Source organism: Zingiber officinale, chromosome 8A, assembly GCF_018446385.1.
Source record: "Zingiber officinale cultivar Zhangliang chromosome 8A, Zo_v1.1, whole genome shotgun sequence".
Taxonomy (NCBI): domain Eukaryota; kingdom Viridiplantae; phylum Streptophyta; class Magnoliopsida; order Zingiberales; family Zingiberaceae; genus Zingiber; species Zingiber officinale.
In genome coordinates, this window is record NC_056000.1 from 110,863,653 (window position 1) to 110,981,827 (window position 118,175).

A 118,175-nucleotide genomic window follows, 5' to 3' on the forward strand; every position below is an offset into this window, starting at 1 on the left:
TAAAAAATTAATTTCAAATTTTTAATTTTAACTTAAAAATTAATTTCAAATTTTTAATTTTAACTTAAAAATTAATTTAAAATTTTTAATTTTAAACTTAAGAATTAATTTCAAAATTTTTAATTTTAACTTAAAAATTAATTTCAAAATTTTTAATTTTAACTTAAAAAATTAATTTCAAATTTTTAATTTTAACTTAAAAATTAATTTCAAATTTTTAATTTTAACTTAAAAATTAATTTCAAAATTTTAATTTTAAACTTAAAAATTAATTTCAAAATTTTTAATTTTAAACTTAAAAATTAATTTCAAAATTTTTAATTTTAACTTAAAAAATTAATTTCAAATTTTAAATTTTAACTTAAAAATTAATTTCAAAATTGTTAATTATAACTTAAAAATTAATTTCAAAATTTTAATTTTAAACTTAAAAATTAATTTCAAAATTAAAATTTTAAACTTAAAAATTTAATCTCAAAAATTTTATTTTATTTTTAAACTTAGTTTCAACCTTTAAACTTAACTTCAAACCTAATTTCCAAAAAAAAAAAAAAAGGTCAAAAACCAGGGGCGGGCGCCCCTGGTATTCCCCTCCGGGGCGCCCGGAAAGCAGGCGCCCCCAACCTTTGCCCCACCAATTCTCACTTTTGCCAAGGTTCACTTTGAACTTCAGTGCGAAAGTACTCTAAATCAAAATTTTCTTGCGGTGAAGACGCTGTTGCGATTCAACCAAGGTCGTCAAATCTATATTTTTCGATGGCTCCTCGGTAAATAAAATACTTCCCCTCTCTAAAATCTTATTAGAATTTGTCTTCTCAATTTTTTTTTAGAATATTCTTTTATTTATATACAGTAGGAAACGAACAAATACTGGTGCTGGACCCTCCAATGCTAGTACAGACCCTAGGTTTCCCACAGACGAGCTTAGGATTAAGTTTGAGTCCACCATTTATAAGACCATTAGGACTACCTGCATAGATAGATCGTTCTTTCTAAGGTCATGTCCCTCTGCTTTAGAGGTTATAGGCCACTATAACTTAAGGAACCTTGTCGAATGTACCAGTCCAATAAACATAAGTCTGTGTGCCGAATTTTGCAATAACCTAGTAAAAATAGACGATCTCACCTATACCACTAGGGCAGCAGGCACTGATATCGTATTTTCCCCTACGACTATCCGAGAGTTTTTAGAGTTGCGTCCATCTACTTGCTCCTTTTTGTGCTATCCTCCGAGGGATCTACCGTTCGAAGATCCCTACTCACATATTACTCTCGATACGATTTATTCGTATTTTTTCGGGGGAGAGAGAGATCCCACGGTGACACAGTTTAGGTCAGTAGAACTTCGAGTCCAGGACTACGCTCTTTATAGGGTTGTAGTCCTTTGCCTTTTACCACTGACTACTCGGGACATCGCTGTGATGCGCCCATTCCATTCGTTCTTACTTTATGCCCTGATTCATAGGTTAGACATTGACATCAGCCTACATATCTTCTCCACCATCATCTATTCAGCTGGATTTGTGACTGACAGACGAGTCCATATACCATTTGGTCAAATTCTGACAGCCTATATGTCCTCGTTGCACATTGATGTCACTAGGGGAGGCGTTGCCCATATGACCGAGTTCGATGTTATAGCCGCTCGAAACTTTTCCCTAGCCGGCATCCATATAGATAGAGATGACGGGACTATGTCTTGGCGGAGGGGGGCACAGCACCAGCCCGATCCAGACGCACAGGTGGACGAGTTCATGCTCGCACTATTTCCAGAGGAAGCCGCACCGGCTCCACCACCACCCCCAGCTCGAGCACCACGACATGCTCCCCGCACTCTAGCCGACCGTATGACCGGACTAGAGAGAGCTATGGCGAGTCTCCAGCAGGAGAACTCTGATTTTCATCGGGACATACGGCGAGAGGTTGCCGAGTTACGAGCTGCCGGAGACACCTGGGCACTTCTTGATCCTTGGGATCTGGACCACCCCTTCATCATCTCAGTAGCCTTAGTGATGACCTACTTCTGTAGCTACACTACTTGTAAAATATTTTGGATTTATCTAGTGGCATTTCAAACTTACATTGAATATGTTCTATCTTAATAGGCTAGGATCTTTCAAAAATACTTTCAAAAATGATTTTACCAACTTATAGGCTAAACTTGTTTGTTTTCAAACTTTTCATTTTTAGACTTTCAAAAACAGTTTTGGCCTTAGACTAGTTTTGAATCCTTAGAAAGCATGTACCCATAGGTCTAGTTCTTGAGCATCTCACCAACACCTTAGGTTTACCTTGCTTGTGTTTGATAAACATAGAAAGGGGTGAGATGCATAGGCCAACTGTCTAGACTTAAGATGCTTATTCCAGTGCATCAGCATAAGTCTGGACGTTAAATACAATTCAGATATTAATCAGATTAAAGTTCATCAGTCAAGTCAAACACTGACTGGTTGTAATTAACTTAATCTGACTAACCAAGTGAAAGCTACTATCTTCTGATAGTTAGTTAGTACCTAATTGGTTAGACAGCTGGTTAGAGTTAAATATCAAGTTCAGGGGGAGAATTAACTCAAATTTTGTGTGTTTGAAAAATGCTTTTTAAAATCTAACATATGTTTGAACATTGATTTACAAAAAGTTAAATTTAACTAAAAATTTGAAAAATGTGAAAGTTTAATCCCACCTGATTTTCAAACCTGATTTGAAAAGTTAACTATTTCAAAATTTAGCTCTTATCAAATTAGCCTTAAAAATTAATTTTTGACAAATTTTTTCTTGAAAAATTACTTAATTTTTTTTGGTTTGAAAAATCAAAGTTGAAAAACTTACCTTTTTGAAAAGTAGATAAAAATTTGAAAAACCTATTTTGAAAATTTCCACACGCTTGAGAGTTAAACTTGATTAACTTTAAATTTATACTTTTCAAAACTACTTGTCTCCCCCAAGTCAACTTGACTATTTTTTTAGCTTGGTGTCAAAAATTACACTTTTTCAAATTTTGAAAGATATCTATGATTAACTTGACTATTTTTTTAACTTGGTGTCAAAAATTGCACTTTTTCAAATTTTGAAAGATATCTATGATTAACTTGACTATTTTAACTTGGTGTCATTACCTGTTACAGTAACTCTTCACTATGATTGTTTACCTTTGTTCATTTTTTTGATGAATGCCAAAGGGGGAGGAGGGTTAGGTGGTTAAGTTAGCTAAACCAATTTGAAAATACAAACTAACAAACTTTAAAACCACATAAATGCATGTTGTTTCTTGCATATGTTTTCACTAACTTAACCAGGTTGTCATTCCATCAAAAAGGGGGAGATTGTTGGTGCGGGTAGCACTAACGGTCTAACCCAGGTTTTGATGAATGACAAATAGGTTAAGTTAGTTGTGTTGTTGTCTGACACTTTGATCAAGTGTGCAGGAAAAGTCCAGACAGGTCGACGGGCTGACCGGATAGCTGGCGAGAAGTCCAAGCGGGTCGACGGGCTGACCGGACGCTTGGCGAGAAGTCCAGACGGGTCGACGGGCTGACCGGACGTCTGACAGGTAAGCAAGGTAAGTCACTGGAAGGGAGTGACTGTGAGGACGCGTTCCCGGGAAGGGAACATTAGGCGTCGATCCGGCTTAGATCCATTTCGGATATCTAAGTCGAGATCGTGACTAGATTCCGGTCTCGGAAAGACGGAATCTAAGTCATACTCTTTTTTATTATCTGTTGAACCTTAACTGTGCTGACAATCTGTTTTACAGGATATACATTTGCCTCGGACTAACTTTGTTTTGCAGGAAAAGGGAGTTTTCTGAAACAAGGTGGTCCGGGCACCCGGAGGGGATCCGGGCGCCCGGAAGGGATCCGGGCGCCCGGAAGGCGAATTCTATCCAGCCGAGTTGTCGCCACGTGCAGCATCATGGTTTGTGCAGCTACGTCACATTCCAGGCGCCCGAAAGGGATCCAGGCGCCTGGAACAGCATATAAAAGAAGCCCCAGACAGGTTCTGAGTGAAACCTGTTGGTTAATCCTAGGAACACGTACCGTCTCCACTGTACAAAAATTTTTTGTACAAGTGTCGAACCTTTCCTTAAATAACCTATTGTGTTCTTTAGAAGTTAAATTAAGAATTGCAGACGGAACTTAACATCATTGATTCCAAATTTAACTTATCTGTTCTTAATGGTTTAGATTTGAATCGCAAGTGGAACTTAACACTATTGATTCAAATCCACCTATGTTATTATTTCCATTAAATATTAATTTCCAAAATTGGCTTCCAGGACTACATGGCGAGGCACACGACCTTCTTGGATATGAGAGCAACCACCACCGTCTAGTCAAAGCCTTTTAAGGAAAGCTAATATTTAATTTCCTTAAATAACTCTAGGTTAACCAAAAAGAACAATCGAATCACAAATTCGAAAAAAAAGAAAACACGAACTCAAAAAAATTATTCAAAAAACTAGATCTAATTACCTCTTGTATTTAAAATTCATACAAAGAAAAATAACTAGTATGATGCGGAAGAAAACTACTAGTTATACATTCTCTTTGTAAGCTAATGACCTCAAGATCTTCTACCGTATTCCTCGCCTCGCCTTGGACGTCGTGTGGATGACGATCCTCCAAGATGAACACCACCCAAAAGCTTCCTCCACTTCTTCTAAAATCCGGCCACCACCACCACCAAGGAGAAGAGAGCAAAAGGGAAAAGAGAAGGGAGAGAGGGGCCGACCACTTGAGATCTCTAAGCAAAAGAATAAGAGTTGTGTCTCATGAAGCCCCCTCACCCCTTCCTTTATATTACTTGCCTAAGGCAAATAAGGAAAAACTTTTCACAAAAAATAAAATCATCCAAGAGTTTTTCCTTTTCCCTTTTTATTTTTCCTTTTCTTTCCTCTTGATTGAATCAATCACCAATTTTGATTTTGTGATGATTTTTTTTTTTTATTTTATGGCCGGCCCCTTGTTGGGCACCAAGCAAGGTGGTCGGCCACCTCATCAAGAGAAAAGGAAATATATTTTTTTTTTAAATTTACAATAAGAAATCTTCTTATAAAATTTACAAGCTCTCTTTCCTAAAGTAGGAGTTAAAAAAGGAAAGTTCTAAAAATTAAAACTATGCTTTAAAATTTAAAACTTCTCTTATAAAATTTCCTTTTTCAACATGATGGTAGAAAATTTTAATTTTAAAACTTATCTTCCTTTTTTTCTTAAACCATGAGGATGGTTAAAAAAGGAAAGTTTTAAAACTTTTAAAACTCTCTATTAAAACATGTGGTCTAATTCAAATAAGGAGAGTTTTTTAAAAATTAAAATCTCTCTTTTAAAACTTATAGTTTTCTACAAAGAGAAGATTTTAAAAATTCAAAACAACCCTCCCCTTTTGAATTATTGTGGCCAGCCCCTTCATGCTTGGTCACCAAGCAAAGGGCCAACCCCTATAGAAGAGGATATGGTCGGCCCTTGCTTGGTCATCAAGCATTGGACCGACCCACTTCTTGGACACCAAGAAGAGCCTTATATTTGGATGGACTTGAGGCTATAATGAGGCTACGACAGGGACCTAGAGGAGAAATTGGTTTTGGCCTTCCGATGAGCTTGAGTATCCCGTGTTCGCCCCGAACACACAACTCAAGTTCATCGATAATAACTCATTCCACTAGAGAGTTATTATCGCACTACCGCACCAATCCCAAATTACATTATGAGCTCCTTCTTATTATGAGTGTGTTAGTATCCCTGTGTTTAAGATTACAAATGTCCACTAATTAAGTAAGTTACTGACAACTCACTTAATTAATATCTAGCTCAAAGAGTAGTACCACTCAACTTCATTGTCATGTCGGACTAAGTCCACCTGCAGGGTTTAACATAACAATCCTTACGAGCTCCTCTTGGGGACATTCTCAACCTAGATAACTAGGACACAGATTCCTTCTATAATCAATAATACATACTATAAGTAATATCATTTCCCAACTTATCGAGCATATTGATTTATCGAGCTAAACCTCACCCTTTGATAAGTCAAAGAAATAAACATTAAATATATGTGCTTGCTATTATATTAGGATTAAGAGCACATACTTTCATAATAACTAAGGTCTAGTTCTTTTACTAGGTCAGTACAAAAAGAACTTACCTAAATGGTCCTACTCAATACACTTAATGTGTATCAGTGTAATTTATTAATCAAGATAAACTAATACTTAATTACACTATGACTATTCTGATGGTTTGTTCCTTTCCATCTTAGTCGCGAGCAACTATTTGTAATTTATAAAAAACTGATAACATGATCTTCTGAGTGTGACACTACACTCTATGTTATCTACTATATAAATTAATTGAACAATTACATTGCACATATTGACCAATGTGATTCTTTTATTTTAAAAATAAATATTTACAAAAGCTAGGCTTTTAGTATACACTCCAACAAAACCTTCCAGGTGGCTGCTATCATTGAGAAGTTGCCTCCCGGCTGGAAGGACTTCAAGAACTACCTAAAGCACAAGCGGAAGGAGATGAATGTGGAGGAACTCATTGTTCGACTTCGCATCGAAGAAGACAACAAGAGTTCAGAGAGGAAATTGTTCTCTCAGGCTATTGTGAAAGCCAACGTGGTCGAGCACGGTCAAAGCTCGAAACGGAAGAACCCCAAGTCTTCCAAGATGGGACACAGAGGAGGCATCAGCAAGAAGAAGTTCTCTGGGAAGTGCTTCAACTATGACAAAGTGGGTCACAGATCTTCGGAGTACAGAAAGCCGAAGAAGAAGCAAGAGGCCAACCTGAACGAGGGACCAGAAATGGATGACCTCTGCGCTGTGGTCTCTGAGTTGAACTTGATCGGTTCAAACCCGCGACAATCGTGGATCGATACTAGAGCCACCAGACATGTGTGCTGCAACAAGGAGCAGCTCCACAACTTCGAGGAAGTCATTGAAGATAAATTGTTCATGGGGAACGCATCAACCTCGAGCATCATGGTCTAAGGAAAAGTGGTGCTGAAGATGACCTCAGGCAAGGGTCTCACTCTGAAAAATGTGTTGTATGTTCCGGAGATTCAAAAGAATCTAGTGTCCGGATCACTGTTAAGCAAGCATGACTTTCGCATTGTCTTTGAGTCGGATAGACTTGTATTGTCCAAGAATGGAGTATTTATAGGAAGGGGCTATGTATCTGATGGGCTGTTTAAACTCAATGTAATGGCGATTAGGCCTAAGATAAATAAAACTGAAAGCTCTTCCACTTATATGCTTGAGTCTTCATGTTTGTGGCATGGTAGACTAGGATATGTTAACTACGATATATTGCGTAGATTAATTAATATGCAAAGCATACCTGCATTCCACCTTGACCCAAAACACAAGTGTGAGATTTGTGTTGAAGTGAAAATGACAAGGTCATCTTTTCAACATATTGAAAGAAGTAATGAACCACTTAACTTAATCCACACTGATGTGTGCGACCTAAAAGGTACACCAACATGTGGTTGTAATAAATACTTCATCACTTTTGTAGATGATAACAAAAAATATTGTTATGTGTATCTTCTCAAAAGTAAGGATGAAGCTATAGAGAAATTTGCTCTCTATAAGAATAAGGTTGAAAACCAAATTAATAGGAAAATTAAGGTGGTTCGAAGTGATCGAAGCGGTGAATATGTGTCACCGTTCGCTGAGTTGTGTGCTGAACATGGGATTAGACACGAAACAACAACTCCTTATACTCCTCAGCAAAACAGAGTTGTTGAGAAAAAGAATCGAACTCTAAAGGAGATGATGAATGCTCTTCTATTGAGCTCTGGATTACCAGAGTCCATGTAGGGGGAAGTTGTGTTAACAGCTAATTACCTTTTAAATAAGGTGCCCCGGAAGAAAATAGATAAGAGCCCTTATGAGTTGTGGAATGGAAGACAATCGTCCTACAAATATTTACTAATGTGGGGGTGTCTTGTCAAAGTGTTGGTGCCTGATCCAAAAAGGATTAAGATAGGACAAAAGACTGATGATTGCATATTTATTGGATATGCACAAAACAACACTGTGTATAGATTTTGTGTGTATGAGTCACACATACAGGAGATACACAAGAACTCAATAATCGAATCGAGAAATGCCTCATTCTTCGAGCATGTGTTTCCGTATAAGACCCGAGAGGATGCTAGCTCTTCAAAACGGGCAAACGAAATATAAGGCGAAGAAGAAGATGATGATGACAAGGAACCCGTGGAGGTTGAGCCTAGACGGAGCAAAAGAGCTCGGGTAGAAAAATCCTATGGATCAGTTTTTATCACTTTCATGTTGGAGAGTGAGCCCCGAAGTTACTCAGAGGTTGTAGGCTCTTCTGATGGACCTCATTGGAAAGAGGCAATTGCATCTGAGATAGAATCCATCTTACAAAATCTCACTTGGGAACTTGTGGATCTTCCTCCGGGAAGTAAATCACTAGGTTGTAAGTGGATATTTAAGAAGAAAATGAAATCAGATGGCACAATCGATAAATACAAGGCCAGATTGGTAATCAAAGGATATCGACAACGAGAAGACCTTGATTACTTCGATACATACTCTCCGGTGTCGAGAATAACTTCCATTAGAGTATTGTTGGCTATTGCCGCTCTATGGAATCTCGAAATACATCAAATGGATGTAAAAACAAACTTTCTAAACGGGGATTTAAAATAGGAAATCTACATGGACCAACCTGAGGGGTTTTCTATGTCAGGACAGAAAAACAAGGTCTGTAGATTGGTGAAGTCATTATATGGCTTGAAACAAGTACCAAAGCAATGACATGAGAAATTTGATAATTCCATGAAGGAATGTGGATTCAAGATCAATGAATGTGATAAATGTGTCTACATGAAAGCCACAGAAAGTAACTATGTCATCTTGTGCCTCTATGTAGATGACATACTTATCATTGGGAGTAATGATAAGATAATCAAATCTACTAAAGATATGTTGAACTCAAGATTTGACATGAAATACATGGGCCTAGCTGATGTGATTCTAGGAATCAAAATCCTTAGAACGACAGAAGGACTTGTTCTTAGTCAGTCCTATTACATGGACAAGATTCTTGAGAAATTCACCAAGGGTGATACTGCGTTAGCACGAACGCCGATAGATACGAGTCAACATCTATAAAAAAATCGAGGTGAAACTATCTCTCAGATAGAGTACTCTCGAATAATTGGTAATCTGATGTACTTGATGAGTTGTACACGACTAGGCCTACGCAGTAAGCAAACTGAGTAGATACACGAGTAATCCCGGTGTTGAGCACTGGAAAGGGATAACAAGAGTACTGAGGTATTTGAGGTATACTCGTGAATATGGACTACACTATACAAGATATCCTGCTGTGATTGAAGGATACAACGATGCGAGTTGAATATCTGATATAAAAAGACTCTAAGTCTACGAGTGGATATGTCTTCACTCTAGCAGGTGTAGCTATTTCCTGGAAATCTTCTAAGCAAACCGTAATAACTAGATCCACGATGGAATATGAGTTTGTAGCTCTTGACAAATGTGGTGAAGAGGTTGAATGACTACGTTAATTCTTAGAAGATATTCCACGATGGTCGAAACTAGTGCCGGCGATTTGCATACATTGCGATAGTCAATCTGCAATCGATCGGATACAAAGCCATCGTATAATGGTAAGTCTAGACATATACGTCGCAGACATAATACCATTAGACAACTACTTTCAACGGGAGTTATCAATGTTGACTGTGTGAAGTCAAAAGATAACCTAACGGTCCGCTAATCAAGGGGTTAAATCAAGAGTTAGTTGCAAGCTCATCAAGAGGAATGGACTTGATGTCGTTATCAACGATTAGTACAGAGGATACCCAATCTATGTTGACTGGAGATCCCAAGAACTAGGTTCAAAGGGACAACTAATCTGTACTGACTAGACACACTGTAGGGGGATATCCCAATGAAATAGTAACTAGACCAGGGTAAGCCGATGGACTTTTAATGATCAAGAAGAGTAGATGACAACTCTGGAGGGATCACCTATGTGAGAAAGAAGTGGGGCCGCTTCGAAGAGAATTGGAGGCATAATTCTTAGAGCTTCTCACAGAACCAGGCGTGTTCATGGCCAAGAACGAACACACTCATGAGAACTGAGTTGTATTAGGGAGAGTCTTGGGTGAGATTTGTCATTGCTTACATAGACGACAATATAGTTCAAGGACATCGTGTCTATTATCAGCCAGTAAGCAACCAAATCTTCACAAGGGAAGGTTCAAAGGGTAAAACCTACCAATCCTATACTTGACTCAACTGCTAAATGCTATCACTTACCCTATCGCCATTCATGTGGGGGATTGTTGAATAAGTGAATGGAGAAGAAATGGAATAGGAAAGAGGCTCCATTATGTATGGGACTTTAGTCCCACATTAGGAGTTTCTTGGTATCTTTGTTGGTTTATATTGATTCACATACATTGAGGATGCGAACAAATGTATTGGGAGAGACTCTCTCTCACGCGTAGGTGCACAAGGGGGGGGGAGTGCAAATCCAGGGTCCAGATTGCACTGAACCAAGTTGACTCGTATGCGAGCGCGACCTGCGCACACAAATGCCGGACCGGTCGGGGCAAAGATTTACCCAAGTGGAGCAACCAACATTTTGCCACGTTGATCTTTTTGCTGCTGTGAAACGGATGCATTAAATTCGAGATTAATGCAGAAGCAAAACGAACGAGGAATAATGAGTGAAACGGTGGATGTTTCACTGCTCGGCGAGTAATGGTCATTAATCGACCATTAACGCTGCCATTGATCTGAGCTCCTATATAAGGAGGCTCCGATCATGGGCAGAGAGACACAACAAAGAAAGCAGAAGCTCTCCTTCTCATTCCCCTCCTCTGTCGTGTAACTCCTGCTCGATAGAGTGCCCACGATAACATTCGGGTACCATTTAGCTCGCCGTGACCACTAGTGCTTGGTCGGATTCACGGTTGGTCGTTGTATCTTGGAAAACAGACGTCCCTTATAACCCTCGAAGCACAACTAGAGGTGAGCGAATCTGTTTCAAGGAAACTGCGACTCGCAGGCCTCGGTCCCTCAACATTTTGCCACGTTGATCTTTTTGCTGCTATGAAACGGATGCATTAAATTCGAGATTAATGCAGAAGCAAAACGACCGAGGAATAATGAGTGAAACGGTGGATGTTTCACTGCTCGCTCTCCTCTCTGCCGTCCCATCTGCACAGTCGATCTGCCCGTCAGCTCGGCCTGTCAGCTCAGCCTGTTTGCTCTGCCGATCCGCCATCAGCTCGGCCAGTCAGATCGGCCGTCAGCTCGGCCTATCAGCTCGGTCCGTCAGCTCGGCCTGTTAGCTCAGCCTGTCTGCTCAGCCGATCCACCGTCAGCTCGGCAGTCAGCTCGACCGTTAGCTCGGCCTGTCAGCTCAGCCTGTTAGCTCGGCTTGTTAGCTCAGCCTGTTAGCTCAACCGATCCGCTCTCCTCTCTGCCGACCCATGTGTTCAGCCTATCCGCTGTCAGCTCGGCCAGTTAGCTCGGCCTGTCAGCTCGGCCTGTTAGCTCGACCTGTTAGCTCGGCCTTCAGCTCGACCTGTCAGCTCAGCCTGTCAGCTCGCCTGATCCTCTCTCCTCTCTGTCGACCCATCTGCTCGGCCGATCCGTCCGTCAGCTCGGCCTGTCAGCTCAGTCGATCTTTTTACTCGACAATTCTTCGGCTCATAGCAGAAATCAGTCCCTGCTGGTAACCTGAGATTATCCGCTCAGGATATCTCTACTGTAAGTTAAATTTAATTCAGAACAGTTTAAATTTAGTTAATACCCTATATATCTCCGATAATATATTGTTTGTAATCCAACATAAAATTAATTGTGTTTTGATTCTCTTGATTCTCCCGTTACATACTAAATTTAAAATCGAAAAAGGATTTTTTTTAAAATATCATTCACCCTTTTATTACGTTTTATACTATTCTATATGATAATTAAGGTTTTTTTTTTTTGGTTTAATTTGATTCGATTTAAATAAAGAAATTAATTTTTTAAGGATTGACCGACAGGTGGGGTATAATCGGAGATAAATGAGTCCTTTGGACAATATGAAATTTAAATCTGTCTTTTGTGAATTCTATAAACTGAAGGACGCCCTTCGGGGGAAATTACCGTTTTTTCAAAGAATTAAAGACTGAATGAGTATAATCAGAAATTTCGCCCTCTGGACAATATGAAATGTAGGTGCGTTTTTTTTTTTTTTTTTTTGGGAAATCAGCAACTTTAAAGGCGTCCATAGTGAAATTGCCGACAAAACTACGAGGTCGATATATTTTTCAGATGAAGTTAAGAATATAAAAAAATGGAGAAGCAAATTATAATTACGTGTCAACGAGGTAAACGATGAAATAATTTAAGTGCCCAACTAGAAAAAGTCAGGTCACACATTGCGACCTGCCCGATTCCTAGTCACTTCTTGTGCGTAGGACCCTCCCTTTTCTTCACAGTGGTAAACATTTGGGGCGGCGTTAAGCAGGTGCGAAGTATCCGAACGCGACTAATTATGACCCGGTTTGCAAGTGCGGCGACGTCACGCGCTTAATCAGACGGATGGAGGCTTCATAAATCCTGATCCGACGGCGAGGATGCTTCGACGCGCTTTCTTTCCCCGATTACAAAAATGGCGTCGTCTTTTCCGCCTCGGCTTGTCGTCCTAGCCGTGCTCAAAGCTCTGAATTTTCCGACGCTTCCCCCCACGATCGCAAGATCCAGAGAGGGCGAAGCCTCGGGTCGGAGGAGGAGTCTCCTAACGCCGTCTTGGAGTTGAGATACTCGGAAGGAGGGCGGCGGAACGAAGATGATGATGACGAGGACCTCGATTGGGGCCATGGATGGCCCTGTGCTGGACGACGTCATCAGGCGGCTGCTCACCGGAGGAGGGCGGCAGGTGCAGCTCTTTGAGGCGGAGATCCGGCAGCTCTGCGTCGAGGCCAAGAAAGTGTTTCTGTCGCAGGCGAATCTCCTCGAGCTCCGCGCTCCCATCAAGATCTGCGGTCAATTCCCATTATCCACTTCTTCTATCTATGTGCAATCGGATGTTGAAAATTTTCTTCTCCTTAATGGCAATTGCTCAAAAACGGAAAGAGCGTGACTAGAATTCTGGTATTTAATTGGTCAAAGGGGAGTTGATACTAGAAAACCATATAGAGAATTGTGAAGATGACTGATTTGCATTAATTTCGTCTTTGAAGATTTGTTCTGCTAATTTCTTTGCGGAGGCATATCTTCTAGCTTATATTATATCAACTCAGCTATGCCCGCCCATGGAGGCGAGATTCTATGCAAACTAGATTGGGTGACAGGAGAGTTTAGGGTTGACTGCTTGTATTAAGAACACGAGAGAAAAGGACTGGCTAGTATGGGGGAGCTCTGCTGTCTATTGATTATATTTGAAGAGTCGGCATTCTAACCATGTTCCTCAATCAAGTTATGCATTTTTCTGTATAATGATAAATGCACTTTATAGATTTCAGTTGGTGCAGTGATGCCGATTATTCCATTATCCCCTTTATTTGTCATTATTTCACATATTCTAGCTTCTCATTTTCTTCCTGCAGCTTTCAATTTTTGCAAAATTGAGTTCCTTGCTAGGAGCTCTCTTTTGATTGTTCTTGTTCTACAATTGACACATGATAGGAACTTTTGGTCTTTTGTTATATTACTGGTTTCTTTATGGTGGCAATTTTGGGATAACTACTCACCATTATCATACCCCGAGATTTCTTATTAACGAACTCAAATAAGTGAATGTGAAATATGGCATATCTGCAGGGATTTCCGTATAATCTCTTTTGTGCCTTCTGTTTGACAAACCAATTTTTCCTCACGGTGCACAAAAAATGAATTCTATTCTAAATAATCATTCAAACTTCTCCAATTTTATCTTTGAGTTCGCTTTTGTTATAGGAAAGATCTTTCCCACCAAGGTTGTGTTTCCAATTTGTTATATGGTGATGCTGTCTTGGAATCTATGCTAATTTAGCCATCTTATATTTTATCCTGATTACTTTGTTTGAGAAGCTGCAGAAGAGCTAATCTTTGAAGTGTTTCTTTTATTGCAGGTGATATACATGGGCAATATATTGACTTGTTGAAGATGTTCGAAATTGGTGGCTTCCCGCCTCATTCATCTTATTTGTTTCTTGGGGATTATGTAGATAGGGGCAAATATTGCTTGGAAACTATATGCTTGCTTCTAGCTTATAAAGTGAAGTATCCTGACAAAGTGTTCCTTCTAAGAGGAAATCATGAAGATGCTAAAATCAATAGAGTATATGGCTTTTATGATGAGTGCAAAAGAAGATTCAATGTTCGGCTATGGAAAACATTTTGTGATTGCTTCAACTGCTTGCCATTTGCGGCCCTGATAGATGAAAAAATATTGTGCATGCATGGCGGTCTTTCACCCGAGTTGCAAAACATGTATGATATCCGGAATATCCCAAGGCCGACTGAGATTCCAGACTATGGGATTCTATGTGACCTGCTTTGGTCTGATCCTGATCCTACAGTACAAGGGTGGGGTGAGAGTGACCGAGGAGTTTCAGTTACTTTTGGTGCTGATAAGCTGGTTGAGTTTTTGGAGAAAAATGATCTTGATCTTATTTGTCGAGCTCATCAAGTGAGTGTTTTTTCCCCCTCCCTCCTTGCTTAAGTTTCCGCTTCTATACACTTGGTGATGGTGGTTAAGTTGTTGATTTTTACAGGTAGTGGAGGACGGATATGAGTTTTTTGCTCACAGAAGATTAGTCACTATTTTTTCAGCTCCAAACTATTGTGGGGAATTTGATAATGTAGGTGCTCTATTGACCATAAATGAAAACCTGTTATGTTCGTTTCAGATTTTGAAAGCATCAACACCAGTAAACCCCGACACAATCAATAAGAAGCCTAAGAAGGTGACATTTTAAACTCCAACTTCTTGTTCTCCCTAAATGTTTTGCAGTTTGTTAATGATTTATAGGGAAGTAACGGCAACCTTCTCATACCTCTAAGCCAGTTTTTGATGGGTTTTTCCCTTCGAAAAGATAAATGGTTTTTAAAAGTCTAAGCTTTGTTGAACTTGAAAAACAACTTATTCTCATTAACTGAAGAAATCTATTTTCTTTGTTAATTGAACAGCCATCAAAAGGAGGAAAATCTTGATAACTCTAGTCAGTCATCTGAGGATGATAGAGTTTGGAGAGCTGGATCTTTTGTGTGTGGATCGATTAAACTTGTCGCTATTTTCTATGGGTAGATAAGGTTATCTTAGGCAATGAACAAATGTAAGGCAATGTTGAATCATTAGGATGGTGAAGTTTGTCTGATGCTTTTTTGTTGTACAGCAATTTAATACAAAGTTTCTTATCCCCCTCTAGTGGCTGATGGGATTCTTATCTGAATTATGACAAACTTCTTCGAGGGTTTCATGCTTCCTTAAAATGACCTCATTGTACATATGCTTATGTACAGTAGCTGACGGGATTGATTCAGACTGTTTGTTATCTATGAACTTGTGGATCTATCCAACCTCGACTGTGTGGCAAAGGTCTAGGGCACATCGAGGGCAACACGTGTGATCGGTTCATCAGTCTGGTTATTAAGGATGCACATGAAGCATTCAATTCTCGGTATCTATCATATGACTGCTAACTTTATTAGCATCTGATCGGCTCAATCATTATTCGCCTTAGTATCTCGGTCAATTTGTCTCAAGATCAATACGGAGGAGGTAAATCACGGATGATTATTAACCTTTAGAATAGTGACTAGCACATAAGGGAGATATTTATCTCGATTTTATCGAGATTTGAATCCTAGACCTCATTATGACAACACCTTATGTGCTAGCCACCAAATCCATCCGAGAGGATCTGATCGGCTCAATCATATTTTACTAGTAGATGCTCTTATCATATTTATATCGGCAATTTACTAACTAAAAGACTACTTAAAATTTTTAAATACTTTAGACACACCTAACTTTTTTTCTCTCTCCAAAGGACGCACTTGATTCTCATTATACTCCATTCCGTGCCTAAATTATATATATATATATATATATAATTCCGAGGCATGTAAATGTCTCTCCTCTCTTCTCTGTTATCTCTCAGCTCCCATATTATGCCTATTCTTCTTACTTGAATTGAACCTATCAAGATTAAAAATATAATTATATTATCAATGAGTTTCATATAAAAGATATCTCAATTTTTTTAAAAAAAATTAAATCATTAAACTCAAGATAATCCTCTAAATTTATCCATTTTTAATTTTAAAATGTTAATAAAAAATTTTAAAAATAGGTTAATAAAAATTAAAATTTCCCTTCTATTTTTAATATCTAATTATAAAATAAAAAAATAAAATAAAATTTTAAGTATTTTATTAAAGATTTTCAAATATAAAATTTATATTAAATTCATATAATTCATTCTAATCAGGCAAAAGTTCGATTAAATTGAATGAACCGATCGAATTTATAAATTTGATACGGTTATTTTAGAATTCAATTTTTTTTTATATATAAAATGTTGATGATTTTGGATAATTCTCAGTTTCAATTTTAAAGTTTCTAATTCAAATAAATCAATATTATTAATCGAATCAAACGGAACTAGAGTTGCACCACTATAATTAGAATTGGAGTTGAAATAATTTTCAAAAAAAATATATTTAAGATTATTTGTGTTTATAATAAATTTTAAATTTTAGTTATATGATTTGATAATTTAGAATCAATTAAAACTTTTAATTTGATAGAAAAATAATTATAACTTCATGTCTATTATATTTTTTTATTTAAATTATTTATTTTTATATTTTTCTTAAACCAAATCTATAAAAGAATTTACCATATTTATCATCACTATATAATAGTTTTTCATCAAAGTGATGAGGTAATATTTTTTTCAATTAATTAATTTTATTCCAAGTTTATGTAAGATCTTGAGGATGATTAGGGAGGTGTGAATATTGATCATTGCTTTTTCATCTTTTTCATCCTTCGTTCTTTCTTTCATATTAGTAGAAGCAAAAATATAAAGAACAAAAATAAGAGTGCATACCAGATTTACTTGGTTCTTAACCCCTCAAGATTCATACTCCAATGCATATGCACATGAGGCATATGCCCACTAGTGTTCTTTCCAGATATCTTTCATAGGCGGAATTAATCAAGCACAAAGTATATTAAATAAAGCAAGGCTTGTAAATTTAAATACAAACAAACTCAAGTGTCGTCGAACTAGAAGCCCTGAGCATCTCGCACTCCTGGTGCTTCCTAGGTCGTTCAAGTGGCATGTTGGTTTCTTTTCCTTGAGTACAAAGTAGATGAGTAGTATTGAGTTGATGTTCTGAGATTTGATCTTGAGGTTTTTTTGTAAGCCTGGATCAGTAGACCTATAAACCTCGGTTGGTTGATCGAACCGTACCTAGTCAAACCTGATCTCTACGACCGAATTCATCATGATCTAGACTGAGTCGTACGATCTCATCGTTATTAGGTTTTTGATTGAATGAAAACTTTTTGGTTGACTGAACCAAACCATGTCACCGAATGAAGCCCAAACCTAAACCTAGTCAACTAACCCCAACTGGTCGGTCGAACCGATTTTTCAATCTACTGAATCAGTTTGGGTCTGATTCGACCTGGGGCAAGTCCGGTTCACCCCAGGCTTGATTCGACTGCATTCGGTTGCCTTCATCTGCTTCTGTCTTGCTTCCAGCTCTAAATTCCTGTAAGACAAGCATACAACAATGAAAACAAATAAGCCTAATTTGTAGTCTATCTGACTTATTAGACTTACCTAAGCCTTATCTTGTAAGTCTATCTGACCTACTAGGTTTATCTTTGGCTTGGAATTTACTTCTTCAAGACTTTTCATCACCTAAAGTTCACTCCTTAAGGGGTTTTCCGTTGTCAAGCATTCGATCACCGTGGTTTGCTTGGACTTGCCACTTACCAAAAATCCAGTCATCCTGGATATGCTTAGACTTTCCACTTGCTAATCATCCGGTCACCTTGACTTACTTAGACTTGACACTTTCTAGACATCTAGTCATCTTGTGCTCATCGTTTGACTTTACAATTAAAATCTTACTTGGTTTGATCTGTTAGTGCTTGGAAATGCCTCTTGTTGGTCTAGAAATACAGCAACACTTTACTCCAAGACTTACAGGAACTGACTATTTTTTATGTTACCAATTGATTGGTGAAATGATTGGCTCCTTTTTCCTGCCTGATGTCACTTTGCATATTTACCATTGATGTTATCTGTCTCGAAAAGGGCATGTTAGATGCCATAAATGCACGAAAATGTGTTTCGATATGCGTGATGGTGTATCATAGTAATGATTCACTTGTCACATCCATCATAAATGCCTTTTCTATGGTGCTGTCATGTGGTCCATCCATGCTTAGTTATTTAACCCCTGAAGAGACGTATGCCAGTTAGGCTTCTGGCGGTTCTGACTCTTTAATCGGACGGCTGCAGTAATTAGCCCACCTTTTTGTTCTTGAGATCGAATGGTTGTGTCTCAACCCTCAAGACTTATAAGCTCTGCTGGCCTAGGGTTTTGCCCACATGTTCTTCTTCCTTTCTAATGCTAGCCGCTCATAGTTTTCAGCGATTCTCCTCTTTGCTTTCGACTCTCTCCATTGTCTATAAGTTTCTCCCTAACTCTTCATAGCTTTTTTTTTTCGAACCATGGCCCTTAACACCCCGCTGCACATTGCCACCTTGTGGTACACTTCCACCCTCTTTGATTTTAACTACGAGGAGGTAGACCAGATTAGACTCACCTTCAAGCTCCCCCAAGATTATCACATCATCATCCTCAACACTCTTGATCGCCCCTATCTTCCTCCCCTGGTTTTATCACCTTTTTCAAGGATAAGTTCCTGGGAGGCCTTCGCTTTCCCATTCCCAGTTTCTTTTCAAAAATATCCTAATATTTTTGCATTCCTCTTTAACTATTAGCCCCAAAATCCATTCGACTACTGTGTGGGGCTACCATCCTTTTTCGATTATACCGCATCCCCCTGACCCCCTGTGTCTTTCATTATTTTTAATATCCTAAAAAATTAGAGACGAGGGTTTTCATTTTTCAAGCTTGATTGAAGGTTGTCTCTTTTGCCAAGATGCCTTCTTCTTTTAAGGGATGAAAATCTTGTTATTTTTGAACTGACAGGACTAGCCAAGATACTGCTTGTATCTTGGCTGACCGATTGGGATCTACCCCCCATGCCAGAGTTGGGCGACTACCATTGGTAGCCTACTTTCATCTTAGTGTTAGAAACACTAGCTAGCCTAAAGTTTAACATCCACAAACTACTCCAAGAGAGCATTCTCTACATTTTTGGGCTAAGTCCAATCAAGGCCGGACTGCCCTTCAGCTTTGGTAAAGAACACAACCCTAATCTTATATTATAGCTAACTGAGGTCTCTTCTCCTTTTTGCAACTAGAACCATGTGATAAGCTTCCGTGGCTGAGACCTTAAAGCTAGGTGAGGATGAGCTAAACTGGCGCAAAGAAGGTAACCTTAAAGATTGCATCGTTACAACTTGGTATCAAATATTCTTTCGAATCTACCCTTATCTAGTATAGTGAGAAGGTAACCTAGGGTCATTGTACAAGGACCTCAAGAAGATGTTACAACCCTTAAACAGAATTTCCAGTGTGAGTTTTTGCAGAACTTCGTTCAGATCAAAAGCTCAAATCAAACACCAACACAGAATAACTAACAAACATTGAATGAGAAATCTAACAACCTTTATGAAATAACTACATCTCCTAGATCATGCTGGATTAATGTATCAGAAACATAACAAGGGAAAGGCAGGAGCAAATTTAATTAACTACACTGAATGCTAAAACGAAGATTAAATCCAATCAAACAGTGAATTGGATTACTCATTAGAACTGAACATGGTGCTAGATTCAGGTCTTCACTCCGTGGATCAGAAAACTGTTCAGAGGAACTCACAGAAACAAATCAGGATCATAACTAACTCAACTAATTCAGACCTATAGAACTGAACAACATAAACAATTGAACTCAACTGGGAATTGCAAAGAACAGAATGCAGAAATCAAAATCTGAGGAAGAAAATGTGTTGGCGCAGGTAGGCTGGTAAGAGGAGGGAATTGTCCTGAAAAATAAAATTAAATCTTTTCTGATCGTTCAACTCAGATAAGCATCACAATTATAATAAGTTAAATGAACAACAAATAAAATAACAAAAAGAGATAAAAGAATTACTTAGTTACAATATAGATGGTTGTTAATCCAAGACAAATGAAAGTTTTATAAAGTCTCCTTCGTTGAAGGTGGAGAAGTCTTTTACACTCGTTGAACGCTTGGAAATATGCTAGAAAATGGAATACAAGAGTTGTCGAATATTTCCTAACTTCAGGGGTCTTTTTATACCCCTTAGAAAATGTTATCCGCAGCTTGAAGGCACCTTTAAAGTGGTCTAAGGCGCCTTCCATCTGATAGATTTTATCTATTGAGGATAAAACTTTATCTTTGGGTAACGACTAGTGAAAACGCCTTTCATAGGCTAGAAGACACCTTCCATGAAGCATTGAAGGCGTCTTCCAACCCATGGAAGGCGCCTTCCACAAGGCAGATCAGGCTGGTCTTCTTCACGTGAGCGATGCTCCGGTTATCCGGAGTTGAGCTCACCCGAACCGAACTTTGACTTTATGCTCAAGCAGGTTTCCTCCCCAGCTTCTTGTCTTTTGAACGTTATGCATATTCTTTTCGTCCATTGGTGTACTCTTTCACAACACCTCCTCCCTCGGATGCACTTAGCCAGTCAACTCCTTTTCTGTGCTATCCTTCTTGCTAGCTACGTCTTCTGCTTGACTTCTTATGTTTCTAAGCTCCTGTACACTTAGACATAAGGATTAAATACATATGACCTAACTTAACTTGGATGACCACATCAAAATTATCACGGGATACTTACAATTTTCTCCTTTTTGATGTGCATCAACCCAAGTTAAAGTTAGGGTTAAACAAAATATAATACCATGATAATTTAAAGTAAAGTGTAATTATAACAAAAGGTCGCAATACAATGAAGTTAAGTACAAGGATAAAAATTCTAAAATTTCAAAATATTCCCTAACTCCCCCTTAACTTGTACATATTTTTCCCTCTTTGATCACACTAAAAAAATTAGAAAAAGTAAAACAAACAGTTAAAAAATTTTACAATAATTTTCCAGGGTACATTATAAGAATTACTAGTCGGTTAATATTTTTCAAAAGTAATTGTCAAAAATATTCTATTTTTACTAAATGGTCTTTTGTTTTGATAAAAATAATTTAAAAATTACTTTCTGAAAAATCTTGTAACCTTTTGTCAAACATAAATAGAATAATTTATATTAGTAGAAAAATTTTCACATTAAAAATTAATATTTTTGAATAGAATGAAGTTAAGTACAAGGATAAAAAATTTTAAAATTTCAAAATATTCCCTAACTCCCCCTTAACTTGTACATATTTCTCCCTCTTTGATCACACTAAAAAAAATAGGAAAAGTAAAACAAATAGTTAAAAAATTTTACAATAATTTTCCAGAGGTACATTATAAAAATTACTAGTCGGTTAATATTTTTCAAAAGTAATTGTCAAAAATATTCTATTTTTACTAAATAATCTTTTGTTTTGATAAAAATAATTTAAAAATTACTTTCTAGTTCCGAAAAATCCTGTAACTTTTTGTAAACATAAATAGAATAATTTATATTAGTAGAAATTTTTCACATTAAAAATTATTTTTTTTTGAATAGAATTGATTTATTTTATCAGTACAATCAAATTTTTAAAGACAAATCTTAAGAAAATATTTTTCAACTCCAAAAATTCTACTAGTTTTCCTTGATATGGAAAACAAAGTTTCTAATACTAGAAAAATCAAAGTTCTCGAATTTCTATTTTTATAAATTTTTAATATTAAAATTTAACTTTTGAAAAATAATTTATAATAATAATTCAGATAATATTTAAAAATTTCAAAAATTTTAATTTTGATAGAAAATATCACATTTTATTAAATAAAAATAAAATATTTCAAAAATAAGCCTATAAAATATCTTTAATTTTTAAAATACCATTTTCGCTAATTAATTCATAGAAAATAATTTAACGGTAAAAAAAATTTCAAATTTTTTTTTCTAGATCAAATCATCATACAACATAGTAAAAATTTCTAATTTGAAATAAGAACAGTAGATATTTAAATAATTTGTTTAAAAATTATGGAAGATAGAATACATTAAAATTTAAAACATGTATAAGATTAATTAAAATTATACTAAGCATGAATTGAAGATCCAATATAAATTATTTCCTACTAGATTAATTAGGAATTTTTCTAATTTGACCAAAAGGTCACAGGTTCGAATCCTGGAAACAACGTCTTGCAAAAAGCAGGGTAAGACAACGTATAATGAATTCTCCCGCCATGCAGGACCCTGTATGGCAGGAGATTCGTGCACCGGGCTGCCCTTTTGACTCTTATGGTTCATGATATACCAATTGAGTCATTTATAATGTCTAAAATTTAAATTTTGTAAATCTTTTGAAGTTGAACATGTATAGTCATTTTTTAAAAGTTTTATTTGTTATTTTAATTTATCATTTTCATGTTTGAGTTTATCAAACAATTCTAGTGAACATACATTAGCTAATTTTCTTTTCAAATCAACATTTTCCTTCTTTAAATTATTATTCTTAATTTTTTGTTTACATAAAGATTTTGTGATTAATGTTATTTCAGAATAAAGTTGATCAGGAGGTAGAAGACATACCTCACTTACCATATCATGTTTGAAGTTGAATGCTCCCCTTCGGTGCTGCTTTCCTCAGATGTAGCTTCTCCTTCATCGATACTCTCCTCTAGGTGACTCGCCATGAGTGCTAGTCTGATATACATCTCCAGTTTAGACTCCGATGATGACTCATCCTACGTTGCCTTCAGATTTTTGTGCTTTGGTTTGCTGGTCCTTTGTTTTTCTCCTTCTTTTTCAGTTTCGAGCAGTCATTCTTGATGCACCCTTCTTCTTGACAATTATAGCATCTTATTTTCTATTTTCCTAGAACAAACCTTTTGGCCTGCGACTTTTTAAATTTATTAGATTTAAAAAACTTAGAGAATTTTCTTACCATGAAGGCTACTTCGTCTTCGTCAATTGATGAGTTTGAATTTAGTCCACTCTTCTAGGCTTGCAGTGCTAGGTTATGATTTGGTCCCTTTCTTTGTCCTGCACACCGAGACTTGTGTAATTCAAAAGTAGAAAAAGATTTTTGAGTATACTTACCTCGAGGTCTTTGGAGATATAGTAGGAATCTACTATAGATGTCCATTTTGGTTTTCTCATGAATACATTTAAAGCATACATTTGTGCGTCCTGATTAGTTACCATTTCTCCAAGGTTCGTTAATCCGGTGATTAGCTCCATGATTCTTCCATATAGATGAGAAACCTATTCACCTTCTTCCATCTGGAGGTTGTTGATTTGGTTTCAGAACAGGTCTCATCTCGTGAGCTTTGCTTCGGACGTTTCTTCATGTAGCTCCAAGAACCTCTCCCAAAGATTTTTTACTGATTTGTAGGTTCTGATTTGAGTAACTTCTTGGGGTGGAAGTATACTCAACAGGTGGGACTCAACTTGTCCATTCGCTACAAAGTCGACTTGTTCTTTTTTGGTCCATTGGTAATCCTCCTTTTCAGCTCCTTATTGGTCTATGAGGGCTACAAAATCATATTTAATTATTAAAAGTAATTTAAAATCAGTTTTAAAAAAAATACCTCCATACGTTTCTTACATGTTGCGAACTACTCCTCGAACTTAGGCAGATAGATGTTGGGTCTGACCATCGTCTTTGTACTTCAGTCGGTAGTTAGTCCTTCTGAAGTGGTTGGACTCTGATATCACTGTTGGCGTAGGTAGGCTGGCAAGAGGGAGGGGGTGAATTGCCATGAAAATAAAATTATACCTTTTCTGATCTTTTAACTCAGATTAATAGCACAATTATAATAAGTTAAATGAACAACAAATAAAATAACGAAAAGAGGCAGAAGAATTACTTGGTTATAACCTATGTGACTGTTAATTCAAGGTAAATGAAAGTACTATAAAATCTCCTTCATTGAAGGTGAAGAAACCTCTTACACTCGTTGATGCTCAAAAATATGCTGGGAAATGAAATACAAGAGTTGTTGAATATTTCCTAACTCAGGGGTCTTTTTATAGCTCTTAGAAAATGTTATCCACAGCTTGAAAGTGCCTTTAAAGTGGTTCAAGGCGCCTTCCATTAGATAGATTTTATCCACTGACGATAAAACTTTACTCTCGGGTAACGGCTAGTGAAGGCGCCTTCCAACCCATGGAAGGTGCCTTCCCCAAGGCAGACCAGGCTAGTCTTCTTCATGTGGGTGATGCTCCGGTTATCCAGAGTTGAGTTCATCCGAACCCAATTCCGACATTCTCCTTGAGCAAGCTTCCTCCCCAGTTTCTCATCCCTCGAATGTTGTGCACGTCTTTCTCATCTACCAGTGTACTCTTCCGTAGCACCTCATCCCTCGGATGCAACAAGCCCGTCGGCTCCTTTTACGTGTCATCATTTTCGCTAGTTACGTCTTTTGCTCGACTTCTTGTGTTCCTAAGCTCCTACACACTTAGACACAAGGATCAAATATATATGACCTAATTTAACTTAGTTGACTACATCAAAACTACCATGAGATACTTATAAAATGAGCCCGAGTGACTTGATGAACCCTCAAGCACTCATTGATCCCGTGAAGATGCCTGAATCTCACCGATGATGAAGAACTAATTAGATGATAGTCCTTGATCCATCAACTCAATAAGATGATACAACAAATCAAATAACAGAAAGAAACACTTCTCTTCAATTAGAAGCAGTCGAAGTTATGAGGGAAAAAGATCGTTGGCTGGAAGGTGAAGGAATCAGCTCAAAACACCATATCACTACTCTTCTTCTTTCTCCCCCTGATTTCCACCCCTAGCATTATAGCTTCCCTCACCTTTTATCTTCTCATTCAGATCTGAGATGTAAAACTATATGGTCCAAATCTTTCATAATGCAAAACCAATGGTCTAGATTCTTTAAAACGTAGATTCGTACAACAACCTTCATCTGTGTCTAAATTAGATCTCTCCAAAACTAATGTAAGGCTCAGATTTCTCCTCCAATGCCTACAAAGATCAATCCATAACTTTTAATAAATAAGCCCACATTTTTAACATAATTCATCAAAACTTCAACTAACGATTCAACTCATTTTCCATGAAAAAGAATGCATTCAAGCTTAATGAGTGAGTAAAAATCCCAAAATAAAACCAAAATGTTAAGTCAAAATGGCAAACATCAATGAGCCCTTAGGATTCAATGCAAGAGACATAGATCGGCGACCCCTCTACCCAAGCTCCCTCACATGTCCCCTTAACGCGCCCACCATTCGTTCAAGGAGAAACCTCAACACCGAGTCTAGAAGAGCAATAGGTAGGCAACCAGGGTTTAACCCTAACCGATCCCTCTAGCAGATAGCTTCTAGTCGAGCCATCGTTACCCTCTTGACCCATTGATCCTATTGCCACCCACTTTTCGTCCTTCCACCTCCTCTATCGAGCACCATTCCATGGGTTTCTCCATCCAGACCCAGTTTATCCCATGGGTTTATTTCTGTTAAAATAAGTGCGACATTCGAGGCGCCTTCTCACAAGGGGTCAGACGTCTCCCCTTCAGATACATTGGTACCCCAACATCTTATAAGATTGAGAGGTAAACTTGCCAAGGCCTGGGGCAACACAACAACCAGTGGCCAAGTAATTTGGCGGACGGCTTCACTTAGGACATGACTAGGGTAAGTGCTTAATTTTAGTAGAACATTCTTACTTCTAGGATAACCTTAATATTTTATATTTTTGGAAGTTTTGAACCACGAGAATGACCCTCTATCACAAGTTAGTGGACCTAGATCGGGCAAACTAGGTACTAAAAAAATCAGTGGAGGAGTTAGAGTCTATCCGGGCTCCTCTTGATCAGGTTCTGGAGGAGTCAGCTAAGCAAAAGGAGAAGGTTGTGGCCCAGGCAAAGTTATTACTAAAAGCTGAGCAGGTCCTTCTTGAGAAGAAGGAGATGGCTTCCACTCAGTCGGTAACCATGGCAAGGGTTCAAGCTAATTTGCAGACCTGTGAATCTCAGCTCAATTCGGAGAGCACTAGGAAGGCGAGGGTCTTATCAGATTTGGACAAGAAAACTGTTGAGGCCAAGGTCCTCTCTCCCTCAAGCCGAAAGAGATTGATACTGTTCACGCGGCAGAGATGGCAAGGAAGGCAGCCGAGCTAGTGGCTAAGGAGGTGCTTGTCCAAGATCAGCAGAAAGCTTTGGAGGCTTATGGGGCTAGAGCCATCAATTTGGGTTGGGCCCGTCGGGTTGGTCCGCCCCACCAAACAATTTAAGCGGGTTGGGTTTGAATTTTATCAATCCAAGCCCTTCGTGGGCTGACCCACCTCGGCCTAGCACGGGTCGGTCCGTGACGGGCTTGGGTTGGCCCGGGGGTTGAGAAACACTTATAAGCTAAGTTTTATGTCAATTTATTATATTTCTTTGTTATAATTTTAAAATAAAAATAGTACTTTTCATCCAACATAAGTAATTATTTGTGTTCATTTATATTTAAAATACATGTTTATGGATACATTTAATTGATGAGACCTTCCAAAGTAAAACGTTAAAGATATGAAATAGTTTTTTATTTTTTTTAAAAAAAATTGATGGACTCGCGAGTTAACCCACTAAATTCACAACCCGCCTCGGATTGGGTTGAGTTGAAAATTTTCCAACCTGCCAAGTTGATGCGTCGGCCCACCCCCCCCCCAAATGGTTAGCCCACCACGATCCGACCTGCCCCATCATGAGTTGGCCCGTCTGACAGCTTTAAGGGGGCCAAGGTGTAGGTCTTGAAGGCTAAAATAGAGAACTACAAGCTATTTGAGGCAAAGAGAATAGAGTACCTCCGTTCCACAAAATTCAATGGGATCCTCAGTAGGAGGACAATAAAAATGTTCTCCTATGGTGCTGATGGAGCCATAAAGAAACTTCGTAAGGCCGGGTATCTGATGGAAGAGCTCCTTGCAAACTTTATTAGCTATCAAAAGATCTTTGATGACATCCCTGATAATGTTTTTCTCAATTTTTCTTAGCTTAATTTTCCATTAACTCCTGTAACCTTTGTACTTTTTAGCAATTCCTGTACCTAGGTGGTTTGCAATAGAACTCTTGTAGGACCTTGGCTCTTTACTTTTCTTCTATTAGAATGTTTTGAATGGTTTCCACTGGACGAGTGTTTCCTTTATGGTGCCGATCGAGTGGCGGAGTGAGTGCCGATCGAGTGGCGGAGTGTTGGGCACATGGGGACCATGCTTATAACTCGTTTGGAAGACGCAAGAGTTTAGAGATTTTGCCGATCGGAAGGTCATTGGATGCGTGGGGACGATGCTTATAAATGTTGGTGTTGTGTAGGCCGGCTAAGGGTGTTGGGATATGGCCGATACGGTGTGTGCTAAAATACATTTCGTAAATATACGCAGCGGAAAATAAAATAATAATAATTCCTAAATTATTTCATTACACGCACCATACGCATACAAGGATATAACATACCAAACATGATCGCATAATTAATTTTTTTTTACGAAAAATAAATTTACGCTAGGTGTACTATACAGATGACATGTAACGAGAAGGGCATCAACCATAGCGATGTTGTCAAACCTCATCTCTATTCATATCCACTCCGAGCTCCTCAAGACAACTCCTTGAGTACAAGTCTCTCCTTTGGATGTTACTAGCCACAAGCAAAGAAGAGGGACAAGAGGAAGAGGAAGAGAAGTACACAAGGAAGAGATTTCTTCCTTGTGGTGGTAACGACAACAAGGAGAAAACTTCTCCTTGTTGTTGTGTGGCCGATGACAAAGAGAGAGGGGAGAGGGAGAAGAGAAGAGAAATTGTGTTAAGGATTTTCAAAAACCTTACAAGCCAATTAATGATCTTATGTGTATAATTTTCTCTCAACCATATCAATATATAGCCCTCATTAATGAGTTTGATTAGAAAGCCCAAATCCAACCCATTATACCTTAACAAAAAATTAGCCCATTAACCTCTTGGTTTGGTTCACAACTAAACCAAGTTGCTTCATGACTAATTCATGATTAAACCAAATATGATCAAAATCTTCCATAAGAGATGTGGCCCATCCGCGCTTTCATTGCGACAAATATTTTCATATTTGTCTTATATATGGTCCAACCAAACATTTATCTCTTGATCTAAGAATTCTATTCTTTAACTTGTTTTACATCTTTTAGAGACTCGTTAGTGTGTGCGACCCAATAGGTTCCCAGTTTATCTTAGCTGTCCATAATTAACTACTTAATTATAGAACGATCATGAGTGACACCTACTAGTACATCATGCTCCCTAATTAATCGAAAAATCATAGTTGATCTTATAATTAATTCTAAACCCTTCAGCAGCTACAGTTAGTCGTGCCTCGTTCCTTCACTCATTTGATACCCACTTGGTTCAGGACATGGTCAATGTGTCTTGTCCCCACTAGGCTGACTACGTTACACCTAGCCCAAGTAATACTTCCTCATTATACAGATTCAAATTACTCATACATGTGTACAAGAGTCTCTCACTCTTAACATGTGATGCTTTAGCTAAAGACTTTGAGTAATAATCCTAATGAGTGACCATAGGGTATACGTCTCCTTGCAAGGAGTGGTGAATCCTCTGTGGGCTATCTAAGCACCTTCGAGCACTTTAAATTATATCCAATAATTCCGGATCCACACCTCAATGAGATGCTTGCTTAAGAGGTCAAAGTATAAGTCTCCATAACCAAGATGACTTGTATACCTCAAGTTGAAGGAAACTTACACTCGTTCTGCAGTAAGAACTTCATAGACATATCTATATATATGTAGAGAACCATATGAAGTCTTACAGCGAGTCACTCCAATGAACTAATTACCATAACCAGTATCCACGTTTAACTCTCGACATTCCAATATCTCCAGCCAGTGAGAAAACAGCTGCTTGGCTGAACTAAGGAGTATAACCCGTGCTAGTCTTACAGAATTGATGATGTCCGAATACATCAATTCAACGACTAGAGAAATTTCAATATATTCATAATTGCACATGTAGAGATAATCACTAGTTGCGATCCAATCACAAATTCTCTCATGCCATAAATTATATTACAAATATTTAGTAAATGAGTTTAAGACAATCAAACATATAATATGTACTCAAATAGTGAATCTATACTTATCAAATAAATAGAAAAAAATGTAAGACGATTTCTTTAAGACATCTCTCAAATTCTAACAGGGGGGTTGAATAGTCTTGCAATAGGAATAAGAACTTTCTCTTGTTTTCTGGACTTAGTAAGGACAAACACATGTTAGTTGAACAAAAATAAATGCATAAAAAATAAACAGAAGACTCTGAGTTTACTTGGTGTTGTATAATCTGCAAGTGCACGATTATCGTTAAGTAATAAAAATATCGATCTCACAAGAACTGTTGATTAAATACTAGTTAAATTCACACATGAATTGTCTATACAATCAAAGGTTAGTTGAGAGAAGGCAAGAGATTAAGAGAGAGAGTTAGGAGAGAGAGCGTGGGAAAAGAGAGCAAAGAGAGGGAAAGAGTGATTGAGGGAATGATTCTAGGAGTTCGGTTTCATTATGATGCTAATTAATATCCCAATACATTATTCATTTCCTTATCTCCATCCTTATGCACATGTAGCAAGTCTAACTAAATATCGACACTACTCCGCAACGGTCATGTTGGAGTGCTATCTCTATTGGTATCCGATGCCACTAAGTAGAAGAGGTAACCTAGTTAGTCTGGTTAAAGGGATACTCTTATTACTAAGGCCTCCTGGTCATACAATTGTTAGATTAAACATGCCACTTATTAACATAGGATTAGAGATAACCCATTAAGCCTAATTAGATACTTCATTGTGGAGAATTGTCCTCTCTTTTAAGGCGATACTCTAGATGTCCGATTAAAGGGATACCCTTATCATTAGGGCCCCCGGTCATACAATCTAGAGTATTCCCTCTACGTGGTGAATAATCAATACACATCTAAATGTTTACACCATTCACACATTTTATCAAACATATAGAAAATACAATACACATAGAACATGACATAAACACTTCATTGAACAAGGAAATGATATATACATAGTTCATAGTTCATACATCAACATTGTATCATAAATACTCCCTATATTCTAAGAATCATAAATCTACTTCATAGCAAAAAAGAAACAAACTATAGATATGATGAATAGCATTCTACTGTTGGTTAGTCCTAGGAAAACGTACCGGTTCCACTGTACAAAAATTTTTTGTACAAGTGTCGAACATTTCCTTAAATAACCTATTGTATTCTTTAGAAGTTAAATAAGGAATCACAGACGGAACTTAACATCATTGATTCCAAATTTAACTTATCTGTTCTTAATGGTTTAGATTTGAATCGCAAGCGGAACTTAACACTATTGATTCAAATCTACCTAAGTTTTTAATTCCATAAATATTAATTTTCAAAATTGGCTTCCAGGACTGCATGACGAGGCACATGACCTTCTTGGATATGAGAGCAACCACCACCACCTAGGCAAAGCCTTTTAAGGAAAGCTAATATTTATTTCCTTAAATAACTCTAGGTTAACTAAAAAGAACAATCGAATCACAAATTCGAAAAAGAAGAAAACACAAAATCAAAAAATAAATTCGATAAACTAGATCTAATTGCCTCTTGTATTTTAGAATTCTTACAAAGAAAAATAACTAGTATGATGCGGAAGAAAATTACTAGTTATACCTTCTCTTTGTAAGCTAATGACCTCGAGATCTTCTGCCGTATTCCTCACCTCGCCTTGGACATCGTGTGGGCGACGATCCTGCAAGATGAACATCACCCAAAAGAATCCTTCCTCTTCCTCTAAGATTCAGCCACCACCACCACCAAGGAGAAGAGAGCAAAGGGAAAAAGAGAAGGGAGAGGGCCGACCACCAAGAGGTCTCCAAGCAAGAGAATAAGAGTTGTGTCTCATGAAGCCCCCTCACCCCTTCTTTTATATTACTTGCCCAAGGCAAATAAGGAAAAACCTTTTACAAAAAATAAAATCATCCAAGAGTTTTTCCTTTTTCCTTTTTATTTTTCCTTTTCTTTCCTCTTGATTGAATCAATCACCAATCAATGGTTGTGATCAATCCTATATGGTTTAGGATTAAGTTTGGCCGGCCCCTTGCTTGGGCACCAAGCAAGGTGGCCGGCCACCATATTTAGGAAAGGAATAATAATTTTTTATAAAATTTTACAAGAGAAAAAACTCTTATAAAATTTTACAAGCTCTCTTTCATAAAGTAGGAGTTAAAAAAGGAAAGTTTCTAAAAATTAAAACCATGTTTTAAATTTAAAAACTCTCTTATAAAATTTCCTTTTTTAACATGATGATAGAAAATTTTAATTTTAAAACTTATCTCCCTTTTTTCTTAAACCATGAGGATGGTTAAAAAAGGAAAGTTTTAAAACTTTTAAAACTCTCTATTAAAACATGTGGCCTAATTCAAATAAGGAAAGTTTTTAAAAATTAAAATCTCTCTTTTAAAACTTATAGTTTTCTACAAAGAGAAGATTTTAAAAATTCAAAACACCCCTCCTATTTGAATTAATCTTGGCCGGCCCCTACAAGCTTGATCACCAAGCAATAGGGCCGGCCCCTATAAGAGGATGTGGCCGGCCATTGCTTGGTCACCAAGCAATGGTCCGACCCCCTTCTTGGACACCAAGAAGAGGCTTACATTTGGATGGACTTGAGGCTATAATGAGGCTACGACAAGGACCTAGAGGAGAAATTGGTTTTGGCCTTCCGATGAGCTTGAGTATCCCGTGCTCGCCCTAAACACACAACTCAAGTTCATCGATAATAACTCATTCCACTAAAGAGTTATTATCGCACTATCGCACCAATCCCAAATTACATTATGAGCTTCTTCTTATCATGAGTGTGTTAGTCTCCCTGTGTTTAAGATTACGAATGCCCACTAATTAAGTAAGTTACTGACAACTCACTTAATTAATATCTAGCTCTAAGAGTAGTACCACTCAACTTTATTCTCATGTCAGACTAGGTCCACCTGCAGGGTTTAACATGACAATCCTTATGAGCTCCTCTTGGGGACATTCTCAACCTAGATAATTAGGACACAGATTCCTTCTATAATCAACAACACACACTATAAGTAATATCATTTCCCAACTTATCGAACATATTGATTTATCGAGCTAAACCTCACCCTTTGATAAGTCAAAGAAATAAATATTAAATATATGTGCTTGTTATTATATTAGGATTAAGAGTACACACTTCCATAATAACTAAGGTTTAGTTCTTTTACTAAGTCAGTACAAAAAGAACTTACTTAAATGATCCTACTCAATACACTTAAAGTGTATCAGTGTAATTTATTAGTCAAGATAAACTAATACTTAATTACACTACGACTATTCTGATGATTTGTTCCTTTCCATCTTAGTCGCGAGCAACTGTTTATAATTTATAAAGATCCGACAACATGATCTTCTGAGTGTGACACCACACTCCATGTTATCTACTATATAAATTAATTGAACAATTACATTTAACAAATAAATGCAGATATTGACCAATGTGATTCTTTTATTTCAACAAATAAATGTTTACAAAAGCTAGGCTTTTAGTATACACTCTAATATCTACAACTCAAATCATAAAGACAGGAGAAGAGAAATGCTTAGCAATGCGTCCTCAGTCTTCTAGATTGGACTTCTTGCTCTGAAGGTGGATGGATCATGAGGATCGACAAAGATGGAAGCTCTAAGGTTTCCTCATAAGGGGAGAACCCTTACCTAAGGAGAGGGATGAAGTCCCAAACCCAAGATGAGTCAAAAAATAGGTTTCTTAACCCTTTTATATCTCCTCCAAACTGTCCAGATCTGCCAGATTTATAGGGCTCACCAAAATAGATTTTTCACCTCTTAAACCTAGTTTTCTCATGTTCTACTATGAACCAAAGTTGTATTTCTTGAAAATATCTATATTTTGATATAAATAACATCCCATAACTCTAATCGAGTCAAAAGTTATGGAGGTTCAAAGTTTAGTCTAAGTTTAGGTGGAGGGTGTGATGTGGTTGTGGCTGGGAGGCATGACTGTGCCTTTTAGCATAGCTAGACCTTGTTATTCTCTGTTCAACCCTAAAGTAAAGTTGTAGATCTTGAAGTTAGCTACATTTTGGCATAAATAAAAGCCTACAAATCCAACTAAACACAAAGTTATGGCTATTTCAAAATAAGTCTGTAGTCTGCCCAGATTCAACACAACCATGTTTTTGCGCGACACGACCCGATTCCACTCCACACAGCCTAGGGAGGCACAACCGTGGCAAAACTCACAACCCCTCTTTGATTAGGCTATGGAAATATGGCACGACTGTGCCAAATGACATGACCACACCTTGATTGGCCCTGGAACAAGCACACGACCGTGTAGTTTTACACGGCCTGGGCTTGATTGGCCTCTGGTGGGAGGTATGACCGTGTGAAACCACACGGCTAGGCCTTGACTGAGATTTGTTTAAGGGACAGGGTCATGTGAAACCATATGGCTTGGCCTGAGATAAACTCAGATGAAGGGGCACGCCCATGGCCTGCTTGCCCATGGGTGAAGAGACACGGCTATGCCAAAAGGCAAGCCAGACTCTGTCCTTATTTTAGTGTTTCTCCAAAGCGTGCGTTAACTATGTTTTCACTCCAATTTACGTCATGTCAATAAACATGTAAAGAGCATATCTCTGAACAAAATAGGATGAAAATATGGCATAATAATAAAATAGGGTGTAATAAATATAGATTATATTCATGAAATACAAGTAGATGTGTGTTAAAAAATTCCTAGAAACATATATAGCATACACATATCACTTAGTTTGCAGCTGGGGAAGTTGCTAATCCATAGCAGTGAAAGCTCTAATAGAAAGTCTCCTTTGTTGAAGGTGGAGAAGCTTCTTACACTAGTCAAGCGCAAACAAATGAAAACAGAAAACATGAAGTGAAATACAAGTGTGTTATACTAAACTTTGAGGACCAGAGCTCTATTTCTAGCCCACAAGTTGAGTGTAGCTGTTGGTTGATGTGGCAGCTCCCGGGCTCCTATATCTAGTTTGGGCGCCTCAACTTGGTTGCTTCAACTGCTTATCAATTCTGTAAGTACTCCAGGTTGGTTTTGATGTGGTCAACCAAGTTAAATTAGGTCATGTTGTATTTAATGTCTTGTGTCTAAGTGTGAAGGAGCTTAAGAACACAAGAAATTGAACGGAAGACGCAACTAGTGAGAAGGATGACACGGGAAGTGACTTAACATGCTCGGTGCATCCGAAGGATGAGGTGCTGCAAAAGAGTATACCAGTGGACGAGAAAGACGTACGCGACGTTCGAGGTAAGAAAAGATGGGGAGAAAGCCTACTTGAAGAAGGTCAGAGTTGAGTTCAGGTGAGTTAAATTCGGGACAACTAGTGGATCACCCAAGTGAGTGGGATCAAAGAAGATCAGCTTGGAGGTTCATCTTGAAGACTCGAGGTGTCTCCATTGTGATTGAAGGTACCTCGGGCACTGCTGTTGAAGCTACCCGACAAAGGCATGAAGGTGCCTCCATGGTGTTTGAGGCTCCTCGAATGAAAAGGCGCGAAGGCGCTCAAGCGAGATTGAAGGTGCCTCAAGCAGAGGCACCTTAAAATACATTGAAGGCGCCTCCATTCCTGTAGAGCAGTTGGTTAGCCATTGGCTAACCATTGAAGTGTGGATAATATTCTATCCACTTAGAGGCACCCTAGGCCTCTTTGGACGTACCTCCAAGTAACGAATACCAACGACTACTTCATCCCAACATGCTATAAAAAGCCCCTTGGTGCTAGGAATAAATCAACAATAACTGTATTCAATTACCTAGCTATTCCTATGCTTTTAAAGTATGTAAGAGGCTTCTTCTTCTTTAACGAAGGAGATATTTAAAGAGCTTTCAATCGTGTTGGATTAGCAACCTTTCCAGTTGCAAACTAAGTAAAATTTCTGAGTCTCTTTATACTATGTTGATTATTTTAATTGTTTAATTAATTTGATTATCTTTGTTAAACAAAAGCAAGAGATTTGACTAACTTATTTTTCAGGGCTATTTACCCCTCTCTAGCTGGCTTAACATGAACCTACAGGTTCCCAGGTGCCTGGACCTGGATCAGGACCTGGCGTCTTGCTGACGTGGACTCCAATTTGATCCTTGCTACAATGGTTCGTTGACCTAACCCATACTGCTCCAGCTGCCTAGATCTAGTCCAGGTGCTTGAGCTGGTCCAAGCGCTTGGAACTTGTCCAAGCATCTAGACACAGTCAACTCAACGTTTTCTTTTCTGGTCGCTTAGGTGGTCCTCCGATCATCCAAAGTTGAACTCACTTAAACCCAACTCTGGCCTTCTCCTCGAGAAGTCTTTCTTCCTGACTTCTCATCCCTCGAAAGGGCCGCACACATTCTTCTAGTCCGCCAGTGTACTCTTCCACAACACCTCATCCCTCGGATGCACCGAGATCGTTGACTCACTTTCTGTGCCATCCTTCTCGGTAGCTATGTCTTCCTCTTGACTTCTTGTATTCCTAAGTCTCTTGTACAATTAGACATAAGACATCAAAATCACAGAGCAGTTGATCATATCAAAATCAATCCGGGATACCTACAATAACTGGTCAAGAGAAGCGAGAGTCTAGAGATTTTACCAACTGAAAGGTCATTGGGTGTGTGGAGACATGTTTATAACTTGGTCAAGAGACTCGAGAGTCTAGAGATTTTGTTGACTGGAAGATCGTTGGATGCATGGGGACTACACTTATAACTCGATCAAGAAACTCGAGAGTCTAGAGATTTTGCCGACCAGATGATCGTTGGATGCATGAGGGCGATGCTTATAACTCGGTCAAGAGATGCGAGAGTGAAGAGATTTTGCCGATTAGAAGCTCATTGGGAACATGGGGACTATGCTTATAAATCGGTCTAGAGATGTGAAAGTCTAGAGATTTTACTGACTGGAAGGTCGTTGGGCACTTGGGGGACCACACTTAACAAGTCCCTGGTAATATCCAACTAATCTTAAAAAACTAAGAACTTCCTATACTGTCTTCACCCTTCGGCTACTCCCAGCTTGTAACCGCCTCTAGTTTATGTGGGTCCACTGATATACCTATACTAGAGATAATGTGTCCCAGAAATCTCACAGAAGATAGCTAAAAAGCGCATTTTCTCAACTTGACATAGAGATGTTCTCGTCGAAGCATCTCCAGAACTATACGACATGTTGTTCGTGATCCACCTCAGATTGAGAATATAACATAATATATTCAATGAAGAAAATGACAACTGATCCAAATACCCTAGGAATACTCGATTCATCGAATTTATGAAAACATCTGGGGCATTGATAAGTCTACCCTAGGAATATTTCCAAGGACTCATAATATCCGTACAATGGGCACACTCAGCCGTAAGATCACTAACAACGATTTATTATCTGATCACCAATTGCAAATCATCAAATATAAGAATATCACTCATGTGCCACTATCAACGATAAATACCTAATAATATACCATCAATTTAATATACACTAATATATCATTAGAAAATAACATATCACAAAAACCTAATTTCACCATATCCACCAATCTCAAACCATTTTCAACATCAATCAACCTTGATAGCTTCATGAACAATAATAGAATTAAAGGAAATCATCCATCCTTCTTTTGACAAGAAGTATCAGAGTTGTACCTGAAAATAACTCAATCATGAACTCCACTAGACTTTCAGGTGGAAAACTAAGAAGTTCATCTAGAAATATATCTAGGTATTCTTGAACTATACAAATATCCATGCAAAGTGATGTACTATCCTTGTCAAATCTTATTAATGATAATAAATATCTCCAGCATCAAGAGATAATAACTGCTTGGATTATATTACTGAAACATAATATTTCTTCATCATTAGTCTTGATGAATACCAGAGATGGTTGGTCCGAGGGTTGCATGGTTACCATCCTTACTCGACGGTTAGTATAACACAATAAATGACCAATAGTACATGTCAAGTAGTATATCAAATCTCATCATTTCAGGTGCTAAAATATTTACCATAGGGAATGACGGTCCAAAGTCCAAAGGGTCACTTAATCTCTTGACTGAGAGTCTACCCATTAAGAGGGTATCACTATAACTCTCTAAATCGTGCCTATAAATATCCTCTGACAAATGTCGACAAAAGGTCAAACACTTTGATTTGTATATATACTTCAAGACCTTAGTAAATGATCATGTGGTCAAGGTCTTGAGCTATTTAATGGAGACAATATTAGTTGAGTTGACTAACCATTGTCTTATGACCCATCACACTACAATTGCTCTACTTAAAGTTCAGGAGCCTCTAGCAATGAGTTATGAACACAACGGTAGAGGAGCACTATCACTAAATAGACATTTGAAATAACTGTCAATCAATGTTCTGCAGCTTCTCAAAAATCATCATATGATATTTCGACTCAGTAATAGTTGGACTTCATAGGTGTTAATTAACTAATACTACATTTTCTATATCATTGCGGGTCATATATCTCTTTGTACCATCGAGGATATTTAACCATATCTGATTGATCCATGAGTTAGGATCTCTCATGGAATAACGTTAGGTGAGTTGACTAACCATCACCCTGTGAACCATTATGCTTCTATACTTCCACCTAAGATTCAGGAACTCTTGACGCTAAGCTATACAAACAGGAGGTCGAGAAATACTATCTCTCTAGAATATCTCAAAATCATTAACAAGAGATGCTTTATTCTCCAAAAATCATCTGATGTATTTCCGCCAAGTAATGGTCTAATCCCATAGATGGTAAGTAGCTAAATCAGTCTTTCATATATCTGTATAAGCGTGTATTCAAATGTGTTTTCTAGGTTATCTAACCAGACACAAGGAATATAAGGATTGAAATCTCCATGAAATAGAGTAAGTTGGTCCTCTACTGACCAAACCAATAAGAGTAAATCGGTCCTCTACTAACTAAACTAAAAACGGTATATAGCTAATTCATTCCTTTCTACATTTGTACAAGTCATATACTCAAATGTGCCTTTTAGGTTGCTTAACTAAGTACAAGTAACCCAAGGGTTAGAAACTCTATGAGACAGAGTAAATCGATCCTCTACTGACCGAGCTAATAGTGGTATATGTGCTCTATCTCTCACCCAACTGGTAGTAATAGGAGCTAGTACTACTGGTGGTATGGTATGATCAATTCCTTGAGACTGTAATCTCTGATCTCTAGTAGGGGTTTGATGGACCTGAATAGTAGCTGACCCAACACATGTCATATATGCTTCAAACAACAGATAAATACCAACAAAAGTGTATGATAACAATTATACAAACTTACCTCCTATATCTTAGAGATGTCTTGTCATTGCCTAGTCCTAAAACTCAAAAAGTCACATCGAGAAAATAAATTATGAAATCTAAAACACGGGAAATAGGCCTCGTAAATTTGTGGCTTTGATACAATAAATTGTCACACCTTGGAGGAGTCTATACCCGACAAACAGACAATATCTCACCTTTTATGACAATATACAAAACCTGGATACATAGCCATATGGCTGAACAATAATAATGATCTTATCTTACACGACTGGAATTATACACAACCATGTAGTATGCATCCCACATGGCTAGAATTATACACAACCACATAGTATACAACCCACACGACTGAAAACAAATAAAATACAGTGGAAGACAAAAGGTAGGCCACCCAAACCAAAATGATAAATTACGTGTCGACATGGCTTAAACACGACAAGAAGCATAAAATAGTAAAGATAGCCATAAGGCTAAACATCAAGTCCAAGTCAAAATTATTACTGTTGGATCGAAAGCGCTAGAGGCGCGGGGGGGGGGGGGGATGAATAGCGCTCATGGCTATTTCGTTCGATTTAAAATAGAGTTGAAAATACGTAGCGGAATTAAGTAAAGAAAACAGAGCAACACACAAAGACACGAGGAGTTACTTGGTTCGGAGTCTGTGGCGACTCCTACTCCAAGACCCGTGATCGTTGATCGCTTCCGGTGGGCAATAACTATGAGCTCGAAACAATAGTACAGAATATGAGTTACAATGAGTGCAATAATGGAAATGATACCGAACGATAGAATCTAAAATAGAGGAGCTCCAGGTCGTCGGAAACTTGAAACAGCACTTCGAGATCGTCTCGTTAGCATCTTTTAACGTAAAGATTGCTCGGTAGTTGTTGTTTTGAGCTGCTGCCTCGACCCCCCTTTTATATTGTGCTGGAGGCGCCTCTAAGGCTGTCCGAGGTGCCTCTAGGCCGCCGAGTCGCACGCGTGGATCAACTTTGATCTGGTCGCGCCTTATCCCACTAAAGGCGCCTCAAGGCTGATCCAAGGTGCCTCCAACGCCTGGTCCAAGAAGTCTTCAGCCTGGTCCGAGGCGCCTAAGCTCTGCTGCGCTGGCTTTTTCTGGCTCGCACCCGAGGCGCCCCCAAGCCCCATGGAGGCGCCTCGGACATTGTTCATCCGAGGTCAACTGTGCTTCTTTGTTCCTGCAAAATGTGTTAGTCCCAAACACAAACCCTGTAAAACAAAGTTAGCACAGTAATATGATAAATGATATAATCGACAATCATCGGACTGTCCAGGTCTGACTTCGGATTTCCAACCGGAAACCCTAGGTCGACCCAACGCCTACTGTTCCCTCTACGGGGAATGCACCCTCACCTACTCCACTCAGGAGATTTACCTGTTGTCAGTGCGATCCTCTAGATCGACTGGACTTTTGCTCAGCGTTCGAAGCTTCCGGACTTTCTGCTGGACTTCCGCTTCCTGGCCCGTCCAGTCTTCCACCTGGTTCGCCACACCAGGACTTTTCACCTAGGGTTACCACCCCATAGGACTTTTGCCTGAAGCTCTCGACCCGCCAAGACTTTCCGCATAGGGTTACCACCCCCTATGACCTAGGGTTACTGCCCCTTAGGGGTTTCCACCTACCTAACCGTAGCTAGGACTTTTGCCTAAGTACCACTTAAGACTTTCCTGCAAGCTCCATGAACTTGTTAGATCACAAGACGACTTAAATTTGAACCCTTTGCCATTATCAAAACTTGGGTTCGATCGTGATCTGATGCTTCCCGCACCAACAATCTCCCCCTTTTTGATTATGGCAACTCAGATTCAAAGTTAAGTAAAACAAAATGCATAAATAAACATAAGCATGCTTTTAAATAAGAAGTTTAAGCACAAATGTAAGCATACTTAAGTGACAGGTTAAGTACCAGCTAAAAAGATTTTAAAATTTAAGTTAAACTTAAAATTTACAAAGTTAAGGCTCCCCCTTAATAAGAGAACTCTTATCCTTAATTTGAATTTTTGTCCTACTCTCCCCCTTTGCCATATATAAAAAATTTTGTAGGAAAAACTTAGAAAAAAATGTTGAAGCCCAAAAACGACATTTAAAACACCTGGCTTTTAAAACTTTGTAGGGAAAACTTTGTAGGAGAAAGACTTAGTAAAATTTTGCTAAGTAAAAGTAGTTTAAGTGTAAAATAACTTTGTTTAGCTAAAATTTTGAAAACTTAAGCTTTTAAAGACTTTCTTTAAACTTAAAAGTTTTTTAAGAGGGATTTTCTTAAGTAAAAATTGAATTAAGTTTGGAAAAACTTTTTAAATAAAACACTTGGCTTTAAGAAAGGGATTTTTGGCTAATTTAAAGAACTTTTCAAACACTTAGCTTTTTATAATTAATTTTCATTGTAAAATTCTTAGCTAAATGTCTAAAGAGATAATTTTCTTTCAACTAAGCTAGTAAAAAGTTTATTTTGAAAAACAACTTTAGCCAATTTTGAAACTTAGTTGAAATCTTTGGGGAAAAATTAAATTTTTCAAACTCTGTTAGATAGATTTTCAAAGCTTTATTGGTAAATATTTTTTTAATTTTGAACAAGCTTTTTGAATAATATCTTGAAAAGAACAAAACTTCACTAAATTTTCAAAAGATTTTGAAAAAAATATTAAGAAAGTCTAAGACTATTTTTTTTGAAGAATATTTAACTGAATAATGAATTCCAAAATACTGAACGGCCAAGGAGGAGCAATAAGGTTAAACCTTAATGTCCAAGCATGAGTTGAGTTAATTTGATTGCAAGTTAATTAGGTTCTTTTAGTAAGGTATCAGAGCCCTAATGTTCAAGTGAAGTAACCCTAGAAAAAATCAAATACTTAATTTCTTGGCCACATGTAACGCCCGAAAATTCTCAAAATAATTTTAGAAATATTCTAGGATTTTTTTTGGAATTTTAGAATATTTTTCTGGAATTTTTAGAATAGCTGAAGTAGCAAAAATAAATAAGAACGTAAAATAGCCTAAGCGGGAATTGAACCCGAGACCTATTAGACTGTACGCCTTATAGATGACTCTAGTAACCAGGAGGCCCCAGCAAGGGTGTGCTGAAAGAAGAGGAAAACAATTATATTTAAAGTTAGTCGGGGTGAATTAATCACTTAATATAAATAGGGAACTTAAGTGAGGATTGTTATTTTCTTGAACGACAATTCTTCTTTTCCCTCAACCTCACCCGCCGACCCCTTTCTCCTCCTCACCCTCTCAGCACCCAAGTTCAAGAAGACCTAGGGTTTCACCCTAGGGCCATAGGAGCACCTTCCGGTGATGATTCCGGCACGAGGATGCTCCTCTCCGTGAGAAGAAAGCATAGACGCAAGAAGGTCGTCGAGGAGATCTCTTCTTCAGAAAACCTAGCGAGTGGATTGTAAGGAAAATTAGCGTAGGAAGTGAGTAACCCCTCACCTGCAGTATAAGTAGTTATTTGTATGTTTCTATGCTTTAGTTTTGTCATGCAAATCTATCGGTACGTAGGGTGTGAATTAGTACACACCAAGTGCTCGATGAAATGGTTAGCACAGCTAAATGCCACCGTAGGCATTTTAATAGTTTAGTTAAATGTGGTAGATGCATTTAAACAGTATACTTAGCCTTGCTTCATCTTGTATGGGACTACGGTCCAATGGCTGGGCTCCCATAGTCGCCTCTAGGTTCAGATAACCTAGTAAAAAGCAAGATATGATAAATCAGTTATAAAATCAGTATTTTATTTTATCAATGGCAGTGTACAGGACTTCAGTTGTCCTTGGATTGGGCTCCCACAGTCGTCCCTAGGTTTAGATAACCTAGTAAACCCTACTAAATTCGGGTCTTGCAACCCCGGGCCTAGTTAGGGATGCGCGCATAGCAAGTACAGTTGTCGGGCCCATCAGCAGCATGATTAGTATTTTTATCTACGTATGAAAATAGTTTTCAAACTTCACAACTAGCTATGTGAATACAGCTTAGCTTCAGTTTAGTTTTCTCATTGGTATAACAATCAGCTTAGCTTATGTATCAATTTAGTTAGCTTGTCGATACCATGGATAGCTTTTCGTTCAGTATTTGTTAGCATGACTTACATATTCATATGCCATGTTTTAGTGTTTCAGCATGATTAATAGCATGTATTTCAAATAGCATCTCTTAAAAGAAAGCATGATTTTCTTCGAATGCATGTTTTTGTGAGGTAGATGGTTTCTTACTAAGCTTCCAAGCTTATAGTTGCATCTTTCCTTATACTGCAGACAAAAGGTAAAGGAAAGACGGATTAGCGGAGGCTGGAGGACAATGCTACCAGATGTGTGTGGAAGAGGAACTTGGAATAAAGATCTTTGGGAATTAGCAAAGTTAAACTTCAGTATTTTCTTTTGTTATTACCTTTCTGCACTTCTAGGATGATAAGTATCAGAAATGGTGAACTTAAGTATTATGCCATGCTTCGACTGTTGATTGTCTTACTAATAGATAGTAAATGTGAGTAATGATATGCCTAGTAGTGATATTATGCTCTTAGTTTATTTCTGAAAGTTCTTGTACAAGTCTGGGTGAAATTTCTGCAGAAATCAGAAACCGGCCCAATCGACCAGTTGATCGATCGAGCAGTCCTCAATCTATCAGCCGATCGATTGGGAGAAGTCCCTGCGTACAGAAGGCTAGTAAGTCGATTAGCTGATCGATTGGGGAGCCCCGATCGATCAGCCGATCGATCGAAGCGCGATCTGTCGCGTACAGAGAGCTGATGAGTCGATCAGCTGATCGATCGACCATGGATCGATCAGCCGATCGATCAGGAATTTAATCCCGCGAACAGAGAGCTTTTGAATCGATCTCTGGATCGATTGACTAGATTGGATCGATCATCTGATCGATCCAGTTTTGACCCCGTGCACAGTAGCGAGTTGAGTCGATCAGTGGATCGATCAGACAACTCCAATCGATCAGCCGATCGATTGAAATGCCTGATTTCAGCCAGAAGTGCCTAACTTCAGTTTTTTTAACCAAATAGAAAGTTAAGTTCCTTCCTTATCATATGTATAAACTCAGAAGTGTATCCCGAATATAAATTTCAGATTTCATTTTAATACAACAGAGAGTTTTAAATTAGTTCAACTCCTTTCCGCCTAAGAATAGTTAGCATAATGTAACCCCCGACCTCACAGTTTAGTCTGTAGGAGGTGGGGCGTTACACCACATGTCTAACCATCTAGCTACTAGCTGATTGTCTAGAGGACAACAACTTTCACTTGGTTAGTCAAGTTAAGTCAATAGATCCAGTTAGATTTGACTAGGGCTGGATGACTTGACTTGATTACTGTATATTGGGTATTTAACGCCCAGACTCATATTGATGCACAGATATAAGCATTCTTGAGTCCAGGTAGTACCCTATGCATCTCACACCATTCTATGTTTTTCAAGCACAATCAAGGTAAGCCTAGGTGTTTGTGAGATGCTATGGATGAATTCTAGGGGAACATGATATCTAAGGTAGAGCCTAGACTAAGTCCAAATTTGAAAATCTAGTAAAATTGGAATTTTGAAAACAAAAACAAAAAAAAAATTTCCTAGAATTTTTTAAAACACAAGATGATTTTGAAAACAAGTGAAATATTTAAGAATAAAGGTAGGAAACTGATTTGAAAATCAAAATCTACTCTACCTAACACATTCCTATTTACCTTCTAATTGCATTGAACTCAAGTTCAGGTAAGGGTTTTGTGAAAATGTCAGCTAGGTTTGATTTGGACTCAACATAGTTGAGTACAATTTCACCCTTGGCTACATGATCCCTTACAAAATGGTGTTTTACTTCTATGTGTTTAGTCCTTGAGTAGTGAATTAGATTTTTGGTTAGATTAATTGAACTTATATTGTCAATTGAGATTTTTGTATTTTTGTATTCGAGTTGATAGTCTTTTAGTGTATGCATCATCCACAAGAGTTGAGAGGCACACTCTCCTAGGGCTACGTATTCAGCTTCAGTGGTGGATAGAGTAACACAATGTTGCTTTCTGCTTGACCAACTTACTAGCCACTGACCTAGAATTTGGCAGCTACCACTTGTGCTTTTTCTGTCTAGTTTACACCCGACATAGTCTGAATCAGAATAGCCAAAAAGATCAAAGGTGCAAGTTCTAGGGTACCAAAATCCTACATTTATGTTACCTTTAATGTACCTAAGTATCTTTTAACATATGTTAGGTGCGACTCTTTTGCATAAGATTGGTATCTTGAGCACATACCTACTGCAAATAATATATCGGGTCGACTTGCAGTTAGGTAGAGTAAGCTACCTATTGCACTTCTATAGTACTTTGGGTCTACTGATTTTTCTTCTGGGTTAGAGTCAATGTTGATGTTGGTTGCCATTGGAGTATTTATAATTTTTGAATTTTTCATGCCAAATTTTTTAATTAATTCCTTAGCATATTTAGTTTGATAAATATAGATTCTATCTTTGGTTTGTCTGATTTGTAAGCCTAAGAAGAAGTTAAGTTCCCCAACCAAACTCATTTCAAATTCATTTTCCATTAGTTTAATAAATTCTTTTAAAAGTTTAGAGTTGGTTGAGCCAAAAATTATATCATCAATATAGATTTGGGATATGAAGATGTCTTTTTCTACGGTTTTTACAAACAGGGTTGGATCTATTTGACCTTGGTACTTGCTTTTGGATCAAGTGATTGGATAACCGTTCATACCATGCCCTAGGTGCTTGCTTTAATCCATATAATGCCTTTTTCAGTCTAAATACATGGTTTGGATTGTCTAAGTCCTCAAACCCTGGAGGTTGACTTACATATACTTCTTCCTTAATAAAGTCATTCAAAAAGGCCGACTTGACATCCATTTGATATAATCTAAATCCTTTATGCGCTGTATAAGCCAGTAGCATCCTAATGGATTCGAGTCTAGCTACTGGTGCATAGGTTTCGTCATAGTCCAAACCTTCAACCTGGCTGAACCCTTTGGCTACTAGTCTTGTCTTATTTCTCACTATATCACCCCTGATCATCTAATTTGTTCCTAAATACCCATTTGGTGTCAATTATGGACATATCTATGGGTTTAGGTACAAGTTCCTAGACTTGGTTTCTATCAAATTGGGCTAATTCTTCCTACATGGCAATGATCCAGTCTAGGTCAGGTAGGGCTTCTTCAATGGACTTAGGTTCAATCTTAGAAATAAGGGCAATCTGACTCTGGTTTCTATAGGAAGATCTAGTTCTGACTCTTAGGTTTGGATCACCCAAAATTTGGTCAGGTGGGTGAGAAGTGCTTACTCTTGTTGGTCTTATATTTGGGTCAGAGGTTTGTTCCTCTGGTTTATTAGAGTTAGATTGAATTTCATTATCTTCAATAATTCTTGGGTTAATATTTTCTGTATTATTTTCATTTGTTATTTTATTATCTTCATCAAATATTACATTTATTGTTTCTTCAATTTTTAGAGTATGTTTGTTATACACCCTATACGCCCTACTGGTTGTTGAATACCCTAAAAATATTCCTAGAGTTGTTTTTGATGAAAATTTCCCTAAGTAGTCTTTAGTGTTTAAAATGTGTATTTTACATCCAAAAACTTTTAAATAATTTAGATTAGGAATTTTATTATAATATATTTCATAGGGTGTTTTATTATGGGATTTGTTAATTAAGATTCTATTTTGGATATAACATGCTGTATTTATCGCTTTGGCCCAGAATTGGTTGCATAGTTTGTATTCATTTAACATAGTCCTAGCGGCTTCTTGTAGGGTTCGATTTTTACGTTCTACTAGGCCATTTTGTTGAGGGGTACTCGGGCAAGAGTATTCATGTTGATACCCATTAATTTCACAAAATTCAATAAAGTTGTGATTTTCAAATTCCCTCCCGTGGTCACTTCTAATTCTTTTTATTTGAGTGTCCTTTTCATTTTCTATTAGTTTACAGAAGATTTTAAATACTTCAAAGGTTTCACTTTTATTTTTCATAAATTTTACCCAAGTAAATCTTGAGTAATCGTCGATTATCACCAAGCAATATTGATTTTTACTTAGTGACTTGGCTCCATGTGAATCAAACAAGTCTAGGTGAAGGAGCTCAAGTATTGAGGTTGTTCTATTAAGGTTGGTTAATTTATGGTTTGCCTTAGTTTGTTTACCTTGTTGACAAGCATTACAGGTTGAGTTTTCAATAAATTTTAATTTGGGCAAATCTCTAACCAGATCATTTTGACTAATTTTTGCAATGAGTCTAGTGTGAGTGTGTCCCAGTCTTCTGTGCCACAACTTAGTTTCCTCTTGTTGTGTTAGAAAACACTTTATTAAGGATGTTGATAGGTTAATGGTGTAGACATTATCTCTCCTAGTGCCCTTAAGTATGATTTCAGGATTATCAATATTTTTAACTATACATTCATATTTTGTAAAGTGAACTGAATAACCATTATCACACAATTGACTTATACTGAGTAAATTAAAGTTAAAGTTTTCAACTAGCAACACTTTTTGAATAATGAAATCGGATTTGAGTTCGATGTTACCTCTTCCGATCACCTTAAGTTTGTCGTCATTGCCGAATGCAATAGACCCTAAATTCTTTAATTTGAGCTTTGTGAACTTTAATTTATCTCCAGTCATATGTCTGAAGTATCCACTATCCAACATCCACTGATCCAATTCTTTATGTTCTTACACATAAAGTGTTTAAATTGGACTCTATTTGATGAAAAGAAAGTGAAGTGATTCAATTTGAGTAAATATTAGGATTGAGGAAGATATTAAAGGTTAATTAAATTTTGAAAAAGTATTAATTAAATTTTTGATTTGAAGGATAATAATTTTGAAAATGTTTAAGTTAATTTAATTTGAAAGATGATTAAGTTTAGTAATTTTGAAAAATATTTAAGTTAATTAATTTTGAAAAATATTTAATTTGAAGAATAATTAAGTTAATTAATTTTGAAAAATATTTAAGTTAGTTAATTTTGAAAACTATTTAAGTTGATTAATTTTGAAAAGTATTTAAGTTAATTAATTTTGAAAAATAATTAAGTTAATTTTGAAAAATAATTAAGTTAATTAATTTTGAAAAATAATTAAGTTAATTAATTTTGAAAAATATTTAAGTTAATTAATTTTGGAAAATATTTAAGTTAATTTGAAAAATAATTGAGTTAATTTAATTTGAACAATTTAATTTTAATTACGAATTTTAATTTCAAATTTCAAATTTTAATTTAATTACGAATTTTAATTTCAAATTTTGAGTTTTAATTCAAATTTCAAATTTGAATTTGAATTTTAAATTTTGAATTTTGAATTTGAATTTGAATTAATTTAATTTTAATTACGAATTTTAAAATCGAATTTCGAATTTCGAATTTGAATTTGAATTTGAATTTGAATTTTGAATTTTAATTTGAATTAATTTAATTTTAATTACGAATTTTAATTTCGAATTTCGAATTTGAATTTCAAATTTCGAATTTCGAATTTTGAATTTTAATTTGAATTAATTTAATTTTAATTACAAATTTTAATTTCGAATTTCAAATTTTAATTCGAATTTCGAATTTGAATTTGAATTTCAAATTTGATTTTCTATTCCTTAGTCATCTCACAGGGAATCCTATAATTTTTGTGAGATGAATTTGGTTTAATTTTAGGGTTTGGTTTAACTTTGTGTTAGATTTAGGTTTAGCTTTGGGTTCAACAAATAGACATTCTTTAGATAAACTTCTGGGCTATGGTGAGTCACAAGGACATCATTAAAGTAACCATGCCTTCGAGGTTTTCCAAATAGTCCTACCCATTGAACTTAGTACAAAACCTTGGTCTAACTGGTTAAAATCCATAAAGGGTAGCTTCGGTCAGTTCCACTTAGCCAAATGCACCAGGTTGAAGCCATATCTTCCTAGACATGTGATGACTAAGCTTCCCCAACGTACTATCATCCAATACTTCACCAGTACCGTGAGTCAAGTTAAACCTAGCCCATTTTAATCTAACCTTAATTATCCTGCCGGGTAGTCTACTCTTGGTTACCCTTGTCGGGTAGATTAAGTTTGGAGGTGCCAGATATTCTGGAGCCTTCCCTTAGATTTTTAAGATTTTAATTTGAATTAATCTAAATTTTCAATTTGAATTTAATTGAATTTTAATTTTAATTTTAGATTTAATTTTAAATTTAATTTGATTTGAATTTGAATTTTAGATTTAATTTTAATTTTAATTTTTATTTAATTTTAATTTTGGATTCTCATTCAATTTTATTTTTATTAATTTTCTTCTAGCTCCCCTTTGATCATAGTCTCTATATGATTTATCGAGGTAATGTATTTGATCCTTTGGGACCCAATATTGACCAAGTCCAACTTGATTAACCAGGTTGGACTTGGGTACCCATGCTTGGACTGATTTTCTATTAGGCCTGTTTACTAAGGATAGATAAGATCTATATTTTCTTTTAGTTTTATAACCTAGCCCGGTTTTGTTGTAAACAACTCTCTGTGTCCCAAGAATTAGATCAAGTTTCTTGGAGCCCAAAGAGAACCGTTCTAATGTATTTTTCAAATCCTTGACCTGAGTTTTCAGACTGGAATATTCTTCCATAAGTTTTTGAACTTGAGTTGAATTTTCAGTCTCAACTGGGTCAGGCAAGGTTTTGGAGTTAGTCACTTCTTTAAGGACTGCTACTTCCTTTAGAAGTGACTTGACCTTAAGGTTTGATTTAGCTAATTTGCATAATAAGTAATTAACTAAATTGTTTAACCGAGGAATACTTACAGCGGTGTCAGGTCCTTTGGAAATGGATACGGATCCGTGGCTTCGCTCGGACTCGGCTTCCAACTCGATCTCGCTCTTAGACAAATTGATCTGGTCCTTAGCCATCAATGCAAGTAGACTCGTCTGTTCGAGTTCGCCGTCGGTATCTTCTTCTGAGGATTCGTCCCATGTCGCCTTCAGCACCTTCTTTTTCTTCTACTTCTTTGCTTCCTTCTGATTTGGTCAGTTGGCCTTGATGTGCCCTTTCTGGTTGTACCTGTAGCAAGTTACCTTGAACTTGACTTTTGAGCTTCGTTGACTCTCCTTGGATTGGACTGCTTTCTTTAGGTCCCTCTTGTTGAAACCCTTCTTCTTCTTGTAGAGATTCTTCACAAGATTCATGAGCTCGGAGGTCAATTCGTCGTCTTCATTGTCTGAGTCGGGTTCATCTTCCGACTCCGGTTCAGTTCTTCGCCGTGATCTTGGTTCGCGTGTTCGACTGGTATATGCAACCAAAGCAATACCCTTCTCGGTTGGCTGTGTATTAGTCTGTTCATGTAGTTTGAATTTCGAAAACAATTCATCTAATCTAATGGAAGATAAGTCCTTGGAGACTTTGTAGGCATCTACCATTGATGCCCACAATGAACTCCTTGGAAAAGCATTTAGAGCGTACCTTATAATATCCCGATTCTCGACTCTTTGCCCGATCGCATGGAGGGAGTTGAGAATGTCTTATATGCGTGCATGGAGTTGACTTGCCGTCTCTCCGTCCTGCATTTTCAGGTTATATAATTTATTAAACAAAAGGTCTCTTTTACTCACCTTGGTGTCGGAAGTGCCCTCGTGGAGTTCGATCAGCTTCTCCCATAGCTCTTTTATGCTGGAGAACGGTCCAACTCTGTTGAGCTCTTCCTTGGTCAGTCCGCACTGGAGGGTGTAGGTCGCTCTGGCATCGACTTCCACTTTCTTGATTAGGGTTGATTCCCATTTTTCGCAGGGTGTAGGCTTGCCATCTTCGTCGGTTGGAAGTTGCAGTCCAGTCTTGACGATCATCCATGTCTCGAACTGGATTTTGAGGAATGTTTCCATTCGTCCCTTCCAATACCCGAAGTCTTCTCTGGTGAAGAGCGGGGGACGAACGGTGCTGAATCCCTCTTGTTGGGCCATTAATAATATGCAAAAACAAAGACAAAATAGAAATGTCCCAAGACTAGGTCTTGGATTAGCAGTGCGGGAAATAAAATTAAGATTACGAGCTAGAGTGGTGTTGCACCAACTTCAAGCTAAAACCGATTCAGAAAAAAATAATTAGAAGGTAGCTATTAAGCTAGATTCTAATTGACTCCGTAAAATCAAAAACACCATGAAAAAGTTTGCGTGATTGGTGGTTGCACCATATCAACGCGACCTCGCTCTGATACCAATTGTTGGATCGAAAGCGCTAGAGGGGGGGGGGGGAGTGAATAGCGCTCGTGGCTATTTCGTTCGATTTAAAATAGAGTCGAAAATACGTAGCGGAATTAAAGAAAACATAGCAACACACAAAGACACGAGGAGTTACTTGGTTCGGAGCCTGTGGCGAGTCCTACTCCAAGGCCTGCGATCGTTGATCGCTTCTGGTGGGCAATAACTATGAGCTCAAAACAATAGTACAGAATATGAGTTACAATGAGTGCAATAATGAAAATGATACCGAACGACAGAATCTAAAATAGTGGAGCTCCGGGTCGTCGGAAACTTGAAACAGCACTTCGGGATCGTCTCGTTAGTAGCTTTTAGCGTAAGGATTGCTCGGTAGTTGTTGTTTTGAGCTGCTGCCTCAACCCCCCTTTTATACTGTGTTAGAGGCGCCTCCAAGGCTGTCCGAGGCGTCTCTAGGCCGCCAAGTCGCACGCGTGGATTAGCTCTGATCTGGTCGCACCTTATCCCACTGATGGCGCCTCAAGGCTGATCCAAGGCGCCTCCCACACCTGGTCCAAGGCGCCTTCAGCCTGGTCCGAGGCGCCTCAGCTCTGCTGCGCTGGCTTTTTCTGGCTCACACCCGAGGCACCTCCAAGTCCCATGGAGGCGCCTCGGACACTGTTCATCCGAGGTCAACTGTGCTTCTTTGTTCCTACAAAATGTGTTAGTCCCAAACACAAACCCTACAAGCACAGTAATATGATAAATGATATAATCGACAGTTATCGGACTGTCCGAGTCTAACTTCAGATTTTCAACCGGAAACCCTAGGTCGACCCGACACCTACTGTTTCCTCTACGGGGAACACGCCCTCACCTACTCCACTCAGGAGATTTACCTGTTGCCAGTGCGATCCTCCAGATTGACTGGACTTCCGCTTCCCAGCCCGTCCAGTCTTCCACCTGGTTTGTGACACCAGGACTTTTCACCTAGGGTTACCACCCTCTAGGACTTTTGCCTAAAGCTCTTGACCCGCTAAGACTTTCCGCATAGGGTTACCACCCCCTATGACCTAGGGTTACCACCCCTTAGGGTTTTCCACCTGCCTAATCGCAGCTAGGACTTTTGCTTAAGTACCACTTAGGACTTTCCTGCAAGCTCCATGAACTTGTTAGATCACAAGATGACTTAACTTTGAACCCTTTTCCATTATCAAAACTTGGGTTTGATCGTCTGATGCTTTCCGCACCAACAATTACAACACTGAATCCACTAAAAAAATCCAAAGAAATGCAAATAAAGCAAAAATGCATCATAAAAACTGTCCTCATATATGACATGAGACTAAAAGATAGGATACTCTAAGCAACTCCATAATCATATACCTGCTACTTGAGAAAAAAAAATACACAAATGAGGTGGTGAATCCGGGTGACTCAGCACGATTAAACATGATAGTACATGGTCAATATAAAATATGGAGATTAAAGCATAGAGTCTTAGTAGGGAAATAAGAACATGATTATATATGACATATTAAATATACATAACCATAACTGACATAATGAATGCACATACTTAATTTGGATCTAACACAAACTCGATATAGTGATCAATAAACTCACTAGGGATCAACAACAAATTTACTCGTAACACCTGAGCAATATAAATGACAACATATATATGTATGATAAATAAACATGTATGAAGCATGACAACCATATGCAATAATCATAACTTAAGCAAATGCAACAATCACAAGCAAATGAAGATATATCTCTAAAAGATGCACCACGCATCATATGCATATGTCAATGTATGCGTCACTCCTAGATTCCACACTACATCAATGTGATCGAGTGGGTCGGACTGTGACAACTGGTTGCGTCTCTAAGCTACCACTACATCAATGTGACTGAGATGAGCAGGATACAAAGTAGCTATTTAGCTACATAACAAGGAGAGTCACTATCTGCATGACTCTAGCTACCACTACACAGAGTGGTTGAGTGGGTATAATTAGAATAAGTTAAACCCAACTCCAAGCTACCACTCTCCTTGAGTGGCCGAATGAGCAGTAAAATGGTTGTCAGCATGCATATAGTCTATAGGTATGAATATAGTGGAATGATGAACCACAAGGGAACATGATGTAATGGTTGTTAGCATGTATATAGTGAAATGATGAATATGATGTAAATAATCATGATACCAATGTTAGTTAGAGCCCTAGAGCCAATCATATGATGATTGTTGTATGGGCTCGATATATCATATTCCTATATACTTATAAAGGCATTTCTTTATGGTTATTATACTTACTTGTATTGGTGCCAAATAACTAAGTATAATAGCACCCTTGAGTAGAAGGTTCTTATCTATATCAATCGATTGGTTGAATTGATAGTGGGATGATATAGAGAACACTACTTTTAATCATTCATAGTCAAGTATTAACATTCAGGGACAATGTTAATGCGATGAGACTAGCATGTAGGTCAACTCGATGACTTGATCTCACAAGTCATGGATATGAAGATATCAAGTTGACACATGGGTATGCATTGGAGAATGTATACTGAATGACCCGCCATGAGAAAGTATCATGGATCGTTATATGAGTGTCATATACTTTCTCATGTGACTATTAGTATGACTATCAGTCCTTGGACCTGAAGTCACCATGGTTCCCTACATAAGGAGTTACATACTTTGGCTTCGTCAAACGTCACCCGTAACTGGGTGAACTATAAAGGTGATTACTGGGTATGTAAAAAATTATGCGGAGGGATGTGAGTGATGTAGATGGGATCTATCCCTCCTATATGACAGGAGACATCATGATTCTTGATAGAGTGAGACCACTAAGTGCATGGCCATGCCCAAATGAATCAATATGAGATATTGAGCTCGTTTGTTTAGAGTGCGTCTACTTGGAGTTCAAGATATAGATTGATTAGAGGATGGCACGGTCTATGCCTCAATTGATCAATCTAGATGTCAAGGATAGAATGACATTGTTATATATTATGAGAGTCACAATTAGTAGTCACAAGGTGATGTTGGATCTCAACATTCTTATAACTTGGGTAGTAATGATGTGTTGCTAGATACCGCTCATTACTTATACTTCTAAATGGGTTTAGGAGCATTGCCAACGTTACAAGAACCTATATGGTCACACACAAAGGGCAATTAGATGGAGAATAGGTTCATATGATGAACCAAGAGGATTAGGTTCATATGATGAACCAAGAGAATTAGGTTCATATGATGAACCAAATTGGATTAAGAGTAATCCAAATTAGACTAATTGAGTTGGACTCAATTTGATTCATGTGTTGAATGAGTCTAATTTAGATTATGACTCATTGAATCAATTTAATTCAATGAATAGAGATTCATTAAATCAAATTGACTTGAATCGATGGTTAGATTTGATCAACCATGAGAGATAAATGTGTCAAGTTTGACTTGACTTGAGAGGGAAGATGAAGGGTCAAGTTTGACTTGACCAAATGTCACCTCATTTGTGACTTGTCATGGGTCGGCCAATGATGGTGTTCCACATCATCAAGGCCATATCTGTAACACCCACGAATTTCTTAAGCTATATACGTAAATGTTCTCTTGTAGAATAAAAAGGGAGATAAGAGAGAACCAAAAAGATATAAAAGAAAAGGAGTTGGTCAAGGATTGAACCTTGAACCTCTTTGAATCTAATAGTAAGCTTTAAGGATTAAGGAATGACCACTAGGCCATCATAAGTATTGTTGACTAGAGAATGGAAATTTGTAGATAAAGGTAAAAGTATGATTAAGAGAAGGAAGTAAGAAAACATCAAGTAGCTTTCTTCCTCCTTCTCTTGATTAAGAGAATAACAAGAAAAAGACAAATTGTCTTCTTCTCTTTTCTTCCTTCCATTTTCGTGGGAATAAAGAAGAAGAGGGATTGGGGTAGCTAAGGGGGATGAATGGAGATATTCTTCATTGAGAAAAAAAAAGAAATGAGTTAATAAGGAAGGGAAAGCAAAACTTATCTTTGCTTCTTCCTCCCACTTAGCATAAGAGAGAAAAAGGGAAAGGGATTTCATTTTTCCTTCTTCCTTTCCTCACCATTGCCGAACCTAAAGTCTCCCTCTCCCAAACTTCCGAAATCCAACTAAGTTTTCTTCCTAAGGAAAACTAAACCTCAAGAAGAAGTCCTTAAGATCTACTTCCTACAAGCAAGAGAAGCAAAGGAAAATACTAGAAGGAGGAGCTCTCTTCTTCTTCTTCACAAGGGTATCTTTATCTTAAGAAAAGACCAAGCAAGAGGAGGTAAGCATCCCCTCACCTGTGGTACAAGTGGTTATGTGATTTTCCTTTAAGTTTAGATGGCTTAAAAACCTAGGGTTTTCCCTTGAAACTTTCGGCCATGAAGAGTTACAAGGCCTAGGAAAGCTTGAACACAACCCTAACATGTTCATAATTTCCCTTATGATGTTTTTATGCTTGTATATTGTTTATAGCTTGATTTCATACTCTTGAAACTTTCGGCCATGACAAGTTTTAAGGCCTAGGGAAAGCTTAAATTCAAATCAACATGCTTATGATCTTTCTTAGGATGTAATATGAATATTCCTTGGTGTTTCCATGTTTGTATGTTGCTTGGAATTAGGTGAATCTTACCTTAGGGTTTCGGCCATGAAGAGATTTAAAACCCAAGGAAAGCTCAAACTCAAAACTAACATGCTTATGATCTTTTAGGAATATTTTCATGTTGTTACATGCTAAGTATGTTGCTTGGAATTAGGTGAACCTCACCTTAGTGTTTCGACTATGAGAAGATTGAAAAATCTATGGAAACTTAAACTCAAATCCAACTTGCTTAGGATCTTTCTTATGATATGATATGAAGATAACTTGAAGTACTTATGATTGCATGTTGTTTAAACCTAGGCTTTTATGTTTTGAACATTCGGCCAAGATAGGATTAGAGGCTTAGGCAAGCTTAAACTCAACCCTAACTTGCTAATGTTCTTCCCTATGATATGAGATGAAGTTACCATGATATTATTATGTGTTGTGTTTGGTTAGAGTTTAGTCCCACACTTCATGACTTTCGGCCACATCATGGGTTTTAGACCTAGGAAGCCTAGAACCTAAACTCTATATGCTCATGTTGTTCCTTATAATAGATGTTATGACAATTGTTGAGGGTTCACATGTTTATATGCTATTTAAACCTAGATCTAGAACTTGCATGTTTCGGCCACATCATGGATTTTAGGCCTAGGAAGCATAGAATCTAAACTCTATATGCTCATGTTGTTCCTTATAATAGATGTTATGACAATTGTTTAGGGTTCACATGTTTATATGCTATTTAAACCTAGATCTAGAACTTGCATGTTTCAGCCACATCATGAATTTTAGGCCTAGGAAGCTTAGAACCTAAATTAAACATGCTTATGAGGTTCCTTATGATAGTTGTTATGAAATGGATCTATGGTTCACATGTTTTATGATTGCTTGCAACCTAGGTGACCCCTTGCATGTTTCAGCCACCCATAGTAGTTGATGATTGAGACCCAATTACAACTCATTATGTGCTTCACTTTGTCATGATATGAATTAAGAGATGTTAACTTATATTCCATACATGATTATGTTTCCCATGATATGTTATATGCTCGTTTATGTATGCTTTATGAAAGGACAAGTAAAGGCCTAAGAGATGCTTCCCTATTGTGGGGACTAAGAGCACTCTTTATGGTATGCTAAGTGAAAGGCCTAAGAGTTGCTTCCCTATCAAGTGGGACCAAGAGCACTCTCCATGCTATGATAAGTTATGAATGACATGAACATGATATGCTATGAATGACATGAACATGATATGCTATGAATGATATGAACACGATATGCTATGATAAGTTATGTACATGACATGTATTTTACTTTGTATGGCTTGTACCAAAAGGGTGGGCTCCTTATGCGCCCCTAGGTCGATGGACTAAGAAACGGGCCTAGTAAAGGGTGGACTCCTTACGTGCCCCTAGGTCGAGCTACGGGCCTAGTTTCCTAGTAGGTTCAAGACTAGCTACCTTGGGTCTACTTAGGATGCGCGCATTTATGTATGTATGTGGTACTAAGCCGGGCCCCCTCATGTTGAGATTATTTTAAGTACTATATGATATTGTTTTCAAGACATTTAGCACATGATATGAAGCATGTTTTGAAAAGCATCTTGCACAGGACATTACACATGATTTTAAAGGACATCTTGCATATATGTTTATGATAGGGAATGACAGGAGATGATACTCACTCACATGTTATGATAGGACGTTCTTTATGTTGTAATATGATGTGTCATGATGCTTATATTCATGTTATGATAGATTATGATGTTTGCGTTACGTTATGATATGATTGTCATTTATGCCATGATAAGTTTATGCCATTATATGATGATTACTTCATGCTATGATATGATACATTTATGCCATGATATGATGCCATTTTATGCTATGATCTGATTGTCATGTATGCCATGATATGATGCTTATTTTATGCCATGATAAGATTTTCATTTATGCTATGATATGAGTTTCATTCATGCTATGATATGTAATGTGATTACTCTTATATAAGGTGTAAGGTTTTTGTGAGTAGGAAAGGATCTTACTGAGCCTTGTGTGCTCATAGCTTACTTTCCTTGTACCACAGATAAAGGAAAAGGATGGATAAACTAAAGTTGCAACAGGAGGGACAGTAGATGTGTGTGGTGGTGGTTTGGCAAGAAAGAAAGACCTGCTTATTTTATGTTGATGACTTGCATGATCACTTTTACTTACGCTTATGTTAGGAATGGATAATTATGACTCTTTAACTTTATAACTATGCTCAGCATATTGGTATGATTAGTTGTGATTTAAATGAACAATTACTTCCGCTGTTTTTAAAAATCATAAAAACTATTATGTACGTACGTTATGTACAATAGAAGGTAACCCCGCCTCCACTAAGCAGGAGGGGCGGGCGTTACAATATCATTGTGTGCCACCTCATGAGGAAGACCAAGAGCCATGACTCTTTGTATTACATGGAGGTTTAAAACCCCTCCATTAAGTGGCCGGCCACATTAGTGAGGTATTAAGCAATTTGTGTGCCAATTCAAGTCTTCTTCTTCCTCTCTACATTCTCTTCTCCCTCTCATCCTCCATTGCCGAGACCACCAAGAGTGCTAACACACTCTAAGTGATTTTTCTCCACCTTTTATTCGTGTGGATATTTGTAGAGGAGTGTTCACTTGACACTCTAAGAGATCCGACAACTTTTGGACAAGCGGGATAAGCGAAGGGCTTCGCAACAAAGTTATAATCTCTACCATGTAGATCTAGTGTGGATCTAGGAGAAAACTATGTATATGTAAATTTTTATCTTCGCATGGATCCGTGGCAAGAATTTCGGTGTTTCCGCAACGCAAAAAGTGATTTTTGCAGCTCGAAAGTTCCTATAATGGTATCAGAGCCACGTGCGAAGCATATAATAGTTTTATTTGCATTTTATTGAATATTTGCAGATCTATAAATTTCTGTAGATTTACTAAATTTTAACATTTTTATGAGTATTTTTCTCTTGGGGGGCAAAACAACAAGTGTATAGCACTACAAGAAAAACCCTCATAGACATCGGTGGAACAACAACGGTTTAAAGCAAAAACCGATGTCTTTGAGTATTTTACACCGGTTTTTCCAAAAATCAATGTCTATAAGCGTAGATTTTCGCTCATAGACATCGGTTTTTTAAGCCGATGTCTATGAGTGCCTTTTTTTCGTTAATAGACAACGATTTTAACAACGGTTTTTAAAACTCGGTGTCTATGATAAAATAAAATAATTTAATTTTCATACCAATACTTAGCCGAAACCCTTCTTCGCATTTCGAGAAAGGAGAGGTGACGAGTTTGTCTTGTTTTCTAGGGTTTTAGAGTAGTAGCGGCGGAGGGAGGCAAGATGAAGACGACTAGGGGGAACGGTGATACTAAGTTCCACCGATCCAATGAAGACGACTTTAAATAGTCATCAAAGAAAATGGAGAAGAACCTCGACTACAGCAGAGCTTCCCCATGGATGCATCGGCGTTCGCGCAGATCGACCCGCTCCACTGGATCCTTGACATGAACTCCCTCATCAGCGATGCCTACCGCGACGTTAGAAAACTCTATGTGTTTCTCCTCCCGGTTGCAGCTTCCTCCTTCCCACCCGGCAAGGCCCTCACCGTCTACTTCCAACCCCTTGGTCATCCCTTCCTCTTTTGCGGCGCTGTCCACCCTGCCCGCCCATCCGCTCTCCTCTCCCTCTCTTGGCCTGGCCCTTCCAAAGAACCCCCCATTCCTGACCCTAACCCTAATCCCCTCCAGCTCGCGCTCACCTCCGCCAAGATCGGCATCTCGGTCGAGGACCTCGCCTCCTTGCCACCTGTCGCTTACGCCGTTGCGGAGAAGAAGGCCGAGCGACTCGCTCTTAGGGTTGGTGAGAACCTCTTCAATTTCATGCAGTCCTTCTACGGGATTGACGGAAGCCGGCTCGTCGTGCCCATGGATATCCTTGACCGGTGGTTCAAGAAGTTCCAGGAGTGAGCCCGGAAGGATCCTAGTTACCTCAAAGATTTCGCCTTGTGACAGACAGGTGAATGCCCAATCCCAAAGGTGCTGCTTTTTGCAAGGATCTCTTTCCTTGATGGTATCACGTTTCATATTATATTTTGGTTGCATCTGATTTGCTTGAATTGTATGATACTTCTTCTTTTCATGCCTCTTCATTTTTATGTCTCTCTCAATTAATCCAGGCGGATGATCTTTGATGTCCACTTTAACCGCCCACAATGTGTTTGTTGATTGTCCCCAACCAACTATAAAGCGATTTTGACATTGTTTGAAGTGAAGTTCTCAAAAAGTGATAGGATCTCAAGATATTATATATGGAAGGAGAAATAAGCTAAATTTTTCAGTAATTATTCCATTTTGGATTTATTCATCTCATTGAAGTAGTCAACTAGAAAACGTCAACTAGAACATGCATCAAGAAACACTAAAAGATATCATAGCTTTGTTGAACTCCATTTTGCTTGATCATGCTTTAGTTATTCAGATGGTACAGCTAATTTACTCCTTCAGCACACATTTTTATGGAAGGTGGCTGGAAAACTAATCATGCCAAAACCAAAGGGCTCAACATCTGAGATTAAAAAAGCTTCGTCGTCTGGACTTAAGTGGTCCTTTTCTCCTAGGACTAACCTGCTATCAGGTGGTGCTGTAAAACTTGAAAAAGAGTTTAGGAAAAAACTAAATGAGTTTTCCAAGGAACTTAGAACATTCAGAAGTGTTGACTTGTCAGGTTAGCACACTGAACTTGTTAGAATGTATCTACAGCAAGTGATTACAGTTGTTGACTCTATAACTAATTTTTTCTAAATCTAATATCTGGTAATGAATATGCTGAGATAACTTTTCAGGGGATTAAACTTACATTTACTTTACCAAGGTAATGGAATACTTGTAGATATTTAACAAATTCATGATTCTGTTAGGTTGTAACTTTGGTGATGATGGTCTGTTTTTTCTTGCCGAAAGCCTTGGTTACAATCAGGTTAGTTCTTTTCCTTCCTTTTCCATAACCTTACTTTTTTTTCTTGTTCCTACTTGTAAACTATTGCTGAACCAGACTCTTAAAGGTATGACATTACTAAAGCAAGACATTTAAGCATAACTTTTTTTAGTGTCGTTTATCATCTCATTAGTTTTTTTCCAAGTCTCAGGCAGCAGAGGAAGTTGATTTTTCTGGCAATGGGATTACAGCAGTTGGCCTAAAGGCACTTGATGGTGTTCTTCAGACGAATACCATGCTTAAAACTCTGAACCTATCAGGAAATAATATTGGCGATGAAGGAGCTAAGGTAAGTCCATTTTGTATTTTTAATTTTACTAATTTTTATGTTTGCGCCTATTCATCCGGAAATAAGCAATTTGATTCTGCTGGAAGTACAATAGTGTATTGGAATACAAGAAAAATTAAAGTTCATTATCATCATTAATTGATAATTTGATATTAGATGATTTCTTTGACGGTAAATGATAAAAATCCTTTAATGGTATTAGATAAATTTACTGTGGTTGATATAGTAGGAATTCACACAAAGTAATTAGCATACTCCTAATTGTAGTTGCTAAATGCAAATACCCTACTATGTTTAGCTAGTTCATTTGACTGTATTTATCTTAGTTTGTTTAGGTCGGTTTTCCGCACTATGTTTAGCTAGTTCTTCTCTGCTTCCAAGAAAAGAGCAGAGAAGAAAGAACCAGTGGTTCCTCAGTGGATCAATTTAGTCCCATTAAGCTACGACACTTGTTAGATGTAAGTCAGGAACTTGTATGCCCATCTTTTAACTTCCTTTTACTAAACTAAATGCCCACATGAACAATCTTGAAACTTTTACAATGTCCTCAGATATACTCTTGTGGAGTGTTTGTTTCCATGGTAGGTTAAAATGTTGAACTTAAAATTTTCTACTTTATGATATGTTAGTTTTCCATTAGTAGTTCCGATTAGAGATGCAAATTGGGTAATGTCAAAGGGTTACGCCATACTAGCAGCTTGCAGGGCAAATCCAATTCTCGAGCCGTACTACAACCATGCCAAACTGAGCATAGTGCGGAAAGTGACTCGGATGGATCGCTATCATGCCTAACCCAGGCACATCCATTGATTCCTCTCTTCTGGTTTAGATAAAGATTGTTTGGAATTGTATGAGATTGTATTTACCTGTCTCTAGATGATCATAGTGTTCCTGCCAAGAACTCACACGCTGCTCCTTCCACTTCAATCATGCTTGCTCCTGAGGATTGTTTGATGTCCAAATCACACATCAGTTTCCTCACTTTCAATGCATCCTCTGTTCTACCAGTAATCGCATACAACTTTTGCAGAGCTACATATCCACTTTCCTCCGGTGGCTCAAGCTTAATGAGATGTCTCGCCACCACTACGCCCAACTCGTAATCACCATGAGCAAAGCATCCACCTAAAAGTGCATGCCAAGCAGAAGCATTTGTTTCGAAAAGCATGCTCTCAAGCACTGATCTCGCCTTATCGAGATACCCCCTACAAGAAAGAGCATCCACCAAGCATCCAACATGTTCTGCCTTTGGCTCAACTCTATAAACCGTCTTCATGCAATTGAAGCCGATGATAGCAGTGTCAATCATGCCTACATGGCTGCAAGCCATCAAAATTCCGATGAAGATAATCCTATCTGGTCGCAATCTGAACTTGATCATCCGCGCAAACAGGGAAAGAGTAGCCATTCCACATCCATTTACAGCCAATCCACACAGACTTAAGACTTACACACAATTGTATTATGTATGACCTATTCTTGGGCAATCTTTCATATTTTTTTATGAAATTCCTAGATCTTTTACGCTTTGTTTCTGGTGTCCTTACTCCTTACACCTTATTTCCATGTGAAATTTTATAGGGTTTTGCAATCTTGCTGGAGCACTAGTTGAGAATAAGGCAATTCGATCTATACATCTCAAGCTAATAAGACTTACACACACTTAGATTTTCTATCCATGCAGTTCTTTCTTGCAGATTTAATTTCTTCATCAGATCTGTTGACTTTCCAGTATTTATTGATTGTACTACTTCTCAGCAATTATGTAAAACTATATTTCTTCTTGTTTAGGAAAAATAACACTTCTAGATATTGGCAACAATGAGATTGGTCCCAAAGGCATCTTTAGCATCACTGAGTATGTTAAGAAAACTAAGTCCTTGCTATGGCTGAATCTTTACATGAATGACATTGGCGATGAGGTGTGGTTATTGACTATTGTTGCTTTATGCTCTGCTGCTTCACTTCTGAAACATAAATTATCATCTAAGGTGCGTATATATCTCATTGGAAATCATATAAATGAATTGATGTTACTTATCTTTATTGCTGCTGAGGAATTTATTTACTTTCCATGTACTCTTAGTGATAAAAAGTGAATTTATTATTTGCAAACTAAAAGTGAATTTATTTACTTTCCATGTCCTCTTAGTGGTAAACAGTTATGCCATTTGGGTCGACTACTAATGAATTAAATTTGAAAGATTAAATTGCTGTTTATGTAGTTAGATTAAAATTTTTAGTTTGGATTATATTAAGTTCCCAGGAATGATAGATCTATCACTATATGATGTGGTTGAGATAATTGATGAATGTTTTTCTTTTTAAGCATTCCAATTAGTCATCTTGTTACATGGTGCTCTTACTACTTTTTCAATTATGATTTTTGGTCTTGGTTTACTAATATATTATTTATGTATTTTTACAGTTTACAAATCTCAAGTACTCCAAAGTTGAAATTGATGAAGTGCGGTTCGAGTGGGCTGAATGCATGCTAGATTACTTTGAGTAGGGAATGTATTTGATTTTTGAAAACTTTGGATGATGCATGCATTTGCATGGAATGTAAATTGCGAATATTATCTTGATGTGTACAATATTTATTACCTTTTGATGTTGTGAAAAGAATTTGTGCATTTTATGGATACTGTTGTAAAAAGACTATTTATGTAATTTATGAATATTTGTGTATTTTATGGATACTGATGGAAGAAGAATATGTGTAATTTGTGAATATTTGTGTATTTTATGGATACTATTGTAAGAATAATATTGGTGCATTTTATCATTTTTTCACTGTTTCGGAAATTGAATTTATGCTGTTAAAAAATAATGAAATTACATCGGTTTTCCACCGCTGTAAAACCGGTGTTATTAACTAATATTACATTGGTTGTATATCACTGCCAAAACTAGTGTTATTAACATATAATATTACATCGGTTTTACACCGTTGATGAAACGGTGTCGTTAAGTGATACTACACCGGTTAATAACCGATTCGAACACCGGTGTCGTTAAGTGATACTACACCGGTTTTAACCCGATGTCTAAAATGGCAGACCTTTTACATCGACTTCATAGACATCGGTCGAAAATGTAATAGACACCGGTGGAAAACCGATGTCTATGAGGGTTTTTGTTGTAGTGTAGTCACTTGGAGGTTTCAACCACTAAGAGAAAATTTTCGCAAACGAGTTGGTCTCGGCCATATCGGTGATCTAAGTGATTTTAGGTGCTGTAAGGTCTATATAATACTCACAAAATTAATTTTTTGAGTAGGGGTGCTGCCCCTAACCCCGCAAGGGGAATTGTTACTTGACCTTGGCTGAAAAATCAACAAGCGAGATCGCTGCGAAGTTACGGCTCATAAAGGGTTGTTAGAATGGTAGTAAATTTATGAAAATTTATGAAAAATGCATAATTTGAATATGTGTGTGATGTGTTCATGGTTATGGCCCAAAAGACCCAATATGATTGGAAATTATGTGTTGTAATTCATAATACGGCATGCGAGCCGCCATTTGGTTGTGAATGTTGTGTTTTGTTACACGACCTGCGTGTCGTGCCCTCCTTATTTTAACATTTCTGTTGTAAAATAGTTTTAGACTCGAATGTAACTCGAGTTTCGCTTTTGTAATGTACAATTTGAAGATGGAGTTACAAGAAGGGAGCCGACAACACAAGGTGGTCAAATGAAGACCTTAGAGAAGGTGCTATCCCTAGGTTGACCATTCAATCTTCTCTTTCGCTAGAGAGGATCGTAGGATGGCCATAACCATGTCACATTAATTTTTAATATTGATATATTCTTTGTGTGTATGCGATGCATGCTTTTGTAGGGTAATTAGTGCCTTGATGCGTATATGATACACATTAACGATTATATTAGATCTTAATCAAGTCAACTCGAAATGCCTACCATGTTTTGATGCCCATCACTACCTCGATCATTTGTTGTTGTTGAATCTGCCAAAGCAGAGCAACACATATTATCTTGGTAGGGTGCAGAGGGACAATCTTGGTCCTGCCTATCAAAGCTTGGGTGAGTACAAACTTAATTAGATTGAGTATAACTAGTTAATTCTATTTGATCGGGTATAACTATAGGCATTTTCCAACGGTTGGAAGATAGGATACAAATCACATTTATACTAAATCTTGGGTGATTTAGCCAAAGCTAACTCAAGTTTTAGTATAAATGAGGATCTTGATCCTATAAACAAGAGTTGCATAGAGATGTAATTGATAATTCGTTATCTATCAATCATACTAAGTCTTGGGTGATTTAGCCAAAGCTAACTCAAGTCATAGTATGATGTGGATCTTGTCCCATTAGAATTATAGCTAATTGGTAAGAATCTAGTAGTGTGGTTTAACCACATCTATGACTTGATTCTACAAAAGCCCTATAATTCAGTGGGAGCATCATTTAGTTAAAGGCCTAATTAAATGATAAATGGAATATGATATTTACTTTCTACATTATTTCTGTTGTAGATTGCCATGTCGACAAACGCGAACACTTTCTCCCTGCGTTCTGTCCTTGACAAGGACAAGCTCAATGGAGCTAATTTCCTGAACTGGTACAGGAATCTGAGAATCGTTCTCACACAAGAAAGAAAACTGTACGTCCTAGAGCAGCCTATTCCCAAGGCACCTCCTGCCACTGCCACACGAGCTGACCGAGATGCTTATAAGAAGCATCAAGATGATGCATTAGATGTGTCATGCCTCATGTTCGTGACCATGAACTCTGAGCTTCAGAAGCAACACAAGTTGATGTCTGCTTATGATATGGTTGAACATCTTCGTCAACTATATCAAGGACAAGCGAGACACGAGAGATTTGAGATCTCCAAGGCACTGTTTCAGTCCAAGATGCAAGATGGGACTCCCGTAGGTCCATATGTGCTCAAGATCATTGGGTACATAGAAAACCTACAGAGGCTGGGATTCCCACTTGGCCAAGAACTGGCCACTAACTTGATCTTGCAATCCTTGCCAGAGAGCTACAGTCAATTTGTCATGAATTACAACATGAACAAAATTGACAAGCCACTGCCTGAGCTACTAAGTATGTTAAGAACTGCTAAGCTCAACCTTAAGAAGGTAAGCCCAACTCCATTTTGATAGTGCAAAAGCATAAAGGCAAGGGCAAGCCTAAAGGTAAGGGAAAGTTCCAAGCCAAGGGCAAAGGCAAGGTAATGAAACCTAAAGGAGGGGTTGCCAAGGATACTACTTGCTTCCACTGCGGTCAGACCGGGCACTGGAAGAGAAACTGCAAAGGATACCTGGAAGATCTTAAGAAGAAGAGGAGTGAGACTTCTACTTCAGGTATATATGTTATAGAAGTTAATCTATCTATTTCTACATCATGGGTATTGGATACCGGATGTGCTTCTCACATTTGTACTAATGTGCAGGCACTGAGAAATAGCAGGGCATTGACGAAGGGTGAGGTGGACCTACGAGTAGGCAATGGAGCACAGGTTGCTACTGTTGCTGTAGGAACTTACTATCTATCTCTGCCCTCTGGGCTTGTACTAGAATTAGATGAATGTTGTTATGTGCCTGCTCTTACAAAGAACATCATTTCAGTATCTTGTTTAGACAAGAAAGGCTTTTCGTTTATAATAAAGAACAAATGTTGTTCTGTTTATTTAAATGATATGTTCTATTGTAGTGCACATCTGATGAACGGACTCTACCTTCTAGACTTAGAGAACTCCATCTATAACATAAGTATCAAAAGGTTTAAGTCAAATGAAATGAATTGAAACTATCTCTGGCATTGTCGCTTAGGTCATATAAATGAGAATCGCTTATCCCAGCTCCATAAAGATAGTTTGCTGGACTCATTTGATTTTGAATCATATGAGACATGCGAGTCATGCCTACTGGGCAAGATGACCAAGGCTCCCTTTAGTGGACACAGTGAAAGAGCGACTGACTTGTTAGGACTTATACATAGTGATGTATGTAGCCCTTTCAATGTCGCTGCCAGAGGTGGTTATAGGTACTTCATTACATTTACTGATGATTTCGGTAGATATGGTTATGTGTATCTGATGACACATAAATCACAATCCTTTGAAAAGTTTAAAGAATTCAAGAATGAAGTACAAAACCAGCTAGGCAAGAGTATTAAGATACTTCGATCAGATCGAGGTGGAGAATATCTCAGCCATGAGTTTCGTGACTATCTAGCTGAGTGTGGGATTCTATCCCAACTCACTCCTCCTGGAACACCACAGTGGAATGGTGTATCCGAAAGGAGGAATCGTACCTTATGAGATATGGTACGATCTATGATGAGTCACACAGATCTTCCTATATCCTTTTGGGGATATGCTTTAGACGTAGTAGCCTTCACACTTAACCGTGTTCCATCCAAAGCTGTGATAAAGACACCATATAAGATATGGACTAGGAGAGATGTCCTGATATCTTTTATAAGGATTTGGGGTTGTGAGGCTTACGTTCGACGTCAAGTCTCGGAAAACTGGGACCCAAATCTGACAAGTGCTATTTTATTGGATATCCCAAGGAAATGAAGGGATGTTACTTCTACATTCCTAGTCAACACAAAGTGTTTGTGGCTAAGACTGGGGTATTTCTAGAAAGGGAATTTGTTTCTAGAAAAACTAGTGGGAGTACGTTCGATCTTGAAGAAGTTCAAGATATGGACCATAGCACTGAAGCCTTGATGGAAGTTGAACTGGAACCACAAAATGTTGTGGATGATGAGATTGTTCCACAAAGAGTTGAGGAACAACAACCAGTTCAAGTAGACCTACCTCTTCGCATGTCTGATAGGGTACGTCGTTAGCCTGAGAGATACTCATTTCTCTTGTCTAACCATGATGACATTATGCTCGTTGAGAATGAGCCTACCTCCTATCAAGAAGCTGTGATGAGACAAGATTCTGAGTCATGGCTAGAGGCCATGAAATCCGAGATGGAATCCATGTACACCAACCAAGTATGGACTTTGGTTGATCCACCTGAAGGCATCAAACCCATTGGGTGTAAGTGGGTCTTTAAGAGAAAGACTGACATAGATGGACTTATTACCTATAAGGGTCGTTTGGTAGCTAAAGGTTTCAAGCAAATTCATGGTATTGACTATGATAAAACCTTTTCTCCAGTAGCGATGTTTTAAGTCTATTCGGATCATGCTTGCTATTGCAGCATACCACGATTATGAGATCTGGCAGATGGATGTCAAAACTGCGTTTTTGAATGGAAACTTGCTCGAGAATGTGTACATGACACAACCTGAGGGTTTTGTAGATCCACTGCATACTGGCAGAGTATGCAAGCTGCATAAGTCCATTTATGGAATAAAGCAAGCTTCTTGGAGCTGGAATCTTCGATTCGATGATGCAATCAAATAGTTTGGTTTCATCAAGAATGAAGATGAACCATGTGTCTACAAGAAGGTTGTTGGGAACACAGTTGTCTTCCTTGTATTGTATGTGGATGACATACTACTCATTGTAAATGACATCCCTTTGCTGCAGTTTGTAAAGACTTGGCTGGGGAATTATTTCTCAATGAAGGACTTAGGTGAAGCAGCCTGTATTCTAGGAATAAAGATCTATAGAGATAGATCTAAGAGATTGCTTGGCCTAAGTCAGAGTACATATATTGACAAGGTATTACTACGGTTTGCCATGCAGAATTCCAAGAAAGGATTTCTGCCGATGTCACTTGGTGTGAGTTTTTCGAAGACTCAAAGTTCCTCTTCTAGAGAGGAGAGAGACCGCATGGATAAGATCCTTTATGCTTCAGCCATAGGATCTATCATGTACGCCATGCTATATACTCATCCTGATGTTTCGTATGCTTGAGCATGACGAGCAGATACCAGTCAGATCCAGGTGAGCGTCACTGGATAGCGGTCAAGAATATTCTTAAGTACCTGAGAATGACTAAAGACTATTTCTTGATATTTTGAGGCGATGACGAGCTAGCTGTAAAGGGTTATAGTGATGCCAGCTTCCAAACTGACCAGGATGATTATAGATCGCAGTCTGGGTTCGTGTTTTGCTTGAATGGTGGTGCTGTGAGCTGGAAGAGTTCGAAGCAGAATACAGTTGCTGATTCTACAATAGAGGCCAAGTATATTGCTGCATCAAAAGCAGCAAAGGAGGCAGTTTGGATCCGCAAGTTCATTATTGAGCTTGGGGTGGTTCCTAGCATAGCCGATCCTATAGAGCTCTATTGTGACAACAATGGAGAAATTGCTAGTGGGAGATTGTTAGTTAGAGCCCTAGAGCCAATCATATGATGATTGTTGTATGAGCTCGATGTATCATATTCCTTTATACTTATAAAGACATTTCTTTATGGTTATTATACTTGTATTGGTGTCAAATAACTAAGTATAATAGCGTCCTTGAGTAGAAGGTTCTTATCCATATCAATCGATTGGTTGAATTGATAGTGAGATGATATAGAGAACACTACTCTTAATCATTCCTAGTCAAGTATTAACATTCAGGGACAATATTAATACGATGAGACTAGCATGTAGGTCAACTCGATGACTTGATTTCACAAGTCATGGATATGGAGATATCAAGTTGACACATGGGTATGCATTGGAGAATGTATCCTGAATGACCCGCCATGAGAAAGTATCATGGATCGTTATATGAGTGTCATATACTTTCTCATGTGACTATTAGTATGACTATCAGTCCTTGGACCTGAAGTCACCATGGTTCCCTACATAAGGAGTTACATACTTTGGCTTCGTCAAACGTCACCCGTAACTGGGTGGACTATAAAGGCAATTACTGGGTATGTAACAAATTATGCGGAGGGATATGAGTGATGTAGATGAGATCTATCCCTCCTATATGACAGGAGTGACATCATGATTCTTGATAGAGTGAGACCACAAAGTGCATGGCCATGCCCAAATGAGTTAATATGAGATATTGAGCTCGTTTGTTTAGAGTGAGCGTACTTGGAGTTCAAGATATAGATTGATTAGAGGATGACACGGTCTATGCCTCAATTGATCAATCTAGATGTCAAGGATAGAAGGACATTATCATATATTGTGAGAGTCACAATTAGTAGTCACAAGGTGATGTTGGATCTCAACATTCTTGTAACTTGTGTAGTAATGATGTGTTGCTAGATATCGCTCATTACTTATGCTTCTAAATGGGTTTAGGAGCATTGCCAACGTTACAAGAAACTATAGGGTCACACACAAAGGGCAATTAAATGGAGAATAGGTTCATATGATGAACCAAGAGGATTAGGTTCATATGATAAACCAAATTGGATTAAGAGTAATCCAAAGTAGACTAATTGAGTTGGACTCAATTTGATTCATGTGTTGAATGAGTCTAATTTATATTATGACTCATTGAATCAATTTAATTCAATGAATAGAGATTCATTAAATCAAATTGACTTGAATCAATGGTTAGATTTGATCAACCATGGGAGATAAATGGGTCAAGTTTGACTTGACTTGAGAGGGAAGATGAATGGTCAAGTTTGACTTGACCAAATGCCACCTCATTTGTGACTTGGCATGGGTCGGCCAATGATGGTGATCCACATCATCAAGGTCACATCATTGTGTGCCACCTCATGAGGAAGATCAAGAGCCATGACTCTTGGTATTACATGGAGGTTTAAAACCCCTCCATTAAGTGGTCGACCACATTAGTGAGGCATTAAGCAATTTGTGTGCTAATTCAAGTCTTCTTCTTCCTCTCTACATTCTCTTCTCCCTCTCATCCTCCATTGCCGAGACCACCAAGAGTGCTAGCACACTCTAAGTGGTTTTTCTCCACCTTTTGTCCGTGTGGATACTTGTAGAGGAGTGTTCACTTGACACTCTACGAAATCCAACAACTTTTGGACGAGTGGGATAAGCGAAGGGCTTCGCAACAAAGGTATAATCTCTACCATGTAGATCTAGTGTAGATCTAGGAGAAAACTATGTATATGTAAATTTTTATCTTTGCACGAATCCGTGGCAAGAACTTCGAGGTTTCCGCAACGCAAAAAGCAGTTTTTGCGGCTCGAAAGTTCCTACAACCAATACAATCATCATCAATGTAACAACTCCATCATAATAAGAACATCCAGTATATGATCTATCTATCACCAAGTCTATAGGTATGAGTAAATCCAACAAGTATCTATGAAACAAAAAATACAGTAAGTAGCAACATCTATAGCACACACCAGTCTCGTATGCACACTACAATATAGGTATAATTTTTATGATACCTCCCATAGTCACACTAGACACGTTTGCTTACCCAACATAGGTATAATTGACATAATTCTTTCGCTAGTACACACCAGACATGTGTACACATACAACATAGGTATAATTAACATGTTTCCTCCAATAATATACACCAAACAGGTATGCACACAAAACATACAAATGGACAGTCAATATGATAATTCCTATATCACATACCAAATATGTGTTCACTCAACATTCATATATGCATAATTAGCATGTTAATTCAGTCAACAAGATATCTCCTACAATACATACTTTGCATGTGTTTACTCTATAGAGTATAGATATCTCCTACAATAACCATGCGCTAAGTTTAATGAACTATAGAGGTCAAGGAAGAAGTACCCTCCTTAGAAATATATCTTGTGCCAAATAACTCTCATGTCGAGATACTTGTCTCAATCAGAGTCCTACATTAAAATGTACAATTTAGTTAATCACGCATGCAACAACTAGCTAAACTAAATCCTAAACTAATTAGGAAAAATCCTAATTGAAATGATTAACTTTGATTCATCAAATTCATTCATTGAATTAGGTTTAATCCAATATCCTCAACTCCCTAATTGATCCATGTAAAATCAATTTACAAATTGATCCAACATACACATTAACATCATGATCAATTACTAACCCCCAAATATGATAATTAACCAAATTCATTAATCCAATTAGGTTTAACTCAATCTTTGAACCCTTAATTAAATCCATTCAATACTGCCAAACAAGGAACCACATGAATCCAATCCATCACCAATAATCACAATATCAATTAATGATTCTGATAACGATCATGAACTCATCTAAATCCGCTGGGGGTGAGCGTATTCGCTTTTGCCACAATGAACTCATCTAAATCAACTAATTAACCAAACCACAACAGGAAATGAAATCAAATCCCATCATGCATCAACTGATTAACAAATTCCAAATCTACCCAATATAGATTCATCAACTCATGAATCTATTCAAATTTAGTTTGTTACCCAAATTAGATTCATAGTTGCTTAGTGAAGAAACCAGATGTCATTGTAGGAAATAGATCTCCCCTTCCGATCCGAAGAGTCATCCTCCTCCCTAAATCTGGAGAGGGAATATAACCAAACTCGTGATGACGGTTCACAGCAACATCGGCGATTTGGATGTGACTATGGCTGATAGCATGGCCACAACTATAGCTAGTGGTGATGGTCGCGGAACAACAACAATAAAAGAGTGATGCTCAAGTACTGTGGTCGGCGATGGAGATTGGGAATAGGGTTTGGCATCAGCAAGGTCAGGATCAGAATGGAGGTGGTAACCTCCCTATGGCAGTAGCAGTAGTTGCTCACAGCCGCAAGTGTGGGGGAGAGTGGCAAAGAGCTAGATGACATGCACAAGGAGCATCAGCTTCGGTTGAGGCCTCCGTTAGCATAGGTGTTGCTGACCCTGCTAGAGTGCTCGTCGGAGAGATCCCAGCATTTTGCGTGGTGATAACAAATGGTGACGCCTGGTAGTGCAGGGTGCCAATAACGCGTGGTCAAGGTGGCATGGAGATTGGACGGGGATCGGGAGATGAAAGTCGGTGAGGTGAGATCGCAAGGGCGGGGGCGGTAGAGGGATCGGGGAAGAGGAAGAAGTTGGGACGAGAAATGGGGCTGCTTTTATATAGCTTAGTTAATGGAACTTAGGCTTAATCAATCAAACCTTAAGTTTATATTCTAATCAACTCCCAACTAAAATGGATATTCCAAATAAGATTTCCTTAAGCCTAATCGATTCATCCCCTTAAATGAGTCATACTGACCTGTTTAAATCTCAGAAAATTCTTAAAAATCTTTCAAAAATTCTATAAGGTTATTTTTCCAATAAAAATTATTATTTAATTACCATATCTTATACTAGTTTTTCAAGAACAATATACTGATACTCAGCACCCTTTAATAGATGATTCAAAAAATATATAGACTGCTATACATTGTTTTCTTGCTTAACTAGCAATAATTCAACAACTTCCTTTGTAGAGGACAAGAAAAGCCATAGTTGCTCTCCGATTATAGGCTTGGAAAGGGATGACAACATATGATATTCTTAGATTATATATACTTTTATTCATGCTTTGACATACATCTATTTATATTTCTTGAATAGAATCTATGTTTATTTTACCCTATTTCACTATTATATCATATTTCCATACTATTTATTTAGAGATCCACTCTTTGCTTGTTTTGATTAACAGGACATAATTTGCAGTGAAAATGAAGTGGAAAGACACATTGGAGCAACTCTGAAAGAAAACCAAAAACTTGGTTGTGTCCCCTAGCATGACCGTGTACCTTCACTCGTGCCACCCATGGGTAAGCCATGCTCCACAGGAACAGTAGTGCTCCATAGGCACGACTGTGCCCCATCACTAGTAGGCATCCAGGGAGTGGTAGTGTGAAATCACACGGCAGTGCCCCCCTCCAGAGCCAAGCCATGGTCCAACCATGCCAAATGACACGACCATGCCATATTTTCAGAGCCTAATCAGAGAGAGGTTGTGCCTCTCCATGCCGTGTGGCATGGAGTTAGGGCCATGTCATGTGAAAATAGGATTGTGTTGAATCTGGGCAGATTGCAGAGTAATTTTAAAATAACCATAACTTTGTGTTTGGTTGGAGTTATGAGTTATTCTAGATACCAAATTGTATCTAACTTCAAGATCTAAAACTTTTCTTCAAGTTCAACAGAGAGAAAATATAGTCTATCCATGCTAAAAAGCATGGTCGTGCCTCCCATCCATGACCACGTCATACCCTCCGCCCAGACTGCAGACCAAACTTTGAACTACTATAACTTTCAGCTTGATTGGAGTTACAACTCAATTTAAATATAAATGTAGATAATTTCAAGGGATACAACTTTGGTTCAGGTGAAATATGAGAAAACTAGATTTAAGGGGTGAAAAATCTATTTTGGCAGAGCCCTATAAATTTGGCAGATCTGGACAATTTGGAAGAGGTATAAAAGAGTCAAGATACTCATTCTTTCACTCATCTTTAGCTTGGGGATTCACCCATTTCCTTAGAGAAGGGTTCTCCCCCCTTAGAGGAACCCTAAAGCTTCCATCTCCACCGATCTGCATCATTCATCTACCTCCAGAGTAAGGGAACACCTCCAAAGACACTGGTTAAGCACTCTCTTCTCTCTATTTCTATATATTGAGTTATAGTTTTCTATTTTCATTATATTTTGATTGTATTATCTTGCAATGGAGTACATCCTCTGATTCTAAGGATGTAGGGAGTATTTGCGATGTAATATTGATGTATGAGCTATGTACTTGTTTGTTTTCTTATTTAATGAAGTGTTTATGACTTGTTCTTATGTCTTGTGCCTTGTACATGTTTGACATTATGTATGTATAGTATATGAATGTGGATTGTGGTGGATTTGTCATCTTATAGAGGAGAGGTACTAGATTGTATGATCATAGGACCTTGTGACAGGAGATAACCCTTTAAGCGGACTTTCTAGAATGATCCTCTTGTAAGGAGACCAATTCACTACAAAGGAGTATCTAATTACAGTTTAGAGGGTTTCTCTCAAATTAATGTTAAGAAATAATTTGTGTAATATAGAATTATATGACCGGGGGGCCTGTGACATAGGATTCCCCTTTAATCGAACTTTCTAGGTTACCTATTCTACTAAATTGCATTAATCTACCATTATGAAGTAATTTGGATAACTCTAGCCATTGTATGACCACGGCGAGGGGGGGGGGGGGCTTAAGGTAATCCTTTAACCAGACTTTCTAGAGTTATTTCTTTACTTAATGATGCTAAAACTTGAGTAAACTCTCTAGTGCAATCTTTGTAGCGCTGAACCAAACTTTAGTTAGAAATCCTACAAAGTGTAGGCATGGAGATAAGGAGATGAACAATGTATAGGGACATTAATTAGCATCATAATGAAATTGAACTCCTATAATCATTCCCTGAATCACTCACTCTCTCTTTCTCCCTCTCTTTCTCAACTTTAGGTCTCAACTTTCCAACCAATCTCTGATTGTTTAGGTAATTTATCATGTGAAATTGACTAGTTCTTAATCAATAATCCTTGTGGGATCAATATTTTTATTACTTAATGACAACCGTGCACTTGTGGTAACGTAACAAGTTTTTGACGTTGTTGCCGACACAAGGAAAACTATGCATTTAGTTGTGATGTCCGTAGGTTACATAAGTTTTTGATGTACATCTACTTATATTTTATGAGTATAATCTATGTTTATTGCACCCTATGTATAATTATATCATACTTCTATTCTATTTGTTTGGAGATATGTTATTTCCTTATTTTCATTGGCAGGATGTATTTTGGAGCAAAGATGGAGCATTAGAGCAAATTTGGAACATAATTCAACAAAGCATGGTCATATCTCTTCCCAAGGCCATGCTAGGGCTATGAGACAGGACCATGTCTCTTCTTAGGGTCATGATACATGACCATGTCTTTTACCAGGGCCATAAATAGGACCATGAGACATGGCTATGTCTTTTTCCAAGGGCAAGATACACAAGGACACACGACCATGCTTCCTTAATAGAGAAGAACCATGGGCAAACTGTGCCTCCCACTAGAAAGCATCCAGGGTATGACCATGTGAAACCACACAGTCATGCCCCTAGATTTCTAGAGAGGAACATGGCTTGGTTGTGCCATATGGCATGATTGTGCCTCTAATCCAGAACATATCCAGGGTTAGGTCATGCCAAAAGGCGCAGTCGTGCGCGTGGCCCCTCACCAGTGGCAATCTACTCCCCGGTCGTGCCTCCAAGCATGACCGTGTGGCGGAGACACTACAACAAAAACCCTCATAGACATCGGTTTTCCACCGGTGTCTATTACATTTTCGACCGATGTCTATAAAGCCGATGTAAAAGGTCTGCCATCTTAGACATCGGGTTAAAATCGGTGTAGTATCACTTAACGACACCGGTGTTCGAATCGGTTATTAACCGGTGTAGTATCACTTAACGACACCGTTTCATCAACGGTGTAAAACTGATGTAATATTATATGTTAATAACACAAGTTTTGACAATGGTATACGACCGATGTAATATTAGTTAATAACATCAGTTTTGCAGCGGTGGAAAACCGATGTAATATCGGTATTTTTCATAAATTTGATTTCCGAAACAATGAAAAACCGACAGTAAACAAAAAAAAATACACAAATATTCACAAATTACACAAATATTCTTCATTCAACAGTATCCATAAAATACACAAATATTCACAAATTACATAAATAATCTTCTTACAACAGTATCCATAAAATACACAAACATTCTTTTTACATCAAAAGCTTAATAGGAATCAAATCAAAGGTAGAACATATTCTTTAACAGGCATCTCACCTAAAATGTAAAAACACATAAACTTCACCAATTTCAACTCTAGAGTACTTGAGATTTGTAAACTGTAAAAACACATAAATAATATATTAGTAAACCAAGACCAAAAATCATCGTTGAAAAAGTAGTAAGAGCACCAGGTAATAAGATGACCAATTTGAATGCTTAAAAAGAGACACATTCATCATTTATCTCAACCACATCATATAGTGATAGATTTATCATTCCTGGGAACTTAATATATTCCAAACCAGAAATTATTGCAACAAAGTTTTCTCATAGTTGCAATTTAATTAATCAGTACTTGATGGAGCTTCAATCTTTTCATATTCAGAATATCATTCAAACATCCTGGTGTAGCAACAATGATATCAGCTCCACGATCCAACTCTCTTAACTGGGGTCCTTTTTAATTAATCAGTACTTGAGAAGTGCCAATGAACGTATTCTTGGTACTTCTTTTTGAAAATGGAAAAAAGAGATTTCCAACCTCTCATCAGAAAGTCCTGCCAACTATAATGATATGACTAAAGATTTTATGTTTTTGTGAAACATGAGTAAAAGAGGGTGGAATTGGAATAACACTTGTTTAATTATGCACAAACAGCTAAGAATTTTAAATTTAAGTAATAGCAATAAAGTTAAACTAGATAACTTGGACAACGTATGATTTGAACACATCAGAAACAATTCAAAGAAATGCCAATCAATCAAAAAAAATTAAACCAGTAAAATTCTAGCAAATATGTGCATAATTTTGAAACATAGATAATGAAAGACATTATAACTAGGGAGTCAAAGCTTATCAAAAATTACCATCATTCTTGTTGAGAATTAATGACAGACAACTCTTCTTCGTAATCCATTGCGTGTAATGAGCATTCCCTTTCAATTAATAAAAATTCCTGAAAAATATATGCCCAGTTAATTTCTTTTGTCGCATGTTTTGTTGGGGAGCTGGCAGTGATACTCAAGAACAGTTCAAATCAATTTTCACGGTGTAGAACTCAAACTATGATGATTTGTTCATTCACGTAGAATGCGGAGGGTAATACCTGTAACTGGTGATGACTAAACAAATGAAGGATTCCATATTCCGAAGAAGCAACTAATTCTACAAGTGCATCACAATGATCTTTTAAATTGCCCGTTTTAGCAAGAGAAACTGACACCTATTGGTGAACAAAAAAGGACCAATAAAGATTTGTAACACCATGGTGTATGTCAAGGAACACAGATAGCACAGAAATAAAAAAGTATCGAGGTTGAGATTCTTATTAACCTGCATATAACGAAGAATAATTTATAGTAGACAACACCTACGATTAAGCCCTTTCACTATGTAATTAGTAGGGTTTATCAATAGATCTTCCTTGAAATACCAAGCATCAAGCCGAAATATCTCCATTCTCACTCCAGGTTGAAACCGGTTAAGCTCACCTGATAGATAAATTATTGACCTTCTCACAAGAAAATAACAATAGTGCATATTTAGTGGATTATGATACCAATACCTTTGAAACCAGCAGCCATGATAGTGGCAAGAGATGAAAACACAAGGAGCTCAGAGATGTAAAACAACATAATAAAAAAGGGTGCTCTGAGATTTTGGAGAGATCATATCAAAGAGACAGGGAATTTGGAAGGGTGAAATGGCATGTATACCACACCTTTGTGACTTCAGCATACAAAGGGGCTCTTGTTCCAGTATTGTTATTATTTCAAGTTCTCTTTCAGGGTCTATAGATTGGTAGCAACTACTGGATTTCCTAGCAACTGAAAAGGAAGACCAAGTGAGCAAAGAAAAACTTATTGGAATTTTTGTTCTACTGTCAGCCAGCAGCTCAATGTTTATACTAGGAAGGGGAGTTTTGCTTGCAACTGTTGCCTTTGAAACAACACAGAAGCTATTTCTGGGAATGATAACAAGCATTTTTAGAGCACCAATGTCATTTTTTGACACAACGCCTTCTAGCCGAATACTTAATAGGGTTAGTTCTTTGATTTTCTCTCTTTCTTCTTTATTGTCAGGTCAAAAAGACATATCACTACTCTTTCCTTTAATTAGCAAAGTAACAATGTTAATATATGAAGCATTATCTAAAAGATTTAAAAATTTCAGTAGCTTGCTTAAATATCAAAGTATAAATTTAACAATTGTCACCTTTTCCAGTCTTCATCAGATCAGACAACCATTGACACTGATATCCCATACAGACTGGCAGGATCAGCTTTTGCACTTGTTCAACTTCTATGCATCATCATTCTCATGTCTCAAGTTGCATGGCCAGTGTTCATCCTCTTCATTCTCGTTATCACAATCTCCATTTGGTATCAGGTAAACCAACAACAAGCTTTTGTTGCATAATGTCGTTAGGAGTATTTGATTATACTGCATGGAAAATGAAAATAGCATTCTATTGTTACAAACTGGCAGGATTATGTTGTTTTACATCTCGATAGAAAGAGATGTCTAAAAATTTGTAGTATTGTAATATGACCAGAAATATGGTGCATAAATTTAAAACAGAGTTTTATGATCATCTTGCGAGTAACACAATTCTTGAAAGTGAAGATTAGTCGTTAATTAGCAGTTCTTGAGATCGTCTCACTTTGCGGCTCACCTTCTTGAACGAGTCCTTATTCTCTTTACATTTGCTCTGCAATGAGAAAGTCTACATTGACTTGGTTAGCACAAGAGTAAATTAAAATGTGACAAAGTCAGAACAAATAAATCAGAGGAGGATGGCTAAGTCAAAATAATATTAATATCATCCAACAAAGATAACAAAAAAAATTGTAAAACGATGATGTGCTAGAGAGATTTTGACGAGATCTGCAAAAGCATGAGTAATTGAAGTTTGCATAATAAAAATTACTAAGAAAAGCTCTAGCATTGCAATTCTAATCAAGCACAGAGTTTCTGATTCTTGACGAGAAAATTATGTTAAATGATCATACATTTTAAGTAGTTTTTTTAACAACTTTTTGCTAAAAATTAACTAAGGTGATAAGTGGCCTCTATCGTTCCTTAACCGGAGGTTAAAATTATAAATCTGCAACATGAATAGATTGGTTTATAATATTAAGTCAAAGGCTCAGACAATCACCATTAAAATAATATTACAATAGAGGAGAATATTAAATTAAGAATTACTAATATCACCTTTTAGAGCAATGTTGAAACACCATCTTCTTCAAAATGCTGCTAAATCTTGAATTGTGATTGAGCTTAAAGATTATTCTCATATTTCAAGTTGATACTACACCAAAGAAATAAGCAAAGAGTGATACAACATGCTAGTATGAAAAACAATCTAAAACATAGATTTAAATAGCTTAGATTTCATTGCCAACAGCTAGCCAGCACATCTGAGTGCAATGTGTTCACATACCTCCTTTATGGTCGCCTCAACCTTCTTATTGTGTTGCTGCTCTGATACTCCCCAAACAGCCTGGGGCAGCACTGTGGTATACATGAGTATACCAACAGGTTCCAGTGACCTGCTACATTTTATGATGAGACAAGCAAGCTACATAATAAACAGGAGAGAACTTGAAGACTCAACATAAAATTATAATATTCTCCAAGTAACCTTTACCACCGATTATTTAGCTTACGAGACGGTAAATTGTCCCAACAGTTATGTCAAGTTAGAAGACAATCCCAAGTATTGGAAGTTATCAGAACAAAAAAGCCGATAGTAAGGGATACATACCACTAGCACATGAAAAAGAATTTCCAAGTTACAAAAACTATAATCAATCTGCAACACATTAAACAAGAAACGAATCCCACCTTTCTATTTGCAATTGCTCCAAAAGTTAATTGTTTAGGCTCCCCACCAGACGGGTTTAAAACATGGAGTTCATCATTCCTGACATATGCAAGCATGCTTCCATCTAGTGACAGATGCGGATCAATAATTGGCGAGCTAGCACAACATGTAAGCTTGAGCTCTGGCTCTAAGCCTGATATTTCCTAGAAATATACCTGATGAAACAGATAGCGATCACTTAATATATCATAATCAAAGAAGAAAGTTTAAGATCAATAGGTAGAAAGGCACGCAGAATAGCTACTTGTGATGAAGCATTTTAATGTTCAAAACAGAAATTGCTTCAAATACAATTGACCTATTAGTTGAATGTCAACACTTGCTCGTTAAATCAAGAAATAGGGCAGAGCACAGACCCCATTTGGCAATGGCACCATGATAGTGGGCTTCCCTGGAGCGGAGCAAGAAGAGGACGTCGACCTCGATTTCCACTCGTACCTCGTGACTCCCAATCCCCTCTCCCTTGACCTCTCTCGCCTCAGCTTCTCTTCAGCCGAGAGATTACTCTCATCGAGGCCACCTCCATCAGGCGGGCAAATCACAAGCTCCTGCCGCTGTGAGGCAACTTCAAAGGCGAAGACTTTACGGTGGAGGGTACCATCGGGGCTGAAGAGATAGGAGATCAAGCGCCCATCGGGGCTGAAGCTGATGGAAGAGGGAGCGACGTATCCCGGAAGAGGGTACTGGACGATCTCCTTCACGGGAAAGAGGAAAGAGTCTTCCTCGGAATTAGTAAGGGACATCTCGGCTTTGCAGTGGCGCGGCTTCTTCGAAAAAGTATCCTTCTCGCCGTCCTCCACGACCGCCTTGTCCTGCATCAAGAATGGAAGATATGCAGGGGGAGAGGAAGGGCCGGAGAGGCCGCCGGAACAAGAAGGAGTCGTCGGGCGTCGAACCCTAGGAGTTCGGATGGCGATCAGATCGGGGAAATGAGGGGATCTAGCTATCACTTCACTAATATAGTAATGGTGCTAGGCCCTCCTTGGAGCGGAGAAAGAAGGACCAGTACTCCTGCACCTTATCCAGCATGATCGATCCCATCTTAAGGTTCACTGCCCGCTTGCCTTTCACTTCCGCCGAGCCCAACACCCACACAAACCAGTAGACCGTGACAACGCCGACGACCGCCGCAATCCACATCGTCGTCGAGAGATTCATTGCTCGTCTTTCAAATGGTAACTCCTAAAAGGAGGATGCAGAGGATTAGGGTTTCGATTTATGGAGAGAAGCCCAAAAGAAATCGCGCTAAGAAAGTCCGTCAGAATTTTGGTTCATAGACACCGGGTTTTAAAAACCACGGTTAAAATCGATGTCTATTAATGAAAAAAAGGTGCTCATAGACATCGGCTAAAAAAACCGATGTCTATGAGCGAAAATCTGCGCTCATAGACACCAATTTTTCCAAAAACCGGTGTAAAATATTCAAAGACATCGGTTTTTGCTTAAAACCGTTGTTGTTCCACCGATGTCTATGAGGGTTTTTCTTGTAGTGAGAACACGAGGGGGTCGTGCCCCCTTGCTATAAAAGGAAATTTTCTCCCTTTTTATTGCATCTTTGTCTTGGAGCTTCACCTCTTTCCTTGGAGAAGGGTTCTTTCCCCTTGAGGGAACCCTAGAACTTCCATCTTTGTCAATCTGCATCATCCATCCACCTCCGGAGCAAGGAAACACCTCCAAAGATGACAAACTTCAAGGATAAGTACTCTCTTCTCTCTATTTCCATATAATGAGATGCAATTTGCTATTTTCATTATCTTTTGGTTGTATTATCTTGAAATGGAGTAGATCCTCTGATTCTTAGGATGTAGGGAGTATTTATGATGTGATGTTGATGTATGAACTATGTACTTGCTTATTTTTTTATTCAATGAAGTGTTTATTACTTGTTCTTATATATTATGTCTTGTACATGTTTAACGTAATGTGTGTGTGGTATATGCACGTGGATTGTGGCGGATTTGCCATCTTGTAGAGGAGAGGTACTAGATTATATGATCGTGTGCCTCTGTGATAGGGGTAACCCTTTAAGCAGACTTTATAGGATGATCCTCTTACAAGGAGACTGATTCACTATAAAGGAGTATCTAATTAGAGTTTAGAGGGTTTCTTCCAAATTAATATTTAAAAGTGACTTGTGTAATCTAAACTGCATGACCGAGAGGCCCTGTGACAAAGGATAACCCTTTAACCAGACTTTTTAGGTTACCTCTTCCACTTAGTTGTATTAATCTACTGTTAGGAAGTAAATTGGATAACTGTAGGATTGTATGAGTGGGAGGCGTTAGGGTAACCCTTTAACAGACTTTCTAGAGTTTCTTCTTTACTTAATAACGTTAGAAATAGGGTAAACTCTCTAGTATGATCTTCACGAGGTTGAGCCAAACTTTAGTTAGAAATCCTACAAAGTGTAGGCATGGAAGTAAGGAGATGAATAATGCATAGGAACATTAACTAGGATCATTCTAGTTAATTATCACTATGATGCTAGTTAATACCCTAGAATCATTCTCCCAATCACTCTCTTTCTTTCTCCCTCTATTTCTCAGCTTTAGCTCTCAACTTTCCAACCAACCTTCGATTGTATAGATAATTCATGGTGAGAAATTAGCTAGTGCTTAATAAATAATCCTTGTGGGATTGATATTTTATTACTTGACAATAACCATGCACGTGCAGGTTGTACAATAAGTTGTTGGCACCATTGTTGAAGACTATTTTCGATTAACATTAGTTGATTATCATTTAAGTTACTCTACATATTTTTATTTTCCTTTCTTGTTTTTCATTATGCACTTTCCTTCTTGGTTTTAGATTCTGCATTTATTTCCATATATTGAGATGTAATTTTCTATTTTCATTATCTTTTGGTTGTATTATCTTGAAATGGAGTAGATCCTCTGATTCTTAGGATGTAGGGAGTATTTATGATGTGATGTTGATGTATGAACTATGTACTTGTTTATTTTTTTATTCAATGAAGTGTTTATTACTTGTTCTTATATATTATGTCTTGTACATGTTTGACGTAATGTGTGTGTGGTATATGCACGTGGATTGTGGCGGATTTGCCATCTTGTAGAGGAGAGGTACTAGATTATATGATCGTGTGCCTCTGTGATAGGGGTAACCCTTTAAGCAGACTTTATAGGACGATCCTCTTACAAGGAGACTGATTCACTATAAAGGAGTATCTAATTAGAGTTTAGAGGGTTTCTTTCAAATTAATATTTAAAAGTGACTTGTGTAATCTAAACTGCATGACCGAGAGGCCCTGTGACAGAGGATAACCCTTTAACTAGACTTTTTAGGTTACCTCTTCCACTTAGTTGTATTAATCTACTGTTAGGAAGTAAATTGGATAACTGTAGGATTGTATGAGTGGGAGGCGTTAGGGTGACCCTTTAACAGACTTTCTAGAGTTTCTTCTTTACTTAATAACGTTAGAAATAGGGTAAACTCTCTAGTATGATCTTCACGAGGTTGAGCCAAACTTTAGTTAGAAATCCTACAAAGTGTAGGCATGGAAGTAAGGAGATGAATAATGCATAGGAACATTAACTAGGATCATTCTAGTTAATTATCACTATGATGCTAGTTAATACCCTAGAATCATTCTCCCAATCACTCTCTTTCTTTCTCCCTCTATTTCTCAGCTTTAGCTCTCAACTTTCCAACCAACCTTCGATTGTATAGATAATTCATGGTGAGAAATTAGCTAGTGCTTAATAAATAATCCTTGTGGGATTGATATTTTATTACTTGACAATAACCATGCACGTGCAGGTTGTACAATAAGTTGTTGGCACCATTGTTGAAGACTATTTTCGATTAACATTAGTTGATTATCATTTAAGTTACTCTACATATTTTTATTTTCCTTTCTTGTTTTTCATTATGCACTTTCCTTCTTGGTTTTAGATTCTGCATTTATTTTTTAAAATCAATACAAAAAAAATTGGTTGAGTTCCTTGATTACTTTATATTTGTTATATCCATGTGTAATTTTATAACTACTCCCCACGTCTTGTGATTTTATTACTATTGTTTCAGGTGAGACTAGAAATTTTCTTAAGCTATAGATATATAATCTTGGGAACCTGGAGGGTTCAATGCAACATATAATTCAAATGACGAGTAAAATGAGAACATCTGTAGAGTTTGTGGTAGTACATCCCCTCTAGTTGCTATATGTCACTTCTTTTAAAAAACTACTAGCTCTTCCATAGAACTCCAGTACTTATTCCAACCTTAAAATCAAGACATATATGAGTTAGTTTCTTATACTTCTATCTATGATTGAGGAGATTATCAAACTTAGAACTTTCAATCCCAGCACACTTCTGAGGAGGATGAGCAATTACTACCACAACAGCATATCCCTGACTCAACTCAACAGTATAATTAATTATGGATAAATCATCAAAATTTTGAGTACAACAACATACAAAGTGATGAACATATTTCTTAAGTAAATCAGAGTCCGCCAGAATATCAAAATAATTCACTACCAGATGGAACACATCAATTTCAGCAAGGTGAGCCAATTGACTGGGAAGGACTCCAAGACTTAGAAACTTCAGTTCCTAGTCAATCAAAGACCACATGTCAAAAATTAGACTAGCTCTTGGTGCAACATGGGATCTTATTTATTCAATCCCTACAGCAAGCTGATGTGTCAAGTCCCTATTTGGAGATATAGTCAAATTATATTTTGGAGGGTATAGAGTGTAAAGATGATGTCAATTCTTCTTATAATTCTGCTACTCTACATGACTCCTCTACTATTTTACATGATGATAGTATATTTGACGATACTCTGGATATTGATAGGACTTTTGATGTTTGTTTAACTAACCTTGCTATTGTTCTTATTGCAACCCCTAACGGGTTGATTGATGATGGGATTATAGATGAGGTAGATGTTGATATTAGTGTGCAACTGTCCAAGTGGGAAGTGGTGAATAGCTGGAGACAACAAGACTGGATACTCCCACTTTTACCTATACCTCACTTTCACCAAAACAAGGTCTTAACATCAACTGTAATAACCGTGCTCTTGGCCTAGATACTTCAGTTGCACCTTCTCTGACATCCAAAGAGAATCTTCAAGGAGAAGAAGAAGGAGAGAGCAATTTCTCAAGATATATTTTCCATGATGAAAACTCCCTCGACATTTTGTGCCATTAGCTAGAAAGTCCGGAGGTATCTCACTCTGGCAAGATCACAATTTAAGTGAACCAAATAGGGGCTGAGCTAACGAAAAAAAATAAGCGCTTTTTGGGAGGAAATCCAAGTTCTTTCTTGTCTTCATTTATATTTTTAGTTCATTCTAGTTTCTTTTCTTTCTTCATAATAACCCTAATCCCTCTACTTAGTTTTCCTTGTCCATTTTATTTTTATAGGATTCAAAGTTGTGGAAGAGCGTAAATCACAGATTTCCAACTTATATAAGCACTAGTTGATTGCGTCGTATCAATCAAAGCAAGCAAAGGGTAGATATCCAAATAAATAGTATGGAAGTATGACATAATAATGAAATAGGGTGCAATAAACATAGATTATATTCAAGAAATACAAATAGATGCACATCAAATCATGAATAAATGTGTATATAATCTATGCACATCAGCATCCCCCAGTATTCCTTGAGCTCGACAAGGGTTTTTTCATAATCTTCATCCCATTAGAATTTTATAGCCCGACAAAGTCTTTGAAAAAGGGGAGAGTCTGATCGGCTGACCGGGAGATAAACCTAGAGAGTGTAATGATTCGACCCACTAGTCATTGGGCTTCTTTGATATTTTATGAAGCATTCATGTTTCTAAGTGCTTGGACTTTTTCTGGGTTGACCTTAATTCCTCTCTCAATGACAATATACCTGAGGAACCGACCTCCTCTTGCCCCAAATACGTACTTGTTTGGATTTAACTTAAGTCCATATTTTTGCAGAGTTCTACAAGTTTTTTCAATATCTAGAATTAAGTCCACTGCTTGGGTAGATTTGAAAAATATATTGTTCACATAGACTTAAATATTTCATTCGATCTATTGCCAAAAGATTTTATCCATGAGCCTTTAGTAGGTTTCTCCTATATTCTTTAGTCAGAAAGATATAACATTGTAGCAGAAGGTACCATCAGAGATAATGAAGCTAACCTTTTCTTGGTCTTCTTGGGCGAGGGGGTTTTGGTGGTATCCTTGGTAGGCGTCTGACATGCATATTAGCTCACTCCTGAAAGTAGAATCAACCATCTAGTCTATATGGGGAGAGGGTAATAGTCTTTGGGACTTGCCTCATTGAGATCCTTGAAGTCAATGCAGACTCATCATTTGTCATTAGGTTTGGCCACCAGCACTACGTTGGCGAGCTAAGTTGGAAATTAAACTTCGCTAATTGACCACATCCATCAGTTTGCTGACTTCTATTTAGATGATCTTATTCTGATCAACTCCAAAATCCCTCTTCTTCTGCTTGACCTACCGGGCATTTAGAGAGATGTGGAGTTTGTGCTCCATCACGGATGGAGTGATACTCATGATTTCCTGCAATGACCAAGCAAAAACATCCCTGTTATGGGATAATCATGCCACCAGACTCTTTTATTTCCAGAGGAAGATCGACTGCAATCCGCGTGTCCCCTTTTGGCTGATCGGGGTGGATTTGTACTTCCTCCCACTCCTTAATCTTCTGGGATATGGGCACTCTTGTATAGCATGCACTCCTACTACTTGAGGTTTTAAAGCTTTGTGTGCCTCCATCTTGACCCTATTCATGTAACATTTTCACGCCACTAGCTAATATCCTTTTACCTCACCCATTTGACTTTTTACAGAAAATTTTACCTTTTAGTAGAAAGTGGAGACTACTGCTTGGAATTCATGTAAGGAGAGTTTTTCCAGGATAACATTATAAATAGATGGGGCATCTACCATTATGAAAGTGATTCTATGAGTTCTCATCAAGGGCTCAACTCCTAAGGAGATGGTCATCCAGACTTGGCCGAGCAACTATACTTCATCTCCTGTAAATTCATATAGGGCAGTGGACATAAGCTAGAGCTCACTTTGGTCAATTTGAATCTTATCTAAGGATATCTTGAAAGGACATTAACAGAGCTTTCTGTATCCATGAAAACTCTGGCTACTTTAGAGTTGGCAATAATGACTTTGATGATCAAGACGTTATCATGGGGGAGCTCTATCCCCTTGAGGTCTTTGGGACCGAAATTAATTTGGGGTCCTCTTCTTACTCTTGGTTGGAGCTAATCGCATGGATCTCGAGTTGGCGACCGTCAATTTTTATGCTTGGTTGGAATCTCCATCGGTAGAGCATCCAGAAATCATGCCAACCCTTCTTATAACAGTATTGATTTGATTTTCTTCTTGCTTGGTCTGAGCGGGCTTCGTGCTCTTATTGGGGAGGCTTAGTTACCCTGTGGGTATCGTGTATTGGTTGGTTGACCAATTATATTGGGGCGTGGCATAGAAAATATAATCAACTATGGAGCGATTTGGGGAGGTGACCAACCTTGGACAGTCGCTCGGTGACTATCCCGGCTTGCTGATGACAGTCTAGAATATTGTGGGTTCTGGCCTTGTGGTAGGTACAGAATGTCAGTATCTAACAATGATGCTTGACAAAAGAGGTTCGTGCCACCTCCACATGTTGTACTACCCTCCCTTACCAAGCTGAGGGGAGAGGACTCGGTCGGTGCTCTTTGTGTCGTATGAGAGGTGGAGGGGTCTTGGCTCAACTTGGAAGGAGGGGGCTGAAGAAAGCACTTCTTTCTTCCAAGTGACTTGGCTTCTTTAACGTTGATATATTTGATCGTCCGCCCCAATAGACTGTCAAAGTCCTTCATGGGTTTTCTTACGAGGGAGTGGAAGAAGTTCCCATCAATGAGTCCTTATGAAAAGGCACTCACTAGTATTTCAGAAGTGACGGAAGGAATATCCATAGCTACCTGATTGAATCATCTTATGTAAGCCTTCAATAACTCCTTCGCTCCTTGCTTGAGGGTGAAGAGGCTCAAGTTGATCTTGTTGTACCTTCAGCTACTAGTGAAATGGTGTAGGAAATCCATTTTAAAATCCTTGAAGCATGTGATGAAACTAGCAGGGAGCTAGTCAAACCATCTCTATGTTGAACCAGACAGGGGTTGTTAAAAATGCTCGGCACTAGACACCAATGTACAGATGCAATAGAGTGGAATTTTTGAATCTGTGGAGATGGTCTTTGGGATCGATGGAGCCTCTATATTGTCCAATCGTCAAAGGTTTGAAGTTCTTGGGAAGATTATATTTGATGATCTCTTGGGAGAAGGGCACTCTCGACCATTCAAGTGAATCACTGGCGCCAGGGACCTTTCCCCGCTTAGGATCATGGGGAGGTGAATCTCCAATAGAGAATGCTTGGGACAACTCAACTTTAGTTGAATCTTCCACAAGCATTCAAAGTAAGGCATTGTGGAACTCAACCTACTACCTTAGCTTGTACCTCAAATCAGTGGCCTGTGGTCCATTAGATGATGCTATAGGTGCTTGGTTTTGAGAGAGGTGGCTCCATTGCTTGTCGCTTTTGTGTCAACTCTTGTGCTTTGGCCATTATCAGCAAGTTTAAGTGTTCTTGCAACAAGGTGATGGTTGTAAACTTTTTGGTGTCGTTCATCTTCATGTTCTCAATTAGGCTGAGAAGTTTCTCACAGACGATGCCAAATTTGATCTTGTTTGGAAGTAGTGAGCAGTGGACGACCGGTGAGTTGGCTTGGAAGTTGATAAGAAGAAGACTTCAAACTAGGAACGTCTGTGAGCAAGAGAAGAACAAGGAGAAAAATCGTCAGTAAGAAGGCTAGGGGGGTCCCTGGCACAACAACTCCCATTATCAAGTCAGAATCCTAGGAAGAAGAAGGATTTTGGAATAATCGAAGAGAAGTGGTAGACTCGCATACCTACACTAGTGGAGAGAAACTCCTTTTATCTGTGATCTTCGCATTTAATGAGACATCACATCACTGTTGGACAACCAGTTTAATCACAATGCTTCCACTATATCCAGCAATCCTATCATAGGCATGGGAAGAGTATTGTGTATCTGTGCAAAGATACACTCCTCTAATTCTTTAACAAACTCACATGTTGTATTAATGGTGAAATGGACTCATGAGTCGAAGGGCCTATTGGGTTCTAGTCAGAAGATGGGTGAACTAGGAATCCAATCTCTGCTCATGATGAGTGGTTGGGAAACGATAGCATCCAGTGGGGAGCTGGGCCTTTGAGAGTATGTCCGATCAGCTAATGTCGATCAGATTGTGATGGGGAGCAGAGCCCCATAAACATCTGGTTGAGTGGAGAGCTGAGCTCTTGAGAGTATATACGATTAACATTAGATAATATGTATGTGATATGGATCAGAGCCCCTTAAGCATCTGGCTGAATGGGGAGCTGGGCCCCTGAGGGTATGTTCGATCCCCCCTTGAAAATATGTCCTATCGGCATTAGTCGATCAAGATGTGATGGGGAGCAGGGCCCCGTAAGTATCTGGCTGAGTGGGGAGCTGAGCTCCTGAGAGTAAATCTAATAATCAATGGGGAGCAAAGTCTCGTGTGCATCTGGTTGAGTGGGGAGCTGAGCCCCTGAGAGTACGTCTAATCAGCATTAGCCGATCGTCATGTGCTGGAGGAGCAGAGCCCATATATGACTGAGTGGAGAGTTGTGCCCTTGAGAGTATGTCCGATTGGTATTAGCTTATCAGATTATGATGAAGAGAAGAGTCTCGTAGGGTGTTTGATCGACCTTGGCCGATCGACATGGGGAGATCTCATCGGGCATGTTACTCGAACTTTGACCTACTTTGGACTTGGACTGCCACTTCTTTCGATTCGTTGACCTTTAGACCCACCTAGGGCCCCTACTAATTTTCTATATCACAAGTAGTTAGACACATGATCAAATTTGTATAATTAAGTTCCTTCAAAATTGAAGAACTAAAAGCATGATTTAATATACCTCCCTACCATTACTTTTACATAAAGGCACATTACATTTCCAACATCTTACCAACCAAAAAAGCAATTTGCAAGGTTCCATTTTTTACAACATTTTATGTAAGCAAGTTTTAGTATTATCTATTTCACATATCTAATTTTTGTAATTGTAAAAACATAAAATATTTCTATTATAACCATCTTTTTTTAATGAAATAATCATATGGATTTGCATGTCTCTAAATTTTTGCAAAAGTCTTGTAAATTTTCATAAATTCACTGCTATTTTATGCATTCATGCCCTCGTACTTGAATTCGATTATATAAATTAACAAAGATGAATTTTTGAAAACTTGCAAAGGCTTGAAAACATTTATCACTAGCTAATTATAAGGCTTATAACGTCGGACAAAATAGCAATTATCCTGTGGGCTAACGAGAGGGGAGATTGGAGGAGAATTAGAAGAGAGAATGCCAAAAAATAAGGGAAACTCATCAGATTTACTAAAAAATAAAACTTTGATAATAAAAAAGGGATTAATTCTCATACAAGTATACATATAAAGACTTGAGATCTTATAACCAATAAAGTAAAGAAATCCTAATATATGGACTTCAATTCAAATCTGGTAGTAAAAGAAAAGAGATCTTTCCATAAACGAAAATCTTTTAGAAGAAATCAAAATTAATAGAATAGAATACTGATATAGACAAACTAGGCATCATAAATACCTAAAATACCAAAATTAACCTAAATACTATAAAAATAGAATTATTAAAAAATAGTAATAAAATCTACAAAGGCTTGGTTGAGGGCCTAAATAGTAGAATTTAGACCCAAAATTTGAAGGTTATGGGTTCCCCAATAACAAATGCAGATTTTGAAATTTTACACTCGTGGGCGCCGACAGAGTTTGATTCCGAGTCTTGAGTCAAAAGTTATGACCCTTTAAAGTTTGGGTTGATCCTGTATCAGCCTAGGACAATAATACTCGCTAACTAATATCACCAATGAATTCTTACGACTTCCTTGGTTTGAAAAATATTAAACTTTTGAATTTCCAAATATTATAGGTCCATTAGCTAGTTTCAGATGAAACTTGTAGATGGACTTAGAAAACTACGAATCACTTCAAATCAAAATCAATGAACTCCTGGAAACCCCTTAATATATTCATGCCCTAAAACGTGAATGTGATAGCATAAATTGAAAATAGTCAATTTTTAAACTTGCATGCAAATGTTTGATAAAATTTGGTACAAACATATTATATGGCCTAAGAAAATGATACTCATTAACTAACATTATCCATAAGTTCCTAGGACTCTCCTTGTATTAAAATATTAATATTTTAAATTTTTGAAAGGTGTAGTTTCGGCTCCTTGCCTTTAGAACTAAATTTGATAGCATAAATCTAGAGCAGTGAATTTTTAAAAATTTACAAGCTCATTATAAAGTTAGGACAATGATACTTAGTAATCAATACTATCAATGAATTCATAAGAATTTCTTGGTTCAGAGAATATCAATCTTTTAAATTTTCAAATGGTGTAGATCCATCATTCAGTTTTGTCCAAAACTGACTGATGGATCTAGTGAATTCCGAATCACTTCAAATTAAAATTAAGATACTTATGAAAGACTCTTTAATATATTCATGTCTTCATATCTAAATTCGATAGTACAAATTTAAAGCAATGAATTTTTAAAAATTTACAAAGATTTATATTGATATGGGCTATTACGAACAAACCCAATTATGATGTGGCAGTTAAAGTCAGGGTGACAGGGCAATCAAAATTAAGATGAGGTGGCAGTCCAAGTCAAGGGGAGGTGACAGTCAAAGGGTCACTCTCAACAGGGCCCGACTCCTCGCCAGCGCTAAGGGACCCAATATAAGGATGACCGGTCCTAGATCCGATCGAGCCTGAGGGACCTAGTGTGTCACTTTTATACTAGGATACTTAGCATATAACTAATTGTTCCTGTTGTTGGAGCAATCCCAATGATCCATGCAACCATGTGTTTTGATTTTTGAGAAAAGGATTTAAGTTAGGTTTACCCTTGTATTTGATATATGTATTTGAGTTATGCAGTTTTGCAGGATACACATATAACTCGGGTTGATGGCTTTGGGTCCGGTGAAGGATAAAGCATCCGAGGGACTGTTGACATTACAGTAAGGACAAGGGATGAGGGAAGAAACTTCGAGGCATACATGAAGGATGACATTGGGATAAGCCGTGGGCTTGGGTGCGAGGGACGAGAGCTAAAGGAAGTAGGCTTGAAGGCAAGAGGTCAAAGCTGTAATGAAGAGTCAAGTGAGTCGTAAGGGTGAGGGTCCGAGTGTTGAGAGACTGTACTCGAAGTACCAGTCGACTAATATAAATGACAGTCGATTGAGAGCGAGCAGAATGCTTCTATTCACTTTGCTAGTGTAGAGTAGTCAACTGGTACTTTCACCAGTTGACTGACATCGAGCCGTTGGGTTGTAACGGTCGAATCTCCACAGAGGGCAGTCGACTGGCACTTTCACCAGTCGACTGGTAGACAGGGTTTTCCAACCCGTGGCCTATATAACCAAGGCTTGGAAGCTTGGTTAATGTTGATGAAATTAGTGGTGGTTAACCCTAATTAGTAGTCAACTAGTGCCCTAGCAATCTGAGTGCTCTTGGTCGAGTTGTGGCGAGGTTTCTCCACCGACAAGGAGAATTATGCTAGCTAGAGTTTTCGGGGATTAATCCACCGACGGATTGAGGGATCGTCCACCTTGTTAGAGTGTATACTAAAAGCCTAGCTTTTGGTATGAACATTTATCTAGAAATAAGAATCACATTGGTCAAATGTCTACATTTATGATAAATGTAGTTGCTCAATTAATTTATATTGTAGATAACATGGTGTGTGGTGTCACACACAGAAGATCATGTTATCGTTTCCTTATAAATTATAAACAGTGGCTCACGACCATGATGGAAAGGAACAAACCATTGGAAGGTCGTAGTGTAATTAGGTGTTAGTTTATCTTAACTATATAATTACACTAGTACACTTAGAGTGTATTGAGTAGGACCATTTGAGGTCGTTTCTTTTATACTGACTTTATAAAGAAACAAAGACCTCGGTTATTATGGAAGTGTGTGCTCTTAATCCTAATATAATAACAAGCACATATATTTGATATTTATTTCTTTAATTTATCAATGGGTGAGATTTAGTTCGATGAATCAATAAGCTCGATAAGTTGGGAAATGATATCACTTATAGTGTGTTGTTGATTATAGAAGGAAACTGTGTCCTAGTAATCTAGGTTGAGAATGTCCCCAAGAGGAGCTCATAAGGATTGTCATGTTAAACCTGCAGGTGGACTTAGTCCGACATGACGATGAAGTTGAGTGGTACTACTCTTGGAGCTAGATATTAATTAAGTGAGTTGTCGGAACTTACTTAATTAGTGGACATTCGTTATCTTAAATACAGGGAGACTAACACACTCATAATAAGAAGGAGCCCAAAAATGTAATTTGGGATTGGTGCGGTAGTTCAATAATAGTTCTCTAGTGGAATGAATTATTATTGATAAAATTAAGTTGTGTGTTCGGGGCGGATGCTTAATTTTATTGGGAGACCAAACCAATTCCTCCTCTCGGTCCCTATCGTAGCCTCGTAATTATAGAGTGCTATACCCACCTACACCCACCTTCTTACCCCTCCTATAGGGGCCGGCCTAGCTAGCTTGGAGACCAAGCTAGGGCCGGCCATGGGTATGTTCATGGGTGAATTCATGTGGTCATCCCTATTAAAATAAAAGGAATTTTAATTTTAAATTTTTCTTATGTGGATAATATAATTTAAAAGAGAGTTTAAAAATTTAAATCCTTCCTTTTATAAGATTCTACAAAAGATTAAGAGAAGAGTTAAAATCTCTTTCCTTATTTATAGATTAAAAGGTTGATTTTAATTTTGGTAAAAACTTTCCTTTTAATTATATTCATGATTTAAAAGAAAGTTTAAAAATTAAAAATTCTCTTTTATTAGTTTCTACAAAAGATTAAGAAAAGATTTAATATTTTTCCTTATTTGTAGATTGAAAGGAGATTTTAATTTTTAGAGATAACTTTCCTTTTTGAAAATTATCCACATGTTTAAAAGAAAGATTTTAATTTATAAAATTTCTTTTTATTAACCAATCATGAAGGGATTAAAATTATTGGAGAAATTTTTATAAATTTCTAGAAACAAATTAGGAAGTTTTAATTTTTGTTTTAATTAAAACTCTCCTTGTTTTGGGGAGAAGAGTGGTCGACCATTATAATTTGAAAAGAGAAAATTATTTTAATTAAATAAATTTTCCTTTTCAATGGCAAAAGAATTAAGGAAGTTTTTATTAAATTTTCCTTATTTGCCAAGACCAAGGATTATAAAAGAGGGGGTAGAGGAGGCTTCAAGACTAACGACTCTATTCTATTTTTCCTCTCTTTTCTCCTTGGGTGTGGCCGGCCCTTTCTTTCCTCTCCTCTCCTTTGTGTGGCCGAAAGCTTCTCATGGTGGAGATAGCTTTGGTGGCCGGATCTAAGAAGGAGAAGAAGGAGAAAAAAGAAGCCTCTTTTCTAGCATCCCTTGGAGCATGGTGGTGGTGGCCGAACCTCTTCATCCTAGGAGAAGTTTTGATGGCCGAAACTTGTAAGGAAGAAGAAGGTGCTTGGTGGTTCTCATCTCGGAAGATCGTTGCCCACACAACGTCCGAGGTTAGAAGAGGAATACGGTAGAAGATCAAGAGGTCTTTCTAAAAGGTATAACTAGTAATTTTTGTTTCCGCATTATACTAGTTATTTTTGGAAATAATACTAAATACAAGAGGCATACGATTCTAGAGTTTCGAATTTGTTTTCGATATAGTGTTATTTTGTTTTTCTTTCCCTTGTGATTCGATTGTTCTTTTCGGTTAACCTAAAGTTATTTTAGGAAATTAAATATTAGCTTTCCATAAAAGGTTTTGTCTAGTCGGTGGTGGTTGCTCCCATATCCAAGAAGGTCATGTGCCTCGCCACGTCAGTACTGGGAACCAATTATGGAAATTAATATTTAATGGAATTAATAACTTAAGGTGATTTGGGTCGAACGTGTTAAGTTCCGCAGGAGACCCAAGTCAAAACCTAAAAGAACGAATAGATTAAGTTTTGGATCAAACGTGTTAAGTTTCGCGGGCGATCCAAAATTTAATTTAAAAGAACACATGGTAGCTAGGAAAAGGTTCAAACCTTTGTACAAAATTTTTGTACAGTGGAACCTCTAGGTTTTTCGAGTAGCAACCAACACACCTTACGAGCATCTGTGGTGTAGGAGCAAGTTATCTCTGAACCACGTAAATCGTCGTGTTAGCGGTTTGCATTTCTTTCTTAGTCTTTAGCTTGTTTGTTTTGTATTATTCCGTTGCGCAACTAACAAATACGTAGAAAGCTATCGAATTGGGGTGCCACCTATTCAACCCCCCTTCTAGCCGGCCACAAGATCACCTACACCCATGTCGCTCGAGTTTAATAAATGACCGGCCTACCACAAGGATCTCCGGGAATACATTCGTCCGGGTCTTAGTGATCTAGCCTTTCACTCTCAGAGCACAACCTAATATACAGCCGGTCAAAATATTGGCTTTCACTGTTCATTCCCTCATCCTTTTGTACATGGATGGTCGGGTATATAGCTGGCCAATGTTACAAGGCTCAATATTCTTATCTTCGCCGAGTAAACATATGAGGCAAATCTCAGAAGAAATTCGACCAAATTTCTAGAGCTCAGATATCACTTCAAGGACAAGCCTCCCAATACAAGACGATTGGCTGAAAGTACCGGTCGTCCCTCTCGGGGCTCAGGTCCCCATTTTTTAAAAACAAGTATCCCCGTATATAGCCGGTCGGTCATAAGAACCATCCAGACTTAGGGGACATGGTTTGCCATTACTTCTTAATCAGGCCTCCAACATCACACAACATATATCAGGGTAGCCCTAAATGTTGAATGTCTTACCATACTCAGTACCTTGCTTTTATATGTACACCTCATTGGCTAAATATCCGGTCGGGATATCTCTCAAGGACCACATTATCAGAGAATCATAACAGCCTGTCAGAGAATAACAACTGTTTGTCATAAGATATTCTTCTATTATTACATGGGCATTCAATAAAATCTTCCTCGAAGGTGACTCTAAATTTTCCATTAGTCAACATATTATGATAATATATTCCTTCAACCGCTTCATTAATGACGTCAGTTACAAAATGGGTGTACACGGGTAATGGAAGATTCCTCGAACGACAACTATACACCTCCCAGGATACATATTCCCCTACTCAACAACTTCTAACACCTAACATTCTTTGTCACCTCATGATCGTGGAGGTTATTAGAGGTGGTATATAATGGAGGGTCCTCTCTGATGCAAGGTACACTTTGGAACATATTTTTACTATGCACATGCTTTGCTACACATCTACTGTTCGATTTCCCACTCGGGCATTACACAAACTTGAGCATTGGAGGGCCTTCGCTAGGGACCCCTTCCTTGGTTTTTGGTACTGATGTTTGTCTGCTCTCTTGAGTGTGCACAGAAAGGATTTTCACTCCCATTCGTAGCCCCTACTCTAATCTAAAGTCTTCATTCAGTCAACCTCACAACCACCTGCCTAGCATGCCATCTTTCCAGCTTTCAAACATGATCAAATTTGGTGTCGTATATGGAAATCTTCTCCTGAATCTAAAACATTGGGATGGAAGAAGCTGGATGACTGACCACTGTTACCTTGATGCAAGAAGAGCTAGAAATGTTGGTCAACACCCGAGTACAGAAACTGATGCAACAACAAGCAGCAACAACTAGTGGTACTTTGCCGCATGACCTTGCTACGTCAACAACAGACCCTCATACTGAGCGAGGGGCCCGGGTGGTGCCGCCATATGTTCCACCAATCAACTTACCATCCATGCCCCAATTACCTGCGTATCATCGGGCGCTATTTCACATGCCGCCAAAGCATATGGGATGACAGGAATGACCCTAAGGATCTTCTTCTGGAGACATGCTCGCTCAAGATTTATGCAAAGGAAAAGCTCCGATGGTGGGCAGCTCTCCAAAGTGGATTAGTACACCATTCTCCTAGAGGGTGCTAGACGATAAATTACCTAAACACTACCATCCCTTGGCGATAGGGGAATATGCAGGGTCCACAGACCTAAAGGACCACCTCTTGAAATTCAAAAATTCCACCCTCCTTCTCTAATATATAGACGGCGTAAAGTGTCGAGTGTTCCTCATGACACTCTCAGGCTCGACATAGAGGTGGTTCAAGCGATTGCTGGTTGAATTCATTTGTAGTTTTAAGGAGTTTTGCAAGGCCTTCATCATTTTCCTAGCAGTCATCGTTACCACATTACCCCCTTGAGTCTATTTTTCTCAAATAAGCCTAAGGAAACGCTCCAGGCTTACATTAAGAAATTTAGTCAGGTGGCCATGGATGTTCCTTCGGTCATCCCAAAAAATTTTGGTGAGCAACTTTTCCCAAGGACTTACTGACAATGATTTCTTTCACTCTCTCATCAAGAGGCTGCCCAGAGACTTCGATCATTTACTTAGCCGAGCAACTGAATTCATTAATGTGGAAGAAACACAATTCACTTGGAAGAAGGAAATCTCTATGCCCACTCTAGCCTCAGCCACAGAGTGTCGAGTGCCTCCACCACCTCTCCCGTATAAAGGGCCTCGAGCAGGTCCTCCCTTGCCATCCAAAACCCCGACCTCAAGCTGTGCAATATGTGGAGGTCGGGCGGATGGAATGTCCTGAACCCCTTAGATAGGCTCCACCTAGATTCTGTACATACCACCACTCGATGACTCATGACATCCAAGATTGTTATCATTAAAAATGTAGGAATCGTCAGGCCGTTAACCAAGGATACCACCGGCGTTCCCCATCTCCCAACTGCCGACAAGATTAGTGGCCTAATGGTCCGCCTAGGAGAGATTACCATGGTGCCGTTTGGCACCAAAGGACACCTCAGTGGTAGGAAGACCGAGCTTAGGAGCCTGCTCGAGCCCACCAGGAGCAACCCCTAATGCGGTAAGAAGAAAACCACAATAATGCCGCTCAGGGAGATATTGGCATGATTACTAGAGGCCCGATAGATAGGGATTCTAACCGGGTGAGGAAGTTGCATGCCCGTAGATTGATGATCCACGTGGGCGCTGTAATCAAGAGCAGACACAAGGGCCCGAGATTAGCTTCGGGCCCAAGGATTTAGAGGGGGTCAAAGTGTTGCATGATGACGCTTTAATAATTAAGGATGTTATAGCCAATTATAATATCCATCACACTTTTGTTGACACAGTCAGCTCAGTCAACATCATCTTCAAACAAGCATTTGAGTAGCTGCAAATAATGCCGAGTGAGCTTCAGCCCATGGTGACGCCTCTATATGGCTTCACAGGCAATGAAGTCCAATTTCTAGGTCAAATAAAGTTTGTCATATCCATAGGGGAGGAGCCCCTAATGAGGACACATGGATCAACTATTATAGTCATGGATATGCCCTCCACATACGTCATTTTGGGTCAACCAGCCCTAAATGAATTCAAGGCAGTCTTCTCTTTCTTTTCCAAAAAATAAAATTCTCCATGGATGACTAGGTCAGGGAAGTTAAAGGAAACCAACTGATAGCATGCAAATGCTATGTTAACATAATAAAAGTTAAAGCCAATACCACCCAAAAGATCCAATGGATGGAGGTCAATACCATTCGTGAGATGCCTCCTACACTTGTTTATGAGGAGAAAGAGGAGGTACTATTTCATCTTGGTCATCCAGACGTAACATGTATAACCCCCTTTCATCTCGTTTATGGTGGTAAAGCAGTTGTCCCGGTCGAAATTGGCTTGGAATCCGATCAGAGATAATTATATGACGTAGACAATGATAGTTGGCGCCTTATGGAGCTTGACTTGATAGAGGAAGTCAGAGATAAGGCTGTAGCCCAACCAATGGCCTACCACCAAAGAATTAAGCAAAACTACAATAGAAGAGTTATTCCAAGATTATTTTAGGTAAGTGACCTAGTCTGGAAGTGAATCAAGCCGATTAGTAATATTGCCAAATTGGAATTACAATGGGGCGGACCATACAAAATAGTAGAGAAGCTCGCCTTGAGCTCCTATTATGTCTAGGAAACAAATGGAAAAAGGTTAGAGCGATCTTGGAGTACAAATCATTTACAACTCTACATGGCTTGAGAGTACGTTTGTAATGCATTAATGTAGTATGTTGAATTTTGGCACTTAATGAAAAATGTAGGTGACTATCTCAAAAGATCTATAAATTCCAGACTCCTGAGCACAGGCCGGGTTATTAGCGAGCATGCTCTCATGCCAAGTCCCAGACTCCCAACCACCAGGCTGGGTTATAAGCAAGAATGCTCTCTCGCCTCTATAAGTCCTAGACTCCTGAGCACCAGGCTAGGTTATAAGCGAGCATGATCTTGCACCAAGTCCTAGACTCCTGAGCATCAGGTCGAGTTATAAGTGAGCATGTTCTCATGCCTTTATAAATTCTAGACTCTCGAGTACTATGCTACGTTATAAGTAAGCATGCTCTCGCATCAATCCTAGACTCCCAAGCACCAAGTCAGGTTATAAATGAGCATGCTCTCGTGCTAAGTCCTAGATTCCTAAGTACCAGGCCGGGTTATAAGTGAGCATACTATTGTGCCTCTATATTTTTCCCAGACTCCCTAGCTGTTCGGTTGGGTTATGAGCGAGCTTGCTCTCGCGTTTATCTTATGCATGTTCCACTTGGGTTAAAATTCTTGCTCGACTCAATTATGCTGCTCAGGAGAAATATTATTTAGCGTGTTTCAATAATGACAGTTCATGGACTTATAAGCATGTTGGCTCACACGTTTGGATATCCAACTATTACTCCATTCAAGATAATTCTTTTGTATAATCTTATTATTCTGGCCAGCTTGATTATGCTGGTCGAGGTTATTCATTATTATTCAAATTAGCTTAAGTATGATTGTAATTGTTCTTATCAACCTGATTATTTTACTCATGGTAATTTTCTTACCCACTCCACTAATCAACTCAGCTTAATTATGATCTCGATCGATTACACGCTCAGCCTCTAGACCTCTGTATTCAATGGGTCTTTCTTCAGGGGAAGCACTCATTCAAATTTTGTCTCACAAGGGGAGCATTCATGAATGTCAAAACCGCAAGGAGACAACAAATGTAAAAACACAGGGAGATAGGTATGGTTTAATAATAGCCAATACATACTTAGCATTTGATTTCTATTTCCTTTGGCAATTACAAGGCATATAGATGACTGAGCTATATATTCACATTCAATCAAACTTACTCAAAATGTCCATGGGAAGTAGTTTTAAGAGTCGTTGTCGGTCTATAAATCTTCTAGGGAGTTCATTTGAGAGGTAGCCACCCTTGCATAGCCACCCTTTCAGCTCCAAGAACAAGCATCCTTACTATCTGATTGCTAAATATTACACTGAATTCTCAAGATTTGATATAGACTTTTTGCCTCATCTCAAAACGCTTATCCTCTTCGGCTTTATAAAATGACAGCTCGGACTTAACCGAATCTAATTTGACTTGCAGTGATTCTAATTGAGCTTCTTGTTTGTCTAAATTGCGCCATTGTTTCAAGATCGACATATCTTTGGAGGATAATTCTTTAGTTTGTTTGGCTGATCCTGAGGCGTGAGAAATTCTTATTTCCTCTAGCAAGACAGTCTTTTAGCTCGGTCGAATAAGGCCTTGTCTTTCATAGCGATTTCTGCTCGAAGCTTGGAATCACTAGTGGTTAATAGAATTTCTAATTTTTTTTTTGTCTGCCTAATAAGAGTTTACCAGTTATTGGGACTCTTTCAGGGTGTTCCTCATGTCTAATTGCAATCCAGCTTGATCATCTACTTCCTTCTTCAACCGAGCTGCTACCTGGCTCAGGTTGGAAGTAGATAGTTCTTATTTCTCCACGCGTTCCTTCAAGATTTTGTTATATCTCTCTAAGTCCACAACTAGGCGGCTAAGATTTAGTCTGGAAGCATGAAACTAAGAAAGAATAGCTTGAACAATGTTATTAGAAAGAGCTTACCTAATACAAGAAATATCACAAACTTACTATAGTGGAAGTCCAAGCATACTCATCTGTGAGCTCGGAGTTAGAAAAATCCTTTGGTCATCTCCTCGCATTGGCCCAAATCTCAACCATCGATCCTTGTAGCTTCAATACTCTGTATAAGTAGGGAGCAGAAGTCATTCCCTGTTGGGATGGTAGACCACAAGTAAATCGAAACTGAAGGTCGAGGTCAAGGGGAGAACTTGGTCGAGAAGAAGACGCGCCAGGAGTAAGGTCAGCTGGTGGTGTCGGGCTAGAGGAAGATGGTTGTTTTGTGCTTGGCTCGACTGAAGTGAGAGGTTGAAAGGAAGATGACGAGACAACTGGTCGAGTAGATGTAGAAGGTACAAATGGACCGGTCGGTCTCATGGCTAGAGGCCCAGCTTGAGGAGGATTAGATACAACCAAGATTTTTCCTCGGGCGAGTGGATCTAAAGAAGCAATAGCAGTGGCCTACTCGACCCTTGATTGTCCGAAGGAGGTTGAAGCATCCAGTTGGCGCCTTTTACGCTTGAACCTTAACGGTGTATCCGAGTCGGGAGACTCTTGTGCTATGTCCTGGGCCTAAGGATGGGCGGATTCTGAGGCTACCTGTTTAATTTCCCTTGCCTCCATAATTATTTTACCCATTTGATTTAGGGTGGCTTTATTTAGTCTGATGGTCCTTGAGCAGACAACCCGAGATATAGCCTCCGCTACAATAAGAAGAAGAAGGGGTTTCAGTTGTACTCAATATGAAAAGGGAGGCAGAAGTTTTTACCAAAGGAGGAGTTCAACCCTAGCCGAATGAGACTCAGTCCAAAGATATACAGTAGATCCTCTTAAAGTAATTCCAGGAGGTCGAGCTATAAATTAACTAGGTGGGAAGTTTTATCAATGAGGGTTCGATTCATATCAAGGTAACCCAGAGAAGGCATCGGAGGAAGACGTGGCTGCCAAGTAGTCAACCAAGATATTGGGGTGGGAAGTCAAATGAAAGAATAATTAGCCCTCCCCTCAGCATCTTGGGAATGCAACTTAGAAAAGATGGCATTGCTAGGACGAGCTTTAAAGTGAAATATGTCATCATCTACTTGTTCGGGATAGAATAGATAGTGGAAAGCGCGAGGGGATAAAGGAATTCCAAGTAAGCAAAAAGTGATGACAGAGCCACATAGGGCACGAATGGTGGGAGGAGTTAACTTTGTTGAGGGAGGAGAAAATATTGGCTCACCTTGATAAAAAATGGGGAATGAAAAATCGTAGGCCAGTCAAAACCTGTTCCTTGAAGATGATGATGCAACCAGTAGAGGGAAAATGGGAACGGTCTCGCTCGGTGGGTATGATTATGTGCATAGAAGGGGGGACCTCATATGAAAACAAAATATTGTCTAAGTCTACCCCTGTAAAACTCAATATGATCCTAGAATACCATAATCCAGACGTAGCTCAAGAAGGGAGGTTAAAGAGAAGTAAAGAAAAGGAAAGTTCATCAAAGGTTGTAAAAGTAGAAGGCTCGCTAAGGAAGAAGGTGAGGAACATGAAGGTGTTAGGGGTTTTTAAAAGGGTTTTTTTAAGGGAACCCTTCAAATCCACTTTTAACATGGATCGTTGGATCACTGTGATAAAAAAAGTGGATTAAGGCTCAGTGCCGTTAGATTAGAGGTCGAAGTGACGTGCACCTAGAAAACTATGCACCGGTTGGTGTGTCAGAGAATAAGGTATGTAGACACGTGTTACCAATCGAGAACGCACATTTATGATGAATGTGATGGGTAAATTATCACTCCGAAGCATCAGTGCATGCATCGAGATGAACCTTCCTCTATTTTTAGTGTTTGACATTTAAGGCATTTATACCTCGACCAATCCTAAACTTGGACAGGTTTTTAAGACTTCATTTCTCAAGAGCTTAAGTGGGTTTTTTACCAAATAACCAATCGACCTTAAAGTCGGCCAAACCCTAGAGTTTAGTCAGTCCTAACCTAGGATGGACTTAGTTCTATGCATCTCGAGGAGTCTCTGTCCTTGCTTGAGAGATCTTTATTATACACCTGACATGATAAATCTACCCAATCGGGTAAAGACTCGGTCGAACAGCTACAATCTTACCATTTAAGGTTGAATGATAGGACTTCTAAGTTACTCAGTACATAACATTAGACTAGAGTAGCCTTTCACATGGATGCATGAAGAGATCTCTGTTGGAATCTCATGGTAGTTTTGATGTGATCAACTAAGTTAAAGTTAGATCCTGTTATTTTTGAACCTTGTGTCTAAGTGTGCAGAAGCTTAGGAACACAAGCAGTCGAGCGGAAGATGCAGCTAACGAGAAGGATGACACGAGAAGGGAGCTGATGGGATCAGTGCATCCGAGGGACGAGGTACTGCAAAAGAGTACACTAGTGGATGTGAAGGATGTGTGTGATGTTCCGAGGGACGAGAAGCCGAAGCGGAAGTCTTCTCAAAGAGAAGGCCAGAAAATGGGTTCGGGTGAGCCCTATTTCGGTTGGCCAAAATCACCCAAGCGGAAGAGCCAGAGGAAGAGAGTGAAGCTCAGTAGCTGCAGAAGCCTTCTGCTGGAAGGTGCCTTCAATGTGCATGGAAGGCACCTTTAATGTACATAGAAGGTGCTTTCAACCAAACTAATTTTAGCCGTTACCAAAGAATAAATTTTTATCCTTTGGCGCCTCACTGGAGGCGCCTTCTAGTCCTATGGAAGGCACCTTCAAGCCATGAATAAGATTTTTCAATGGCTATAAAATGACCCATGGACTTAGGAAATAGACAACAACTCCTGTATTCTTTTCCTAGTAATAGTCTGAGCAATTAATGAGTGTAAGAGGCTTTTTTGCCTTCGCCAAGGAGATTTTTAGAGCTTTCATTTGTCCTTGGAATAACAACCACCTAGGTTGTAACCAAGTAAACCCTGCACCTCTTCCTTCATTTTCTTGTTATTTATTTTAATTATACTATTGTTGCTAATCTAAGTTGAACGGTCGAGAAAGGTGTTATTTTACTTTTTGACAGATAAACTCAACCCCCTCTTGCTAGCCCTACCTATTCCAACAAGTGGTATTACAGCTAGTATACCTCAGAAGGACTAATTGTCGACTGAAGCAACAAGACGATGGCCAGTGCAAGCATTCACCCGCCAAAATTTGAGGGAAACTTCGCGCAATGGAAACGCTGGATGGAGGTATTCTTTAAAACAAATTTTGAAATTTTGTTAATTATGAAATATGGGTTTGTAGCTCCAAAAGACAAAGAAGAATATCAGTGAACAAAGAAGGAGCAAGCCGACTTCATGGTGAATGGTAAAGCAGAGTTCCATCTGTTGAGCGTCCTTCCGCTCCCAGGAGGTCAATCGAATTAGCAGCTATGACTCCGCCAAAGACCTATGGGGTGAAGTTCCTAGAACTCCACGAAGGTACTTCAGAAGTGAAGTTAGCAAGGCGAGACATCCTTCGAACCCATCTAACAAACCTGCGAATGAACAATGGAGAAAAGGTAACACAACTCTAAGCACGAATCAAAGAACTTATCACTCAACTCAACAATCTTGGAGAATCAGTAATGAATCAAAATGCAATCCGGTATACAGTCAACGCCTTTCTGAGAACTCTAGAATAGTCATCCTTAGTAGATGCATACTACATCTCTAAGAATTTCGAGGTAAGTACACTAGAGAATTTGTTTTCTACTTTTGAACATCATGAAACTCGATGTACAGATTCTAAAGAAATAGAAAAGTTGAACAACAATCTTGCCTTGAAAGTCAAGAAGGAAGATCCTGACTCTGAAACATCCATCGACGAAAATAAAGCAGCACTGTTGGTAAGGAAGTTTAATAAGTTTATTCAATCTAATAAATTTAAGTCGCAGACAAAAAGGAATTATCGAAACAAAAGGAAGGTCCGATGCTATAACTACAATGAAGAAGGGCACATCAAGGTTGAATGTCCTATACTAAAGAAAAAGAAGAAGGACAAGGGCAAAACACCAACAAGATCCAAGCACAAGAATTTAAAGGCCACTTGGGATGAATCATCGTCCTCTGAGTCCGAGATCGAAGAATACGCCAGACTAACCTTACTGGTTGACCACCGAGAAGAAGATGAAAGAAGCTCAGAAATGAGCATCGATGAAAGGGGGAGGATCATCAAAGGAAAGCTGCGATAAAGGGGGAGCATCAGATCATGAGGTAAGTGAGGTAGGGGCACTATCTCCTGAGCAGTCTTTTAATTTTATCAAAATGCTTTCTAAAAAGTTGTACAAATTAGAAAAATAAAGCATTAATTTGAAAAGTTAATTAGCTAAATCATGTCTCTTAGAAATGCATAATGATTTAAAATTAGAAAATGATAAATTAAAAATAGAAATTGAAAAGTTGAAAAATAACCATGCATGTTTGAGTTTGAGCAAACCAAAATTTAGAAAGTTTGGTAGATTAAACTGGTACATTAGAAAACACCAGGAACACCTTAGAAAATCCCCAAAAGTTATATACCCCCCCAAATTTTTAGTTAACCCAGTAGGAAGGAACCTATATTGGATTCAAAAAACATATTTGAATTGAATTATTGTTTAGGCATTCAAAAAGAAAATTAAATGTTTAATTTCTTTAAGAGACTTTATCTAGAAAGTGGTTGTTGCTCTAATAACTAAGAAGGCCTAGTGCTTCGCCATAGCTTAGAAGCTAATTATTGAAATTAATGTTTAATTGATTAACTGATAACTGTTATAAGATTTTAACAAGTTAAAAGTTTTTTTAATTAGTTAAAGTATGTCTTTAAGGAAATTTTTTCCTTTTTGAATTTTTTTTTAACTACCTCCCAAAAATTAATTTCAAAATTTTATAACTTTTTGTTACTTTTCTCTATTTTTTGATGTGATCACAGGGGGAGGAATAGTTATAAGTTTAGGGGGAGTGAGGGACAGTACAAGTTTAGGGGGAGTAAGGGACACTTTTGTAAAATCACATTTTATTACCTAATTTAGTTTTGCAACTTAATGCATATTAATGCTTAATTTAATTTTGCAATTTCTTTTCAAAACCTATGTTATTGCAATTTGTTTGTTTTCCCCCCCTAACTTGAATTTGGGTTGATGCACATCAAAAAGGGGGAGATTATTGGAACCCCATAGTAGTTTTGATTTGATCAACCATGTCAAACTTATGTCCTATTGTATTGAACCTTATCTCTAAGTGTGTAAAAGCTTAGGAACACAAGAAGTTGAGCGGAAGACATAACTAACGAGAAGGATGGCACGGGAAGGGAGTCGATGGGAAGGATGCATCCGAGGGACGAGGTGCTGAGGAAGAGTACACCGATGGACGTTAAGAACGTGTACGACGTTCCAAGGATGAGAAGCCAGAGCGGAAGCCTACTCGAGGAGAAGGCCAAAAAATGGGTTCAGTTGAGCCCTATTTCGGTTGGCCAGAATCACCCAAGCGGAAGAGCTAGAGGAAGAGAGTGAAGCTCGGTAGCTGTTGAAGCCTTCTACTGGAAGGCACCTTCAATGTGCATGGAGGGCGCCTTCAACCCTTCATGGAAGGTGCCTTCAACCAGGCTGATTTTAGTCGTTGCCAAAGAATAAAGATTTATCCTTTGGCACCTCGCTAGAGGAGCCTTCAAGCCACAGATAAGATTTTTCAAGGGCTATAAAAAGACCCCTAGACCTAGGAAATAGACAACAACTATTGTATTCTTTTCCTAGCAATAGTCTGAACAATTAATGAGTGTAAGCGGCTTCTCCGCCTTCATTGAAGGAGATTTCATTTATCCTTGGATTAACAACCACCTAGGTTGTAACCAAGTAAACCCTGCACCTCCTCCTTCATTTTTTGTTGTTTATTTTAATTATACTATTGCTACTAATTTGAGTTAAACAATCAAGAAAGATGTTGTTTTACTTTTTAACAAAGAAACTCAACCCTCTCTTGTTTTCCCTACCTGTTCCAACAATCTCAAACACATGAAAATAACCGAGAATAAAATAGTCAAACACAAACTAAAAGTGAGTTGAAGCAAACAAAATCTTGAATTACTGGAAGGAAAAATGTTACATGGGAATTATTCAACAAAATAAAGTTACAAAGTAAAACTATTTTAGGACGGAAAACAAGCTAAGCAGTCACTCATTTATGATCCGTTGGCAATCTAGGAAATGAGTTGGGGGTTCAAATGCTAAGTATCCCTCCCTAAGCTGTGCCACTACATCTTCAGCCTCGACGAGAATAGCTTTGTTGATGGAGTCAACGATCGACACAGCGAAATCATGTGACTAGAAGAAGGTTGTCTTTCTCGCTTCGAATCACTCGTCCTCCTCTGTTCGGTAGGTCACTAGATCCACCCAGGTCGCTATCAGTTTAGAAGAAACAATCTCTAGTTTAGATTTAAAGGTTGCCAAAGCAGTTTAGCCGGCTGCTAAGTCCGCCCAGAGGGACTCTAGCTCCGTGTTTTAGACATCCAGATGTTTTCACTGCTCGAATGTCAATTGAGTTTGGGCCTTCAACTCCAAAGAAGGTGTGGCATGTGCTTCCTCTAGCTCAGCGGAGAGACATTGGACTTCTACATTTTTCTTTTTTAGCTTGCCCATTATGTTTGCCCGACGAGCTATCTCTGAGCGGAGCCTATCCTCGGCGGTCTTCAGGATGACCTCTATCTTTTTGACCCACTCTGCGTCAGCTTTACTTGATGACTAAGCCTCTTGAAGTTCTTTTTCTAGCTATCTTAGTCGCTCGAGTTGTCCCTGATACTCTCGTTGAGATAGGGCAAGGGTATACATGGAGCTAACCTCGGAAAGACATTTCTTTAGAGCATCTTTTTCTTGGGCCATAGTTACAAATTTGTGTAACATGTCCATCCCGAACACTCATTATTGCAGAATGAACATCATAAAAAATGCTCAAAGTGAAAGATAACAGAAGGGTGGAAACCATACCTTAGTCAAATCAAATGAATATTCGTTTGTCATCTCGATGGATGTGAAGTCACCTAGATTATTCATAGTCGCCTCCCATACCTCCATCAGCGGGCCCCTTAGTAAAATGGGCTCAATACTAGAATCTATAGATGGGGAGGATGATAGATCTTAGATGGCAAAAAATTTGTAGAACTTCGTGGGCTCAATACCAGAATCTATAACTGGGGGAGCCTTAGCTAGTGGGGTGATAGGAAGAGCGATGGGTTGTTGAGCCAAACAGCTAGGAGAGCCGACCGGATGGGAGGTGACCTCATGAATTGGACTACTCAAAAGGGGAGCTGACACAGATGGGCGTGAGGTGCGGTGAATAGAATGTTATAGGGGATGCTCGTCCCTTGGATACTTGAGTAGAGGGGATGAGTCATTGCCTCTTGCACCTCCTTGACAGTGCCTGCACCTCTTCAGATGGAAAATCCTCAGAGATTGGGAGAGGGTCAGTTGGTGATTCCTTTGGTGCGGACACATCACTAGACTCAACCTCTTGGTTGCTAGATGCCCTGCCAGAAGGGTTGGTCGGCTATTGCTCTCACTCAGCTAACAACAATTGTACTTGTCAGAGCAAGTTATCCTCCTGTAACTGAAGACACTCGGAAGCTATGGACTAGAAGACAACATCCACTGCAAGAAACAAGAGAGAGTTTAGTTAGTGCCAACCTAATGGACAGGTTGATAAGACTTACCAAAAGAGCACAAAAACTTTGCTGGAACAAGACTTAGTCCAAATAAATAGAGTAATCCCTCCTACAGCAACTTGGGAGCTTTGAATTATGCATCGCCTAGTTTCTTCATGTAAGCGAGTAAGGTCGGGTCAAACTTAAAATTCCCAAGGTCGGGGAGTAGGGGAAGGTCGGACCACCATGCGGTTGGCCAAGGAGCAGGCTTGGTAGTTCAACAAAAAAGAAGTAAGTTTTTCAACCCTTATTGAAAGAAGGTGGGTCTTTGAAGAACACTGCCTTAGGCCGAGATTGATATAGAAAAACCCCCGGCTCTGACTTCTTGGGGTTATAGAAACAAGTGAAAGTTATGAGGAGTCGGTGGAATGCCATATAGGTGAAACAAAATGAACATCCCGCACATGCTACGGAATGCATTCGGTGCAAACTGTGAGAGAGGGATATTGAAGTAAAGGCTTATTTCGAGAGAAAGTGAGGGATTGAAAATACAAATTCGCTTTCATTTGATCTTTAAATAAGGTAACACAACCTGAAAGAGGGTGATGAGGGTGATCCTGGGGGTTTGAAGGTGAATACGATAGTTGGTGGGGGTTTCGTATTGTAAACGAATTGTTTGTCGATCGATGTTATCGAAATCGGAACGGATGAAAGTGTACTAGGGAGTAAAAGATTCCTAGGCCATGAGAGATTGTAAAGGAAACAATGAAGGAATAGAGGAAGAACTTACTGATTCAGATCAAGAGGAAGATGAGTTGGTCGAATGAAATCGTCGGAGAGAGGGCCGAAGAAGACAAAGTGCAAATTGTCTTGTCTTTGCACCACTTAGGGTTTCTAAATATACGCCACATGATAAGGCCATGCTGCAGTCATCTGATTAAAACAATATGTTCATTGATAATCGTTGATTTTCCAAGGGAGGAGTTCCGTTGATCTATACAAAAATGCATGCGTCTGCTATCGCTTCAAAGAATGTATTAGTGAGACACATGTCACTTGCCCATAAATGAGCATTTATGATGGATGAGACAGCTGAATCATTATACTAGAAAATGCCTTCCTGCATATCAATGGTATACTACTAGGTATATCGATCTTATGACATGCACTTTTCAAAAAATATAGCTAAGTATAACACTAAAGCTCGAACGAGAGCTTGATTGGATGATCGGATTGAAGGACTATCCACCCGGTCAGACCAATAAAGGAGACGATTGGGCAAATACAAAACTTAGGTCCAGTAGTTAATGATAATGCTTCAACAAATATGAGTCAAATGAATTTAAAAAGATAGTCTATCATTGAGAAATATAAGAAACAAAAAGCTCAAGTTTTTGGTGATGGAAACATGTCAAAATTAGACAAGTATCTTAATGAAATAGTTGAAGAGTATTGGTGATATTTTTGACATTTTGGGATGGTGGAGCAAAATTGTCATAGATTTTCGATACTTGCTCAAATTTCTCGTGATGTATTTGTTGGGGACCGTTGGTGGCCGGCTATCGAAGAGTTGGCTAGCACTGCACAAAAAGAAATACTCTTCCTGAACTTTTAAAATAACATTTGCATATAATTAAATAAAGAAAGAAACTAAAAGAAGAGGCTTATGGATTTGACTTGGTTACAACCGGGGAGGTTGTTAATCTAAGGAATGAATCACACACTAAAGATCTCCTTCAGGCGGAGAAGCCTCTTACAACAATGACGTACAAAAACTGAGAAGCTAAACTAGATAAGAGAAGCGCACAAGTATAGAATATGCAATTGCTTGTTGTTTTCTAGCTTCTGGACCAAGGTTATATTTATAGCCTTGGACGGGGTTCCTGGAGGGTTCCAAGTGTCTGGAAGGGGGATAAAGTTTTATCCTCTTCGCAACGGATCATGGTCAAATGCGATCCGGCCAAAATCGGGTTCCGGGCGCCCGGAATCGCTTTGGGTGCCCGAACCACTAAAGTCAACTTAGTTGACTTTTGGTCTGGGCCCTCTGCTCCGGTGTTGCTCGCCTTGGTCCGGGTCTTCCGCTCTAGCTCCACTCGCTTGGGTGATTTCAGCCAACCAAAATAAGGCTCATCCGAACCAAATTTCGGCCTTCTCGAGCAACCTTCCGCTCCGGCTTCTCATCCCTCGGAAACGTCGCGCGCTTCCTTCTCATTCACCTGCGTACTCTTCCGCAGCACCTCGTCCCTCGATCACACCAAGCCCGTCAGTTCTCTCCCGTGTCGTCCTTCTCGCTAGCTGCATCTTTTGCTCGACTACTTGTACTCCTAAGCTCCTGGACACTTAGACACAAGGTTAAAACACCACAGAACCTAACTTAACATGGTTTATCACATCAAAACATCCTTGGGGTTTCAACAATCTCTCATTTTTTGATGTGAGTAACCCAAGTTAAGCTAGGGTAAAAAGACATAAAATTATAACAATAAATTCTGCAATAAAAAATTGAATCTACCATAAAGTACAAAAAATAAAAAATTGAATCTACCTCTCCCTAGACTTAATCTTTTCCTTCTCCCCCTTTGATCACATAAAAATGGAGTACCAAGAAAAATCTAAGGGTACTAAAAAAACTTGGAAAAAATTGAAAATTATTTTGTTATCACCAAAAATTTACAATAATTCAAAAAAAAAATTAAGTAAGAGAAATTTTCTAAAATAATTTCTAAGTTAGACAACTTTGCAAAAAAAATTTGAAAATTTTTCTATGAAAAAAAATATTTCAAGCAGTAAAATATTTTTGACAAAAAAAATAGTTTTGTTAAGTTTTTGACAAAAAATCTAAGTTAGATATTTCCAAGTAAAAAATATTTGAAAAAAATTTCTAAAGCATTAACTAATCCTAATTTAATACTTTATCAATTAGTCAATTAAACATTTTATTTCAATATTTTGGCTTCCAGGCTACGACGAGGAACTAAGTTTTCTTAGTTATTGGATCATCAACTACTTCTATACAATGCCTCATAAAGAAATTAAACATTTAAAGAACTCTCTGAAAGCCCTAAATTTTAATTGAGGTTCAAGTTAAACATGACTTCGGAACCCAATATAGGTTCCAGCCAACTGGGTTAATTAGGTATTTCTTAGAGACATATTTCTTTGAAATATTTCTAATTTGTCCCTTGTGATATCTAAAATACCAATTTAGATTATTAAATTTTCTATAACTTATATTAGATGAGCATGCACGATTTTTTAAGTTATTTATTTCTTTTTACAAATTATCATTTTCTAATTTTACTTTGTCAAACTCTTCTAACGGGCAGGACTTACCTAGAATTAATTTTAAATTTTTAATCTGTTTTTCTAATTTGCAACAATCTTTAGTTAATATTTTAACAAACTTAAATAATTTATCAGGAGGAAGAGATCGTACCTGACTTACCTTGTCGATCTCATTATCCGTGACTCCCCATGAACTGCTGCTTTCTTCCGATGTAGCTCCCCCTTCATCGATGCTCTCGATGCTCATTTCAGACAAGCTTGAATCATAGTCCTCGTCTTGATGACTTGCCATTAATGCAAGTCCGAAGAAGGCCTCGACTTCCAATCCGGACGACGTATCGTCCCAGGTCACTTTTAGTGTCTTGAACTTCTTTGTTTGGATAGGCTTCTTTCCTTTGTCCTTGTCCTTGTTCCTTAGCTTAGAGCAATTATCTTTGACGTGCCCTTCTTCATTGCAGTGGTAGCATCTGATCGTCCTTTTCTTTCTACCCTGCGGATGGTTAGTTTTACTTGAATTAAATAGCTTTTTAAAGTGCCTTACCATCATAACCATTTCCTCGTCGTCGAGAGAAGATTCTGACCATCATAACCATTACCATCATTACTAGTGAAGTCCATTTCATATTCCTAGTAAATGCATTTAACGCGTATCTTAGCGAATCTCGGTTACTTACCTTTTCTCTGAGATTCGATAGTCCGGTGATGAGCTCCTTACTCCTCGAGTGGAGATGCGCAATTGTTTCGTCTTCTTCAAGCCGTAGGTTAGTCAGCTAGTTGCGAAGTAAGTCCCATCTTACAAGCTTGGCTTTGGACGCCCCTTCGTGTAGCTCAAGGAACTTCTCCCAAGCCTCCTTTGCTGAGTCGTAGTTGCCGATCCGGTTGACTTCTTGTGGTGGAAGGACACTCAGCAGATGGAACTCTGCTTTACTGTTTGCCACATAGTTGGCCTACTCCTTTTTCGTCCACTGGTATTTTTTTCCCTTTTGGCACTGTAAAACCAAACTCCATTATCAAAAGTAAATCAAAATCCATTTTTAAAAATACCTGCATTCATTTTTTTCCAGCTAGCAAACTCCCCCTCGAATTTTGATGGGTATATGCTTGGTCCGACTATCGTCTTTACTTCGATCGACGGTTAGTCCTCCTAAAGCGTCCTAGCTCTGATACCACTTGTTGGGGACCAATGGTGGTCGACTATCGAAGAGTTGACTAGCACTGCACAAAAAGAAATACACTTCTCGAACTTTTAAAATAACACTTGCATATAATTAAATAAAGAAAGAAACTAAAAAAGAGGCTCACGGATTTGACTTGGTTACAACCAGGGAGCTTGTTAATCCAAGGAATGAATTGCACACTAAAGATCTCCTTCTGGTGGAGAAGCCTTTTATAGCAATGACGTACAAAAATGGGAAGCTAAACTAGACAAGAGAAGCGCACAAGTATAGAATATGCAATTGCTTGTTGTTTTCTAGCTTCTGGACCAAGGCTGTATTTATAGCCTTGGTCGGGGCACCTGGAGGGTTCTAGGCACCTGAAAGGGAGATAAAGTTTTATCCTCTTCTCAATGAATCATGGTCAAACGTGATCCGATCAAAATTGGGTTCTGGGCACCCGGACCACTAAAGTCAACTTAGTTGACTTTTGATCTGGACCCTCTGGTCTAGTGCTGCTCGCCTCAGTCCAGGTCTTCCGCTCTGGTTCCGCTAGCTTGGGTGATTTCAACCAATCGAAATAAGGCTCACCCGAACCCAATTTCGGCCTTCTCGAGCAAGCTTCTGCTCCAGCTTCTCGTCACTCGGAAACGCCGCACGCTTCCTTCTCGTCCGCCCGCGTACTCTTCCGCAGCACCTCATCCCTTGGACGCACCAAGCCCGTCGGCTCTCTCCATTGCCGCCCTTCTCACTAGATTCATCTTTTGCTTGACTACTTGTGCTCCTAAGCTCCTACACACTTAGACACAAGGTTAAAACACCACATGACCTAACCTAATTTGGTTGATCATATCAAAACATCCTTAGAGTTCCAACAGTATTAGCTATTCCAATATCAACAGTTGCTTCAGAATCTACTTTCAGTATTGGTGGTCGGGTACTTGATTGTTTTAGAAGTTCATTGACTCCTAGGGTGGTAAAAAGTCTTATTTTTACTCAAGATTGACTTCAGTTAAGTTTGAAACCACTCAACATTAAAGAAATTTTAGAGGATGTGGGAAAATTGAAAGCGGTAAGTTTTCCTTTTAAGAAAAATAGAATTAGATTTTTATTTATAATTACAAACTTATAAAGTATTTATTTATTTAACTTGTATTTTTTGTCAGAATTTTTAAAAATTATATTGGATTCATCTTCTTCGACAATACCGACGCATGGATGAATGACATAATAATCAATGGTATGTTATGCCTACTATGGTAATCTGATATTAGTTCATTTTTTTTTCATGATTTGCAATTAACATATCTATTATCATATTGCAATGTAATATTCAATTTCATAATTGAATCCCATATTTTGTCTACTAAATCTTATATTGTAATCCCATATTCAATTCCATATTTTGTCTGCTGAATGCCTTTTGTGTATAGTTCTATGTTTTATCCATAGAAAATTTTTGGAGGAAGTTGCTAGTGGATAGAATGTTAAAGTGTATGCTTTTTTCCTTCCTAAAAGAGAATTGCCTCTTTTTTTTATTTAGTTATAATCAAACTTATAAATAGGAGAAAGTTCCTTTATCTAGATTATATTAATTTCTTCAGTATGATTTTTATTTAGTTATGATGCACTAAATTTTGCTAGTTTCATGGTGATATTTTGTGTCCTGACCATGAGGCATCATGAAAAGTTTAAATCCTCCCAACATTTGCTATTATGCAAATTCACCCCCTTCTGAATCTAGCTTGCTTACCATTAGATTACCAACACAAATTTAAGATGCTTTGTTACTGTTCTAATTGTTTTCTTTTTCCCTTTTCATTTCTTTAGAGAAATATATGCATCATCTCTGACTGCTTATGATGCAGAAGGAGTGAAGGTCAACCCCTCCAATGTTGCTTAATTCAAGTTGGATAAGAGACTTTCTTTTGATAAGGAAAGTATAATTTGTATTGACTCGGCTTTTGGGAACATAACAAGTTGTGGAGACTATTTTTTATATTTCTGTATGAAGTGAGCTTGATTTCCTTATCATAACTCTAATTATCTAGCAAGTTTGGTAATATTCAGACATGTTACTGATTCTCAGTTCATTACTAAAATAATCTTGTTTTATCTCTACTTGATTATAAAAATTTTATATTTGATTGATTGAGGAAAAATTATACATGATTTTTAAAAAGTATATTTTTGATCATTTTAAAACTGAAGATATAATATCCTCCTCATTCATCTCTAAATGTACTGTGCATAGAGATGATGATATTTATATTCTCTGTTTACAAATCCATCATTAACAAGAAAATTTTTAATACAAAATGAACCCATGACCATCTTATTTGCTTTAAAATGTCTAATTCATCTAAGGTTTCATAGAATTTTAGAAAAAAAAATTAGCTCTATTTTGTGAAGTGTTATGTATTCTGCCAATTCTAAAAATTTTCTATAAAACATATGATTTTACATTTTGATACCATAAGAAAGCATAACAACCTTTAATCAAAATAGCTATGGGAAACAGAAACTAGGAGTGCTAATGTATAACCTGTATAATGTATTAATCTCTTTGAGTTTTTTTATCTTTTTTTTTTAAAAAAATAAATTTGGTTATTTTGGTTAAAAATCAAATTAATCGATATTATGTAGGTTCGGTTATTTTAGTTTTTTTAAATTTTTTTCGGTTCAAAAAAAAATAGTTTGTTCAATTTTTGATTTATTCAGTTTGGTCGGTTCGATTTTGATCGAATGCTCAACCCTAGATAAAAGGTCATAAATTTGAAGGAGAAGCATCAAAAAACTCATACTTGCACCTTGAAGAGTTTCTTGAATATTACAACATGGTAAATTGCAAAGGAGTGTCAGCGGATGCAGTTCGGTTGATGACATTTCCTTTCAGTATCAAGGATAAAGCAAGAACTTGGTTATATTCTCTCCGGCCTCAAAGCATTACAAGTTGGGAACAATTGGAGCAGCTATTTTTGAATTACTTTTTCCCTTCAAGAAGAACTATGTACACGAGGAATTGCATCCAAAGCTTTGTTCAGATGGATGGGGAACTAATATTTGAAGTATGGGACAAATTTAAGAGTTTATTGCAACAGTGTCGTTATCATGGTTTGAAAAATGGTTGACTTTACACATATTTTATTGGGGAATTTCTTTTTTGAGTAAGAGTTTTTTGGATTCATCTGTTGGAGGTTCTTTCATGAATAAAAGTCTGGATGAACTATATATATTAATTGATCAAGTGACATTAAACCTCCAAGAGTGGTCAAATAAAAAGTAGATGGAATCTCCCCCAATAATTCTAGAAGTGCGAGCCAAGAATACAAGTGCGTCTATTAAACAAGATTTTTTGCAACTATCTAAGATGTTGAACATCATGAAGATATCATTATAAAGCCACATAATGAGGGGTTCAAACAATTGGAGGCTAAGATAAATAGCTTGACTTCAAAATGATTTAAACATGTAACGACCCGCCTTCTACTAACTAGACTGTAAGGCCGGACCGTCACATTATGCTGTGCTAAGCTATATCCATGACCATCACTAAGTCTAAGTGCGGAAAGCTGTACCAATTAAAACTTGGCTAAACTATTATCATTTCTTTATTCTATATGTGCTAAGGGGTGTAATCTAAACTATTCATGACATATTTCACATCCCCCATGGTCAAGGAACTGAGCTAAGGGTTTTCCAGCTGTTATCAGACCTCCCAATCGATCCATGGATCGATTGGAATGGTCGAATCGATCCAGTGATCGATTCAGCTCGTTACTGTACTCGGGTAAGATTCTGGATCGATCGGCTGATCGATCCAGGCTAGTCAATCGATCCAAGAATCGATTCGGGAGCTCTCTGTTCGTGAGGCTAATTTCCCCGATCGATCCCAGGCCCTTCTGTTCGCGACAGAATGCATCTGGATCGATCGGCTGATCGATCCAGAAGCTTTCTGTTCGCGGTACGAACTTCTCAATCGATCGGCTGATCGATTGAGAAGCCTCCAATCGATCGGCCGATCGATTGGGGTTTCTGATTTCCTGTCAGAAGTCTGATTTCAGCACTGTTTCGTGCCAAATTCACACACACAAGTTCTAACATGACCATAAACATCCCAATAACACTATCTGACATTCTAAGCAGGAACACTAACAATCTAAACAGGTCTTTCATGATTCATAGCATTAAAATAACTGAAATAAGGAAAGTAACAACTTAATAAAATGCTAAAGTTTCAGATTTTTTCTAGTTTCTCCAAGGTCTTTGTTCCAAGTTTCATCCACACACATATTCATCGTTGCATTGACCTCCAGCCTCCGCTAGTCCATTTTTCCTTTACCTTTATCTGCAGTATAAGGAAAATAGTATCTGTAAGCTTGAGAGCTTAGTAAGAAACCATCTACCTCACTAAAACATGCATACGATGCAGTTTATGTTTTTAAAACATGCTATTTGCAATACATACTGAAAGTGCTAAGCATGGCATGGCATACAACACATAGGACTAAGAAACTGATCATGGCAATAAGAGCTAATCATAAATTATCATGTTGTATCAACAGAAAACTAAACCGATACAAAAGCTGAGTTAAGCTAGTACTATTCTGATGCTAAAGCTGTCCTGAATTCACATGAC

At 38.1% G+C, this 118,175-nt stretch overlaps 3 protein-coding genes across 20 annotated transcripts; 2 read left to right on the plus strand and 1 right to left on the minus strand.

The window, feature by feature from the left end:
* Positions 1–12,687: 12,687 nt before the first annotated feature.
* LOC122009949 (serine/threonine-protein phosphatase PP1-like) lies at positions 12,688–15,419 on the plus strand. The gene is made up of 4 exons (XM_042566274.1): positions 12,688–13,053; positions 14,122–14,681; positions 14,767–14,958; positions 15,182–15,419. Exons 1-4 carry the CDS (start codon positions 12,858–12,860, stop codon positions 15,203–15,205), a joined length of 972 nt encoding a protein of 323 aa, XP_042422208.1. The 5' UTR covers positions 12,688–12,857; the 3' UTR covers positions 15,206–15,419.
* Positions 15,420–19,947: 4,528 nt separating this feature from the next.
* LOC122009952 lies at positions 19,948–81,582 on the minus strand. 18 transcript variants are annotated; one of them, XR_006119732.1, is made up of 9 exons: positions 80,701–81,577; positions 79,901–80,499; positions 79,672–79,768; positions 79,130–79,165; positions 78,670–78,897; positions 77,561–77,677; positions 77,322–77,410; positions 23,888–24,013; positions 22,844–23,813 (listed from the first exon to the last, which is right to left on the minus strand). XR_006119732.1 is itself a non-coding variant. In XM_042566276.1 (3 exons), the coding sequence occupies exons 1-2, from the start codon at positions 81,160–81,162 to the stop codon at positions 80,488–80,490; spliced, it is 474 nt and encodes a 157-aa protein (XP_042422210.1). In that variant the 5' UTR covers positions 81,163–81,554; the 3' UTR covers positions 77,952–79,768; positions 79,901–80,487. The 18 variants fall into 18 exon arrangements, 1 of the variants encoding a protein (XP_042422210.1); XR_006119724.1 differs by having other exon boundaries at positions 22,845–23,813; positions 79,130–79,180; XR_006119721.1 differs by having other exon boundaries at positions 22,867–23,118; positions 23,225–23,322; positions 23,482–23,813; positions 78,670–79,768; positions 80,701–81,580.
* Positions 58,993–59,607, plus strand: LOC122009950 (protein OPI10 homolog). Its single transcript, XM_042566275.1, has one exon. It carries the CDS (start codon positions 58,993–58,995, stop codon positions 59,503–59,505), a length of 513 nt encoding a protein of 170 aa, XP_042422209.1. The 3' UTR covers positions 59,506–59,607.
* Positions 81,583–118,175: the final 36,593 nt, after the last annotated feature.

Coding starts and splice junctions, on each gene's coding strand:
- LOC122009952 (XM_042566276.1), bottom strand. CDS start 81,162: ATGCAGGACAAGGCGGTCGTGGAGGACGGCGAGAAGGATACTTTTTCG.
- LOC122009949 (XM_042566274.1), top strand. CDS start 12,858: ATGATGATGACGAGGACCTCGATTGGGGCCATGGATGGCCCTGTGCTG. Junction 14,682..14,766: donor TTATTTGTCGAGCTCATCAA/GTGAGTGTTTTT, acceptor TGATTTTTACAG/GTAGTGGAGGACGGATATGA. Junction 14,959..15,181: donor TCAATAAGAAGCCTAAGAAG/GTGACATTTTAA, acceptor TTAATTGAACAG/CCATCAAAAGGAGGAAAATC.
- LOC122009950 (XM_042566275.1), top strand. CDS start 58,993: ATGGATGCATCGGCGTTCGCGCAGATCGACCCGCTCCACTGGATCCTT.